The sequence below is a fragment of the Leucopleurus acutus genome (assembly GCF_964270905.1).
Source record: "Leucopleurus acutus genome assembly, chromosome: 15".
NCBI classification, from domain to species: domain Eukaryota; kingdom Metazoa; phylum Chordata; class Mammalia; order Artiodactyla; family Delphinidae; genus Leucopleurus; species Leucopleurus acutus.
The window spans coordinates 88,976,444-89,120,622 of record NC_139157.1 but is presented as its reverse complement, the minus strand read 5'-3'; the positions used below and the strand labels follow the sequence as shown (position 1 = coordinate 89,120,622).

The window sequence follows — 144,179 nt, the reverse complement described above, 5'->3', positions numbered from 1 at the left end:
TAGGCACAGTGTTGGTTACCGACTTGTGAATAACATCCTTGTTTTAGTGAGGGACAGACTCTGTGCCGTTGGTAAGAGTAGTGTCAGGGCCTTACTTAGGGACAGTTTCAGTGCCTGAGTTAGTAGTAGTGTAATGGCCTGAGTTAGGAGTAGTGTGAGTGCCTAAGGAACAGTGTCAGTGCCTCAGTTAAGAGTATGTCAGGGACTTAATTAGGTAGAGTGTCTGTGCCTGAGTTAGGAGTATATTTAGGGCCTTAGTCAGGGAAAATGTCAGTGCTTGTGATAGGTGTAGTGTTATGGCCTGTGTTAAGAGTAATGTGAGGGCCTTCGGGACATTCTCAGTGCCTTAGTTAAGAGTATGTCAAGGCCTTAGTTAGGTAGAGTGTCAGTGCCTGAGTTAGGAGTAGTACTAGGGCTTTTTTTAGGGAGAAACTCAGTTCCTAAGGTAGGAGTAGTGTTATGGCCTGTGTTCGCAGTAGTGTGAAGGGTGTAGTTAGGGATAGTGTCAGTGCCTCAGTTAAGAGTATTGTCAAAGCCTTAGATTGGCAGAGTGTGTGTGCCTGAGATGAGAGTAATTTCAGATCCTTAGTTAAGGACAGTGTCAGTGCCTGAGTTGTGAACAGTTTCAGGCCCTAATTTAGGGACACTGTCAATGCCTGAGTTAAGAGTAGTTTCACGGCTTTAGTTAAGGATAGTGTCAGTGTTTGAGTTGGTAGTAGTATCACGGATTAGTTAGGGACAGTTTCAGTGCTGTGTTAGGAATAGTGTCCGGGGCTTAGTTAGGCATAATGTCAGTGTGAGAGTTTGGATTAGTGTCATGGCTTTAGTTAGGTTCAGTGTCTGTTCACGAGTTGGGAGTAGCGTACTGGGTCTTATGAGGGACAGTGTCAGTGCCTGAGTTAGGAGTAGTGTTATGGCCTGAGTTGGAGTAGTGTCACGGCCTGAATTATTAGTAGTGTCAAAGCCTTATTTAGGCATAGTGTCAGTCCCTGTGTTAGGAGTAGTGCCACGGCCTTAGTTGGGGACAGTGTCAGTGCCTGAGTTAGTAGTAGTTTTAAGACCTGAGTTAGGAGTAGTGTGAGTGCCTTTCTTAGGGACAGTATCTATGCCTCATTTAGTAATAGTGTCAGGGCCTTAGTTAGGGCCAGTGTCAGTGCCTGAGTTAGGAGTAGTGTTATGGTCTGAGTTAGGAGTAGTGTGAAGGCCTTAGTCAGGGAGAGTATCACTGCCTCACTTAAGAGTATGACAAGGCCTCAATTAGGTACAGTGTCAGTGCCTGAGTTAGGAGTACTATCAGGGCCTTTGTTAGGGAGAAAGTGTATTCCTTATTTAGGAGTTGTGTTATGTCCTGAGTTAAGCGTAGTGTGAAACCTTAGTTAGGGACAGTGTCTGTGCCTCAGTTAAGAGTATTTTCAAGGCCGTAGTGAGGCAGAGTGTGAGTGCCTATGTTAGGATTAGTGTAACGGGTTTAGTTAGGGACAGTGTCTGTTCTCGAGTTGTGAGTAGTGTTCTGGTCTTAGTTAAGGACAGTGTCAGTGCCTCAGTTTTCAGTAGTCTCAGGGCCTTAGTTAGGGACAGTGTCAGTGCTTGAGTTAGGACGAGTGTTATGGCCTCAGTTAGGAATAGTGTAAAGGTCTTAGTTAGGAACAGTGTCAGTGGCTCTTTTAAGAGTTTTGTCAAGGCCTTAGGGAAGCTGAGTTTGACTGCCTGAGTTAGGATAAGTGTCACGGCTTTAGTTAAGGATAGTGTCCATGCCCGAGTTGTAAGTAGCGTCCTGGTCTTAGTTAGGGACACTGTGTGTGCCTCAGTTAGTAGTAGTGTCAGGGCCTTAGTTAGGGACAGTGTCAGTGCCTGAGTGAGGAGTAGTATCAGGACCTTTTTAGGGAGAAAGTCAGTTCTGAGTTAGGAGTAGTGTTATGGCCAGGTTTAGGAGTAGTGTGAAGGCCTTAGTTAGGGACAGTGTCAGTGTCACAGTTCCGAGTATTGTCAAGGCCTTAGTGAGGCAGAGTGTGTGTGCCTCAGTGAGGATTAGTGTCACGGCTTTAGATAGGGACACTGTCCTTTCCCGAGTTGTGAGTAGCGTCGCGGTCTTAGTTAGTGACACTGTCTGTGCCTTAGTTAGTAGTAGTGCCAGGGCAATAGTTAGGGAATATATCAGTGCTTGCGATAGATGGAGTGTTAAGCCCTGAGTTAGGAGTAATGTGAGGGCTTTAGGGACATTGTCAGTGCCTCAGTTAAGAGTATGTCAAGGCCTTAGTTAGGTAGAGTGTCAGTGCCTGAGTGAGGAGTAGTATCAGGACCTTTGTTAGGGAGAAAGTGTTTTCCTTATTTAGGAGTAGTGTTATGTCCTGAGTTAAGAGTAGTGTGAAGGGCTTAATTAGGGACAGTGTCAGTGCCTCAGTTAAGAGAATTTTCAACACCTTAGTGACGCAGAGTGTGACTGCCCATGTTAGGATTAGTGTAACGTGTTTAGTTAGGGACAGTGTCCGTTCCCGAATTGTGAGTAGCGTCCTGGTCTTATTTAGAGACAGTGTCTGTGCCTCAGTTTTTAGTAGTCTCAGGGCCTTAGTGAGGGACAGTGTCAGTGCCTGAGTTAGGAGTAGTGTTATGGTCTGAGTTAGCAGTAGTGTGAAGGCCTTAGTTAGGGAAAGTGTCAGTGTCTCAGTTAAGAGTATGTCAAGGTCTCAATTAGGTAGAGTGTCAGTGCCTGAGTTAGGTGTAGTATCAGGGCCTTGGATATGGAGAAAGTGTGTTCCTAATTTAGGAATACTGTTATGTCCTGAGTTAAGAGTAGTGTGAAGGTCTTAGTTAGGGACAGTGTCAGTGCCTCAGTTAAGAGTATTTTCAAGGCCTTAGTGAGGCAGAGTGTGAGTTCCTGTGCTAGGATTAGTGTAACAGTTTTAGTTAGGGACAGTGTCTGTAATCGAGTTGTGAGTAGCGTCCTTGTCTTAGTTAGGGACATGGTCAGTTCCTGTTAGTAGTGTTATGGCCTGTGTTAGGAGTAGTGTAAAGCTCTTAGTTAGGAGCAGTGTCAGTGCCTCCGCTGAGAGTATTTTCATGGCCTTAATCACGCAGAGGGTGAGTGCCTGTGTTAGGATTATTTCCACGGGTTTCGTTAGGGACAATGTTCATTCCCGAGTTGTGAATAGCGTTCTGGTCTTAGGGACAATCTCTGTGCCTTAGTTAATAGTGGTGTCAGGGCCTTAGCTAGGGAAATTGTCAGTGCCTGAGTTAGGAGTAATGTTATGGCCTGAGTTAGGAGTAGTGTGAGTGCCTTACAACAGTGTCAGTGCTTCAGTTAAGAGTATGTCAGTGTCTTAAGTAGGTAGAGTGTCTGTGCCTGAGTTAGAAGTAGTATCAGGGCCTTTTTAGGGAGAAAGTCAGTTACTGAATTAGGAGTAGTTTTATGGCCTGAGTTAGAAGTAGTGTGAGTGCCTCAGTTAGGGACAGTGTGAGTGCCTCAGTTAAAAGACTTGTCAAGGTCTTAGGGTCGCTGAGTGTGAGTGCCTGAGTTAGGATTAGTGTCACGGCCTCAGTTAGGGACAGTGTCCATTCCCGAGTTGTGAGTAGCGTCCTGGTCTTAGTTAGGGACAGTGTCAGTGCCTGAGTGTGGAGTAGTATCAGTGCCTTTTTAGGGAGAAGGTCAGTTCTGAGTTAGGAGCAGTGTTATTGCCTGAGTTAGGAGTAGTGTGAAGGCATTAGGGACAGTGTCAGTTCCACAGTTCAGAGTATTGTCGAGGCCTTAGTGAGGCAGAGTGTGTGTGCCTGAGTTAGATTTAGTGTCACGGCTTCAGTTAGGGACAGTGTCCATTCCCGAGTTGTGAGTAGCGTCGCGGTCTTAGTTAGTGACACTGTCTGTGCCTTAGTTAGTAGTAGTGCCAGGGCCATAGTTAGGGAATATATCAGTGCTTGCGATATATGGAGTGTTATGCCCTGAGTTAAGAGTAATGTGTGGGCCTTAGGGACATTGTCAGTGCCTTAGTTAAAGTACGTCAAGGCCTTTGTTAGGTAGAGTGTCTATGCCTGTGTTAGGAGTAGTATCTGGGCCTTTTTTAGGGAGAAACACAGTTCCTGATGTTGCATTAATGTTATGGCCTGAGTTTGGAGTAGTGTCAAGGCCTTAGTTAGGGATAGTGTCAGTGCCTCAGTTAAGAGTATTGTCAAGGCCGTAGACTGGCAGAGTGTGAGTGCCTGAGATGGGAGTAATGTCAGGGCCTTAGATAAGGACTGTGTCAGTGCCTGAGTTGCAAGTAGTTTCAGACCCTAATTTAGGGACATTGTCAATTCCTGTGTTAACAGTAGTGTCATGGATTTAGTTAAGGAGAGTGTCAGTGCCTAAGTTGGTAGTAGTACTACGGACTTAATTAAGGACAGTTTCAGTGCTGAGTTAGGAATAGTGTCCGGGCCTTAGTTAGGCAGAGTGTCAGTGCATCAGTTAGGATTAGTGTCATGGCTTTAGTTAGGGACAGTATCCGTTCACGAGCTGGGGGTAACGTCCTGGTCTTATGAGGGTCAGTGTCAGTGCCTGAGTTAGGAGTAGTGTCATGGCCTGAGTTAGGGACAGTGTCAGTACCTTAGTTAGGAATTGTGTTATGATGTGAGTTGGGGTAGAATCACGACTTGAGTTAGCAGTAGTGTCACGGCCTTATTTAGGGATAGTGTCAGTGCCTGTGTTATGCGTATCATTAAGACCTGAATTAGGAGTAGTGTGAGGGTCTTTATTAAGGACAGTGTCTGTGCCTTCTTTAGTAGTAGGGTCAAGGTCTTAGTTAGTGCCAGTGTCAGTGCCTGAGATAGGAGTAGTGTTATGGCCTGAGTTAGGAGTAGTGTGAAGGCCTTAGTCAGGGAGAGTGTCAGTGCCTCAGTTAAGAGTATGTCAAGGCCTCAATTTGGTAGAGTGTCAGTGCCTGAGTTAGGCGTAGTATCAGGTCCTTTGTTAGGGAGAAAATGTTTTCCTTATTTAGGAGTAGTGTTATGGTCTGAGTTAAGATTAGTTTGAAGGCCTTAGGGAAAGTGTCAGTGCCTCAGTTAAGAGTATTTTCAAGGCCTTAGTGAGGCAGAGTGTGAGTGCCTGTGCTAGGATTAGTGTAACGGGTTTAGTTAGGGACAGTGTCTGTTCTCGAGTTGTAAGTAGCAATACCGGTCTTAGTTAGGGACATGGTCACTGACCTGAGTTCGGAGTAGTGTTAAGGCCTGAGTTAGGAGTACTGTAAAGGTCTTAGTTAGGAGCAGTGTCAGTGCGTCCGTAAGGATATTGCCAAGGCCTTAATTACGCAGAAGTTGAGTGCCTGAGTTAGGATTAGTTTCACGGGTTTCGTTAGGGACAATGTTCGTTCCGGAGTTGTGAATAGCACCTTGTTCTTAGTTAGGGACAATCTCTGTGCCTTAGTTTATAGTTGTGTCAGGGCCTTAGTTATCAACATTGTCAGTGCCTAAGTTAGGAGTAGTGTTATGGCCTGAGTTCGGAGAAGTGTGAATGCCTTACGAACAGTGTCAGTGCCTCAGTTAATAGTAGTGTCAGGGCCTTATTTAGGGACAGTGTTAGTGCCTGAATGAGGGGTAGTATCAGTTCCTTTTTAGGGAGAAAGTCAGTTCTGAGTTAGGAATAGTGTTATGGCCTGAGTTAGGAGTAATGTGAAGGCCTTAGATAGGGATAGTTTCAGTGCCTCAGTTAAGAATATTTTTAAAGCTTTAGTGAGGCAGAGTGTGAGTGCCTGTGTTAGGATTAGTGTAACGGGTTTAGTTAGGCACAGTGTCTGTTCTCGAATTCTGAATAGCGTGCTGGTCTTAGTTAGGGACAATCTCTGTGCCTTAGTTAATAGTAGTGTCAGGGCCTTAGCTAGGGACATTGTCAGTGCCTGAGTCAGGAGTAGTGTTATGGCCTGAGTTAGGAGTAGTGTGAGTGCCTTACGAACAGTGTCAGTGCCTCAGTTAAGAGTATGTCAGTGACTTAATTAGGTAGAGTGTCTGTGCCTGAGTTAGAAGTAGTTTCAGGGCCTTTTTAGAGAGAAAGTCAGTTACTGAATTAGGAGTAGTTTATGGCCTGAGTTAGGAGTAGTGTGAAGGCCTTAGTTAGGGACAGTGTCAGTGCCTCTGTTAAGAGTATTGTCAAGGTCTTAGGGAGGCTGAGTGTGAGTGCCTGAGTTAGGATTAGTGTCATGGCTTTAGTTAGGGACAGTGTCCATTCCCGAGTTGTGAGTAGCGTCCTGGTCATAGTTAGGGACAGTGTCGGTGCCTGTGTGAGGAGTAGTATCGGGGCCTTTTTAGGGAGAAAGTCAGTTCTGAGTTAGGAGCAATGTTATTGCCTGAGTTAGGAGTAGTGTGAAGGCGTTATTTAGGGACAGTGTCAGTTCGACGGTTAAGAGTATTGCCAAGGCCTTAGTAAGGCAGAGTGTGTTTGCCTGAGTTAAGATTAGTGTCACAGCTTTAGTTAGGGACAGTGTCCATGCCCGAGTTGTGAGTAGCATCATGGTCTTAATTAGGGACTCTGCCTGTGCCTTAATTATTAGTAGTGCCAGGGCCTTAGTTAGGGACAATGTCAGTGCTTGCAATAGGTGTAGTGTTATGGCCTGAGTTAAGAGTTTTGTGAGGGCCTTAGGGACATTGTCAGTGCCTCAGTTAAGAGTATGTCAAGGTCTTTGTTAGGTAGAGTGTCTATGCCTGAGTTAGGAGTAGTATCTGGGCCTTTTGTAGGGAGAAAGTGAGTTCCTGTTGTTGCATTAATGTTATGGGCTGAGTTTGGAGTAGTGTCAAGGCCTTAGGGAGGCTGAGTGTGAGTGCCTGAGTTAGGATTAGTTTCACGGGTTTCGTTAGGGACAATGTTCGTTCCGGAGTTGTGAATAGCATCTTGGTCTTAGTTAGGGACAATCTCTGTGCCTTAGTTAATAGTAGTGTCAGGGCCTTAGCTACCAACATTGTCAGTGCCTGAGTTAGGAGTAGTGTTATGGCCTGAGTTCGGAGAAGTGTGAATGCCTTACGAACAGTGTCAGTGCCTCAGTTAATAGTAGTGTCAGGGCCTTAGTTAGGGACAGTGTCAGTGCCTGAATGAGGGGTAGTATCAGTTCCTTTATAGCGAGAAAGTCAGTTCTGAGTTAGGAATAGTGTTATGGCCTGATTTAGGAGTAATGTGAAGGCCTTAGTTAGGGATGGTTTCAGTGCCTCAGTTAAGAGTATTTTCAACGCTTTAGTGAGGCAGAGTGTGAGTGCCTGTGTTAGGATTAGTGTAATGGGTTTAGTTAGGGACAGTGTCCATTCTCAAATTGTGAAAGCATCCTGGTCTTGGTTAGGGACAGGGTCTGTGCCTCAGTTGTTAATAGTCTCTGGGCCTTAGTTAGGGACTGTGTCGGTGTCTGAGTTAGGAGTAGTGTTAAGACCGGAGTTAGGAATAGTGTGAGGGCCTTTCTTAGGACCAGTATCTGTGCCTTACTTAGTAGTAGTGTCCAGGTCTTAGTCAGGGCCAGTGTCAGTGCCTGAGCTAGGTGTAGTGTTATGGCCAATATTAGGAGTACTAGGAGGACCTTAGTTAGGGAGAGTGTCAATGCCTCAGTTAAGAGTATTTTCAAGGGCGTAGTGAGGCAGAGTGTAAGTACCTGTGTTAGGATTAGTGTAACGGGTTTAGTTAGGGACAGTGTCTGCTCTCGAGTTGTGAGTAGTGTCCTGGTCTTAGTTAAGGACAGTATCAGTGCCTCAGTTTTCAGTAGTCTCAGGGCCTTAGTTAGGGACAGTGTCAGTGCCTGAGTGAGGAGTAGTATCAGGACCTTTTTAGGGAGAAAGTCAGTTCTGAGTTAGGAGTAGTGTTATGGCCAGGTTTAGGAGTAGTGTGAAGGCCTTAGTTAGGGACAGTGTCAGTGTCACAGTTCCGAGTATTGTCAAGGCCTTAGTGAGGCAGAGTGTGTGTGCCTCAGTTAGGATTAGTGTCACGGCTTTAGTTAGGGACACTGTCCTTTCCCGGGTTGTGAGTAGTGTCGCGGTCTTAGTTAGTGACACTGTCTGTGCCTTAGTTAGCAGTAGTGCCAGGGCAATAGTTAGGGAATATATCAGTGCTTGCGATAGATGGAGTGTTATGCCCTGAGTTAAGAGTAATGTGAGGGCCTTAGGGACATTGTCAGAGCGTCAGTTAAGAGTATGTCAAGGCCTTAGTTAGGTAGAGTGTCAGTCCCTGAGTGAGGAGTAGTATCAGGACCTTTGTTAGGGAGAAAGTGTTTTCCTTATTTAAGAGTAGTGTTATGTCCTGAGTTAAGAGTAGTGTGAAGGGCTTAATTAGGGACAGTGTCAGTGCCTCAGTTAAGAGAATTTTCAACATCTTAGTGAGGCAGAGTGTGAGTGCCTATGTTAGGATTAGTGTAACGTGTTAAGTTAGGGACAGTGACCGTTCCTGAATTGGGAGTAGTGTCCTGGTCTTATTTAGGGACAGTGTCTGTGCCTCAGTTTTTAGTAGTCTCAGGGCCTTTGTGAGGGACAGTGTCAGTGCCTGAGTTAGGAGTAGTGTTATGGCCTGAGTTAGCAGTATTGTGAAGGCCTTAGTTAGGGAGAGTGTCAGTGCCTCAATTAAGAGTATGTCAAGGTCTCAGTTAGGTAGAGTGTCAGTGCCTGAGTTAGGTGTAGTATCAGGGCCTTGGATATGGAGAAAGTGTGTTCCTAATTTAGGAATACTGTTATGGCCTGAGTTAAGAGTAGTGTGAAGGCCTTAGTTAGGGACAGTGTCAGTGCCTCAGTTAAGAGTATTTTCAAGACCTTAGTGAGGCAGAATGTGAGTGCCTGTGTTCGGATTTGTGTAACAGGTTTAGTTAGAGACAGTGTCTGTAATCAAGTTGTGAGTAGTGTCCTTGTCTTAGTTAGGGACATGGTCAGTTCCTGAGTTAGGAGTAGTGTTATGGCCTGTGTTAGGAGTAGTGTAAAAGTCTTAGTTAGGAGCAGTGTCAGTGCCTCCGTTAAGAGTATTTTCATGGCCTTAATCACGCAGAGGGTGAGTGCCTATGTTAGGATTATTTCCACGGGTTTCGTTAGGGACAATATTCATTCCCGAGTTGTGAATAGCATTCTGGTCTTAGTTAGGGACAATCTCTGTGCCTTAGTTAATAGTAGTGTCAGGGCCTTAGCTAGGGACATTGTCAGTGCCTGAGTCAGGAGTAGTGTTATGGCCTGAGTTAGGAGTAGTGTGAGTGCCTTACGAACAGTGTCAGTTCCTCAGTTAAGAGTATGTCAGTGCCTTAATTAGGTAGAGTGTCTGTGCCTGAGTTAGAAGTAGTATCAGGGCCTTTTTAGGAAGAAAGTCAGTTACTGAATTAGTAGGAGTTTTATGGCCTGATTTAGGAGTAGTGTGAAGGCCTTAGTTAGGGACAGTGTGAGTGCCTCAGTTAAGTGTATTGTCAAGGTCTTAGGGAGGCTGAGTGTGAGTGCCTGAGTTAGGATTAGTGTCATGGCTTTAGTTAGGGACAGTTTCCATTCCCGAGTTGTGAGTAGCGTCCTGGTCTTAATTAGGGACAGTGTCAGTGCCTGTGTGATGAGTAGTATCAGGGCCTTTTTAGGGAGAAAGTCAGTTCTGAGTTAGGAGTAGTGTTATTGCCTGAGTTAGGAGTAGTGTGAAGGCGTTAGTTAGGGACAGTGTCAGTTCCACAGTTCAGAGTATTGTCGAGGCCTTAGTGAGGCAGAGTGTGTGTGTCTGAGTTAGGATTAGTGTCACGGCTTCAGTTAGGGACAGTGTCCATTCCCGAGTTATGAGTAGCATCGCAGTCTTAATTAGGGACTCTGCCTGTGCCTTAATTATTAGTAGTGTCAGGGCCTTAGTTAGGGACAATGTCAGTGCTTGCAATAGGTGTAGTGTTATGGCCTGAGTTAAGAGTTTTGTGAGGGCCTTAGGGACATTGTCAGTGCCTTAGTTAAGAGTATGTCAAGGCCTTTGTTAGGTAGAGTGTCTATGCCTGTGTTAGGAGTAGTATCTGGGCCTTTTTTAGGGAGAAAGTGAGTTCCTGATGTTGCATTAATTTTATGGCCTGAGTTTGGAGTAGTGTCAAGGCCTTAGCTAGGGATAGTGTCAGTGCCTCAGTTAAGAGTATTGTCAAGGCCGTAGACTGGCAGAGTGTGAGTGCCTGAGATGGGAGTAATGTCAGGTCCTTAGATAAGGACTGTGTCAGTGCCTGAGTTGCAAGTAGTTTCAGACCCTAATTTAGGGACATTGTCAATTCCTGTGTTTACAGTAGTGTCATGGATTTAGTTAAGGAGAGTGTCAGTGCCTAAGTTGGTAGTAGTACTACGGACTTAATTAAGGACAGTTTCAATGCTGAGTTAGGAATAGTGTCCGGACCTTAGTTAGGCAGAGTGTCAGTGCGTCAGTTAGGATTAGTGTCATGGCTTTAGTTAGGGACAGTGTCCGTTCACGAGCTGGGGGTAGCGTCCTGGTCTTATGAGGGACAGTGTCAGTGCCTGAGTTAGGAGTAGTGTCATGGCCTGAGTTAGGGACAGTGTCAGTACCTTAGTTAGGAATTGTGTTATGATGTGAGTTGGGATAGAATCACGACTTGAGTTAGCAGTAGTGTCACGGCCTTATTTAGGGATAGTGTCAGTGCCTGTGTTAGGAGTAGTGCCATGGCCTTAGTTTGGGACAGTGTCAGTGCCTGAGTTAGGCGTATCATTAAGACCTGAATTAGGAGTAGTGCGAGGGTCTTTATTAAGGACAGTCTGTGCCTTCTTTAGTAGTAGGGTCAAGGCCTTACTTAGTGCCAGTGTCAGTGCCTGAGATAGGAGTAATGTTATGGCCTGAGTTAGGAGTAGTGTGAAGACCTTAGTCAGGGAGAGTGTCAGTGCCTCAGTTAAGAGTATGTCAAGGCCTCAATTAGGTAGAGTGTCAGTGCCTGAGTTAGGCGTAGTATCAGGTCCTTTGTTAGGGAGAAAGTATGTTCCTTATTTAGGAGTAGTGTTATGGCCTGAGTTAAGATTAGCATGAAGGCCTTAGTTAGAAAGTGTCAGTGCCTCAGTTAAGAGTATTTTCAAGGCCTTAGTGAGGCAGAGTGTGAGTGCCTGTGCTAGGATTAGTGTAACGGGTTTAGTTAGGGACAGTGTCTGTTCTCGAGTTGTGAGTAGCGTACTGGTCTTAGTTAGGGACATGGTCAGTGCCTGAGTTAGGAGTAGTGTTAAGGTCTGAGTTAGGAGTACTGTAAAGGTCTTAGTTAGGAGCAGTGTCAGTGCGTCCGTTAAGAATATTGCCAAGGCCTTAATTGTGCAGAAGTTGAGTGCCTGAGTTAGGATTAGTTTCACAGGTTTCGTTAGGGACAATGTTTGTTCCGGAGTTGTGAATAGCATCTTGGTCTTAGTTAGGGACGATCTCTGTGCCTTAGTTAATAGTAGTGTCAGGGCCTTAGCTACCAACATTGTCAGTGCCTGAGTTAGGAGTAGTGTTATGGCCTGAGTTCGGAGAAGTGTGAATGCCTTACGAACAGTGTCAGTGCCTCAGTTAATAGTAGTGTCAGGGCCTTAGTTAGGGACAGTGTTAGTGCCTGAATGAGGGGTAGTATCAGTTCCTTTATAGGGAGAAAGTCAGTTCCGAGTTAGGTATAGTGTTATGGCCTGATTTAGGAGTAATATGAAGGCCTTAGTTAGGGATAGTTTCAGTGCCTCAGTTAAGAGTATTTTCAATGCTTTAGTGAGGCAGAGTGTGAGTGACTGTGTTAGGATTAGTGTAATGGGTTTAGTTAGGGACTGTGTCTGTTACTGAGTTGTGCATAGCATCCTGGTCTTAGTTAGGGACAGTGTCTATGCCTCAGATTTTGGTAGTCTCTGGGACTTAGTTAGGGACAGTGTCAATACCTGAGTTAGGAGTAGTGTTATGTCCTGAGTTAGGAGTAGTGTAAAAGTCTTAGTTAATAACAGTGTCAGTACCTGCTTGAAGAGTATTGTCAAGGCCTTAGGGAGGCTGAGTGTGAGTGCCTGAGTTAGGATTAGTGTCATGGCTTTAGTTTGGGACAGTGTCCCTACCTGAGTTTTGAGTAGCGTCCTGGTCTTAGTTAGGGACATTGTGAGTGCCTCAGTTAAGTGTATGTCAAGGCCTTAGTTAGGTAGAGTGTCTGTACCTGAGTTAGGAGTAGTATCAGGGCCTTTTTGGGGAGAATGTTAGTTCCCTAGGTAGCAGTAGTGTTATGGCCTGAGTTTGGAGTAGTGTGAAGACCTTAGTTAGGGACAGTGTCAGTGCCTGAGATAGGAGTATTGTTATGGCCTGAGTTAGGAGTAGTGTAAAGGTCTTATTTCGGAACAGTATCAGTGCCTCCATTAAGAATATTGTCAAGGCCTTAGTTACGCAGAGGTTGAGTGCCTGAGTTAGAATTATTTTCACTGGTTTTGTTAGGGAAAATGTTCGTTGTCGAGTTGTGAATAGCATTCTGTTCTTAGTTAGGGACTGTGTCTGTGCCTCAGTTAATAGTAGTGTCAGGGCTTTAGCTAGGGACATTGTCAGTGCCTGAGCTAAGAGTAGTGTTATGGCCTGAGTTAGGAGTAGTGTAAGTGCCTTAGGAACAGTGTTCTTGCCTCAGCTAAGAGTATGTCAGGGCCTTAATTAGGTAGAGTGTCTGTGCCTGAGTTATTAATACCAGAGCCTTTTTAGGGAGAAAGTCAATTCCTGAATTAGGAGTAGTTTTATGGCCTGAGTTAGTAGTAGTGTAATGGCCTGAGTTAGGAGTAGTGTGAGTGCCTTAGGAACAGTGTCAGTGCCTCAGTTAAGTGTATGTCAGGACCTTAATTAATTAGAGTGTCTGTTCCTAAGTTAGGAGTAGTATCAGGGCCTTCTTAGGGAGAAAGTCAGTTCCTGAGTTAGTAGTAGTGTTAAGACCGGACTTAGGAGTAGTGTTATGGCCTGAGTTAGGAGTAGTGTGAAGGCCTTTGTTAGGGACAGTGTCAGTGTCGCCGTTAAGAGTATTGTCAAGGCATTAGTGAGGCAGAGTGTGAGTGTGTGAGTTAGGATTAATGTCACGGCTTTACTTAGGGATAGTGTCCGTTCCTGAGTTGTGAGTAGCTTCCCGGTCATAGGGACACTGTCTGTGCCTTAGTTAGTAGTAGTGTCAGGCACTTAGTTAGGGACAATGTCAGTGCTTGCGATAGGTGTAGTGTTATGGCCTCCGTTTGGAGTTGTGTGAAGGCCTTAGTTAGGGGCAGTGTCATTGCCTCAGTTAAGATTATTGTCAAGGCCTTAGATTGGCAGAGTATGAGTGCCTGAGTTAGTAGTAGCATTAAGAACTGAGTTAGGAGTATTTTGAGGGTCTTTCTTAGGGACAATGTTTGTGCCTTAGTTAGTAGTAGTGTCAGGCCCTTAGTTAGAAACAGTGTGAGTGCTTGAGATAGATGTAGTGTTATGGCCTGAATTTAGAGTAGTGTGAGGCCTTTAGCGACAGTTTCAGTGCCTCAGTTAAGAGTATGTCAGGCCTTAGTTAAGTATTGTATCAGTGCCTGTGTTAAGAGTAGTATCAGATCCTTTGTTAGGGAGAATGTCAGTTCCTGAGTTAGGAGTAGTGTTATGGCCTGAATTAGGAGTACTGTGAAGGCCTTAGTTAGGGACAGTGTCAGTACCTCAGTTTAGAGTATTATCAAGGCTTTGGTTAGTTAGAGTATGAGGGCCTGAGATGAGATTAATGTCAGGTCCTTAGTTAAGGACAATGTTAGTGCCTGAGTTGTGAGTAGTTTCAGTCCCTTAGTTAGGGACAGTGTCAATACCTGAGTTAGGATTAGTGTCACGGGCTGAGTTCTGAGTATCATTGGTGCCTTCATAAGATATATTATCAGGGCCTGATTTAGGAATAGAAACAGGGCCTAAGTTACAGACCATGTCACTTCCTACATTGGGAGTAGTATCAGGTCCTTAGTTAAGGACAGTGTCAGTCCCTGTGTTGGGAGAATTTTCAGGCCCTTACTTAGAGATAGTGTCAATTCTTGAGATAGGAGTAGTGTCACGGCTTTAGTTAGGGACAGTGTCAGTGACTGAGTTTTGAGTAGTTTCAGGCCATTAGTTAAGGACAGTTTCAATGCCAGAGATAGGAGTAGTGTCACGGCTTTAGATAAGGAGAGCGTCAGTGCCTGAGTTGCGAGTAGTGTCACAGACTTAGTTAGGGAAAGTGTCACTGCTGATTTAATAATAGTGTCCAGGCCTTAGTTAGGGAGAGTGTCAGTGCCTGATTTAGGAGTAATATCAGCACCTTAGTTAGGTAGAGTGTCAGTTTCAGAGTAAGGAGTATTGATATGGCCTTAGGGCCAGTGTCAGTGCCTGAGTTAGGAGTAGTGTTATGGCCTGAGTTAGGAGTAATGTGAGGGCCTTAGGGAGAGTGTCAGTGCCTCAGTTAAGAGTATTTCAAGGCCTCAATTAAGTAGAGTGTCAGTGCCTGAGTTAGGAGTAGTATCAGGGTCTGTAAGGGAAAAATTGTGTTCCTTATTTAGGAACACTGTTATGGCCTGAGTTTGGAATAGTGTGAAGGCCTTAGTTAGGGACAGTGTCAGTGCCTCAGTTAAGAGTATTGTCAAGGCCTCAGATTGGCAGAGTGTGAGTGCCTGAGATGGGAGTAATGTCAGGTCCTTAATTAACGACAGTGTCAATGCCTGAGTTGCGAGTAGTTTCAGACCCTTAGTTAGGGACCGTGTCAATGCCTGAGTTAAGATTAGTGTCACGGCTTTAGTTAAGGAGAGTGTCAGTGCCTCCGTTGGTAGTAGTGTCAAGGGCTTAGTTAGGGACAGTGTCAGTGCCTGAGTTAGGAGTAGTGTTATGGCCTGAGTTAGCAGTAGTGTAAGGGCCTTATTTAGGGACAGTGTCAGTACCTCATTTAAGAGTATGTCAAGGCCTTATTTAGGTAGAGTGTCAGTGCCTGATTTAGGAGTAATATCAGGCCCTTTGTTAGGGAGAAAGTCAGTTCCTGAGTTAGGAGTAGTGTTATGGCCTGAGTTAGGAGTAGTTTGAAGTCCTTAGTTAGGGACAGTGTCAGTGCCTCAGTTAAGAGTATTTTCAAGGCCTTAGTTAGGTAGACTGTCAGTGCCTGAGTTAGGAGTAATATCAGGGCCTTTGTTAGGAAGAAAGTCAGTTCCTGAGTTAGGAGTAGTGTTATGGCTTGAGTTAGGAGTACTGTCATGGCCTTAGCTAAGGACACTGTCATTGCCTGAGTTAGAAGTAGTGTCACGTGCTGAGTTAGGAGTAGTGCCAGGGCCTTAGTTAGTTACAGTGTCAGTGCCTCAGTTAAGAGTATGTCAACGCCTTAGGTACTAAGTGTCAGTTCCTGAGTTGGGAGTAGTTTCATGGCCTTTGTAAGGGAAACTGTCCTTGCCTAAGTTAGGAGTAGTGTCACTGGCTGAGTTGGGAGCAGCATAAGGGCCTTAGTTAGGGACAGTGCCAGTCCCTGAGAGTGTAGTTTTGCCAGGGTCTCAATTGGGGACGTTGTCACTGCCTGAGTTAGTAGTAGTGTTAGAGCTTTAGTTATGGACATAGTCAGTGCCTAGGGTAAGAGTATACTCTATGCCATTTTCAGGGAGAGTGTCAGAGCCTGAATTAGGAGTACTGTCACGGCCTGAGTTAGTAGTAGTGTCAGAGCCTTATTTAGGGATAGTGTCAGTCCCTGAGTTTGGAGTAAGTCCATGGCTTTAGTTAGGGACAATGTTAATGCCTGAGTTAGGAGTAGTGTTATGGCCTGAGTTAAGAGTAATGTGAGGGCCTTAGGGACAGTGTCAGTGCCTCAGTTAAGAGTATGTGAAGGCCTTAGTTAGGTTGAGTGTCAGTGCCTGAATTAGCAGTAGTGTCAGGGCCGTTGTTAGGGAGAAAGTCACTTCCTGAGTTAGGAGTACTGTTATGGCCTGAGTTATGTGTAGTGTGAGGGCCTTAGGGACAGTGTCAGTGCCTCAGTTTAGAGTATTGTCAAGGCCTTAGTTAGGCAGAGTGTGAGTGCCCGAGTTTGGGTTAGTGTCACAGCTTCAGTTAGGGACAGTGTCCGCTCCTGAGTTGGGAGTAGCATCCTGGTCTTAGTTAGGGACAGTGTCGGTGCCTCAGTTAGGAGTAGTGTCAGGACCTTTGTTAGGCACAGTGTCAGTACGTGTGTTAGGAGTAGAGATAGGGCCAGAGTTAGCAGTAATATGAGGGCCATTTTTAGGGACAGATTCAGTGTGTGAACTAGGAGTAGTGTCGGGGCCTTAGTTAGGGAAAGTGTCAGTGTCTTATTTAGGAGTAGAGTCAGGGCCTTAGTTAGGGACAGTGTCAGTGCCTGAGTTGGGAGTAAGGTCAGAGTCTTAGTTTGGGACAGAGTCAGTGCCTGAGTTACCAGTAGTGTTGGGCCTGTGTTAGGAGTAGTGTGACGGCCTTAGTTAGGGACAGTGTCAAGGCCGGAGTTATGAATAGCATCAGTGCCTTCATTAGGTATTGTGTCAGCCTCTGATTTAGGAGTAGAAACAGGGCCTAAGTTACCGACCATGTCATGGCCTATGTTGGGAGTAGTATCAGGTCCTTACTTAGGGACAGTGTCAATTCTTGAGTTAGGATAAGTGTCACGGCTACAGGTAGGGACAATTTCAGTGCCTGAGTTGCGAGTAGTTTCAGACACTTAGTTAGGGAGAGTGTCAGTGCCTTATTTAGGAGTAGTAACAGCGCCTTAGTTAGGTAGAGTGTCATTCCATGAGTTAAGAGTAGTGTCATGGTCTTAGGGAAACTGTCATTGCCTGATTTTGGAGTATTGTCACGGGCTGAGTTCGGTGTCGTGTCAGGGACTTAGTTAGGGACAGTGTCACTGCCAGGATTAAGAGTATGTCAAGGCCTCAGTTAGGTATAGTGTCAGTTCCTGAGTTAGGAGTAGTTTCATGGCGTTAGTAAGGGAGAGTGTCCTTGCCTGAGTTAGGAATAGTGTCATGGCCTGAGTTAGGAGTAGAGTAAGGACCTTTTTGAGGGACAGTGCCAGTGCATGAGTTAGGATTATTGTGATGGCCTAAGTTAGGGACAGTGTCAGTGCCTTAGTTAAGAGTATTTCAAGGTCTTAATTAGGTAGAGTGTCAGTGCCTGAGTTAGGAGTAGTATCAGGGCATTTGTTAGAGAGATAATGGGTTCCTGAGTTAGGAGTAGTGTTATGGCCTGAATTAGCAATAGTGTGAAGGTCTTAGGATCAGTGTCAGTGCCTCAGTTAAGAGTATTGTCAAGGCCTTATTTAGGCAGAGTGCCAGTGCCTGATTTAGGATTAGTGTCACAGCTTTACTTAGGGACAGTGTCCGTTCCCGAGTTGGGAGTAGTGTCCTGGTCTTAGTTAGTGACAGAGTCAGTGCCTGAGATAGGAGTATATTCAGGGCCTTAGTTACACACAGTGTCAGCACATGATTTAAGAGTAGAATTATGGGGTTTCCCTGGTGGCGCAGTGGTTGGGAGTCCACCTGCCAAAGCAGAGCACACGGGTTTGTGCCCTGGTCCAGGAGGATCCCACATGCCGCGGAGCGTTTTGGGCCGTGAGCCATGGCCACTGAGCCTGTGTGTCCGGAGCCTGTGCTCCACAACGGCAGAGGCCACAACACTGAGGGCCCACGAAATGCAAAGAAAAAAAAAGAGTAGTTATGGCCAGAGTTAGGAGTAATGCGTTGACCTTTTTTAAGGACAGTTTCAGTGCCTGAATGAGAGGTAGTGTCAGGGTTGTAGTTAGGGACAGTGTCGGTGCCTCACTTAAGAGTATGTCAAGACCTGATTTAGATAGATTGCCACTTCATGAGTTAGGAGTAGTTTCATGGCCTTAGTAAGGGAGAGTGTCCATACTCGAAGTGTATACTCTTCTATCTTTGGGTGTATACCCTTCTATCTCTAGGAGTATACTCTTCTATCTCTAGGTGTATACTGCTCTATCTCTAGGTTCATACTCTTCTATCTCAAGGTGTATACTATTCTATCTCTAGGTGTATACTTTTTTCTCTCTAGGTGTATACTCTTCTATCTCTAGGTGTATACTCTTCTATCTCTAAGTGCACACTTTTCTATCTCTAGGTGTATACTCTTCTATCTCTAGGAGTATTCTCTTCTGTCTCTAGGTGTATATTCTTCTATATCTAGGAGTATACTCTTCTATCTCTAGAAGTATACTCTTCTATATCTAGGAGTATACTCTTCTTTCACTAGGTGTATAGTCTTCTATCTCTAGGTGTATAGTCTTCTATCTCTAGGTGTATAGTCTTCTATCTCTAGGTGTGCACTCTTCTATCTCTAGGTGTATACTCTTGTATCTCTAGGAGTATACTCTTCTATCTATTGGTGTATACTCTTCTCTCTCTAGGTGTATACTCTTCTATCTCTAAGTGTATATTCTTCTATCTCTAGTAGTATACTCTTCTATCTCTAGGTGTATACTCTTCTATCTCTAGGAGTATACTCTTCTATCCCTAGGTGTATACTCTTCTATCTCTAGGAGTATATTCTTCTATCCCTAGATGTATACTATTCTATCTCTAGGTGTATGCTCTTCTATCTCTAGGTGTATACTCTTCTATTTATAAGAGCATACTCTTCTATCGCTGTGTGTATACTCTTCTATCTCTAAGTGTATACTCTTCTATCACTAAGTGTATACTCTTCTATCTCTAGGATTATACTCTTCTATCTCTAGAAGTATACTCTTCTATATCTAGGAGTATACTCTTCTTTCACTAGGTGTATAGTCTTCTATCTCTAGGTGTATACTCTTCTCTAAGAGTATACTCTTCTAACTCTAGGTGTATACTCTTCTATCTCTATGTGTATACTCTTCTAGCTCTAGATGTATACTTTTCTATCTCTAGGTGTATACTCTTCTATCTATAGGTGTATACGCTTCTGTCTATAGGAGTATACTTTTCTATCTCTAAGTGTATACTCTTCTATCTCTAGGTAGAGATATTCCCCTACTCCTATGCCACTACTTAAAAAAATACATTTTCAGGCCCATTCAAACCAATGAAAATCCAAGTTTTCAGAGCACAAGGTAATGAAAATTTTCTCGATCCACATCTTTTACTACCTTTAATCTGTTAACAGACACTAAGTGTCTCAGATGAAAAGTACTGTAGCGGGAATTGACATCATTAACAGTATTCCATACAGGTAAGTCTTGATTGTTCCAATTTCTCAAAAATTTGGACAATTTACTGCCTCTATGACATGTCTCGGGTGTGTGAAAGAAAAAAAAGAGGCCTGCACAATGTATTTCTCAAAATAGAATTATTTTGCACATAAAAACAGAGAAACCTTATAAATAATGTACAGGGAGCAATGTAATGTCGGTAACGGAACTACTCATTTGGAAAGACAACACTGTCACCTAGTGTCCTCTCAGCAAAACTGAGTGGGAATTTTTAGGGGCTGCCAAAGCAGAGGTGGAGATTTATAGGAACCTGGGATGTTTGAAAAATGGTTTTCGACGATCTCCTCGAGGAACGCACCAAGCGCCATCCCAAATTGCAATAATGGCTCCAGGTTGACTCCTTGTGTCCTCACTCGTTGCAATGTGACATTCCAACTTCTCTCATCAAGAAGCAGAGTTGATTTCCCCTCCCTTGAAGTTAGGTGACTTGCCACAGCCAATAGAAGGCAGCAGAAACGATGGTGTGCCAGCTCAGAGCTAGGCCCCACGATGCTACTACTCTCCCTCTCAGAGCCCTATTACCCCCATGAGCACAAGCCCCAGTTACTACCTGGGGCATGAGACATGTGGCCCAGTCAGGCCCCCAGCCTGACTACAGCCAGTCCCCAGCTGACCCCACAGGTGTAGCAGCAATTCCAGCCATGATAAGCAGGGTTGTGATGAAAAATTAAGAGCATAAGTGTATGCTATAATTTATAAATCACTCTGTCAACCTACGACATTATTTTTCAAAAACATTTTTGTTATTTTGAATTCCTGCGTGGGCATATTGAAAACAGCACTCCAAGGATTGTTGGAGAGGAAAGGATGCAACCTGAAATTGAGAGTAAAATATATTAGTTTATCCAGATTCACATATTTGTATAAATTACTAGAAAATCATCTGAAGAAAAACAGATACGAATGAAAAAAACAGACCAAAGAACACGGGTGAAGAAACATGGCAATTTAACACCAACTAGTACATCAAATATGTAATGGAAAGTGTATGTTTCGTTCTCTGTATAATGCTGTATAATTTTCCTCACAAAAGCATTATTTCACTTGTACATACTTCGAAGAAAACAAAGCATTAAGATTATCTGCTGGTGTGAAAACTGGCCCCTATACACAGAGGGCAACGAGAGACAGAAGAAAGAGGCAGCCCGCTCCAGACTAGTCAGTGGCAGTTTTAACAAGCAAGGGAACCTGCTTGCAAGGCTTGCTGTTGTCAGCTGAAAGATGAATAGATCTCAGCACCCATACACCAGGATCTTGAGTTTACACAGAGACCTTAACAGGGTTCACTCACGTGTACTCTCTACATGGTCTCAAGAACACATTACTCTCTCAATGCTGAGTTCTTAAAAATGGTTCCCACTGTGGGAATGGCAGGCAGAATGTATATTCCAAAGTCAGGGGAAGGGGTGAGGAGTCTATGATTGCCCGGGTCCAGCTCTCGCGTCAACTGGCGGTTATGCCATCTCAATGGTTTCCTCTGACATTTCAGGAAGGAAGGATACCAGAAAAAACAGCCTATGGCAGAAAACACTCAACATGTTATCACGAATGGCAGGGCAACCCAAGCAAGTGGATATACAAGCCTACATAGGACCTGGAAGTGGGAAGCATTTGGGGACTACACCTGGGCATGGTACTGACTCCCTCCCCAAAGAGACAAGGAGAGCAGAAATCTGGATGGAGTCAAGAGAGAGAAAAAACAAAGGCAAGACAGGATATGGAGCAACATGTGGATCCAGGAGCATGTGTTTCAGAACTGCCTGGGCTCTGCACACCAGCTGCATCACCATTCTCTTTGACCCTCATTGGTATAACAAAACAAGGGTGGGCGAATCGTGGCTGCCAAGTCTCTTCAAACTGTCCATAGAATTGACGGTTACTTGCTCACAGTGAACCAACCTCCCTGGACCTAACAGCTACTGCAGGAGGTGGTAGTGGAGAACAAGGTGACGAGAATAACAAGATGTGAAGGAGGAAGAGATGCACAGCAAACCGACTCGGTGGATTGATGGTGTGGGGTTAAGTCTGCAAAGCTAAAGAGGCCAGATGTAGAAAAGAGAAGGGGAAGCCGGAAGATACGGTCAAGCCCCATCGTATGGATATTTCATCCATATGTTGTATGCAAATTCCATTCAGTTTGCTCTGAGTGAACAAGAGAGAACAAAATTATCCTTTAAACCATGTCAGTGACTTTATTTACCATCTCATTTGATGAGCTCATAGCCCAGGGTCAGAGGGAAATGGGAGCTGTTAGTCTGCCATCTCTCAGGAAGTCTCAGGCCTCAGAGGCCCCTCAGAGCCAAACTACCTCACCTTTTGCACTTTTCAAGCAACGTTATTCCTAAGTGCGAGTCACCCTCTTCATCAGGTTCTCCAAGAAACAGCAATCTCTCCCAATGAGAGAGGAAAAATGGGCTACATTGGCTTTCTGAGGCAAAATATGTAGTTCTCCAAAATGGTACCTGCCTGGGGGATTTTTCAAGAAAATTAAGCATCAGTGGTGATTTGTTTGTCTTCACATAATGTATGACCCAGATGTGCTGAGAAATAAGAAAAGGACGAACGAATCCAGGGCAGCTGATCCAAGGAGGCAAGGGGCAACTTCCACAGCCTACGTGGAAAGCTAGAGGAAGGGAACATCCAGCTGGTGGGAGTTGAAGACAGGGCTCAGTACTCCTTGGGCTCAGGATGCCACCCTCTCATTCACGCTCTCCTTCTCTGTTGGCCCCTCCAAGCCAGATTAAAGAGCCAAAAGGAAATGCCATCCTCCATTCTACTCTCCTGTCCTTCTATCCACCCAGACCTTCTTTCACTTTGCCATCAATTTCTTAACTTACCCCCCCATTGCTCCCCTCCTATCTACACTGCAACCTGGTTTCTGCCCCACTACTCAAGTGAAACTGATCTCCTTGAAGCCCCCAATGATTTCTCCGTTGACAAGTCCAGGGGACTACTTCTCAAATCTTAGCTATGTGACCACTAAGCCGAATTAGATCTTAAACAACGTCTCTGTCTTGAAAATCACTTTCCTGATTCTGCACCACCTTTCCTTTTCTTTTCATGAGTCTGATCACAACTAGTACTGTAGATTCCATTGAATTAAGGAATGCTTTTGCCCACATGTGTGAATGAGCTGTGAGTAAAGTACTGAAGTAGAGGACACCTAAAGTGAAACGTCTTCATGAATGTCCACGTGGCTGAGCGGCAAGTTAACCTTTCCTACATGTGCTAAAGAAGAAGAGTTGGGTTTTACTTTATTTACTTTTCCCTGGGCTGTGCTGAATGACTATCATCTACAAGTTCAAGCTACATTTTGCTGAGGATTAATGCACTGGGAAACCTGAGGAAAACTTAACAATAGAGCTGTCTTTTTCTTCATCAGTTCACCTTAGTTTCCCAAACTCTAAGTCTTTCCCGAATTCTTTCTCCTTTTTATTGTAGTAAAATGAACATAACACAAAATGCACCATTTGGATCATTTTACAATTCACTGTACCATTCAGTGGAATTTACTACTGTCACAATGTTGTGCAACTATCAACACTCCCTAGCTGCAAAACATTTTCATCAACCAAGAGGAAACCTACACCCATTATAAGGAGTCATTCCCTATTTCCCTCTCTTCCAAACCCCTGGCAACCACTAATGTAGAATCTTTTCTGTGTGTATGGATTTGCCACTGCTGGACATTTCATATAAATGGAACCATACAGTATGTAGCCTTTCATGCCTGACTCCTTTCACTTAGTTGCATCCATCATGTAGCATGTATCAGAAATCCACTCACTGTTATGGCTGAATCATTCATACTCTTTGAATACAAAATTAAAAATACGTTGAGAGTGAAGCTCTGTTTTAATGGCACATCGATTAGGCCAATTCATTGAAAGAAGCTGAAGATGGAGATATTGTTGTGAAATGATAATCGTTGAGAAGCCTCAGCCAATTGGATAATGAAAAGTTTGGGAAATGTTGCAAAAAATTATCTGCTTTATATTAAAAGCCTATTAAACAAGGATGCAGGAGATTGTCTTTTTCTTGCAGGTAACTTAAATGAGGCAGAAAGAAATAACTGCCCTTTAAAACACATTTTGAAAGGATTCTCTTTATTCTTAATAGACGAATGGGAGTACAGGAAGTTCACATCCAATATGGACTCCCTGTCCAAACACTGTTTATCGTTCTAGCCACCACTATCGAATTATATTTCTTGAGCGTAAGGCAGCTCAATTCCTGCATATTACTTTCGAAACTTCATCCATCAAATCCGTTCATACAATATAAACAAGAGTTGTTCATGTTTAAGTTCACTTCAAATATCAAGCATAAAGAACCCCCAGTAAGAAAAAGAATCCTATATCTCTTGCCAGAATGTGGTCAGCTCTGGGGTGCTCTGCTAGCTGAAAGACACATTCATTATTAAGAGGATAGAGGCTGTTTAAGAGGGATGAGAGCCAAAAAGTTTTAACTACATATATGTGTTAAGAACAGTGCTAGGTTATCTCATATTCTATATCAGTCAAGGCTCACCATTTTACATACGTGAAAAGCAAAGTTAAAAGTGTATTAGTAGGGCTTCCCTGTTGGCGCAGTGGTTAAGGATCCACCTGCCAGTGCACAGGACACATGTTTGAGCCCTGGTCCAAGAAGATCCCACATGCCACGGAGCAACTAAGACCATGTGCCACAACTACTGAGCCTGCATGCTAGAGCCCATGAACAACAACTACTGAAGCCCATGCACCTAGAACCCATGCTCAGCAACAAGAAGCCACCACAATGAGAAGCCCGCGTACTGCAACAAAGAGTAGCCCCCGCTCACCGCAACTAGGGAAAGCCCATGCACAGCAACGAAGAGTCTAGGCAGCCAAAGATAAATAATTAAATACGTCTATTTAAAAAAAAAGTGTTTCAGTAACTTACTAAAAGACACGCAATCAGTAAACGTGAGAAAGAATTCAATCCCAAATCTGTCACACTGAAGTTTAAGCTAATACTCGAGATTAATAAAAACAGCACTAAATTAAAAGTTCAGAGATATATTTTTTTTTTTTTTTTTTTTTGCGGTACGCGGGCCTCTCACCGCTGCGGCCCCTCCCGCTGCAGAGCACAGGCTCCGGACGTGCAGGCCCAGCGGCCACGGCTCATGGGCCCAGCCGCTCCGCGGCACGCGGGATCCCCCCGGACCGGGGCATGAACCCGCGTCCCCCGCATCAGCAGGCGGACCCTCAACCACCGTGCCACCAGGGAAGCCCCAGAGATATTTTTTATTTCATACTTTCACTAATGCTCTTTGGAGATAAATCATTTCATTTATATGGGCCTTAGTTTTGACAACTATAATACTTGGATGCTTGACTAGATGATCTGTATGTAGTCTTCCAATTCTAAAATATTCCACTAATTTGGATTGCTACAATAATTGCCCTTGCAATACATGCATGCTGCCACCAAGTAGCACTAGAGACTACTAGTTCCTTTTTTATTCTTAGTGGGGTTGCATTTTGACAGCAGACTTATCCGTCAATAGTACAACCTGTTAGTATAACTATAACATAACAAAATAATCTGGTATTCTTTCCTGTAAAAGAGAAGCTTTACATTGTGTCTGTGAATCATACCAGAATCACCTGTATGTTTTTAAATATAGAGGAAATCCTGAACCCATTGAATGAGAATCTTCAGAGACAGGACTTGGGCATCTGGAATTTTGGGCTCCCATCATTTGTATATTTTATTTCATTTTATTTTTGCCTATGTACAATATTTGTCACATTCTTTTGAAATTCTAAAACTTTCTTTTTGTTTTAAATTTTAGAATATTCCATAATCTTCACCTACTTTTCGTAAGGTGTTATCTGTTATGTTTATTCGATCTTGTGCTTCTCCTGGTTAAGATTTCTTTCTTTCCTTTTTTTGTTTTTTTCGGGGCCCTGCCTCATGTCTTGCAGGATCTTAGTTCCCTGACCTGGGATTGGACCCCAGGGCCCCAGCAGTGAAAGCGTCATGTTCTAAATACTGGACCACCCGGGAAGTCCCAAGATTTCAGTTTTAAATGACTTCTTTCCCCACTCTAATTCATTCCTGGGATCAGTTTCATGTTTGGACATTAAAGCAACCTTGCATTGCCAGAATAAAGCTACTTTGATTCTGATATATGATTGTTTTACATACCATGGATACAGTTTGTGCTTCTCTTTACACATTTTGCATGCATGTTCAAAGGAGAAACTGGCCTGTGATTCTATTCTCGTAATATTCTTTATCGATATTTTGGTTGCTTTTTTAAGATTCTATACTTTATGTTTTATTTATTTATTTTTGGCTGCATTGGGTCTTCATTGCTGCATGCGAGCTTTTTCTAGTTTCGGCAAGCGGGGGTCTATTCTTTGTTGTGGTGAGTAGGCTTCTCATTGCAGCCTTCTGACCCTATTCGTAAGTGCTACTTCAGGTCCTCACCCCTTCCCTTCTGACCCTGGGCGGTGAAATCCTCTTTCTGCGGCTGGCTTGTGGCAGAAAGTCAATGAGGCAAGAGTAGGTTTGGAGTATCCAAGGAGCAGAAATGATGTCAGCGTGTTGAAAACAGAGCGAGCAAATTGGAGAGGAGAACGAAACAGAGAGGAAACAGACACCCAGATTTCTAGGTCTGTGGAGGCACTCTGAGGACTTTGCATTTTCTGTGAAGAAGCCACTGAAGAAATTTGCGTGACATGATCTGACTTATGTTTTAACAAGATCTCTCTGGATGCCACGCTGATTAGAGACTGTAGGAGAGCAAGGACAAGCCCCAGAAGACCAACAGTTGATTCAAAGAAATGATTACTCAAACATGGTCCCCCTCCTCAGTGAAGACGCAGAGCAGGAATTGGCAAATAATGGCCACGAATCAAATCAGGCTCTCAGCCTGGATCTGTGGGACTGTGAGCTAATAATGGTCCTCACGTTTAGAAAGCTTGTTGAAGAGGAAAGAGGAGGAGAAGCTACAGAAACTGTATATGGCCCACAAAGCCTAAGATATTTAAAATCCAGAAAATGCTTTCCAACACCTGACGTAAAGCATGTGGCTGGTAGGAGGTCCTCAACCAAATTTGGAAGAGGAATACATGAGTCAGTTAGTTCCTGAAAACACTGTAAAGTGATAGGTGTCAAGAAACATTTACCCCTTCACCCTTAACCTTCACAAATGATGCCAGTTCCATTGAGCTGTGGAAAAATACATTCTGGCTTTCAAAAAAATAACCCAGAGGGCATTTTCTCACATAGGCAAGGTCATAAACAACTGTCAAGTGAAGGTGAAATAGCAACAAATCAAATAATAACAAAAAACATTTTTACTGATTTTTAAATCTTACAAAGCATTTTCATGTTCATTATCTAATTTAATCCTCAAATCAACGTCATGAGATAGTTATAATTTCCCCATTAGAAGTGACCACATATGAAATCCTTAGTGATTGCTCAAGAAAAGCTGAAATCTTGAGTGTTACATCTATTAAGGCCATGGTTGGGTGTTTTCCCATGGGAACACTGGATGCTAAAATCCACAGGGATTTTCAGCTCAAGATGGCAGACTAGGAAATATATTTACTTTCTGTTCCTCCTGAAACCATATCTAAATAAAACTGTAGAAATACCAAAATTAATCAACCAATAAAAGCCAAGATATTTTGGAAGTCATCAACCACAGAAAGATTTCAACACATTTCGAGAAGGCAAACAATGAAATGGAGGAGCCATGAATAAAATAATGAAGAAAAAAAGGCTGAGCCTAAGTACGGTCTGCACAAAGTCACTCAGCTTTTGCTGAGCTCTGGTTATAGTCAAGGGCAGAGGAAAGAAGAGGGGCTGAAAACAAGGAGACAAACGTCATTTTAGGAAAAACACTTCATTTAATGAGCTCCAGGGAACACTCAGCCTGCTGCCATACTAACTCATGAATTACAATGGATTGTTGGTAAGCAAGACAAGAAAACAGGGAAGAAACAAAAGAAACAAAAATCAAGACACTGTTTCTAACTGAACTCTTCTCAAATGAGATCGAGGAATTATGGTTCAATGCCACAGCTGTAAATCATTTCTGCTCTTGGAGAGGTTACAAAGGGCTTATAATATTTCCCTTTTTTTCAGACAGAATTTAGGTCTGAGCAAAAGCTTTTGTGTCCTCCAACCCCAAAATTTATTGGGGATGGAAGCCCAGATTTGCTGGGACATACCATAAAAAGAATCTCATGAGCAGAGGGTCAAACTGATTTTGGAATATATGAATTATGCCCAGTGTGAGTTTCAATAGGTTTATATATATATATATATATATACATTTTTACTGATCTATATGATTTTGGGTTCTGAAACTTCTACATGTCTCATGCGTGATACATAACAGACAATGTCAGCCCCAGGAGGGAGAAAACACTCCAATGAAGCAAGCCAAAGAAACAAGTTTTAAGCAAGGTCAAGTGATGTGCGGACCAGGATTGTTCAATTCCTACCTGTCATGCTGAAGCTTCCAGCTCCTGAATAACAACACATGCTTCCCTTGTCCTAGACAGCCAAGAGTACGTCTCCTCCCTTGGGCATAAGAATCCCTAGAGTTACATATGTGTAGTAAAGAGTGGACCCAGCTGTCATACTCACAATGACCAAATTGTGTTGATCGTACTTTATACCAATACATCGCTCCACGCTGAAGTTGCAATAAATGATATATTTGCTTTCTAGACATGAATGAGACGCCTTACTGGATATACTCCAGGAAGGCCAGAGAAGCTGGCTTCTAATCCATACGGAACAATTCACTGGTGAATTTCTTTCAGGATAGCCCATGATTTATCTAGAATATCATCTTTACATATCTGGATCCTTCAAACTAGACAAAGGGAAAATACGGGCTTCAAGCCTCAATTAGAAATATGGAATGGTGCCATGCTGACAACTGGTGGTCCCTGACCTGTATCTTCTGAGATTAGAACACAGTGTGGTGGATGACCAATTCAGGCGTTGAACAAAAGAAGACCTCCTACAGGGCAGTGTAGCTGTTTGTTACAGGTATGGCACTTAGGGCTAAGTACCATAAGGACTACAAGAAAAAAAAAAAACAAGTAACACATGAAGCATATACGATACGGAGGCACCACAGTCCAGAGCACAAGCTCTGGAACCACACAGGCTTGGATCGAATCCCGGCTAAGCCACTACCATCTATATACCCTGAAGGACAGGCCAAGGTTTAAATGTTCTTTTACCAAATTGCAAAAAAGAAGTGAAGAAAGAACCTATCTGCCAGGAAGGGACATCGTGGGGTGCAGCATCCAGTCGGATCAGGGCTCTGCATCTCCTGCTCAGAAACCTTGGCCACCTGGCTCATGGTGATGCTGGCAGCTGAGCAGCCCTGGAGAAGGCGATCCTGTCTCCAGGTCTCGCAGAGGAGCTGGGGAGGTCTCCGGACGAGGTGGCCCACACCCTGGTAAGCTCTGGCTGCCTCCTGCCCTCAGGTCTGAGCAGGCTCTGGCCTCTGGGCCCCGTGGTGGGGAAGGCCTGGCCGATACATACGCAGGGCTGAGGGGCCTGCAGAGCCAGTCCCCAGGCAGGGTGAGCTCTGGAGGAGGCTTCCACAGTCCCCAACAGTCTCCGCATGGTGGCCCAGCTGGTGCCAAACACCTGCCACCCACAGCCAGACGTCCCAGCCACGAGAAAGTCCAGAAGGGGCCCCGCCCTTTGCCTTTGGGCTGGGGTTAAGCCACCAGCTGGGCTTGCATGTGACCCCTGCCTCACCCCCTGCCCCGCCCGCTCTTTCTCTGTGACACTTACAATGGATATGTCATAAAGCCAGGCAGAGCCAGTGCTATAAATTCAGAGGAGTTAGAATCTAGGAAGAGCCTCTCCCACTTTCACTCTCTGCTCTCAGATCAGGCAGGCAGTACCTCTAATATGGAAGCTATGGACACCACACCTCCTTCACACGCTGTCCTCTTCCATTCTGCTCCTGTTTTCCCCAGCACCCCATTCACGGCTTTGGCGGGCATCGGTGCTTCAGCAGGAAGCACGTCAGACCCCGAACCTATGGACACTACACCTCCTTCACACGCTGTCCTCTTCCATTCTGCTCCTGTTTTCCCCAGCACCCCATTCACGGCTTTGGCGGGCATCGGTGCTTCAGCAGGAAGCACGTCAGACCCCGAACCTATGGACACCACACCTCCTTCACACGCTGTCATCTTCCATTCTGCTCCTGTTTTCCCCAGCACCCCATTCACTGCTTTGGCGGGCATTGGTGCTTCAGCAGGAAGCACGTCAGACCCCGAACCTATGGACACCACACCTCCTTCACACGCTGTCATCTTCCATTTTGCTCCTGTTTTCCCCAGCACCCCATTTACAGCTTTGGCGGGTATCGGTGCTTCAGCAGGAAGCACGTCAGACCCCGAACCTATGGACACCACACCTCCTTCACACGCTGTCATCTTCCATTCTGCTCCTGTTTTCCCCAACTCCAGCCTGAGAATGTGCCGAGGCCTGTAGCCTAGTTACGCCAGCTCAGAACAATGATGAGTACACCTTTTTCCAATCAACTTTCCTCACGCTCCCCATGCCTCATACTGCCCTGCTTCTTTACTCTTTATCCCACAGATACCCAAAGCCCCTTGCCTTTGGGGAGGCGGATTTGAGACCTATTGTCACGTCACGTCCTCGCTTGGCTGCCCTGTGAATAAACCTCCTCTTTGCTGCAAACCTCAGCATTTCAGTGTTTTGGCTTGCTGCGTCTCAGACAGAATGGTTGGGAGCAGTGGTACAGGTCCCTTGCCTGGGAGGGAAGCTGGTTCCTAGTAGTCACGTTGCGGATGTTTTCTCCTCTCGGGTGGGGGTGCGGCAGACATACTGCTCTTCCGGAAAGGGAGAAACGCAGGTGCCAAACCCTTGCCCTCAGCGTCACCGTCACCTAGGAGCTTGTTAGAAGCACAGAATCCAGGCCCCACCCAGAACTACTGAATACCAGCCTGCATTTAACAAGATCCACAAGAGAGGCATACCCATATTAAAGTTGGAGAGGCACCAAGCTGTCATCGTCTTCTCCGCAGCTAATGAAAACGAAGCAAAGATTCATCCCGAGCCGACTCTGCCTCAGTCACCTGGATATCCCATGAGCTCATTTAATCCTCCCCAGAACCTGCAAATGAGACTGAGGGTCAGAGTGGTCTAGCACCCAAGGTTCCATAAAAGAGCATGACCAAGGCTCACTGGAGCCCAGACTTCCAAAAAAGAAGGCCCCTGAGCACAGCATGGCACCACCGCAGCCCAAACCGTGGGCCTCGAGGGTAGGCCAGACTCCCCACGCAGAGTTCACACCATTCGACAGATGCCCACAGCAGACCACATGGCAATATGAGAAGGAAGTTCTGATTGTGGAATCTCTGAATTTTGAGATTTAAAGAAAAAAATCTGTTTCCGGGGGATGGTAAAAACAGTTCTACCAAGGAGTAAAGAGAGGGCATCTCAAGGCCCCTTCTGGACTAAGAATTTAATGCCTACGTATTGAGAAATGCTCCGTGCATTTGCTCAGCCCTACGTCAAGATGAAGTTCTCTGTGCCCTAGAAGCTTAGGTTCTAAAAAGGCCACAGAAATGGGTGAGACCTAAAAAAATGCCAGAACAATGCAACGGCCTTAATCAGACTGTCTTCGCTTTGCCTTGCTTACAAGTCACTGACTTTAAACTGAATATGGTGTCATGTCTTTATGTTTCTTGAAGCTTTTTTTTTTTTTTTTTACAAAAGATCATATAAAGATTTTCTAACATGGTAATAAGACTTTTATATTGTATTCTTCTTAAACTGGAGTGTGGTACATTTACCCTCCATCAGATGATTGCTTATAACTCACCTTGCTTTATTAAGAATACCGCTAGAGGCTTCTATGTCCCTACTAAAAAAAAATACATTTTCAGGCCCATTCAAACCAACAAAAATCCAAGATTTCAGAGCACAAGATAATGAAAATTCTCTCTATCCGTGTCTTTTACTACTTTTAATCTGTTAACAGTCCCTAAGTGTGTCAGATGAAAGGTACTGTCGCGGGAATTGACATCGTTAACAGCATTCCATACAGGTAAGTCTTGACTGTTCCAATTTCTCAAAAAGTTGGACACATTTACCGCCTCTATGACATCTCTAGGGTGTGTGGAAGAAATAAAAAAGAGGCCTGTACAATGTATTTCTCCAAATATACACACAAATAGTTTGCACATACAAACAGGGAAACCTTATAAATAATGTATGGGGAGCAAAGTATCGTCGGTAACGGAACTACTCATTTCGAAAGACAACACTGTCACCAAGTGTCCCCTCACCAAAACTGACTGGGAATTTTTAGGGGCCACCAAACCAGAGGTGGAGATTTTTAGGCACATTCTTGCCAGAAAAGAGAGCCTAGGGCTTAAACCACTCAACTTGTTGGCACGAATGCCAGGGCAACCCAAGCAAGTGGATATACAAGCCTACGTAACGCTTGGAAGTAGGAAGCTTTGGGGGACTACACCTGGGCTGGTACTGGCCTCCCTCCCCAAAGGGACAAGGAGAGCAGAAACCTGGATGGAGTCAAGAGAGAGAAAAAAGAAAGGCAAGGCTGGGTATGGAGCAACGTGTGGATCCAGGAACATGTGTCTCAGAACTGCCGGGGCTCTGCAGACCAGCTGCATCCCCATTCTCCTTGACCCTCATGGGTATAATGAACTCAGGGTGGGCGCATCCCGGCTGCCAAGTCACTTCCACCTGTCCATGGAGTTGACAGTTACTTGCTCACAGTGAACCAACCTCCCTGGACCTAACAGCTACCGCAGGAGGCGGTAGTGGAGAACAAGGTGACGACAACGACCAGATGCGAAAGAGGAAGAGACGTCCAGTGGACCGACTGGGTGGACTGATGGTGTGGGGTTAAGTCTGCAGAGCTAAAGGGCCCAGAGGTAGAAAAGGGAAGGGGAACCATGAGGATATGGTCAAGCCCCATCGTATGGATAGTTCATCCATATGTTGTATGCAAATTCCATTCAATTTGCTCTGAGTGAACAAGAGAGAACAAAATTATCCTTTAAACCATGTCAGTGACTTTATTTACCATCTCATTTGATGAGCTCATAGCCCACGGTCAGAGGGAAATGGGAGCTGTGAGTCTGCCATCTCTCAGGAAGTCTCAGGCCTCAGAGGCCCCTCAGAGCCAAACTACCTCACCTTTTGCACTTTTCAAGCAACGTTATTCCTAAGTGCGAGTCACCCTCTTCATCAGGTTCTCCAAGAAACAGCAATCTCTCCCAATGAGAGAGGAAAAATGGGCTACTTTGGCTTGCTGAGGCACAATAGGTAGTTCTCCAAAATGGTACCTGCCTGGGGCATTTTTCAAGAAAATTAAGCATCAGTGGTGATTTGTTTGTCTTCACATAACGTATGACCCAGATGTGCTGAGAAATAAGAAAAGGACGAACGAATCAAGGGCGGCTGATCCAAGGAGGCAAGGGGCAACTTCCACAGCCTACGTGGAAAGCTAGAGGGAGGGAACATCCAGCTGGTGGGAGCTGAAGACAGGGGCCAGTCCTCCTTGGGCTCGGGATGCCACCCCCTCTTCCTACATCTTCACGCTCTCCTTCTCTTTTGGCCCCTCCCAGCCATATTAAAGAGCCACAAGGAAATGTTCTCCTCCATTCCATTCTCCTGTCCTCCTATCCACCCCTCCCTTCTTTCCCTTTGCCATCAATTTCTTGACTTGCCCCCCATTTCTCCCCTCCCATCTACACTGCGATCTGGTTTCTGCCCCACTACTCTCGTGAAACTGATCTCCTTGAAGCCCCCAATGATTTCTCCGTTGACAAGTCCAGGGGACTACTTCTCAATCCTTATCTTTGTGACCGCCAAGCCGAGTTAGATCTTAAACAACGTCTCTGTCTTGAAAATCTCTTCCCTTGGCTTCCGCGCCACCTTTCCTTTTCTTTTCATGAGACTGATCACAACCAGTGCTGCAGATTCCATCGAATTAAGGAATGCTGTTGCCTACATGTGTGAATGAGCTGTGAGTAAAGTACTGAAGTAGAGGACACCTAAAGTGAAACGTCTTCATGAATGTCCACGTGGCTGAGCAGCAAGTTAACCTTTCCTACATGTGCTAAAGAAGAAGAGTTGGGTTTTACTTTATTTACTTTTCCCTGGACTGTGTTGAATGACTATCATCTACAAGTTCAGCCTACTTTTTGCTGAGGATTAATGCACTGGGAGAGCTGAGAGAAAACTGAACAATAGAGCTGTCTTTTTCTTGACCAGTTCACCTTAGTTTCCCAAACTCTAAGTCTTTCCCGAATTCTTTCTCCTTTTTATTGTAGTAAAATGAACATAACACAAAATGCACCATTTGGATCATTTTACAATTCACTGTACCATTCAGTGGAATTTACTACTGTCACAATGTTGTGCAACTATCACCACTGCCGAGCTGCAAAACATCTTCATCAACCAAGAGGAAACCTACACCCATTTTAAGGAGTCATTCCCTATTTCCCTCTCTTCCAAACCCCTGGCAACCACTGATGTAGAATCTTTTCTGTGTGTATGGATTTGCCACTGCTGGACATTTCATATAAATGGAACCATACAATATGTAGCCTTTCATGCCTGACTCCTTTCACTGAGTTGCATCCATCATGTAGCATGTATCAGAAATCCACTCACTGTTATGGCTGAATCCTTCATACCCTTTGAATACAAAATTAAAAATACGTTGAGAGTGAAGCTCTGTTTTAATGGCACATCTATTAGGCCAATTCATTGAAAGAAGCTGAAGATGGAGATATTGTCGTGAAATGATAATCATTGAGAAGCCTCAGCCAATTGGATAATGAAGAGTTTGGGCAATGTTGCAAAAAATTATCTGCTTTATATTAAAAGCCTATTAAACAAGGATGCAGGAGATTGTCTTTTTCTTGCAGGTAACTTAAATGAGGCAGAAAGAAATAACTGCCCTTTAAAACACATTTTGAAAGGATTCTCTTTATTCTTAATAGACGAATGGGAGTACAGGAAGTTCACATCCAATATGGACTCCCTGTCCAAACACTGTTTATCGTTCTAGCCACCACTATCGAATTATATTTCTTGAGGGTAAGGCAGCTCAATCCCTGCATATTACTTTCTAAAATTCATCCATCAAATCCATTAATACAGTATAAATAAGAGTTGTTCATGTTTAAGTGCACTTCAAATATCAGGTATAAAGAACCCCCAGTAAGAAAAAGAATCCTATATCTCTTGCCAGAATGTGGTCAGCTCTGGGGTGCTCTGCTAGCTGAAAGACACATTCATTATTAAGAGGATAGAGGCTGTTTAAGAGGGATGAGAGCCAAAAAGTTTTAACTACATATATGTGTTAAGAACAGTGCTAGGTCATCTCATATTCTGTATCAGTCAAGGCTCACCATTTTACATACGTGAAAAGCAAAGTTACAAGTGTATTAGTAGGGCTTCCCTGTTGGCGCAGTGGTTAAGGATCCACCTGCCAGTGCACGGGACACACGTTTGAGCCCTGGTCCGGGAAGATCCCACATGCCGCGGAGCAACTAAGACCATGTGCCACAACTACTGAGCCTGCGTACTAGAGCCCGTGAACCACAACTACTGAAGCCCACGCACCTAGACCCCGTGCTCAGCAACAACGAGAAGCCACCACAATGAGAAGCCCGCGTACTGCAACAAAGAGTAGCCCCCGCTCACCGCAACTAGGGAAAGCCCGTGCACAGCAACGAAGAGCCTAGGCAGCCAAAGATAAATAATTAAATACGTCTATTTAAAAAAAAAGTGTTTCAGTAACTTACTAAAAGACACGCAATCAGTAAACGTGAGCAGGAATTCAATCCCAAATCTGTCACACTGAAGTTTAAGCTAATACTTGAGATTAATAAAAACAGCACTAAATTAAAAGTTCAGAGATATTTTTTATTTCATACTTTCACTAATGCTCTTTGGAGATAAATCATTTCATTTATATGGGCCTTAGTTTTCACAACTATAATAGTTGGAAGCTTGACTAGATGATCTGTATGTCGTCTTCCAATTCTAAAATGTTCCACTAATTTGGATTGCTACAATAATTGCCCTTGCAATACATGCGTGCTGCCACCAAGTAGCAGTAGAGACTACTAGTTCCTTTTTTATCCCTAGTGGGGGTGCATTTTCACAGCACACTTATCCGTCAATAGTACAACCTGTTAGTATAACTATAACAAAATAATCTGGTATTCTTTCCTGTAAAAGAGAAGCTTTACATTGTGTCTGTGAATCGTACCAGAGTCACCTGTAGGTTTTTAAATAAGGAGGAAATCCTGAACCCATTGAATGAGAATCTTCAGAGACAGGACTTGGGCATCTGGAATTTTGGGCTCCCATCACTTGTATATTTTATTTCATTTTATTTTTGCCTATGTACAATATTTGTCACATCCTTTTGAATCTTTAAAAGTTTCTTTTTGTTTTAAATTTTAGAATATTCCATAATCTTCACCTACTTTTCATAAGGTGTTACCTGTTATGTTTATTCGATCTTGTGCTTCTCCTGGTTAAGACTTCTTTCTTTCCTCTTTTTTTTTTTCGGGGCCCTGCCTCATGTCTTGCAGGATCTTAGTTCCCTGACCTGGGATTGGACCCCAGGGCCCCAGCAGTGAAAGCGCCATGTTCTAAACACTGGACCACCAGGGATGTCGCACGATTTCAGTTTTAAATGACTTTTCTCCCACTCTAATTCATTCCTGCGATCAGTTTCACATTTGGACATTAAAGCAACCTTGCATTGCCAGAATAAAGCTACTTTGATTCTGATATATGATTGTTTTACATACCATGGATATAGTTTGTGCTTCTCTTTACACATTTTGCATGCATGTTCAAAGGAGAAACTGGCTTGTGATTCTATTCTTGTCATATTCTTTATAGATTTTTTTAAGATTCTATACTTTATGTTTTATTTATTTATTTTTGGCTGCATTGGGTCTTCATTGCTGCATGCGAGCTTTCTCTAGTTTCGGCGAGCGGGGGTCTATCCTCTGTTGTGGTGAGTGGGCTTCTCATTGCAGCCTTCTGACCCCATGGGCTTCTGACCCCATTCGTCGGTGCTACTTCAGTTCCTTACCCCTTCCCTTCTGACCCTGGGCGGTGAAATCCTCTTTCTGCGGCTGGCCTGCGGCAAAAAGTCAATGAGGCAAGAGTAGGCTTGGAGTATCCAAGGAGCAGAAAGGATGTCAGCGTGTGGAAAACAGAGCAAGCAAATTGGAGAGGAGAAGGAAACAGTCAGAGAGGAAACAGACACCCAGATTTCTAGGTCTGTGGAGGCACTCTGAGGACTTTGCATTTTCTGTGAAGAAGCCACTGAAGAAATTTGCGTGACATGATCTGACTTATGTTTTAACAAGATCTCTCTGGATGCCACGCTGATTAGAGACTGTAGGAGAGCAAGGACAAGCCCCAGAAGACCAACAGTTGATTCAAAGAAATGATTACTCAAACATGGTCCCCCTCCTCAGTGAAGACGCAGAGCAGGAATTGGCAAATAATGGCCACGAATCAAATCAGGCTCTCAGCCTGGATCTGTGGGACTGTGAGCTAATAATGGTCCTCACGTTTAGAAAGCTTGTTGAAGAGGAAAGAGGAGGAGAAGCTACAGAAACTGTATATGGCCCACAAAGCCTAAGATATTTAAAATCCAGAAAATGCTTTCCAATACCTGACGTAAAGCATGTGGCTGGTAGGAGGTCCTCAGCCAAATTTGGAAGAGGAATACATGAGTCAGTTAGTTCCTGAAAACACTGTAAAGTGATAGGTGTCAAGAAACATTTACCCCTTCACCCTTAACCTTCACAAATGATGCCAGTTCCATTGAGCTGTGGAAAAATACATTCTGGCTTTCAAAAAAATAACCCAGAGGGCATTTTCTCACATAGGCAAGGTCATAAACAACTGTCAAGTGAAGGTGAAATAGCAACAAATCAAATAATAACAAAAAACATTTTTACTGATTTTTAAATCTTACAAAGCATTTTCATGTTCATTATCTAATTTAATCCTCAAATCAACGTCATGAGATAGTTATAATTTCCCCATTAGAAGTGACCACATATGAAATCCTTAGTGATTGCTCAAGAAAAGCTGAAATCTTGAGTGTTACATCTATTAAGGCCATGGTTGGGTGTTTTCCCATGGGAACACTGGATGCTAAAATCCACAGGGATTTTCAGCTCAAGATGGCAGACTAGGAAATATATTTACTTTCTGTTCCTCCTGAAACCATATCTAAATAAAACTGTAGAAATACCAAAATTAATCAACCAATAAAAGCCAAGATATTTTGGAAGTCATCAACCACAGAAAGATTTCAACACATTTCGAGAAGGCAAACAATGAAATGGAGGAGCCATGAATAAAATAATGAAGAAAAAAAGGCTGAGCCTAAGTACGGTCTGCACAAAGTCACTCAGCTTTTGCTGAGCTCTGGTTATAGTCAAGGGCAGAGGAAAGAAGAGGGGCTGAAAACAAGGAGACAAACGTCATTTTAGGAAAAACACTTCATTTAATGAGCTCCAGGGAACACTCAGCCTGCTGCCATACTAACTCATGAATTACAATGGATTGTTGGTAAGCAAGACAAGAAAACAGGGAAGAAACAAAAGAAACAAAAATCAAGACACTGTTTCTAACTGAACTCTTCTCAAATGAGATCGAGGAATTATGGTTCAATGCCACAGCTGTAAATCATTTCTGCTCTTGGAGAGGTTACAAAGGGCTTATAATATTTCCCTTTTTTTCAGACAGAATTTAGGTCTGAGCAAAAGCTTTTGTGTCCTCCAACCCCAAAATTTATTGGGGATGGAAGCCCAGATTTGCTGGGACATACCATAAAAAGAATCTCATGAGCAGAGGGTCAAACTGATTTTGGAATATATGAATTATGCCCAGTGTGAGTTTCAATAGGTTTATATATATATATATATATATATATATATATATATATATATATATATATATATACACATTTTTACTGATCTATATGATTTTGGGTTCTGAAACTTCTACATGTCTCATGCGTGATACATAACAGACAATGTCAGCCCCAGGAGGGAGAAAACACTCCAATGAAGCAAGCCAAAGAAACAAGTTTTAAGCAAGGTCAAGTGATGTGTGGACCAGGATTGTTCAATTCCTACCTGTCATGCTGAAGCTTCCAGCTCCTGAATAACAACACATGCTTCCCTTGTCCTAGACAGCCAAGAGTACGTCTCCTCCCTTGGGCATAAGAATCCCTAGAGTTACATATGTGTAGTAAAGAGTGGACCCAGCTGTCATACTCACAATGACCAAATTGTGTTGATCGTACTTTATACCAATACATTGCTCCACGCTGAAGTTGCAATAAATGATATATTTGCTTTCTAGACATGAATGAGACGCCTTACTGGATATACTCCAGGAAGGCCAGAGAAGCTGGCTTCTAATCCATACGGAACAATTCACTGGTGAATTTCTTTCAGGATAGCCCATGATTTATCTAGAATATCATCTTTACATATCTGCATCCTTCAAACTAGACAAAGGGAAAATACGGGCTTCAAGCCTCAATTAGAAATATGGAATGGTGCCATGCTGACAACTGGTGGTCCCTGACCTGTATCTTCTGAGATTAGAACACAGTGTGGTGGATGACCAATTCAGGCGTTGAAGAAAAGAAGACCTCCTACAGGGCAGTGTAGCTGTTCGTTACAGGTATGGCACTTAGGGCTAAGTACCATAAGGACTACAAGAAAAAAAAAAAAAACAAGTAACACATGAAGCATATACGATAAGGAGGCACCACAGTCCAGAGCACAAGCTCTGGAACCACACAGGCTTGGATCGAATCCCGGCTAAGCCACTACCATCTCTATACCCTGAAGGACAGGCCAAGGTTTAAATGTTCTTTTACCAAATTGCAAAAAAGAAGTGAAGAAAGAACCTATCTGCCAGGAAGGGACATCGTGGGGTGCAGCATCCAGTTGGATCAGGGCTCTGCATCTCCTGCTCAGAAACCTTGGCCACCTGGCTCATGCTGATGAGGGCAGCTGAGCAGCCCTGGAGAAGGCGATCCTGTCTCCAGGTCTCGCAGAGGAGCTGGGGAGGTCTGCAGACGAGGTGGCCCACACCCTGGTAAGCTCTGGATGCCTCCTGCCCTCAGGTCTGAGCAGGCTCTGGCCTCTGGGCCCCGTGGTGGGGAAGGCCTGGCCGATACATACGCAGGGCTGAGGGGCCTGCAGAGCCAGTCCCCAGGCAGGGTGAGCTCTGGAGGAGGCTTCCACAGTCCCCAACAGTCTCCGCATGGTGGCCCAGCTGGTGCCAAACACCTGCCACCCACAGCCAGATGTCCCAGCCACTGGAAAGTCCAGAAGGGGCCCCGCCCTTTGCCTTTGGGCTGGGGTTAAGCCACCAGCTGGGCTTGCATGTGACCCCTGCCTCACCCCCTGCCCCGCCTGCTCTTTCTCTGTGACACGTACAATGGATATGTCATAAAGCCAGGCAGAGCCAGTGCTATAAATTTAGAGGAGTTAGAATCTAGGAAGAGCCTCTCCCACTTTCACTCTCTGCTCTCAGATCAGGCAGGCAGTACCTCTAATATGGAAGCAATAGACACCACACCTCCTTCACACGCTGTCCTCTTCCATTCTGCTCCTGTTTTCCCCAGCACCCCATTCACTGCTTTGGCAGGCATCGGTGCTTCAGCAGGAAGCACGTCAGACCCCGAACGTATGGACACCACACCTCCTTCACACGCTGTCATCTTCCATTCTGCTCCAGTTTTCCCCAGCACCCCATTCACTGCTTTGGCGGGCATCGGTGCTTCAACAGGAAGCACGTCAGACCCCGAACCTATGGACACCACACCTCCTTCACACACTGTCATCTTCCATTCTGCTCCTGTTTTCCCCAGCACCCCATTCACTGCTTTGGTGGGCATCGGTGCTTCAGCAGGAAGCACGTCAGACCCCGAACCTATGGACACCACACCTCCTTCACATGCTGTCATCTTCCGTTCTGCTCCTGTTTTCCCCAGCACCCCATTTACGGCTTTGGCGGGTATCGGTGCTTCAGCAGGAAGCACGTCAGACCCCGAACCTATGGACACCACACCTCCTTCACACGCTGTCATCTTCCATTCTGCTCCTGTTTTCCCCAACTCCAGCCTGAGAATGTGCCGAAGCCTGTAGTCTAGTTACGCCAGCTCAGAACAATGATGAGCACACCTTTTTCCAATCACTTTTCCTCACGCTCCCCATGCCTCATACTGCCCTGCTTCTTTACTCTTTATCCCACAGATACCCAAAGCCCCTTGCCTTTGGGGAGGCGGATTTGAGACCTATTGTCACGTCACGTCCTCGCTTGGCTGCCCTGTGAATAAACCTCCTCTTTGCTGCAAACCTCAGCATTTCAGTGTTTTGGCTTGCTGCGCCTCAGACAGAATGGTTGGGAGCAGTGGTTCAGGTCCCTTGCCTGGGAGGGAAGCTGGTTCCTAGTAGTCACGTTGCGGATGTTTTCTCCTCTCGGGTGGGGGTGCGGCAGACATCCTGCTCTTCCGGAAAGGGAGAAATGCAGGTGCCAAACCCTTGCCCTCAGCGTCACCGTCACCTAGGAGCTTGTTAGAAGCACAGAATCCAGGCCCCACCCAGAACTACTGAATACCAGCCTGCATTTAACAAGATCCACAAGAGAGGCATACCCATATTAAAGTTGGAGAGGCACCAAGCTGTCATCGTCTTCTCCGCAGCTAATGAAAACGAAGCAAAGATTCATCCCGAGCCGACTCTGCCTCAGTCACCTGGATATCACATGAGCTCATTTAATCCTCCCCAGAACCTGCAAATGAGACTGAGGGTCAGAGTGGTCTAGCACCCAAGGTTCCATAAAAGAGCATGACCAAGGCTCACTGGAGCCCAGACTTCCAAAAAAGAAGGCCCCTGAGCACAGCATGGCACCACCGCAGCCCAAACCGTGGGCCTCGAGGGTAGGCCAGACTCCCCACGCAGAGTTCACACCATTCGACAGATGCCCACAGCAGACCACATGGCAATATGAGAAGGAAGTTCTGATTGTGGAATCTCTGAATTTTGAGATTTAAAGAAAAAAATCTGTTTCCGGGGGATGGTTAAAACAGTTCTACCAAGGAGTAAAGAGAGGGCATCTCAAGGCCCCTTCAGGACTAAGAATTTAATGCCTACTTATTGAGAAATGCTCCGTGCATTTGCTCAGCCCTACGTCAAGATGAAGTTCTCTGTGCCCTAGAAGCTTAGGTTCTAAAAAGGCCACAGAAATGGGTGAGACCTAAAAAATGCCAGAACAATGCAACGGCCTTAATCAGACTGTCTTTGCTTTGCCTTGCTTACAAGTCACTGACTTTAAACTGAATATGGTGTCATGTCTTTATGTTTCTTGAAGCTTTTTTTTTTTTTTTACAAAAGATCATATAAAGATTTTCTTTCATGGTAAGACTTTTATATTGTACTTTTCTTAAACTGGAGTGTGGTACATTTACCCTCCATCAGATGATTGCTTATAACTCACCTTGCTTTATTAAGAATACCGCTAGAGGCTTCTATGTCCCTACTAAAAAAGTACATTTTCAGGCCCATTCAAACCAACGAAAATCCAAGATTTCAGAGCACAAGATAATGAAAATTCTCTCTATCTGCGTCTTTTACTACTTTTAATCTGTTAACAGTCCCTAAGTGTGTCAGATGAAAGGTACTGTCCCGGGAATTGACATCGTTAACAGCATTCCATACAGGTAAGTCTTGATTGTTCCAATTTCTCAAAAAGTTGGACACATTTACCGCCTCTATGACATCTCTAGGGTGTGTGGAAGAAATAAAAAAGAGGCCTGTACAATGTATTTCTCCAAATATACACACAAATAGTTTGCACATACAAACAGGGAAACCTTATAAATAATGTATGGGGAGCAAAGTATCGTCGGTAACGGAACTACTCATTTCGAAAGACAACACTGTCACCAAGTGTCCCCTCACCAAAACCGACTGGGAATTTTTATGGGTCGCCAAAGCAGAGGTGGAGATTTACAGGAACCTGAGATGTTTGAAAAATGGTTTTGGACGTCCTCCTCGAGGAAGGCAACAAGCGCCATCCCAAATTGCAAAAATAGCTCCAGGTTGACTCCTTGTGTCCTCACTCTTTGTAATGTAACATTCCAACTTCTCCCATCAAGAGGCAGACTTGATTTCCCCACCCTTAAAGTTAGGTGACTTGACATGGCCAATAGAAGGCAGCAGAAACGATGGTGTGCCAGCTCAGAACTAGGTCCCACGGTGCTTCTACTCTCCCTCTCGGAGCACTGCTACCCCCATGAGCACAAGCCCCAGTTACTAGCTGGGGCATAAGAGGCATGTGGCCCCGTCAGTCCCCCGGCCCGGCTACAGCCAGCCCACAGCTGACCCCACAGGGGTAGCAGCAATTCCAGCCATGATAAGCAGGGTTGTGAGGAAGAATTAAGTGCATAAGCATATGCTATAATTTATAAACCACTCTGTCAACCTACGACATTATTTTTCCAAAGCATTTTTGTTATTTTGAATCCCTGCGTGGACATATTGAAAACAGCACTCCAATGATTGCTGGAGAGCAAAGGATGCAACCTGAAATTGAGAGTAAAATATATTAGTTTATCCAGATCCACATATTTGTGTAAATTACTAGAAAATCATCTGAAGAAAAACAGACCCCAATGAAAAAAACAGTCCAGGGTCAGCTGGGGAGTGGCTGTGTTTGGGAAAGTGGTCACACCAGAGACTCTTCAACAGGAATGGTAATGTTTCACTTCACACAGTGGCTGGAGGACACGGGAGTGTCTGCGATGTTATAATGTGAGCACGTTGCATGTAAAAGCCACTGCTGACCACATCTAGGGGATCTGATGCGTGGGAGCTGGTAGTGGGTGGAGGCATCCAGAAGGTGGTGGTAGAAGAGGAACGTTGTACACGTAACGCCTAAGGCCTGACCAGAGGACGACCACTGTTCTAGAAACTGGACACAAATCCAACTTCTACGGCCAATCTTGGAAGACAAACTGAGGCATATTTAAAGTTTTAACACTTTATGTGAGCAAAAATAGATTCAATTCAGGCACCACAAAGCGGAAGAGGTGAGGAGCACTCCAGCCACAGGAGTTGCAGAGATGTTTATTTTAAAAGGGCAGAAGCAAAGCAAGGAAATGACTGATTTGCTATGGCTTTAACGCCTAGTTGGTGGTTTGTGACTGGTTGTCCTCAGCGGTTTTCGTCACCCTGAGGCGTTGACAGGCTTAGATTTTGGTTGGTTTACGTAAGCAGCCGCATCGCTAGAGCCACTGCGGTCTAACGGCCTCCTTGCAGGGTTAATTTACTGACACCAATCGTCTGAGTCCTTCCTCTCACTCAGTCACTTCACTTCCTACGCCTCAGTTTCTCCTCTGTAAAGTGGATATTCAGTAGTAAATTCTCGGAGTTGTCGGTACAAATAAATAAACAAAGTGATTATTAGTAACCACGATCATGTCCTGAATGCACGGAACACGTCACCGTTTGCCAACCACCGTGTCAAGTCAGCAGAAACTACAGAAATTAAGGGCTCTCCGCAGAAATTCACACACCCGCGCACCAGGTAACGGAACCCAGGCAAACGTTCACTCAGCCTTTCCTGTGTCCCTCACGAAGTGCACACTCTCTCCTGGGCGGCGCGAGCACAGACACTTAGTGGGAGTTTACTTTTAAAATGCGCTGATACAATCATGTCTCACTTTTGTTTGGATCAGTCAGCAAACGCGTTTTCCAAACCCCAAATTCTCCACACCTCCTACCTTTCGCGCCGTCCTAGTCTCGAAGTTTTCACCACTGCTCCTCAAGCCGGGTCCCCTTGGGAGGCGGGGCTACGTGCTGGCGCACAGGGCGTGCGCTGACGTCCTCGAGCCCCGCCCCCAAGGTCCCGCCCGGAAGTTTAAACCGCCGCGCCGCGTCTCGCGGGGCGTTGAGGCCGGCGCCAACAGCCGGCGATGCGGGGTCACGGGGTCGTGGCATGGAGGGGGCCGGCGTAGCTGGGGCCCGTGGCCCTGCGTCTTCCGCCTGCTACGTGGGTCCTGCCCACGCTGCGGCGCCGCAGCCGCCGGGCGGTGGGCGCCCGAGGGGCCGGGAGGCGAGCAGGGACCGCCAGGCGGCTGTGGGCATCGTGTCCGCAGCCAGCGTCCCCGAGGCCACGCTCCGGCCATGATCACTCGGTGAACTTGCGCCGCGACAGCGTGGCCGACTTCTGGCGCTGTGAGGAGCTGTGTGCGCTGCAGGACTCGCTGCCTCTGCCCGCCGTTCGCGCTTCCCTGCGGGAGGGCTGCTGGACTTCAACGCCGACCGCCTCCGTGGGGTTGACTGGACGCCGCTCTTGAGCACCCTCTGCCCGTGATCTGTATCCAGAGTTTCTTCCCGCCACGGCTTGGCGAGACAGGTTTGTAGTTCCCGCTTCCAGGGGCCCTCATGTGGGCGCTGAGAAGCGGGGTTTTAGATGGTGCAAGGTGGAGGGTGGGCACTAGAACCGGTGCCCAGTGCCCGGGTGTGCGTGCACTAGACGGGGCGTGCGGCTTAGGACCCCTGCCAGCTCGGTGACCCCGGCCGAGTGCTTTAAGGCTTCTAGGTCTCAGTGTTCTCATCTGTTGCATGGGCTTAACAGGACCCACTCTCTGTGGAGGTTACAAGGTCTCACTCTGTTAATGCTTGTAGACTCTACAATGTAGAACACTTAGCACAGTTTGGAGCGTCGTTAATGGTTGCACAGATGTTACCTGGTGTGTTGAATGACTTTGCCTGGTACAGACCAAAGCGATTAGGAAATTGATATATCCCAGCTTCATTTCCTTTCCATTCAAACAGGGCTCAGGAAAAAGAAATTTTTTTTCAATAGTATCCTATAGTGGAAAGAGCACCAGTGTGAAGGCAGCTTAGAGTTTGAATTCCAGGGCTTATGCTCTCTGTGGCCTGGGCAGGTTTCTTTTGCGCTACAATCCCCACACTTGTAAAATGACATTAAAAACCACTCTTTCTGTGGGTTCTTAGAATTAATTAAGCAGGTTATGTGTGTAAAGTATCCTGGTACTTGAATGAGTTGTCAGAACCAAGGGCTGCTGGAGACGACGCTTCTGCCCTAGGTAAGCTCCCCTTCTACTGGGTGGCAAGTAAACACAAGCACAGTAGTCAGTGTTCTGGAAGAAGTGAGTTCTGGTGCTACAAAGCATAGAATCTCTTTTTTCTTTAATTTAATTTTTATTTTATATTGGAGTATCGTTGATTTACAATATTGTGTTAGTTTCAGGTGTACAGCAAAGTGATTCAGTTATACATATATCCATTCCTTTTCAGATTCTTTTCCCGTACAGTTTGTTACAGGATACAGAGTAGAGTTCCCTGTGCTATGCAGTAGGTCCTTGTTGATTATCTATTTTATATATAGTCGTGTGTATATGTTATTCCCAAACTCCTAATATATCCCTCCCCGCCATCTTTCCCCTTTGCAGAGCATAGAATCTTGGAAGGGAAAGTTCAGGGTAGGCTCTTGGAGGAGGTGCCATCCTTTCTAAGGATATGTAGAAGCTCCTGGGGTGGCAGGAGGGAGCAGTGTGTGTCAAAGTTTGAGAAATATAAAAAAATATGGCAAAACTCAGGTACAGGACTGGAACTCTGGGTTTGGGAAAGCAATGAGAGTTGATACTGGAAACCTAGTGGGGCCCCACAGAAAGGGGCCTTGTTTGTCATGTCAGAAGTTTGGATGTTTATCCTGAAGGCTGTGGGAAACACCAAAGAACAGTGAAATGGAATTCTGGTTTAGAGGCTCACTGGGACCTCCATGTGGAAGGCAGTTGATTGGGTGCAGCGTGAATTGTAATCAAAGGGTCCCACTTAAGTTATAAAAGGTAGGACTGGATTTTGCAGATCTGAGAGAGAATGGGTGAGGCCTGGTGACCAGTTAGAAAAGGGAGGTCAGCAAGTGTGGGTGACAGTTTACAGCTACATCTTTTTGTGATATACAGAGCACAGTAGAGAGGGATTGGAGGTGGGGAGAGGATCTTACTTGATCTTCAGTGCTTTAGAGGGGCCTGGTAGAGGGGCCAGGTCTGGGCCCAAGATACAGATCTGGGCTTTCTGGAAGGACAGGTGTTTGAAGGCATGGGAGAGACTTAGGTTATCCACAAGAATATCCAAGGAGTCATAGGTCTGAGAGTTTTTTAAGTGGGTATATTTGAGGATGTTTATAAGCTGAGAGAAAGTAGCCAGCAGAGGAAGGGTGTGAAGATCTAGGAAAGGAAATGATTGTTCGTTTGTTTTCGAAAAGCTGAATACTTATCGTGTGCCTGGCCCTTTACTAGGATCTGGGGTTCACACCATCTGTTCTCTCTCCTGCAAGGACAGTTCAATTCATCCCCTGGTGAACAGAAGTCAGATTATTCTTTGCATCCCATTCAGGTGTAAGAACTGTTCTGTACCTCTGAAGGGACTTTACTTAAGCAGAGTAATAAGTTAGAAATCAAAAGAAATTAGAGCTGGAAGGGACCTTAAAGGCCACTGTACTTAATTTTGCCACATATTTTACATTGAATGTAACAAAAATTTATTGTTGAGCCCTTTCTCTTCAGAGTTCCTTCACTGAACTTCCTTTATGTCTTGCATCCAGTGGGGCTAGCTTGTAGATTTTGGCCTCCTCTTAAATTTGCTTCTTCATCCATATTACATTTTGCCCAGACTATGGCAGAAACTCCTGGGTGCTTTCGCAGCTCCTGGGCTCAGCTCCTCTAAGTTCATCTGCCTACTCGGGTTGAGTGATCTTGTAACATAAAAAGCTATGCTTAAAATAATGCTGCTAATGGCTTGCCCACACAGAGTTAGTTCATACTAGCCGCCCAGCGTGTGCTCTACACGGAGGCGTGTAGTCTGCACTGTGCTGGGCCAAGCCTCATGGGGCTCTTTTTTTTTTTTTTTTTTTGCGGTACACGGGCCTCTCACAGTTGTGGCCTCTCCCGTTGTGGAGCATAGGCTCTGCACGCGCAGGCTCAGCGGCCATGGCTCACGGACCTAGCCGCTCCGTGGCATGTGGAATCTTCCCGGACTGGGGCACGAACCCGTGTCCCCTGCATCAGCAGGCGGACTCTCAACCACTGCGCCACCAGGGAAGCCCCGTCATGGCGTTCTTTGGCCCTGAGGAAGGGGAACTTCTGGGATTACTCCCTTTGTCTAATTGGTCCTTCAGCAGCGGGGCGCCTTTTTCTAATCAGCGGAGGCACCCTTACTCAGCCAGTGGTAGTCCCAGGCCTCGTCACCTGTGGGATAAAAGCCATGCTCTCTCCCAGGCTTGCTTCTGCCAGCATCTCTATTTTCCTTTGTGTCTCTTCTCACACTTGGACCCCTGGCCTTTAGTCGTCCCCACCTGAAGTATTTACAGTGCCCAGCAGGAGTCAGGCTTGAGTGTCTTTTCACAGATGTTCCCTCTGCAGTTAATGCACCTCCTACTCCAACTCTGCATAGCCTCATCTTTCAAGATTCTACTTCAGGGTTCTCATGAAGCTGTCACTTAGATATAACTTTTTGCCTCCATAGGCACCTCTGTGCATAAAGGTTATGTTTATTTATCTCATGTGATTGAAATTTTGAGTTTATACATCTTCCTCCTTAATGAAGGCTTTAAGGGCAGGAGTCGTTTCTAATCCTTAGCACAGAGCAGATGCTTTTTTTCTTTTTATTTAGGTGCTTTTTAATGATGATAAAATGTATGGTTTAAACCACTCATTTTACAATATTTTTGCTTTAGGTTGTGACAGAAATGAAGTTTACAGAAGTCGTGTTCCTGCGATAAGAAATAAAGATGTGACCTTCCAGTTGTGTAAAGCTCATGAAGGCTGTGTAAGTGCATCGGGTGCGCTAAGGAACCTGGAGCTAAGTGGGCTAGTTCTGAGAGAGAGAGACTTAACTATGTTAACAAAAGTAAGCCTTCATTGTGTCCTGCCAACCTTTGATAGTTGCTTTTGGGGCAAACTAAAGCAATAAAATTTAAAACTGTTCCTCCCCATTAAAGGGATTGAATATTTGGCCACTTTGGTGAACCTGTGTCTTGCGAATTGTCCAGTTGGAGACGGAGGTTTCGAAAGTGAGTTTCAGTCTTGTTTAAGTCTCTTCCCATCGGACTGGTCTCGTGATTTCCTACACACCATGTCTGTCTACCTTTTCCTGTCTACCTTTTCTTGGTGTTGTGCATGCGTGGATTGTCTCCTGTACCTGCTCAAACCTTGGTCCATTTTCATTTGTACCATGGAAGTTTGTCATGCTGGATACTGTCAGAATTAATCTTACTTAAGTTTGTGTTAAGCCACAAACCACACGTTTTGTATATTTCCTGTTTTTTGTGTTTCTTTATATTTTTATGGTTTCTCTTCAAGAAATATTATGGGAAGGGAAATAGCAAGATGTAAAGAGCAAAAAAGTCATCATTCTCTTTAAATTGTTAGAACATCCATCTGCAATCATAATTATAATGCACTGTGGTATGTGTTCAAATAGGAAATATATGTAACGTCCCGTAGGAGCAGCAAACTCAGTGGTGTTGGTGAGGGTGTATGATGGACCTAATCACAAAGCAGGTGATTCTTGATTGGGGTCCTGAAACATTAGTGTACGTTCCCTGTGTCCATTAGTGGTCTGAAGGGGTAAGGAAGCCTGCCTTTCAATTTGAGGAAACAGAGGGTTTGAGGTCCTCCCTCTTCTATTGCTCTAGTATACTGCATAGCAGCTAATAAAATACTGGGTTTATAGTTGACATTTAAATCGCTGATTGATCATCAAGGTTGGCATGTATCATTGGAACTGAAAATCGGAAGAGTCTTATGCTCTTTAGGTTTTTCTTTTTTTTCCTTTGTCTCAAAAGTATGTAGTACTTTACTGAGTGGTTGGGAAGAAAGTTTGCAGTATCCAGTGTATTCAGTTTTAGTATCTAAATAGAATTAAACTGTTGCTGTAAACTGGAATAACTTTGTTACTGACAAGCTTTAGAATGCATCAGTTCATCAATTACCTGTTTGGGAAGATTGTAGTTAATGATTTTAAGAATGTGGCTGTAAACCTCCAATTGACTCAAGAAAAGCAAATAAGTCAAGATTGACAAATGTATAGGCTCTTCATCTTACTGTGTGTGTGGGTTTTTTTTTTTTCCTTTTAGTTATTTGGCAAGGTGTAAAGAACTCTATCACTCTTAAGACAGTAAACTTCACGGGGTATAATCTGACATGGCAGGGAGCAGATTACATGGCCAAGATCTTAAAGGTGATTTTATGTTTAAACGTTCATGAAAACATATGTGATTGAAGCACATTAATACATTGACACAGATGGCAGTTAATTTTTGTCTTTTGATACCTGTGAGTGCATCTTTCATTTTGTTGAAAGAATAAGACCAGTTTTCAGTTTGGGATTCTACCATTTAGTAAAGATAGTCCACTTAATTTTAGAAATAGGAGATTTAATATATAATACATAATAATACTTCTATGTATTTTTAGTTACTGAAAACATTGATTGTGATGCTGTGAAGAAACTATGCCTTTATAGTCTTCAAGATTTAAATGAATCAAGTGTCTATTAGCTGCTGTAGTTTATAAACTAATAAACATCACTACATCGGCAACTTGTAAATACAGTTTTTAATGCCTTAACAACTTTACAGTGGTTATAATTACTGTATTTAGGCCTAAATTATTTAATAATTTGACATGAAGTCTTTTTAATAGTTTGATGGTGCAGATCAGGGATAGGTAAACTATGGCTGGTGGGCCAGATCCAGCCCGTCGCCTGATTTTTTAAAGAAAGTTTTTTGGAACATAGTGGAACCCATTGTTTACATGGTAGCTATGGCTACTTTCAGCCTACGCCAGTGGGGTTGAGTAGTTGCAACAGAAACTGTATAGCCCACAAAGCTGGAAATGTTTAAATTTAGATTTTAGAAATTGAAAAATTCTTTGAGCCTATACAGGGCAAGTCCATTGACCCCTCGGGTAGAGAACAGTCAAGAACTTGGGTGCCGAAGCCAAATGGTCTAGGTTCAAATTCCCTTTCTCCCTTTTCATAGCTAGTGACCATGGACAAATCACTTAACGTCTGTGCCTCGTTGTGAGGTTTAAATGAACTCATTTGTATAAATAGTGCTTGGCACATACTAAGCACTGTGTAAGTGATTGCTGTTATTTCTGCTTGGAGCTTTTATAAGCCATTGTTAATAGGAAAATGACACTAATGATTTTGCTTTTAGAGTGTCAAAGGCACTTTGAGTCTTTTATGTTTTCAAGAATGTAACAAGACTTTTTTGATTTAAAGTCAGTGTTCCCTGTTACCAAAATTGATTTTATGAATATAAAGAATTGAATGTCTTTAAGACAAGACTTGTGGTTAAATGTCAAACCATTATCTTCCCAAGGCACATCAAACTGGCTGTGCATGGTCCAGGCCTCTGAAGTTTGTGTCCACACCCTAGGTAGCATGTAAGATCCATTTTGTAAATATAGTTTTAAAAATAATGCCTGGGACTTCCCTGGCGGTCCAGCAGTTAACACTGCGCTCCCAATGCAGTGGGCGTGTGTTCGATCCCTGCTCAAGGAACTAGATCCCACATGCAATAAGTAAAAGATCCGGCAGGCCGCAACTAAAGACCTGGCACAGCCAAACAAAGAAACAAATAAATAAATAAATACTTTTTAAAAATAAATAAAATTCAGTAATGCCTTAGGAGTTAGGAAAAGAAAATATTAGAACCTATTTAGCTTTGTATCATTTAAAAAATATCTGTGTAGTTTATAATGTACCTAAATTATATGTATAGAACTTTGTGTATATAATTTGTTAAAAAATAAGATGCATATTAAAAAGTTTTCTTATGGGTTGCCCAGTCAGGTGTTTGGAGACCATTGGAGGACAGAATGATGAAATTTAGAGCCTCAGCAATGATAGAATTTAGAATCAATTCCCTGACTTAGAAGATAAGGAAAATAATTCTTAGACTGTAATTGAGTTATCCAACTTTACATAACTGTTCAAAAACAGGTCATCCAGTGGCTGGAATCTAATCACTGACCGACTAGAATGTGGGTCACTGGACTCGTAAAGCAGAACTGACTGTTTAATTTCTCAGCTTGATTCTCCTGGCATATATGCGTGATATGTGTGTGTGTAAATCTCTGACATAATAAGCCATACTCAGTAGGCACATCCTGTTTCCTTATTGAAACATCTTAATTTCGTCCCATTAAATCTTTGAAGTATCAGACTATCAGAAGGCATGAAGAAACCTGGGCTGAGAGTCTTCGTTCCAGGAGACCTGATCTTGACTGTATGCCTGGTTTGAGGCGCATCGCTCTGAACTGCAACAAGCTCATTGGTGACCTGGGTGCTCGTGCTTTTGCAGAATCTCTTAGTGAGGATTTATGGCTTGGAGGTAAATTCTTAAATTGAAAATACTGAATTTTTAATGTAATATATGCTTAGCTTTTGGCATGATACTGTTGTGATAGGACTTTTTTTAAGGCCTCATTTTTCTGATAGCTTTTATGTTGCTTTTAAACTTTCTCTAAGAGTTACATATATTCTTTACAGAAAATACAGAGTAACAAGAGAACAATTACCTATAAATTTAACACCCAGACATAATCACTGTTCATTTTGGTGTATATATTCTCAGTCTTTTTATTGTTTTCTATAAATATATTTGTACACTTAGAGATTACAAAAATAGAATTGTAGTATACTTGCTATTTCATATTCCTGCTTTTTTCACTTAATGAGGTATCATGTAGTGTTCCATCATATTGATGTCCCATAGTTTAATCAATTCTTTGCAATTAGATTGAGACAGTTTGCTTTTCCCTGTCAGAAACAATGTGGATACGTTATATATACATCTCTGTGTCCATCGGGCTTACTTCTGTAGAATAAGGTACTACAAGTGGAATGACTAAGTGTGACATATTTTTAAGACTTTTCATACACATTGCCAAATTACCACCCAGAAAGGCTATGCCAATTTGTAGTCCACCCCAAGAGTGGATGTGAATGAAGCCTGCCTCTCACAAACACTGGCTGGTAGCACTTTTTAAAAACTGTAAGACTACAAAAATGAGTACCTCTCCCTTTTTTATGCAAGTGGGATTACTCCAAATTTTATAACTTTTTTCAGTTAATTCAGTATGACCATCTTAGCATGTCAGTAAATTTGCATCTTTTTTTTTTTTTTTTTTTTTTTTTTTTGCGGTACGCGGGCCTCTCACTGTTGTGGCCTCTCCCGTTGCGGAGCACAGGCTCCGGACGCGCAGGCTCAGCGGGAATGGCTCACGGGCCCAGCCACTCCGCGGCATGTGGTATCTTCCCGGACTGGGGCACGAACCTGTGTCCCCTGCATCGGCAGGCGGACTCTCAACCAGTGCGCCACCAGGGAAGCCTTACTGCATCATTTTTTTTGTGACCCTTCAGTGTTCCATTATATGAATATGCCACAGTGCACATAGCTTATCCGATCTTGTATAAAAGGTATGTCCAGTTTTTCAGTTACAAAAAGTACTCTGATATATATCCTTACCTATATCTCTGACTATTTTGGATCAAAAGGGTATAGACATTTTAAAGACTTCTCTTACAGAATCTTGGCTTAATCTGATAGGAGAATAACCACATTTTGTTTTATTTTGTATTCATTTGATTTACTGGTGAGGTTTACTGGCTGTTTGTATTCATTTGGCTAGTTGGTTAATTACACCGGGTGTCCCTTCTTCTGTAGTGACAGTTTGTAAGGGTTGTATCATATGCTGTTAGATCCATATGTCTGACTTGCTATTTCTGTATGTCATGGGGCGTTGAAAGACTCTAGTTATTTTAATGTGATGGTCCACTCAACACTTAAATGACTCATGATACTTTCCTTTCATGTAATATTTTTTAATACCTGTGCTTTTGCGATGATCCCTTTTGATTAAATGAGTAGGTTGTTCAGCCCCAGAACTACTAGAATTCATGATCATTTGTTCTGGTTTTTGTCTGACCTTTTACCGCAAGAGTTCTTGACCATCATACTTTCATGATAGGTTTTTAGTGTGTATTCTCTATACACACATTGTTTGAATTTGTTAATTGTTTGTATCCTAGAAAACAGTACTTTTCTAATGTTGTACTTCCCTTATGGTTTGAGCAGATAATTTACTGATTAAAGGGATTTATACTTGTAAATTGTTCTTATCTCTACTCTGAATAGAGGTGAACCTAGATACTAAGCCTGCTTCCACCAAGAGCATTATTTGCTTCTTGTGCAACCTCTGAATTCTTGCAAGGAGTACTTTATTCATTTGTCAGTTTCACAAGTAATTTTTGTAATACCTTCTGTGTGCCAGATACAGGTTTAGGCACTACTGATAAAGCAGTGAACCAGACAGACAAAAGTCTTGCCCTCATGGAGCTTACATTCTAGTGAAGGAGTTGAGATAGAAATTAGTAAAGAGATAAGTAATATAATTTTAGAGAGTAGGAAGTGCAAAAATATCTTAATGTAAGAAGAGTGAGGGGGGCAGGTAGGACTCCATTGGACAGGTTAGTTAGGGGCCAGCTTCACTGGAGAAGTGGCATTTGAACGGAGACCTGAATGAAGAGAGGAGCAAGCCATGGAAGATCTGGGGTAAGCACATTCCAGGACAAGGGGGCAATGAGTATGCAGGCATGTAGGTGGGTGGAGTATTTAAGGAAAAGCAAGAAGGCCAATCTGGGCAGAGTACTGAGTGAAGAAGAATGTGGTGTGACATGAGGTCAAGGAGCTAGCCAGGGGTCTGCTCTTGTAAAGTCTTGAAGGCCAGAGTAAAGATGTGGATTATTCTAAATGAGTAGAGGGTTTTGAACTGGAAAAAGGCATGATCCAAATAGTATCTGAATAAGGTGACCTGGTATAGAGAATGGACTTGGGAGGATAAAGAAGAGAAACAGGGAGACCAGTTAGGAGACTATCACAGGGGTCCAAATAAGAGATGTTTATGGCCTAGGTTAGGTTGGAAGTTTGCAGCAAGTGAAAAGTGGTTGAATTCAGGTTGTGTTTTCAGGGTGTAGCTAACAAGACCTGCAGATAGATTAGTTGTGAGGTATGAAGGGAATAGTAACAAGGAGACAAGTCGTTGATGATTATGTGTGCAACTGGGTGGTATCACTTAGAAAAAGGGGGCTGATGGGAGGAGCAGCTTTTGAGGGAATATCAGGACTTTGATTTGTTATCTTAGATGCCCTTTAGGTATCTAAGTGTCTGGACAGTGCTCAGACTGTACTTTCTATCCAAAGGTATCCAAAGCCACTTTAGATGCAAAATGTTTAAAGTTGACCTTTGTTGCTGCCAAAATAGTAGCCATTGTGGGCAGTCTGCAAGATGGCATCTTAGGTTTCTGAGGAAGAAATTAGAATACACAAAGGGGTATTAAGTGTATAATTACATAATGTAGATTTCATATTTAAATTTATGGGAAAAGCAATAATTAGTTGGCTTTTGGTTTTAAATGGAAATAGCCACTCACTGGGAAATAATTACTCTAACTTCAATTCATTTTACTTTAGATCATTCTGTGATGAAAGCAATTATCAAAAAAGTTCTCCAGATGGAAGGAGTGCCAAGTCAGACATACATAACATGTTTCAGTTCGCTCGGAAGAATTTCTCTTTAATGGCTTGTTTCTCTTTCTTTCTTAAAAGAAAATTATCAAGGTACTTTCTGCCATCTTAAAACTAAGTTTTTAGTCAAATCAAATGGCTTTTCTGTTTTTGAAAATGTTGTGTGATGCTTTAATTTAGGTTCCCAGAAATGCAGATTGAAAACCTTTTAACTTTTTATTTTCTGGAACATATTATCGTTAGTCACAAATAGTCTTTTTTTTTTTTTGGTGATAAGAATGAATAGCAGGAGCAGCATTTGTGAAACCAAATCTAATATGAAACTGACTCTTTCTTGTGAGTAAATTTGAATTTTGAAACAGCAAAACAATAAGGTTTGATATAAAGCAAAATAAATATTTTATGTTTATGATCTGCCAATTTCCCAGAAAGAGTTTTCTGGTGACTTTAGTTATATACCAGATACATTAAAATCACCAATGGACAACACATCTTTTATTCAGGTTCCCTCTGAAAGTTTTAAAAATTTGTTGACTTACTATCACTGAACGGTTCACTTTAAAATGGTTAAAATGATAACTTTTCTGTTTTGTGTAGTTTACCACAATTTTTTTAAAATGTGTTGTTTGAAGATTTTTGGGTTTTATAAAGGTATTGTATTAGCATAAAAATGAAAAATTTAAAAGACCACCTCTAATTGCATTATCCTGTCTAGCAATATTTACATTTTTATTTTCTCTTCCTGCTGTCTATAAACATAATTCCACATAACTTCAATATAATTTGCCATTCTTTTCATACTAAATTTAAATTCTGTGATTCATAGTTATACTTTTTAACATTGTATTCACAAGGTTTCATTGAGTTGATCAATTTTTTAAATTGGTGAACAAGGGCTTCCCTGGTGGCACAGTGGTTGAGAGTCCACCTGCCGATGCAGGGGACACGGGTTCGTGCCCTGGTCCGGGAAGATCCCACATGCCGCGGAGCGGCTGGGCCGTGAGCCATGACCGCTGAGCCTGCGCGTCCGGAGCCTGTGCTCCGCGACGGGAGAGGCCACAGCAGTGAGAGGCCCGCGTATTGAAAAAAAAAAAAAAAAAAATTGGTGAACAATTGGAAATAACCTAAAATAAACTATTGTAAACATCTTCATATACAGCTTTTTTTTTCTACTTAAAGATGTATGTTTTTGATTCTCTGTTAATCAACTTGCTTGGACAATAGTGTATTAAATAAGTTGTTAAGAGTGTTTATGAAGTCAAAAAAAAGCTTATGATTGTCTGCCAATTGTTATTTCAAGAGAGTGATATTTTAATAATCAAATAGTACATACAAAGAAGTTAAGATTTGTGGTATCACACTAATTAGATATTATTATTAAAAATTTATATCATGTGTACAGTATTCTTAAAATAGCTAAGTTGACTTTTGCTATGATATTAGAAATGGAAATATATATATTAATAAAGCATGTATATTAGGAATTCTGTAAAATTAGTACCTGGTGGTATATAATAGGGCATCATGGAATGAGAAGAAAACAGTTAAACGTTTTTTTTTTATTTAGCATGATGAAACAAAGTGGAAATATAACTGAAATATACAAACTCATTGAGCTATTTTAAGAGTAATTTTATTTCTTGGGCTTTTTTTTTCTATTTGCCTCAGTTATTTGGAGACATAGAGGTAAGCCAATCAGTATCTGGGTATATACCTAGATCCTGGTGAGTACAGGGTGAAATAATGGTGTGAATTGTGTCACATTTATATTGTCATTATGTATGCCTAAAAACAGATGGGAACTTTTATTAGAAATTTTTTTTATCTCCTAACAAGAAAAGTGTAATTTAAAAAACTTTTAATACAAATGTATTTGCATTCGTTTCTGAAAGTAAAGGAAGCTAACACATACAAACCACATGCATACAAACATTTTTTTGACCGTAATTAAGTTAAAAAACACAATAAAATAGCACAAAATGAACTGAGCTCCTATATATTTTTAAGAGGCATATAAATCACACAGGATCATGTGGTGATTATCAATAAGCTACACTCTATGAAATATTTGTCCTATATTACCACATACACTCCATTTTACCCTGCATCCTAATGTTGCTAAACTATAGTAGAAAGCAACAGCATAGCACAGGGAGATCAGCTCGGTGCTTTGCGATGACCTAGAGGGGTGGGATAGGGAGGGTGGGAGGGAGGCTCAAGAGGGAGGGGATATGTGGACATGTGTATGCATATGGCTGATTTGCTTTGTTGTGTAACAGAAACTAACACAGAATTGTGAAGCAATTATACTCCAATAAAGATCTATTAAAATAAATAAATAACACAAAATATAGTAGCTTTGAAGGATAAATATAACCATTTTAACCTATGCTGTTTGTCTTCAGTAAATTCAAATTAAATATTTAAATGTGAATTTTAATATGTGGCTTGTTCTAAATAAAATATTAACATGTAGGTCTAGTTTTTGCAACCAAATATTTCATATAAAGATACTTGCCTCTTTACTACTGAAATATAGGATGAGTCTCCACATTTCACTCTTTTATCCAGTGGGTTTCATTTGTTTTTTTGTGTGATTTCTGTATGAAATCAAAGGAGCAGTGAAGGTTGACAGGCTTATAGGAGAGTAACATTGACTCACCTACCACCCAGCAACTTGCAGCCTTATAACTTTTATTGTTTTTACATAGAAAAATTCATCTTAAATTGAAATTTTGGTCTAATTCTGAAGATTCTGTTTGGCAGAAGTCATGGGTGTATCTGTGTTTCTGTGTCCTTGAGATTCAGAAATGCCAAAGGTGTTCTAAGATTCAGTAAACTTGAGTGTTTCTGCATAATACATAAAATGTATCATACTTCGGGATTATTTTAAAAATTTATTTTTGCATTTCTGCACATCTCAATACTTTTGTTTTAGTTAAAATAACTTGTTACTGTAGAGAACTTACATTTTTTAAAAATGCTGGCTTATGTAAAACCTTTGTACAAAACGATCCTCTTTTTAATGGCCTTGGCATCATTGTCAAGTGCCTGTTTGATTCCTTTCAAAGTGTACACATGTGACAGTTGCTCTGTAGACCTTTGGTGCATCTTGATTCCTTCTTTTCATGCTTTGTCAAACATAGGCTTGGCCACAAAGCAACCTGTAAGTAATGGAAGGAAACACTCTGCTGGTAAAGAATGTTATGGTCCTGAACCTCTACCACCTGGTGTGTCTGGTTTCCGGCCGTGGCGTACTGCAGAACGTGCAAAAAGCAACAGGTAACGTGTTTGCATTCCCTGTCTTTTTCAATCATTCAGAGTCCTTTATTTTGGAACTTCTGTTATGTGAGCGGTCTCTGGTGCTTTCTATAGAGGAAAAAAGATAACTCACACATGGCTTCTGCCCAATGAGCCCTCTAAGGAAGAAAAACAAAAGGTAATTGGGAGTTTCAAGTTGTTTCTCAAGTGTCACAACAGAGCTAACCCCGTGGGAGTCTTGAGGAGACTAAAATTATCACCAATTGTGCATGTGAGAAAAGTTTCATTAAAGGCAGGTGTAGTTGCGTGAAGCCCTACAGCACAGAAGTAGGAATTTGGATATGTACAAATGGGCAAAAAGACATTTTAGACATGGGAAATAGTTTAATACAGAATGGATGAAAATTATGCATTAGACCTATTCTAAAACAACTGGCTTATTAACTCAGTAAATCAGATTTAGTGAGTCAAACTAGCTTTGCCTGATTTCTTATCCAGGGGATAGCTGTTCATAGTAATTTTTGTCACAGAACAGTAAATAAAATGGCTGAACTATAGCTTTAGGCTTGCTAAGTGAAATAGATTGCTCTAGATGATTTTCAAGTGACTGACTTGGTAGTATTCACGAAATTGGGGATTAACAATTGCTTAAGAAAACAAAGAGAATTGATTTTAAATAGTACTTGAAGTAGTTACTGTGTAAAATATCTGTTCAGTTGCTCATGTTAAATGGATGTTTGTAATCCCCATTGGACAACCGACTACTTTTTTGCAAATGGTAATGTGAATTGCTGTTGCATAAACTATAGTGTTGAATCCCCAGTCTTTGCACTTGAGTTTAGCAACTTTGTGGTTTCCTATCTTCTTCCTGAGACACTTAATCTCAGGTCCATCCTCCTCACACAGGGTGGTAAATTAGAGAATGATTAATATCACCATTTAAAGAAGTGAGACTGAAATCTCAAGCATCCTGAACATAGGAACTGAAGGGGCCTCTCAGCAGTTCAGAGAGTTATTACCGAGCCAGTCACCTGAATTCTGTTCAGTTTTCTCCATAGCAGAGCCCTCCAGGTCCTTGTTTTGAGCTTATTTATTTTTATACACAATTCTGTGTGGATACTGTACATAATACTAAATAGTTGTATTAACTGGGTTTAACTGGTGATGTATTTACATGAAGATCTAACTTCGTTTTGTTGATATCTTTTTAGGGGCTTTCCATTCATCAAAGCTCGTGATGTATGTAATCAGTTGCTGGTGTTTAGCTATCATATTTATGATATATAGGACTTGAATTGGGAAAGGTGGATGGTCATTCTCCTTGCTTTTTAAACTGACAGAGCCTTACAAGAAGCATTTCCCTCTCTGAAATAAATCCATGTAAAACATGTTTGGTCGCTCTCCCAATGCAACTGTGTAGTTTTGTGGATTTGGCACACAACTGGCAGCCTTGTGGTTATGCCTGTAAACAAGGAAGCCTGTTTTCCAGTCCGCAAATCAGCTGTTACCCAGTGAAACGAACTTGAGTGCCATTTCTGACCCCTCACATGGAGCTCTCATACTGAAGAATGTTCACATGTTTTCAAGAAACGTTGTTTGCGGGCTATATGTACAAATTCCTGATCTGAAAACCAATATAAAGCAACATCTCCCAAACCTCTGCTCTCTCACCAAGGCCACACACATTCCCTCGCTTATGGCCTCATGGCAAGCTAATACTGTCAGTATCAGATTCTCCTTCCCAGTGGTTCTGGGAGACTGCATAGTTGCTCTGTGAAAGGCACCACTGCTGAGGTTGAGAGAAGAGCATCTTAGGTGTCAGTCCTGCCCTTGCATGCCCAGAGAGAGAGGTGTGCACCTCGTTCTCCTGTTACGGTTTTCCTGTGCTGCAGGGTTTGCTGCTTGTTGTCAAAATGATGTCCTAGTGACTTGTCCTCTGCATGGTTATATAATCCCAGCACACTTCTTTATGATCTGTAGACTTTTATGGGGTTGTGGCCAGGTCAGGTTTTAAATGTTTGGAACTGTCCTATTGAACAACATTGCAGTGGCAGTGAATCTTGATGGGAGAATTGTATTACTGTTACCCTAGTTTTGGCTTAAGTGTGGTGAGAAGATGAAATTTTTGATGGGTTAGTTTTAGTTGTGTATGTGTATGTGATTTCTTTTTTAAAATTCTAATGTCTGTTATTCCCAGCTTAGATATGTTGACTTTCTGATTATTCATCGGTCCCTTTACTGATGTATTTTCCTCTGAAAAACTACATTTTCTTCCAGACTGTTTGTGTCTGATGGTGAAGAATAAATTTTTCATTTGCAGTATAAAGTTGATCTGAGAAAAAATGTTTACCTTGGCTCTTCACTTGGCTTCTGTGAAAGACACTTAATAAAATAATATGGGCAATTCCCATTACTAATCCTAACCATGTACAACAGAGGTCTGTACAGTAACATAGCAAAAATAAGTTCCTGTAATTTTACTTAGTCATTGCCTGTTTTAGACTAAGGAGCAGTGAGAGACATTTATAAATAATGATACCTCAGATCACTTTTGTTAAATGTCCTCTAATATTTGGATATTTGGATCTGACTTGTGTTATCTTTTTTTACAATCTTGTCTTCTTTCTTTGCACTTTAGTGTAACAACTCTGTGATTTCCTATCTTCTTCTTCAGACACTCAGGTCCATCAGAATTTCCTGTGACTGTGACAGTAGAGAGTCCTTCCTCCTCAGAAATCGAAGAGGTCAATGATTCCTCAGAAAGTGTTCAGGAAGAGCCAGAGAAAATCCGTTTGAAACAAGAAGCACTGCAGGTACAAAGTTATCACTTTAAAGCTATAGACAAGGTTATTTTTCAAATGGAAGCCTGATTGCAACACGGCACAGCTTGTGTGAGGGTTCTGTTTTCCCCTCCCATCTGCATTGTATCCCCTTGAATGGTTCCTTAAGCTTAGACCAAGGTGAATGGTGGACATTTGAACTCTAAGAAATAAAAATCAAAACATGTCGTTAGTAATATATTTTCCTTTCATTAGAACCTTAGTATATTAGATTTAGGGAGAACCTTAGTGATCATACGATAAAGAAATTGAGTTCTGAATGAATATAGTCAGCTGATTCAGTGTTCTTGTTTTACAGATGAGAAAATTGACAGGTCTAGCTGAACTCTGTTTTTATAAGAGGAAAATATGGCCTCATTTTAAATAAAAGTAAAAAAAAAGTTTTGATGTTGATATTCTCCTTTCCTAAAATAAAAAATATCAAGAAGCTACATTCTATTACCAACTAAACCTGACCTCTAATGTCATTCCATACTTTTGTTTGTATGGACAGAAAAGAAAAATTGATTTTCATAAGAAATTTTTGTACCTCAAAAATAATATATTTCTTTTTTTTCAACTTTAATGCAGAGCTGAACATTTCTAGTAAATAAAGGAACACCATTTGGGGGGAACCTTGTGTTTGTGCTACAAAGTTCATGTTTAATTTTTAAAAATTATTTAATGTGATTTTCTTTTCATATGAAACATGAAACTTGACAGGTTTCAGAACTAATTATTCCATTATTGTAGGACTATGGGAATTACTCTTTGATTTTCAAAAGAGAAGGCTAGATTTTTTTTTTAATTAAAATTAATGATAATATAGAGAAATTTTAAGAAAAGAACTTAGAAAATTATGAAATGTTAGAGTAGGAGAAATCTATAGTTCGTGTAGGGTTACCCCCTTTCGTTTTATAAATGAGCACCTACAATTTGTAGCACGTAGTGGTTTATTAGTAAATGGCAGAGTACAACAAGGCCCTAGAGCATCTAACCTGCCTTCCTTGTCATTTTAGATGTGATGTATTCATTTCCTTCACGAATAGACCAGGAGATTGTATTTCTAAAAGCAATGATAGACACTGGGGAAGACCAAGAAGTTTAAACACTGGACCACAGAATAGCAGATTCAGAAGGCACTGAGAACCCTTTTAGCTCTTCTCTCCGTTTTCACAAGACACTACAATGATGGTATCAAAGGGTTTAAGTATATAAGCCCACGAGAATCAAGAGGTTTCAACATAGTTTTGAAAGACGGAAGACAAGTGGAAGAGTGTGAAACTGAAGCAGTAGAACAGAGGAAAAGCATCACCTAGAATATGCACAGCGACCACCTGCAACTGAGGAGGATTCTGACCCCACCTGCAGAAGTAGGCCCATGCTCAGATGCGCATGTAGGAGAGAGGGTGGAGTTAGTTAAAAGTGTGACTGAAATAGGGGAGCTCATTGAAGGGTTGTGTTTGGAGGAGTGGACTCCCAGCCCCGCCCTCACACTCCTGAAATGAGATGATTTCATTTTGAAACCAGTGAAACTGGCAAGAACTAGGGCAGCTAGTGTGAGTTTTTACACCCTAGAAAATTGTGTTTGGGGGAGATCCTATTACAGTTACTCCCCGCTTTTTCCTGCATAAGAAACCAATCAATCGTTGACTTCAGGGAGCTTTCTGCACTCATTCTTAAATAGAAAATAACTGTCATTTGCGTGATAGTTGAGTAAAGCTTCCAACGTGAGAGGGGGAAAAAGAGTGAAAACGTATCCTAGTAGGACAAGGGACAATTTAGGGAACAAAATAATTTAAGAAAAAACCCTAATTAGTATCCTGAGAGAGGTTTAAAAAGAGCTGTAAAAAAGCTATAAAATAAGATTAGGGTGTTAGTTAAAAAGAGAATGGTCAGAAAGCAAGAGAGGTCTCTTGGAAATGAAAATATGGTTGCTGAAATAAATTCAGTAGGAATTTAACAAATTTCTCAGTATATAAAAAAGAAAGACACAATGGAAAAAGTGATGATAGAAATATGTTAGAGAGGCTGCATCTGGGAGATCCAACATGTTACTATTAGAAACTCCAGACCCAGAAAAAAAATGGAAGGAAGCTGTCAAAGGGCAACAAAATTCCCCACAGCTGAAAGTAGACATCAGGCCTCAGATTGAAAACAGTTACGCAAGATGAGCAAGAATAGACTCATACCTAGGCACCCTTCATTGTGAAACTTTAAAATACTGAAAAAATAAAATAGAATAAAATACTGAGAGGATACATCCATTCCAGAGAGAAAAATACTGGCCACCTAAAAAAAAGAGTTAAAATCTGACCTTATCATACTTGTCATCAGCACCATGGATCCTGGAAGGCATTAGAAAGATACCTCCAAAGTTTTTCAGGCACATAATTTTCACCCTAGGGGTTTGTATCCAGCCAAACTATCAGTCATAAGTGGAGGCTGAAGAAGATATTTTGTACACAAAGAAATTTGAAAAATTGACCTCCTGTGCTACACCTTAAGCTATTTATAGAAATAATCCAGCAAAATGAGGCAATAAACCAAGAAGGAAGGTAATAGGGGATTCGGTGCAGATTGCAGCTAGTCTAGAGTGGAGAGGCTTCTATTGATTGTGTGATTGAGAGCTGAGAAACACCTTGAGGCATATTGTACTTACTTGGTATTAGGCACTGTTGGAAGGGAGGAGGGAGAGGAAGAAGAGAAGGAACTTGAACTCCAGAGGACAAAAGGCTATATGGACATAAACATGAAGCAAACTAAACTATCATTGATTTTTAACGTACTATTGGTGAGGAAGAGAAGAATCCACTTAAACTTGACACTATAGATGTCCCCCTTTTCAGTGACACACAGGGGTAATGACCACCTGTCTAATTTGTTGTCCAAACCAGAACTTGTCCAAACTCCTTATACTTCAATAGTGTAAGGAGGCGCTCTAATGCTGTAACATCAGGACAACAGGTATAAACTGGAACAGCCCAAGGCGGCTTGGGGTATGTGGTCACCCTGCACAAGGGCAGTGACACTGGCACAGTATGGAACAAGGTGTTATCTGTACACAGAGACACAGTACATCTGCAGTGGGCAATATTAATTTAATTGTAATAATGGCAATACTGTCTTGGTTTGCAGCTTTTATCGTCAACTTGCATGTAATCACTAATAACTAAAGTAAACTATACTTAGTATGTATTAGTATTAAGTTGGTATGTACTGAAATGTATTGTGTACTAGTATGTACTTAGTATATATTAGGCTCTAAGTGTTTTTGCATATATTAACTCATTTAATCCTCTGAATAGCCTTATGAGGTTGGTGCTAATATCATTCCCACTTTTTTTTTTTTTTTTTTTTTTTTGCGGTACACGGGCCTCTCACTGTTATGGCTTCTCCCGTTGCGGAGCACAGGCTCTGGATGCGCCGGCCCAGCGGCCATGGCTCACGGGCTCAGCTGCTCCGCGGCATGTGGGATCCTCCCAGACCGGGGCACGAACCCGTGTCCCCTGCATCGGCAGACGGACTCCGAACCACTGTGCCACCAGGGATGCCCCATTCCCACTTTTGAGAACAGGTAACTAAGACAGGGAAGGAACTTGCCCAGGCTGTACCTATTTTAAGGTTGGATTGAGGCTTTGAGTTGAGGCTCTCTGCCTGTTCTCTTAAACCTTACTCCTTACTGACTCTCGAATAACAGAAGACTTAACTGCACATAGAACAGAATATAAATTTCAACTTTGACAACGTAAAAGCTAGGTTTGGAAGGTAGACAGGAGGTAGAAAAAAGGGAAGATGGTATGAATGTCCTCATTTTACAAAGCGTGACATTGAGAGAGTTTATAGTTGATCAACAATGTAGGTTTTTAAGTATATCACTACAAGTCAAAGAGATCATGAGCAGTGGAATAACTCATGATGACATAACTTTACAGAGCAGTGTGGACATAGGAAAGAGTGTAAAGGAACTAAACCCTTACTTAGTAGTAAGTTAGAAAGTGAACAGATAATGCCTCCAATTTAGTGAGAAAATAGTCATGTAAGAGTATTACTTGGAAATGGAGAAGAATTCAAAATAACAATAGTTGGACCTCCCTGGTGGCGCAGTGGTTAAGAATCTGCCTGCCAAGGCAGGGGACACGGGTTCGAGCCCTGGTCCGGGAAGATCCCACATGCTGCGGAGCAGCGAAGCCCGTGCGCCACAACTACGGAGTCCACGCTCTAGAGCCTGCGAACCACAACTACTGAGCCCACGTGTCACAACTACTGAAGCCCGCGTGCCTAGATCCTGTGCTCCATAACAAGAGAAGCCACCGCAATGAAGAGTAGCCCCCGCTCGCCGCAACTAGAGAAAGACTGCACGCAGCAACGAAGACCCAACACAGCCAAAAATAAATAAATAGTAATAAAAAAATAAATAAAAAATAACTATTGATGTAAACCTCATGAAAAAGGAAATCCAAACAGCCAGTAAACACAGAAAAGTGTATGACTTCATTAAGTAATAAGAGAAAAGTGAGTCAAAACCAAGGAAACTACATGCCAATCAGATTGACAAATACATAAATAAAGTCTGGTAGTATCAGGTACTGTAGACCTGAAGTACTATGAGAATCTTCTACCCTGTTTATACTGGAGTATAAATCGACACAACTACTTTGGAAAGCATTTAGCACTCTCCATCAACTGAAGGTATATAAATAGCCTGTGAGCCAGCAGCCCTCACCCCCGCCCTGTGTAAATGCACCAGAATAACCGGTACAGCAGGATTCCTGTCCATGATTTGCATTAGCACAAACTGAAAACAAACCAAATGTCCATTAAGAGTCAAAAAATAAATTTTGTGTATTCGTACAGTGGGAAAACTATCCAGCAATAAAATTGAATGAACTAGAGCTCCAGGCAGCAATGTGGATGAATTTTTTAAACCAACGTTGAGAGAAAGAAATAAGATAGAAAAGACTTCATATACTATGATCCTCTACATAAAGTTAGATGTTGACAAAACTAAACTCTTTTGTTAGGGATGCATGCAGGTTAAGGAAATGATTGTCAAGAAGTGAGGATGGTGTTTAACCTGGAAGAGGGAAGGAGCTTGTGATGAGAAAAGGATATGGGGGGGGGGGGGGTTTGAGATGCTGACAAGTATCAATACTTTCAGATTCGAGTAGTGTTTATGTAAGTATTCTCTTTTTATTTGTCACATTGACAGTTTTGTTCTGTGCACTTCTCAGTACACATATCGTATTTTACAATTAAAAACCTGCGTAAAGAATCGGTCGCTTCTTGAGTGCTGGATGTGGGAGTGGGATGAGACCATTTCATTTTAAGCCCTTCACTACTGTTTGCATTCGCATGTTCATTCATTCAGCATTAATTGAACATATTCTGTGTACCAAGCACTCTTCTAATTTTATATGTGTTTTAACTCATGTAATCCTCACAAGAGCTCTGTGATATGGGAGCTTATCTCCATTTTATAGATGAGGAAGTTGAGGCCTAGAGTTATAGAACTTGTCCAAGGTTATATAGCTAATGGGTAGTGCCAGGCCCATTTGCCTCAGAGAATCTGAATTTTTACAATATAATCTAAAAGAGAAATTTAATTACTAATTATAAGCAAAAAAATTGCACATTAAAGAAGATGACATGTTTTCATCTATCCAGTTAGAGAAAAACACACTGTCTGTCTTTCACACACATACATCTTGTATTGGCAGGGATTTTCCTTATTAAGCAATTATTTATTGACCGTCTACGCTGTGCTAGGCACAGGTGCTGGGGGTAAACACTTAATAAAATACACCCCCTATCTTCAAATAACTTGCACTCTAAGTGAGGAAGTAAGCCAACAGTTATAGTAGAGGTTATATACCAAGTGATACATCGCTGATGGCAGTGTAAAATCTCAGAAATCTTTTGGAAAGAAGTTTGGAGACAGGTACCTCAGAGCCTTAAAAATGTTCATTTGCTTTGATCTCAAACTCATTTTTATGGATTTATTGTAAGAACGTTATTCTCAATATGGAAAAAAGCTTTCATGCATAAAAACGGTTATTGTCTGATAATATTGAAAAGTTGGTAAGAATTTAAATGTGTAAAATGGTTAACCAGTAAACCCACTCAGTGGAATATTTTGTAGCCCACAAAAAAAAATCACGGTTATGAATCCCCTGATTATATGAGAAATGATTGATTTCAATGTTAAATGGAGAAAAGTTGAACATAAAATTTGATATCCAATATGATGGAAGCTTTGTCCCAGAAAAATCACCCTAGCCAGTGTACAGAAGGGAGGAAGGAGAGCAGATGACAGGAAGGAAAATTATTCCAAAGCCTTATCATTAGTCTTACTTAAGTAATAGAATATCAAGCAATTTTACTTTCTAACTTTTTTGGTTCCATATTTCCATGTAAGGGACATGAATTATGAATACTTTGTAGGAGAAGGATACACTTTTTCACAAAAATTTAACACTTCTAACACAATTAGAAGATTGATTAAACCATCATATTAAAAGTAGAGGAAGTTTGCATTTTTTTTTCCTTTTTCCCCATTGAAAACTTGACTGGCTTTAGTAATGAAACATTAAAGAATTTGAAGTTCTTAGACTCTCAGTTTTTTAAACATGTTCTGAATATAAAAATATATGTTCATTGAGCAAATGTTTGTAAACAATGAACAGCTTCTTGAAGGAAATAGAAGCCACCTCTGCATGTACACACACCTAATCTGCTCTTTTGTCTTAAAAAAGTATCAAAAATATTTTGCCATGTCACTAAATACTCTTCTACATCAGAGAATTTGATTAAGCTTTTGCATCATCTCCCAGGAAAAACGCACAGATATATTATGAATGTAGAACTCCTGAAGCCCATTCATTAACTCTGGTTGAGACCTCTTGTCATTCTTTTCTTAGTGGCTTCATAGCGCATTCCTTCAGACGGTGAGCTGTTTTTCTTTAAACCAGTCCCAATTTGGAGGCTCTTAGCTTTCTTCTAGGGTTTGGTTATAAACAATCTTATGACATCATGCTGGTAGATAAATCTTTGCCCACATCTTTGATTTCCTTAGGGTAAACCCCTGATGTAGGATTATTGTTAGGTACCAAGAGTTACTCTTCAGAAAGTGATACCAGTTCCTCTCCCAATGATGGCATATAATAGAGTTCCTCATTCTTTAAGTGATTGTTCAAAGCAGTTAAAAGGTATAAATATACCGTACTGTTTTCATAAGTATAGGAATTCTGATTGTTTATTGCTGCATAAGAAACCACCCCGAAACAGTGGCCTAAAACAATGACAGTCATTTATTTTGTTCACGAACCTGGAGGTTGAGTAGGATATTGATTCTTTTACTACACTCTTACTGACTGAAAACAATACCTATTTGACTAGCTCACAGTTCTGCAGGTCAGAAGTCCAGGCACAGCATGACTGGGTTTCCTGCTCAGATCCACACGGGAACATGGGCGTTCCCTCCCGAGAGTGTTAAAGCACGTGAAATTTAAGTGTAAGATATTGAGCCCCAAACGTTGGATGTTCACCATAGTTTGTGTGGGTCACAGAGCTGAAATCAAGGTGTCAGTCAGGCTGTGTTAGCATCCAGAGGCTCTGGGAAAGAATGGCTCCAAGATTCTTCGGCTTGTTGGCATAATTCAGATTCTGCAGTTGCAGGACAGAGGTCCCCATTTCCTTGCTGGCTGTCATTCGGGGGACAGTCTCAGCTCCTAGAGGCCTCTCACTTGCCTTCCCTGCCACACCATTGGACTTCTTCAGAGCCAGCAATGGAGAGTCTCCCTCTTGTCCCTTTTGTACTTCAATTCAGGAAGAGTTCAGGTCCTTTTCATGGGGTGCCTGAGTAGGTCACATCCACCTAGAATAATCTCCCCATCTTAAAAAAACAACTGATTTTGAACCTTAATTCCGTCTGCAAAATCCCTTCACTGCAGCACCTAGATTTAGAGTTTGATTGGATAAGTGGAAGGTTTGTGTACTTCAGTAAGTAGGAGTCTTAGGGGCTCTGTTAAAATTCTGCCTATTGCAAGCAGTGTCCCCACTTCACGGACCGAAGTGTCTTATTTCCTGAAACTCCTAAGGGAGTTTATCAGTGTTCATTTTATTTCAGTGACCTTGGTGAATGGGAAGACTACCACCTCCGTGAGCAGGAATGGCACCCAGCTTCCTGAGTCCACAGTGTGGCTCTGCTACTTAGTGGTGTGACCTTGGCTGTGCTGCTCTACTTACTCTACTTCTCTGCCTCTGTTTCCCTCATCTGTAAAATAACATGGAGTTAGTGATTGTTCTTTCCTCGTACGGTTTGTTTTTTAAATAAATTTATTATTTATCTGTTTTTGGCTGCGCTGGGTGTTTGATACTGCTCTCGGACTTTCTCTACTTGCGTCGAGCGGGGGCTACTCTTCGTAGTGGTGTGCGGGCTTCTCATTGCGGTGGTTTCTCTTGTTGCAGAGCACGGGCTCTAGGCGCGCAGGCTTCAGTAGTTGTGGCACGCGGGCTCAGTAGTTTTGACTCGGGGGCTCTAGAGCGTAGGTTCAGTAGTCGTGGCGCACGAGCTTAGTTGCTCCGAGGCACGTGGGATCTCTCTGGACCAGGACTCGAACCCGTGTCCCCTGCACTGGCAGGCAGATTCTTAACCACTGCGCCATCAGGGAAGCCCCCTCTTAGGGTTTTGATGATTAGATTTAATGCCCAGGGAACTCCAGGAACAGTGCTTGACTGTAAATTGCTTTAAAAGTGATTACTTTTGGAGCTTCCCTGGTGGTGCAGTGGTTGAGAGTCCACCTGCCTGCCGATGCAGGGGACACGGGTTCATGCCCGATCCGGGGAAGATCCCACTTGCCGCGGAGTGGCTGGGCCCGTCAGCCATGGCTGCTGAGCCTGCGCGTCCGGAGCCTGTGCTCCGCAATGGGAGAGGCCACAACAGTGAGAGGCCCGTGTACCGCAATAAAAAAAATAAAATAAAATAAAGTGGTTACTTTAAAAAAAAATGCTTTTGAATCTGCAATTATGCAATTCAGGTGTGTTAAGCATGTTCATTAATAGGAGTTCCTACTATAAAGAGACCCACAAATAAAAATAGAACTTTTCTTTCTTCTTCTTAACTATTTCTGACTTGCTATGTTATACGTATATGCCTTTTATGGTGGGCTGCCACAAATTTATGTTGGAAAAAGTGGAATTTAAATAAATCTTTACTATGCTAATTTGATAGATTTTGATAACTCATTTCACTAGCATGGTACGATATTACCAGTAGCAGACTAAAATCTGAGTTCACTTCTGGCTCTGCCCCTAAATCCTGATGAGTCCTATAGCTGGAAAGGCTTTTGGATATTATACTACGAATTAGTTATAACATTTACTCTGTTTGTTTAGGAAAAACTGGAGGAGTGCCTAAAGCAGTTAAAGGAGGAAAGAGTAATAAGACTTAAGGCTGATAAATGAGTCAATGAAGTAAACAATTTCTTATACTTTTAGGAGTGTTTTGGTTTTATTTCGATTTGATTTTAATCCATATACACATAGTTTGTAAACTTTAAAACTGTAATATGTTGCAAATTGGTTGTATCATATGGACTTTTGCATTTACTGGTATTTAGTGATCATATGATCTATATTCCAGAAAGCATGTTTTTAAAAATATGAAAATCTCGTTGTGTGTGTGTGTGTGTGTGTGTGTGTGTGTATGTGTGCGCGCCCACATGCGCTTTATGACATTAGCTTATGATCTGTTCATGATTCTTTGATTCAAGAAAGCACTTCTTGTGCATATACTATATATACAGTAGCATAAAAGACATGATGAGACTCTCCTGGCAATGAATTAGGAAAGTGAATCATTTAAATAAATTTAAGATATTGGAAAACTTCTAAGAATGCAATGAAAGATAAAAATATATACTATAAGAATTACATTAGGTAATGTGCATGAAAGCAGGGCATAATCTAAAAAGTTCTAAATATACTTTATCAGAGGTTGAGCGTAAGGAGGAATTTTTCAAAGTGCATATCCACTGGATTGGCGGACACTCATTCAATAAATGGTGAGCACCTGCTTATATAAGGCAAAAGGGGCATTATGAACATAACAGCCTTTCTGAGAAATACTGGAGTTGACCTTATAGGGGGTTTTAAGTGCATAGGTGATGAGCGGAAGGGGAAGAGTGCACGGGAGTGAATATTTTGAAGGAGCCAAAGAAAACATTGGTGATCGTACATTTAATAAATTGGGTTGGGTATGATTTAGGACTTTTAAACGTAAGCATTAGATATTTTGTTCACTAAAGTTAATTCTTAACATTCAGCAGAGTTGTAATATGTTTTGTTCAGATCAGATTCTATAATTCACTTTCTAATTTAAGGGAAACTTAAAGCAGGTAATTTTCTGATGTGGAATGAGGCTCCATTATGAATTGAACCAGTTAGAAATGTGATCTTTCGTGAAAGATCATTAATAAAACGATAACTTTGGTTTACTTATATACCACCTAAGCGTTATATAGGAAACTTTGTTGGGTGCCTGGGGGTTTTGGTTATTATGTGATAATGGTCTCTGTCTTTACTGGTGGAGAGTTAGGTTAATTACAGATTAATTACATTTTGAGTGTTTTAGTTTTGTTCCTTGAAACTAGGCAAGACTACTTTTGATGACAATGAGAAAAAAATCATGTCAGACATTTTCTGTCTTCTTTTATAGCTAGAACATGAAAATGCCCAGTTAAGAAATGTAACCTTCTCTTTGTCTGAAGCCCTTCATGTCCACAAGCATGATCCTGGATGATGAAGGTGTTTTGGGCAGCATTGAGAATTCTTTTCAGAAGTTCCATGCTTTCTTGGATCTCCTTAAAGATGCTGGGTTAGTTCATTTCTCTTCATGGCGTTCTTCTCTTTGCGACTATAATGGTAGTTTGCTGAGGAACTGGAGCAATTTTCATCACTTATGTGGCCATATTTAGCCAAATTTAGTGTAATTATAGGTAATATAGTTGACGTTTTAAAAGTAGGAATTAAATTTTTTAAGAAATGCAAATAGGGGAGCCTGCTTTGGTAGAGTGGGGAGCCCATTATAAAAGAGTAACCTGTAGAGAGTAATTAGTAGGTACAGTTTTTTGTAAAGACTAAATTGAAAGCAGTTTTCATTGAAAATATTCGGGAATGGATAAGAATTTTCCTATCTTTCATTTACTTTGCTTGTTTGGTAAGTTTGAATTAAAGTTATTTTTGTCTTAGACATAAAAATTATTATTAATCTGCAGGGAAGATATAGGTCAGTGGTTCTCAACCGTGAGCAATTTTGCTGAAAGAGGGAAGTGGAGATTGATAGTTGATGGAGTGGTGTTTTGTCAGTGAATGAGTTGGTGTTGGGAAGGAAGGAACAAACACATTCTTGGAAACTGGAGGAAAGGTGGTAAAGAAGTGTGGGAATGGAGGTGTGACTGGCAGTGGACGGGGTGCACAGTACATGTTGAAGCTGCTAGTGAGACAGTGGGATGTCTCCTAGAGGATGAATTTGGAAAGGGCTGAGAATTTGGGGGAGAGAGAGGCTTGTAGTATGGAGTAGGATGTTGGCTTTTAAGATTTTAGAAGTATTTCATGATTGTAGGTCTGGGGAAATCTAAACTGCTCTTCTGTGATTATAATAACCTTTATCTTTTCTCCTCTCCTCCTCTGGTCCAGGCTTGGGCAGCTGGCCACAATGGCTGGTATAGATCAGTCAGATTTTCATTTACTAGGTCGTCCCCAGATGAACTCTACTGTTAGTAGTCCACCTAAAGAAGAAAAGAAGGCACTTGAAGAAGAAAAATCAGAATCAAAGCAGAGTGCCCCAGGACCAACGCAAAATCTCCAAGTAAGTGGAGAGGACAGCACTTAAGGATTCTAAGAGTGATTAGCAAAAAGGAAATGACCAAGTCAGAGAGAAAATAATAATGGTCAGTCTCTAATAGTTCACATGCTCGGGAGCTAGAAGACTCTGGAGTCCTCTCCAAATCTGAGATTAGTAAATGTGGGCCCGTTTCATGATACTGTATTGTTGTACATAAGAAAACTGGAAGTTCTTTAGAAAGTGTATGAGTTAAAGCAAACTCTCCTTAATGAAGAAAGAAAACATTACAGAAAATATTCCAAATTTTAAGTTGTATAAATGTCTGTTCTATTCATATTTTATCTAGGTTTCTATTTGTATGCAGTCAGCTTAACAATGAAGGAACACTAATGGAGGTACACGTACTGATATAATTTTTAAAATAAGTAATCTTGACATAGCTGATACGTAAGATATTACAGTGACTCACCTGGTCATGGGAATGGGAGGGGAAACCTGTCAGCTTTTCCTCCAGCCTCACTTGGAGCCCCCTTCGCCCAGCTCAGCCAATCTCAGACTGGTCTTGGGAACTGACTGGTCTTGGGAACTGACAGTCTGGTCACAAACTATATTATATACTGTTCACATGTGCCTGGAGGATAGCAAAGAAATTAATTTTCTTACAGAGTAGGGTTTTATTTTTAGTGAGGGGAAGGAAATGGGTAATAACTACCCCAGTCACCAAAGTCTGAAAATGTAGCGGACATAGCCTTGGATATAGCTAGGTTAAGCTGAGAATCACTTGGCAGGATATAATTAGAGAAAAACTGGCTCTGAAATCTTCTGAATAATCAATTGACTGTGTTAATAATAAGATCACAGAGTAACACTGAAGTTTTGAACTCTACTTTTTAATGGTTGGCTTTGTTCATCACTGAATTTTTGCCTTGTCTTTTGTCTTTCCCTCCAGTTTCAGAAAATGACAGGTGATGCTGGGATTCCTTTGCCTGTCGACTCCTTCCATGTTCCAGTCTCTACTCAGGAGGCCTTAGAAACTTCCAAAGACAAGCTGGGGGTCGCAGTCACAGAGCAGTGGCAGGAGTCTTTTGAAGATTTCATTGCTAGAACATGTTCTCCTTCAGCAGACGTCATTTCTGGAACTGGAAGTCAAAGAAAAGAAGAGGAATTACCTAGAAATAGCAGGTCTTCTTCAGAGAAAATGACCAGAGCATAATATACCAAAAACTACTCTGCTAAGAAACAACCTGGGAAGGACCTGCATTCCTGCTCTGACTCACCTGTAAAGCAGAAAAGCAAAGGAATTGGGCAAAATAATTCTTTGCTTAATGAACCAATTAGAAGTGAGTCTTCGAAAAAACACATTTCTGTTAAGAAAGAGAGTACAATAGTGACTGTTTCTTCAAAGACAACTAAAAGTAAACTCAGTCTACTAGAACATTCTGAAAGTGATACTCTTGGATCTGATTGTGAATTTCCAGAAAGCATCCATATTCCATCACGCCTAACATAGGTCTAAATCTTTTAAAATCTTTTAAAATTATGTTTTTGCCTTCAAATTTTAATAAATTATTTATGTTTTTATTATAGCATATGGTGTTTAAAAATACTTGACTGGAAGCCATTAGAGAAAGATTTATCTATACTTTTTTATTATAATGAAAGTTTTGGTGTATTTTTCCTTGTGACAGTTTGCACCATTCATTCAGCTAGTGTTTACTGAGGGCTTCATATGTACAGTACTTTTCTGGGTGCTATTGCTTTCAGCAGTGAACAAAATAAAGCTTTTGCTCTCCTGGAACTAACACTCTGTGGTGGGAGAAAACATAAACAACAAAACAGGGTAAGGGGTAAAAAGAGATGGGAATAATAAATCGAATAGTTTTACCATTTGGTTAACTGTCAAACTATTATAAATCGTATGGCCAGAAGCCATTGACATATTTTAATTCACAATAACCAGAGAGCATCAAACAATTTACCAAGGCACTTAACCGTGTTTATGGATTACAGCAACAGTATGAGGTAGGGAACTATTACCATCCCCATTTATAGATGAGGAGTCTGAGGAGACATTATGTGAGTTGCCCAGAATTACACAGCTGTAAGTAAGTGGGAAGCTGGGATGTGACCAGAACCCATGCTCTTTTTTTTTAATGTATGGACTTTATTATGTTTCATTTGTTTCTGATTTATGTGATTTTTTTAAAGATTTTTTTTGATGTCGACTATTTTTAAAGTCTTTATGGAATTTGTTACAGTATTGCTTCTGTTTTATGTTTTGGTTTTTTGGTCACAAGGCACATGGGATCTTAGCTCCCCAACCAGGGATCGAACCCTCACCCCTTCCATTGGAAGGCGAAGTCTTAACCACCGGACCACTAGGGAAGTCCCCCTTCTGTTGTGATTTTTTATGGCAGTTTTTTTAAATTTTATTTTTTATTGACGTATAGAATTACAGTGTTGTGTTAATTACTGCTGCACAGAAAAGTGACTCATTTATACATTTATATACATTCTTTTTCATATTCTTTTCCATTACAGTTTATTACAGGATATTGAATATAGTTCCCTGTGCTATACAGTAGGACCTTTTGGGGTTTTTTTAAATACATCCACTTTTAAAAAAATAAATGTATTTATTTTATTTTTGGCTGTGTTGGGTCTTCATTGCTACACGCGGGCTTTCTGTAGTTGCGGTGAGCGGGGGCTACTCTTCTATGCGGTGTGCAGGCTTCTCATTTTGGTGGCTTCTCTTGTTGCAGAGCACGGGCTCTAGGTGCATGGAGTTCAGTAGCTGTGGCACACAGGCTTCAGTAGCTGTGACTCGCAGGCTCTACAGCGCAGACTCAGTAGTTGTGGCAAAATAGTCAATAATTTAATACTGAATGGAGAATTAAGGACTCTAGAGCTAACCTTTGGAGAAAAGTAAGAACAGAAAAGATAAGATTTGGAACACTCATTATCCCTGTTTTCATATAACAGGGTTTCTTGTCATCCAACTATTTGTTATCTACATCCTAATTTTAAGGTGTCTATAGATTCCAGCCCTTCTAAGTCAGCAAACTGATCATCCTGTTTCAGCAAATTACTCACTGATGGATTCATAACATAAACATAATACCGTATAATAGAAATAAAATTCAACTTTAAAGTGAAATTCTGAATTTTAAAGATATAATATCATGAAGCCATTGTAAATAATACCAGAGATCTGCTGGGTTAAACATACAAAGCCATTGATAAATGAGGATGTGTAGTTAATTTAAAAAAGAGATACAATAGAAGTAAAAGAAAAAACAATTGAGTATCAAATAATTAAGAGAAGGCCTTGGAAAACTGTTGAATTTTTACCAGAATTAGCCTGTTTGAGCTGCTAACATTGAACATGCAGTGAAGGACAGTTTACTGTCCCATAAACCAGTTTTGCTGAAATAATCACTCAAAACAAAATGTAATTCTTTTTTTTTAATTGTGGCACTTGTGCTTAATTAAAATTTAACCTAAATTTTACTGGCTATAAGAGAAAATATACTGGATTCGTTTATATAATAACATATTTTGACATAAATTTCAAATGAAAATTATTTTCAAATGTATTTTCAATTACTCTTCAGTCACTACAGATGATTTTAAGTATATGGATTTTTTTTTCATGTACAAATCATCCTTGAAAAATAAGGATTCTTTTACTTGAGTAGGACTTATCTTAATCCAGAGATCAGATCTAGGTCCAATAGACAAAATTTTAAAACTTAAAATTTTCTAATAGTAAAAGGCACTTAAAAGGTTAAAACCTCCTAACAGACCAGCATTCCGACTATAGAATCAGCTGATTTATGGGTAGTGAGCATTTTGTTATCAAAATACTCATCCACAGCTGAGTGAGCCTATAGCATGGATACATGGTAGATTTCTGTACCAGAAATTGGATGAGCTTGTGTGTGGATCTCCTTCCAAATGCTAAGATTTCAAGGGCTTAACTGAGACCAGAACAGCATTTTCCAAAGTTGCTAGAAACAAAGAGGCCTTTAAAATGTTCCACTGACAAAGGGTTGTAGAGCCAAATAAAGTTTAAAAACACTTCAGACCAAACTCTACTTAACAGTGAAATTCACAGAGCACATTATAGCTCATTCCACATCTCAAAAGTCCTGCAGTCACGAAACATGTTTAAATTTACTGAACCCAGGATTTCTCAAGTTTATTTTACTACAAAATCCTTTTTCTTACATTTTTTTTTCTTTTTTGTAGACTTCACATTCACTAATGTCCCATGGGAGCATAGGTGATATTCAAAATATTTAACAAACTTCAAGTGAAGGCGCTAAACAATTAGGAAGCTGTCTTGACTAATCAGACTGACCCTAAAACTAGTGTTCTTTGGATCACTATTTAGAGGAAAAATCTGGTTTAAAACTGAGATCTTAATTGATAATCTAACGCCATCAATCTGCAAAGTTGCCTTAATTAGTAGGGTTTTTTTTTCTTTTTTTTGGTTACAGTTGCTGGACTTTGTGTAGCTGATATAATGTAAATCATTTCAAAAAGGTCAAATGTATGATGTCACATGTTTTCTAGCATCAAATCCATTTCACTAAGTCTAAAATAATCTCTTTCAAGAGACGCAATATTTTTTTAACCCTGGAAGGTTCAGTTCTAACCTTAAAATAACTTAAAGACACTTTTCAAAACTAAACTAAAAATTGAAAAAATAAATAATAAGTAGAAAAGGGCAAGAGCTGAAGTAAGAGACATTTTCACTGGCCATTAAAAAAATTCTCTTCTTAAATCTGATTTTTAAAAATGAATAGAAAAGACTGGCAATTAACTTATTTTCCCTGGTGACTACTGCCTGTTTGGGGTGATACAAACATTTACCTAGATAACTGTGCTTTAGGAGTAATAAGAATTATATTTTTGGTCTCTGTCCCAGTTTCTGCCACAGAGTTTCTAAAACCCTTGGTATTTCCTAAGTGATGAGATGATAATGGTGTCTTTTGTTATGTTAACAAGGTGATCTTTAGAAAGCACCTAAGGATGGGACGGGGCAGCCTGTGGAGTCAACCTTGTGATTAGAGGTTGGACCTTTCAGTCCTACCCCCTTGCCCTCAGGGCAGGGAAGAGCCACTCAAGACTGAGCTCAATTGCCCATGGCCAATGAGTTATTCAGTCACGCCTGTGTACTGAAGCCTCCATAAACCCCCAAGGACAGGGTTCAGGGAGCTTCCCAGTTGGTGAGCACATGGAGATTTGGGGAGAGTGGGCTCCATGCTTTCTCCCCATACCTCGTCCTATACATGTTTCCTATCTGGCTGTTGCTGAGTTTTATCATTTTATAATACACCAGTTAATCTAGTTAATAGAATATTTCTGTGAGTTCTATGAGTCACTTGGGCAAATTAATTAAAGCTAAGAAGGGGGTCGTTGGAACCTCTGATCTATGGTACAAGGGTCAGAGGCACAGGTAACAACATATACTTGGTGACTGGCACCTGAAGTGTGTGTGTGCATTCCTGCTGGACTGAGCCCTTAACATGTGAGATCTGATGCTATCTACAGGTAGATAGTGCCAGAACTCAGTTGAATTATAGGACACCCAGCCGTTTGAGCACTGCTACGCTCTCTCATTGGAAATGGGGTGCTCAGGACCACTTAATGCTTTCCAGGCTCTGGCTTCTGTGAATTCATGACAACAGTAACCTCTGAAACATACACATGTACCTTTGCCACAAAAAACTTCTGATAGACACATAAGAAATTAATAAAAGTTGCTAAGAAAGGGGGTAAGGGACCTAACATTGGTTGGATGAGGGGGAAAAATATTCCAGAAGGAATTACTACTACTATCTATCTTTTGATAGTATGTGATTTTTAAATATGTGATCTCATTAGATTTTCCAAATACAAATAAACAATTATCATTTTTTTAAAAAAAGGCTGAAGAAAATGTAGTTTTATATACTTCAGGAAAAAGAAAATTGAGGGAGGATTTGATTATAGTGTTCAGTAGGCCAAGAAATGTGAATAAAGAAAGAATTACTATAAAGGGGCCAGAAAAATGATTTAGGAGACAAGACTTTAGGAGACACTTTCTGATAAGCAGAGCAGTAACTCTTGCCCATTTCCTTTGTTTTTGGCCACGAATGGTTAAAGGCTCCTGTGAGAGGGCTACAAGGGGACTAGTGTCCACATCAAGTGGATAGCTTAGATCCTGATACCAACTACTGGAAATTATCCAGGGCCCAGGAAAGAAGTACTGGTAAGCTGCAGTTGCCAGCACGGTGCTTGGTAGATGTAAATATTTGTGGGTCTGCTAAATTAATGGTAAGACTATAATTCATAATACCTTGCACACAAACTAGATTGGTAAGTTTTCAGTGGATGACTTTATTACCATTCCGAACTCAGTTAGATGGAACAGTACTCCTCAATGACTGAGAAATCAATCTTCCTCAATCTTCATGTATCACCATCGGCAAACATTGCTCTCTGTCACAGATTACCTGCCTTCAGCTATGGATGAGACAGTGAGATGCATTTCATTCTCCTCTTCCTGGACACACAGAACAATGACCTTTTCTAACCTCCCTTGGAGCCAGGCAGAGGTCAAGTTTTTGCATTCTTGTTGAAAGGGTATGGGTCTACCACTTTCAGGCCTGGTCAGGAGATATTATGCATGATTGCCCATGTTCCCTTCTGCTGTAGTTTAGGTAGTCATGCATTTAAGACACCACCTCAAGGTGGAGGGGGCATGGGTTCCTGATTCACTACTTGAAAGCAATCTGCTAAGAATGAACCACCTAATTCACACGGGTCTCTGACAAGAGAAATAAACATATTAAGTTAAGACACTTGGCTTTCAGGAGTGTTTGTTATACTACCTAGCATCAATTACCTTGAGTAATTCATTGCTAAACTGGTACACTGGTAATAACCACGGACTAGTGATGAGTCTACTTAATTCCAATCCTCTCCATTTCTCATTGCTGATTTACTCTATACTCACCAGAAATTATTTTTCATAGGACTTCTTGATGACCATGTCAGTCTAGAATTATCCATAGTACCTCTATGTCTATCTCTTCCTCCAATTCAACTTCCCAGTAGGGGACTGGCATTACCCCTCTGTGTAGATACAACCATGGAGGATCAGGTCCTAATGAGATCGTATCTAGAAGGGCCCTGTTCTGCAAGGTTAATGGTTTATTTTGCTATACCTTGGATTCATATGTTGATTTAAAATAAAAAGTGACATGATTTTTGAAGGTTGAAGCTGAGTGGCTGAACCAAATTTCTATAATCAAGTTAACATATATTTTCCCCCTGAGTCTGTACTAGGTCATTTCTTAAAAATTATTTTTTCTATCCTATGAATCTATATGTTTACATGAGCATTAGTTATTATTCCCAACGTCTATGTTATGGACGGAAAATAGGATTCTTCTTGTGTCCCAACTCAAATCAAACAGTAAAGCATTGTTTACATTATACAAGGTTTACATTGCACAGGACTGTTTATATTCTACAAGGATCCTGAGGTCATGTCTAGATCCAATGGGGAAAAATGTCGTAATAGATTAGTAAGGACTGTAATGAAGATGGAAGGGGAAAGTGGTGGCATATGTGCTAGGCATTTATTTCCCCAACTGAGGTCATTTCCTTGTCATGTATCACAATGCTACTGTAGTTGCTCATGTGCTGCAATCCACTGCCCACCCATCCACCCATCTAACATTTTTGAGGACTTAATCTGTGCCAAGGACTCTACTCTCTGCCTGAAAGGCAAGTGAAAAGTACAACCCAGGTCTTTCCTGAAGGAGCACATAAAGGAAGACTGATCTCTGAATAGTAAGTGACACAAGATAATGGCTGAATGGGTGGTTGCTTTTTATCGTGTACTTGCAGGATAGAAAGCAGAGAGAAAAATAGCTCCAAAGAGTTGGACAGTTATATTATCATTGATTTTCGAGTGACCACCAATTAAAGGGCATGCTTAGCAGCTAGAAATGAGGACCTCATTAGATGACTACAAGAGCCAGACACTTTCAAAACTTTCCCCTAAACTCTCAGTTCCATTTTCATTTCATGAAGAGACAGCTTGGGAAGTCAGAGGTCATGCTCTTGTATGTCCACAACAGGGATGACTTAAGGCACCGGTAAGCTCCTGCTGAGCTGCCACCTAAGGTCATACGACTGTGAATCATGGCGGGATATAATGACTTGGGCAACATTCTTTCCTGCAAATACGTACAAGATGGATGATGAATAGTATTGAAGTATAATATATGGTGCCGATCATGAATTTAAATTCCCTCAGAAATGGAGGAGAAACAATTAGCAAAGGGCATTCTTGACTTCGTTGAGCAGCAATGCCTCTCTGACTCCCGAGACACTCATTTTCAGCAGTCAGGCCACAAGATGTGTCTTCAATTTCTGCCAAATCTAGTTCTAGCTAGATTTTGGGAACTAATGGGAACATGATCTTAATGGATGTCTCATGTTTCTCATGCAGTGTGGCTGTGGAATTTTATGGGATGGAGTCAACAAAAAAGACAGGTCCTTTTTTAAAGCATTCTTTATATCTGTTCAATCTTGTCACTACCATAGTGTCCTACTAAAAGGACGTTTCAGGGACTGTGTGAGGCCTGGTACAGTGCGTTTTTATAGTCAGAGTGGGTCAGCGGATGGAGAATCACATGAGAGAAAACAAGAGGATGAGGTGCTATTCCTGGCTCCAGCTTCACCTCAGAGAATGACCTTGGCAGAAGCACTTAACCTCACTTTGAATCTTTGAACCTCAGTTTTCTCATCTGTGAAATGAGGAAAGAACATCTGCCCCTTTGCTCCCTCTCAGGATTGTTGGAGGATTAAACAGATCAGGGCTATAACCTGAAGTACGGTGAACTCATGAGGAAAAAAATTAGACATCACTTAACTGTATAATATTCTTTTTAATCATTACTAATTTCCAAAGGTGAAGAAAACCTTGTTTAAAAAAAATATGTAAGCTGATTGTTTTTCTGGAAACAAAATAAAGGCTCAACTAGCAACCCTGCATTATAAAAAAGAACCTGAAATGCACATTCCAAATCTACTTCGAGACAGAAAGACCCCCAAATTCCTTCCAGTTTCCTAAGATTTTTCCACTATAATTTTTTTCGTTATTGTCTTCTTCATAAAATATTAGTTATATTTTGGGGTTTTGCTATTGCATAGTTTAGCATATATAAGGAAATCGTCTTTCCAATTCACTAATAAAAAAGGGAGTACAGGAGAGAAGAAGGAAGAGAGGGAAGAAGGAAGGAATAAATAGAGAACAAACCCACGTGGCTAGAAGAAACTGACCTGAGAAGACAGAACAATTCATAATTTAAAATACTATATAATACAAATGAAGTTAAAGATGTGTTTGCCCAGAAGAGGACTGACTTGAAGTAAACTGATATGATTTTCTGGATAACACCGTGTATTTCCCTGCTTTAGTGAAACAGTCACTCATAGAAGAGCTCTATCTACAGGGAAATTATGAAAGAAATAATCTTCATTTCTCCATGATTCTTTAAAACCAAATTGGACTTTATTCCTTCTTATTTCTCTCTCAAACTCCACTCTTTGACATAGAAAATAGCATTCTGGAATGACTTAGAATTAGAGATCAGTCAATATTTCATGATTTTTAAGGTTCTTCATTATGAACAATGTGAATTTGGACCCAATAATCCTAATCCTAGCTTTTTCTTTAGTTCTATAGTTCTATTAGGCCATGTTGTTAGAGCACTGTTTACGCTTATTGCCAATAGTCTCTGGATTGGAGGTCAAACTGTTACTTACCTTCTTCAGCATACCCTTCAATGATTAAATGCCCCCAAGGACTTTTAAGAATCATTTTCATCTTGTAAATATTTTTAAATTGACATCTTAACTTTATAGTTGCTTCCCGTGTGAGGGAAAGAGACTAGGGTGATGGAGGGTTTTTGCTTCTTACTTTGTATTTTTTCAAGTACTTATTACTTTTTAAATTAAAATCAAGGAACCAGCACAAGAATGCTAGTAAGGTGTAAGTGAGATGTAATGCTTGGTGTGCATAAGGGTTCAATGGTCCACTGTGAGAATGCAGCCTTTTGAACAACCTCAGTGATAAGTGGGAACCACCTGTCCAAGACTATTTTATTTAAGATGCAATACTCAGTTCTATCCCCTTCAATACATTTTAAGTACCCCAAGCTAGAATAATGGGGCTAGAGGTGCAAGAAGAATATTATACCAAACAGGGGCAATATAAAAAAAATTACAATCAAATTTTAAAAATATAAGTCAAAAACCTAAATACACTATTATTCCACGGAATTTTAAGGTATATTAAAAACATTGTGATAGGATGTTTCAAAAATTATGGCACAATCCCCTTCTGACACCCTCATTCCTAAGTCACCACTTCAGCGGGACTGGGCTTTGGCATACTCAACCCACATGATGAGACAATAGCAAAAGAGCTTGATGGCTCAGTTGCCGAGGACTAGCCCACTAGGTTCTGAAGACAAGTGGACCAGGTGCTCCCACTGTCCATGCCAACCACCGAACCTGTGAGTGAGGCTGTCTCAGACCAGCTCTCACTCAGCTGATCCATCAGTTGACTAAAACTGCACGAAGGAGTCCAGATAAAACCAAAAGTAAACACTACCCAGATGAATCCAGTCCCAAATGGCCAAGTAATTGCTATTTTAAGCCAGTAAGTTTTTTGTTGTTGTTGTTTTGTTTTTTATATCTTTATTGGAGTATAATTTCTTTACAATGGTGTGTTAGTTTCTGCTTTATAACAAAGTGAATCAGTTATACATATACATATGTTCCCATATCTCTTCCCTCTTGTGTCTCCCTCCCTCCCACCCTCCCTATCCCACCCCTCTAGGTGGTCACAAAGCACCGTGCTGATCTCCCTAAGCCACTAAGTTGTGAGGTGGTTTGTAATACAGCAAAAGCTAATCTATACTCTAATACGATTTGGTCAAGAGGGTTTATCCTTGAGAATGCAAGGTTGGTTCAGTATCAGCCAATCAATTCATGTGATTCACTGTATTAGTTAAAAAAAAGGAGAAAATCATATCATCATTCTTTTTAGATAGAGGAGATAAAAAGCATCCCATGAGGTTCAAAATCTATTGGGTAGGGTAAATTTTATAAAACTAGATCCAAATAATAACTATCTTTCCTTGATAAAGGCTATATACCAAAAATACATGGCACATGTATACACTAACAAAAATTATTATACTACTAATTTTTTTTAAAAATTAGCATTTCCTTTAAGGAGAGAATTGAGATAAAGATTTCTAACATTACTGGTCTATTGGAACTAACCTTTTTGGAGCTGTGTATTGAGAGAAATAGAGAGAGAAGGTTTAGAAGAATATAGATAAAAATGTCATATTTATAGATTGTTTTGATTATGTATTTCATTGGAAACACAGGAAAATCAATAAGCTATTAAATCTAAGAAAAGAGCTCAACATAGGGGCTGGAAAAAAATTAATACACCAAAATCAATTGTGTTCCTCCATAGCATCAATATCTAGATACAATACAAGATGAATTTACCATAGTAACAAAACCTATAGAAAGTATGGGGTTTCACCTAATAAATTATGCAGAAAACCTTCATAATGAAAACTTTATTAGAGGACACATGAGTAAAAGACATATATATCACAGGTACGGATGAGATGACTTGCTATAAAAATATAAATGTCCTTATATTAATCCATAAAATTAAATGCAACTGTAATAAAAGGCCAAGCTTTTTTTTTTTTTTTTTTTTTTGAGGGACAGCATAAAAAAGTGATTCTAAAATGTATCTGGGGGACTTCCCTGGTGGTGTAGTGGTTGAGAATCCGCCTGCCAATGGAGGGAACATGGGTTCAATCCCTGGTCCAGGAAGATCCCACATGCCACGGAGCAACTAAGCTGGTGCACCACAACTGCTAAGCCTGCACTCTAGAGCCCACGAACCACAACTACTGAAGCCCACGAGCCTGGAGCCTGTGCTCCGCAATAAGGGAAGCCACTGCAATGAGAAGCCTGTGCACCACAACAAAAAGTAGCCTCCTGCCCCACCCCTCGCTGCAACTAGACAAAGCTCGCACGCAGCAATGAAGACCTAATGCAGCCCAAAAAAAGAAAAAAAAAAAGAAAAAAAAAGAGATTGCTCTATCTCCTATAAAAAAATTAAAATAAAATAAAATAAAAAGTATCTGGAAGAATAAAGTTCTCCATACAGCTAAGGTAGTTTTGAAAAATAAGCTCAAAATGGAGAATGTGCCCTATACATTAAGATATATTGGGAAGTCATGATAGATAAGAACTGTGTGATGCCCTTGGAAGAAACGGCAAACAAGAAAACAAATCAAACAGGTGGCCTAGAAATAGAGCTATATACAGATAGGAAGTTGGCACATGAAAGAGATGGAATCATAGTCCAATGGAGGAAGCTGAATTACAGCTTTTGGGGAAACAGTCTCATTTTAAAAAGAGATATGAGGCTGGATCTTAACCTAGTGATATCACTTATGTTGTACCCAGTCCTATATAGCTCACCTAATCTTCACAAAAAAATCCACAAGGCATAAACTATTATCCTCTTTTCACAGGTGGAAAAACTGAGGTATGAGAGATAAAATGACTAGCCTAAGAAGTACATGGTGGAGCTGGAACTTAAACCCCACAGAAATCATTCTATTAACCATTATGTTATATAATTCCACCTAATGTACAAAACTAAAATACAACAGTTTTAATATCTAAATGTGAAAAATAAAATCTAGAGAGAATAAAAGAAATTGCAAGGTAATATATTTGTGATTTCAGGGTAAGAGATGAAATAGATCTTTGAAAAATAAAGAAGCATACATTGTATGAAGCAAAAGTGATGAATTTAACTATATTAAAATTATAAATTTATTAATATAAAAAATCGGATTTAAAAAAATGGGCAGAAGAGCTGAATAGACATTTTTCCAAAGAAAACATACAGATGGCCAACAGGCACATGAAAAGATGCTCAACATCACTAGCCATCAGGGAAATGCAAATCAAAACCACAATGAGAGATCACCTCACACATGTCAGAATGGCTATCATAAAAAAGAACAAAACGAACAAGCCTTGGCGAGGATGTGGAGAAAAGGGAACCCTGGTACGCTGTTGGTGGGAATGTTAACTGATGTAGCCACTAGAGGGGTGGGATAGGGAGGGTGGGAGGGAGACACAAGAGGAAGAAGATATGGGGACATATGTATATGTATAGCTCACTCACTTTGTTATAAAGCAGAAACTAACACACCATTGTAAAGCAACTATACTCCAATAAAGATGTTAATAAAAACAAAAACAAAACAGAACAACCATATAATCCAGTAATTCCACTCCTGGGTATATATCTGAAGAAAACAGAAACACTGATTTGAAAAGATGCATGCACCCACATCCAGTGTTTATAACAGCATTGTTTACAATAGCCAAGATATGGAAGCAACCTAAGTGTCCATCAACAGATGAATGAATAAAGAATACGTGCCATATATACACAATGGAACACTGCTCAGCCATAAAAAATGATTAAATTGTGCCATTTGCAACAACATAGATGGACCTGGAGGGTATTATGCTTAGTGAAATAAGTCAGACAAATACTGTAATGATATCACTTATAAGTAGAATCTAAAAAATAAGACAAATGAATGAATACAACAAAACAGAAACAGATTCACAGATATAGAAAACAATCTAGTGGTTACCAGTGGGGAGAGGGAAGCGAGAGGGGCAAGATACAGACTGGGAATTAGGAAGTGCAGACAACTATGTATAAAATAAATGAGATACAAGGATATATTGTAGGGCATGGGGAATACAGCCAATATTTTATAACAACTTTCAATGGAGCATAATCTATAAAAATATTGAAACACCATTGTTGTACACCTGAAATTAACATAATATTGTAAATCAATTGTACTTTAATAAAAAATTAGAACTTTATGTACAATAAAGGATACCAAAGTCAGACTGAAAAACAGTTGATGGGTAGAAGACATATACATTATCTAAAACCCAATAAAGGACTCAAAATCTGAATACAAAAACTTCTACATCTCTAAAGACACTGAATACTCAATAGAAAAATGAGCAAAGGTCATGATAGGCAATTCATAGAATGGAAAACATGAATAGCAAGAAAGTATATGAAGACCTAACTTTTCTAGAATCAGAGCAATGCAGAATTAAAACACCTTACTTCATAGGAATCCACACATGCCAAATTTCCAGAAGTTAAAATGCAAATTATGCTGTGGAGCAACTACGCCTGCGCACCACAACTACTGAGCCTGCTCTCTAGAGCCTGGGAGCCACAACTACTGAGCCCGCGCGCCTAGAGCCTGTGCTCCGCAACGAGAAGCCACTGCAATGAGAAGCCTGCGCACCGCAACGAAGAGTAGACCCCTCTCGCTGCAACTAGAGAGAGCCTGAGTGTAGCAACGAAGACCCAATGCAGCCAAAAATAAATAAATTGATTACTTTTTAAAAATGCAGATTAACAGCATGTGGTGACAAAGGATATGGCAAGAGAAAAATTCCAAGTATTGCTGGTGAGGGGAAAATGGTACAGCTATTCTGGGGAGGAATCTGTGAAATAAGGCATATATATGACTTCTACCTCAGCCATTCCACGGCTGCACTGTTACTCTGCACTGTTACTCAAGGGGACATGTGGAAAGAGTGTATTAATGCTTTATGGTGGACATAAAGTGTTGAAAATAGCCTAAGTATGTATCACCAGGGTAATGGATAAGCAAAACATGGTATTAACATATGGTGGAATATTAGACAGTGGCCAGAAGCAATAATTTCTATGAAGCAACATAGACAAATTTTAAAACAATAATTTTGTGTAGAAAAAAATAAAAGAATAGGATGTGATTTTTAGTCGATACTACTTTTGCAAAAGTTAGAAAATACAAAACAATTCGGTATTTCAAATATATACATATGTTTAAAATAACTATGAAAGGTGAGTTGGGAAATTACATATTAAATGGCCCAAATGGTGCTATATAGGGGAAAATAAAGGAAATAAATCTGGCAGAGGAACATCGGGGCCAAAACCAATCTTAAAAGTATTAGAAAATAGAGTGACCATACACACTGATGATAGAGTGACATGAACTGAGGCATATGGTCCCTTTTGAGTAAATGCCTTAAATACAAACTAAAAAAATAATGTCATAAGATTTACAAGCACTATAAAAATATTTAGCATTATTGCAGTAGATAGTAGAAATATATAACCTTTCAACTTAAATAAAAACAAGACTGATGAAATATCATCTTTGTTCCCATGTCATCCATGCAAAGGAAGAAATAATAAATCAGCTTTTAAGATAGAATTTTTTACAATGAGAGATTAAAAAACAAACAAAAAGAAACCCTAACTGTTTATCCCATGAAGGGAGAAAAAAACAATTTGAAAAGTCAGAGTAGAACTCTCTGAGGACAATATTTAACATCAATTTTTGTAAAACAGAATTTTAAGAAGCTGGTTTTGAATTGTTTATAGAGTTTCTAATTAGCATGCTGAGGAAATACAGGGTCCATCTTAATCCAGAAGCAAATAAAAAGTTCTGACTCTTAAAATGCTAGGCTCTAGAGTAGGTGCGTGCTGGTGTGCTGGTGTGTATGTATGTGTGTGTGCACATTTGCTGTGTGTTTTCAATAAATTCAAGAGTACATAACGGTGTATGTTATTACATTGTAACAATTCTTGAGCAAGTCTAACTGAAGGTCAGTAGCAGACAAGTAGATGCCGCTTAGGTGGCCCCCCAAACTCTCAGGTAATGCGCAGATCTGGCTTGGCAATCATGTTCTGCTTTTAGACATAATGCATTTTTATGTTCTTGTTAGCACTGAAAGACTAACTTGAATATTCTGCAACTGATGAAATGGACAACAGAGCAGTAACCTAGAGTTTACAAGTATTTGGGGCAGTAAAACTTTAGTTCTAGATTTAACTTGGATTTTAGTCCTAATTTAACTTGGATTTTCTACAACACATTTTTTTTCTATAAACTGGAGGTATATACCACCATAATCCTAAAAAACCTGTGACTTTGGGCTTCAGGGGTCTAAGCCTTCTCTCTAAGTGACTGAAAGGTACAACTGGATATTAGACCCGTCTAAAAATTGTCCTTTTCTGCCCTCACATACAAGGGTTCAGCTTGATTTTTGGATAGCTGTCATTAAAAAAAAAAAAATGTGCAAAGAGCTAATGCCTTTTGCTACAAGACAAAACAATTTCTCCTGGACATGCAGTAATAGGAGGCAATGCCATGTGTTGGAAGCATGCACATATTTTATGATAGATATTAATCTGGAGGTTAACAGCTAGGTACTCTGGTTGAAGTAGTTTATTTCAAACATACATATAATGTTAACCCACTTTGTAACAAAGCCCTCAACATTTCATATGCAAATTCTTTTTTCTTTCTAGTTTAAGCCCAAGGAAATCCCTATAAATCTTGTCTCCAAAGAGAAAATATAAAGAATTCATAAGATTAAAGAGTTCTTATCAATTGTATAAAAAACTAGAAATGTACTAACTAGACAAAAATGTAGATGTCTAAGAGAACGTCCAACAAATAGAAAAGTAGAGGACTGCACTGAGATTGCAATCCTGAGAAAAATACGTCATTTCTAAATGAAGAAGTAAAAGGAGATAGTATAAATTGAAGCCAGAAGAAAAATTTAAAACCTACAAAAATACGAGTCAATACAAAGTTAAAAACCCATTAATTTTACTATATACCCAAAGGCTTCACAAAAGATCTCATGATTATCACAAATTAAAATAAAACAAACAAAAGCCAGAAATATTGTTTTCCCCAAATTGTACTACTACCTGCTTATTGCTTCAGTGGTAAGAAGAAAAATTATCTTCAAATAGTTAAATTGTATACCTACTTATATTTTAACTCTTAGGTGGATTTGTTATATAATATATATGATCTTTAAAGAAAACTTGTTGATTGTTTATTTTGGCATCTGTTAGGAAATTCCTATTTAATTAGATAAATCTCCTTAGATAACTCTTAAATAAAAATAGATGCAAATATAGTATGTTTCATATCATTCATTTTAGACCTCTGAGAGTTGGAAAAGCTCAACCTGGAGAAGAAACTAGTTTTATTGAGGGAAGAAACTACTTTCCAGTTTAGAAGAGGAGGGATTATCCCATTTCTGTAGAGGAAGCAATCAGGAAGATACAAAAAGAATGATCCTTGCCTAGTGCTAAGGTCAGAACTACTGTGAATATTGTACCAGATCTTGTAAAAACAGCCACTGTGCTGGCACTCACAGGCCTGGGTCATGGTGTGTTTAACAATAAAACTTTGTTCCAAAGGATGGAACTCCTTTGGGCCAAAAAGCTTTCACGTGCATTACTCCATTAACCTCACTGTTTTGTTATGGGAAATGTGTTTATTTTTTGAAATGACATTGAAATATATCCTTAAAAGAACACTTTAGGTCTCAACAAGATTCTCTTCTCTTTCAGCCAACACATTACCTTTTAGAAATCAACAGTCTACTTTCTTTAAGTCATCACATTTCAAAGCTGTAGCAGCTAATAAATGTTAATATGATTTTTCCAAAACTGCAATCTCCCTAAATTTCTATGCTGTCTTCTTTATCCTGTCTTTTCAAGGTAAAGGTATCTTTCCAGTTTTCTTAGCATTATCAGGATTATGGATTTTGTTCATTGTTAAAGTTCGTTATTTATGGACATAAGTTAATGTAAATGCAAAAATATCTCGTATTATTCACAAGCTGGCTGACTTAAATCACTCGCTCTTGAAACAGCTTTACTGCTCTCCAATCTGTTCAAATGCACGGAAATATAAATTCAGGATGATGTGGCTTCTCTGCAATGCTTTCTTTTCAGGCTGCAGTCTACATGACAGCGTTATATCTTATCCTTGCTGCTGCTGTTGTTCAATCTATAAAATCTCTCTTGAAGACCCCCAAAGCAGCTTGTAATTTAAACTTTTACTTTTGGTGACTCACTGTTTTCAAATTGCCATCTCTGACCATATCCCCCTTCCAGGGGAATTTATGCAGACTCTTAACCCATAACTGCTTTACTCTTTACCTCTATTTCTGGGTTCTTAAATTAACTGTTACATCAGTGTGCTTCATTACTCAAATCATTTTTTCTTAGGAACTTTTCCTGGAAGTAAGTTCCTGCTATTTTGGACAAGCAAACATTTGACTTCTGAAAGAATTCTTATGGAAATGGGTTTATATCCCAAATGCACCACCAAAAATCTTTGTGACCTTGCATAAACGTCCCTTACCATTTCAGGTGCTATCTTTACTTGACTCCAAAGTGAACTGATTAAAACTATGAGCATCTAGCTCTTATGCACTTTTGTCTCAGTTTGGTCAGTGAAACTCTCAAAAATCCATCAGACTTTCATTATTTTTATCATTAGCCTGTTTGTATAAAATAAGTTACCATTTATGGAGCCAGTGTTCTCCTTTATTCCGGCATCCAATCATTGTAAATATTTCTCATGGACACATTCTTAGAAGGCCTATGAATAACCTGGCCTCTTACTGATTCTCCCTTTTGGAGTCTTACTAGCCAGACTTCCCCAATAACTTTCAGAGAGAGTTTTCCCCCTTTCTGGGTCTTCTTTTTGACTTCTATACGCCATAGAACTTTCAAAAGTCATCACACCAATACTAATATTACCACATACCCTCCAAAAAGCTCCAAGCTGTTTATGCCTATTCATTAAGTTAATACTTTATCAAAACTTGTCCAATTAAGTAGTTTTAGCACAGATATTTTACACATTTTAGCACAGACATGCTCTGTTTAAGGCTGACAGATCCATTAGGAATTAACTTTCTGGTACATTTTCCCTCTGACATTTTCCTCACAACTGGGTTTCCTCATAACTGAGCCATCAGTTATCTCTTGCCTATAGAAAGGCAGATAAGAGAAAAGAAAGCTAAGTGAGAAAAGATATGTAAATAGACTAGCACAATATTGGACACATAATAAGTATTCAATAAATGATAGCAAGTATTCCTACCCTTATCCTCACATTAGTTTATATGTATTAAAAACTGATTACTGGACTCAACTCTTACTTCCATTGCTCATTAGATCCTCACAGAAACCTTGGAGGAAGCGAGGTTTTATCCCCATTTTACAGGTTGGGAGACTGCAGCCTAGAGGGCTTAAGTACCTTAACTGAAGTCATATAGTCAAGAAATAAGCCTGTATTTGTCACAATCACTTGCCCATGCTTTGATGTGACACCACCACCCATCATTTACCCAGCTTCACCAAGGTACTACTAAATTTTTTACTCTTATTCTCTTCTTTTTGCTTCATACTGCCATTGTCACCAGCCCACTCAAATTCACTTTTAATTTTCCAATGTTAATGAAGCGAGTAGAAGGTGGAAATTGAGGTTAAAGGAGGAAACTTTAATGTTATTCAAGGATGACTTCATCTTAACTTCCAGCCTTCGTCTACCCATTCTCTGCTCCAGTCACACGCAGAGTATTTGCTATTTCTTCCATAAGTCTTGACTTTCCTTGTCTTTATGCCACTTTTCTTTTCTCCATTTGCAATGAATCTCCCTTTCCCTTGGTTCTTCACCATTTCTTACTCCATACTCTCCATTAAAATTCAAATCTACCTTTAAAGCCCAACTCATATACCAGTTCTGTCCTGCAGTCTCCTGGATCTGCCAAGTCAGAACTAACCACTTGCTCCTCCGTGCTCCTGCAATGGCAATGATGTTAGAAGGGCGAGTGATTTTACAGCTCGCTCACCACCTGCGGGAAATATGTCCTATTTGCCCTTCCACATCCTTTCTCCACCCAACTCTATATGGATGGCTTGCATGGCCTAGCTTAGTAAGTGTCCTTGCTCTAGCTTCTGTTTGGCTCACCAATGAAGAGTACCAATAGAAGACTGTAGGGAATGAAGGAGGGGAGTGAAGTTAGGGTATTAATTCTTGCCAAATTGCTGGGAGTTGGCTGCATCCCCCAACTAACGTATAGTGTTTCTCTGTGGGGCGTCACAGCATCTTTGGGGAGGACTCTCTCTCCAGCAAGTCTTCCTTTCTCTTTCATCTCCTATAAAGTAGCCACACTTTTACTGAACCCAGGGCACTACACTATCTCTTGATTCTCTACATTGGGCTCAATTTATCCTTATTGATGTACCCCTGATTTCCTGCTGAGACCCTGTCTGATGAACTTCGTAATATGCTCTTCTAAGCTGTTAATTTTACAAACCACATTATTACACTTATTAGAAGAATGTCTTCAGGACGTGTCAGTAAGCTCTGATTGATGATAATGGTAAACAGCTAGAACTTATGGAACATAAAGTATGCTTTGGTTACTCTCTTGAGTACACTGTGTGCATTATTCTAATTAATTAAAATCACTATTAGCTAAGCAAGGCACACAGATGCTAAGAGGTTCCCAGAAGTAACTTGCTCGTGGTCACTCCAGTGTCTCAGTAGCGTTTAGGACTCAGATCTGTCCAAAGCCTAAACCTTAAGTTCTAGGTCTAAGCAGTGGGTCTCCAACTTGAGTATGCATCAGCATCACCAAGAGAGCTTGCTGAAACAGGTAGTGGGCCCACCCCCAGAGTGCCCGAGTCTGTAGGTCTGGAGCAGGGCCCAAGACTTTCATTTCTAAAAATTCCTACGTGCAGCTGATGTGCTGGTCTGGGTACCAGACTTTGAGAACCACTAGTCCAGGCATTTTAGGTCCAGAATTTCAGGTGTTAGAATAATTTTCTGGTGATAAATGTCCAAAAAAAAAAAAAAAACACTGCATTTTTCTGTTTGTAAGGAGGTAATACATTCAATCTTAAAGAGTCAATAATGGGGCTAAGTATTTAAGAAAGAAGAGTTATTCTCCAGGAAGATGGGAGGAGATGGACATTCTAAGGACAGGAATGCCCTTTCAGGAAACTTGCAAAGGGAACAGAAAAATAACATAGTAAGATTCTGCTATCCAGTGTTCACAGAACATGAGTGGGGTACTCTTGACGGTAAAATGGGAAGCCAACTTTTGCTCACCATATACATACCTTATTCAGTACAAATGTTTATTAAGAATCTCCAAAAGCTAGACACTAGGCATCAGGGCTACACTGATAGAGCAGATAAAGTGCCTGGCCTCAGGGAGCTTGTGCTTCAGATGATGTACATCAGCTAGATAGACTGAATGATGGATACTATATTGGGTTCACACTTCGTCTCAAGAAAAAAATATATCCATAGACGTGATCCAGGAGTCAAATGGCAAAAGACCTAGCCTCAAAGTGAGTGTTAATTTCATTAAATGGTAGGTAAAAATTATTTTATATGCCGAGATAGGCTCTGCTTAAAAGACACACTATTCCTCCAAACGTATTATACAAGCCAGCTTATGAACCTGTAACTTTTTCTAGGAGAAATGTTGCCTTCTTTCCCAAGAAGGGAGCGGTAGGGGTCGGGGTGGAAATAGTTTCATCATCAGAGGCACAGTCTCACTACTACTGCTCAGCCCCAATTCGCAACCTTCTGAATGGTTTCCAGACTAAGTAATTTAGCAAAGTGATGAAGAAAAAATGGCCCATTAATCTTATGATGCGTGTTATAACTTAACTCTGGGTTTAGCATAGGAAAAACATTATTTGCATTGATTAGAAATATGCTTTATGGCTGCATATATTATTCACTCTGAACATTCTAAAATTATTAGCTGGGTTGACATGATGAACTGCACAGGAGTACTTCTAGATGGCATCTCAATGTCATCTGTTACTCACATCATATAGGTCTAGGAATCAATATGTATTTCACTCAATATGAGATCTTATTCCACACACCAAAAATATGCCTGTTTTTATTCGATGGTTATCATCATGAAACTACCAGCTAAACATCATTTAGAAAATTCAAAGCAAGTAAATTACTGTATTAACTGTCCAACTATGATTATGACTTTCCTCCACTTACAGCTGAACCTAATATAATGATCTGGTCAGTCTGACTAGGAGGATTTATTCATTAATTTACTCAAATGTTCTGAGGTATAGTTTGAAGGACTTAAATTATGGTCTGGTTTGTAGGATCCAACAGTAAGGGTGCAGGTTTATCTCCTACAAGCTCTGTGACCTTGCCCAAGTGACTTAGCATCTCTGAGCCTCACTTTCCTAATCTGTAAAATGGAAACAATAATAGAACCCAAGTTGTAAAGCTGAAGGAAAAAAAGTAATATGGTAATGTATTTTGGCACGAAAGAGCAGTTACGCTGATGGTCATTATTTGTGAATACTGTTGCTAAGATTATTGAAAACCTGTTGTGTGTTAGGTGCTGTTCAAGGACTAGAATTTTAAGACTGTTCTTCACCTTTATCCCAGTTTTACCTGCAAAGTTCTGCCATGCACTGGAAAAACATACTGGTATTTCTAGGGAAGGGGACCACCCAGGTGACATTTTTGTTTCACCAGGTATATAAAGTATACAAAGGTTATAGTGTCCCTTTTAAGTCCTTTGGACGTCTAGTTACCTTTCACTAGAATGATTCTAGTAGATCCTGATAGATACCTGAGACAAGGTCAGGTCAGTGATGTTGGTACCTTTTCTGGCTTAAGAGCATAGGGCAGAAACACAGGAAGAGAGGTCTTCCTTTTCCACTCCTGTTACTAAGAACCCTCTCGAATAATGACAATCTGAAACAGATCACTACATTGTTGCATGTTGTAGAATCAAAGCAGTGTACAAAGCAAAGAGCACTGGCCTCCATTATACTTGCATTTCACTTGAGATTCACTTTTCTAGACCGTGGAGAAAGCAGATGTTTCAACACTTTCCAGGTACTGGAATATTACAATCTGATGGCAGTCTCCACCACTGCATGTTTGATCACACTATTCCCTGCAAATGGAATGCTGTTCCATCAAGGTCAGATTGACCAGTGCAAATACCTGATTTTATCGTACGGTCAGAACCAAATTAACTTACTGAAATTCTGCCCAGCTCAGGGTCTACCTTCTCTGTGAAACCTCCTGTGAGATCCCAAGTTACAAACAACTCTATCTTCTTCAGAAGACATTGTATACTATATAAATAGTAATTTACATATAAATATATGTATATGTGTGTGTATTTCTTTGTTACATTAAGTTATAACTCCTGTGGTTTCTCTTCTTAACTAAACTGGACCCCCTTATCATCACAGTGGCCATGTACATCATTGTATCCTCCAAAAATCCAGATAATAATATCATGGATTCAGTATATATTTGTTTAATAGAAAACAACTAACCACTGCAGAATACTAGTGTCTCTCAAGGTGTGTTCAGTGGATCATAAATCCTATGAGACAGTCCATGAAGGAAAAGATTTCAAGTAAATTTGGGATCTGTTGTCCACTACATCTCCTTATCAGAGACTCACAATTCACAAGACTCGTAAAAAGCTCTGTAGCCAAAGAAACTGTTGACTTAGTTTGACCCAGTATTTCTCTTACAAGAGTATCAGTTCTGGAGGTCAAGAACATTTTCCACCTCTAATACAACATCTCTACTGCCTAGTAGAGCGCCTGGCACTTAGTAGACACCTAATAAATATTTGAATAAGTTTCAACATACATTCCCCTTTTAAGCTATAGAAGAAAAACATAGTATATAGTAGATTTTGATTGGGGAGAATAATAATATGAATAGATAAATTTACACAAATCATTTTAAATGATTTTTTCCACAAATCTACACAATTGCACATTTAGTGGTGATAGTAAACGAACTACATTTGCTTCTGAAAACTTGCTAAGCATGGCTACTAAAAACTACAACTTGAACCCAAAACAATTGATTTAGTTCATCGGTCCCCACTCCTTAGCAGTTTTAATATAGAAGAAAATAGACGCATATATTTCTTTTCTGCCATAATATGACATCATATAAGGAATGCTATTTCATTAGCTAGAAATAAGATTTGCTTTTGTTATTTTAGTACATTTGCTCACATAAGAATAATTCTAGATTTTTTTCCCCTCCTATGACTCTCATAGCATCCCCATCTAAAATAGACTTTGGAGATTTAGATCAAATGTCATATCAATCGTCCTAGACTGCTTACTATGTGCTTTCACTATAGATTTTAATGTCAATAGAGAAAGGAGAAGGAAAAGTCAGAGGGAAATGAAACAGGTGTATGCAACACCCCTCTCTACTACCGACATTTCTCAGAATTCTGGGGGAAGTTGCATCTATAAGTGGAAAGTTTTTCACCATGGAACTCACGGTGGTTGAACTTCTCATGAAGAATTTTTTATTCACTACTGAAGAAAAATATGTTTGATTTTACCATAATTGAAAAGTTCTCCTGTTTCTACTTCTGAGGTTTGCCCTCAAGACTACTGTTTACCTAATGGAAGTGACTCCTATGCATGGAGGAAAAAGTGCACCATTTGAAGGAAAAGCTAAAGGAGTGATATTCAGGTAGCTGCTCATTCCACCAATGAAAACATACACATAGATTTTCCACTTTACACCTCATTTTCCACCTTATTTTCATGATTTTGAAATGAATATGTAGGGTCTGATGAGTTTATCAATAGTCTATAATTATTAGTGTTATTAAAATAGAATACAAATGATAAGCCATATGTAAAAATGCTGTGTGAATAAACTGCTATACCCCAAATAATACAAATGAGTGAACGGCAGTAAATGCTAAGAGGGATTAACAACATAAAGGATATTAAAAAAATGATGACCGTATTTCATACTTATGTGTCTTTTTCTCTCTCACTCTTTATTTTTTTTCTTTTTTTGCGGTACGCGGGCCTCTCACTGTTGTGGCCTCTCCCGTTGCGGAGCACAGGCTCCGGACGCGCAAGCTCAGCAGCCATGGCTCACAGGCCCAGCCGCTCCGCGGCATGTGGGATCCTCCCGGACCGGGGCACGAACCCGCGTCCCCTGCATCGGCAGGCAGAACACTCAACCACTGCGCCACCAGGGAAGCCCTTCCCTCTCACTCTTACTCAACTCCTAAATAACTAAGAGAATATGCTCACAAATGGTAAGCACGTTTTGGATGTTCGATGTGTGTTTGTGGGAAAGAACAAAAAAAAACTGCCTCAATTAGGTCAAATATCATACAAGAGACGAATGAGATTAGAGATGGGATTGGGATTTGTGTTAGTTACTCAATAGCTAACCAATCACAGATATGACAGTGTAGTGCAATATGCAAATATACTTTTAAACAACTTCTCTTAAGTTATCTACTGTCTGTAAAGACAATCACACTCAACTGCTCTGCACTTAACCCCAGAGCTTGAGTTAGAATCTGTTAGAAATAGGTACACGTTTCATTGCTTTGGCAACATTTACATGGCTCTGCATCAGGCAATACAACTGCTAAGATCACACTCTGAGAATTCAGGAAAGGCTAGTGTCCAGTTCTGGTCGTTCTACCACCCAACTGTGATCTAGGATAAATTCCTGATTAAAAAAAAGAAAGAAAGAAAAACCCTGAAGATGCTGAAACAGTATTTCCTACTTCACAGGGTCGTCATGGGGATAAAAGGTCATTAGGATAAAGTGCCTCTCACCCAGGAAACACTGATAAATGCTACTGATGCTACCATCATCATCATCATGACCGATCAAGAACATATTGCCACATGGAAATTCAACATTCCCTGGGCCATTCACAACTTTCCTTTAAAGGACTCATATTCTATGTGGGGTCTTAACACCTTCAAATAACAGAAAATACAAGTCTTTAGCCTTTTTTTCTGTAGCTAATTTTGGCATCTTTCACCTCTGTCCACTTAAGTGTTGGTTTAGCATATTCTTGTCACACAAAGAAGCTACTTCCCAAAGAGAGGAACAACGTGTCAAGTGACAAAGACATTGAGTGAAGTCTTTCACATCCTAGATTGTCCACGGTACAGCTCAGCTGGTCTCTGGGTTGGAAGGCCTGGGTCTACTTTGCTCGTCTGTTACAGGGGAAGGGACATGGTCCTTAGCATGTGGTCTGTGAAACAGAGGCAGCTGCGGGTAGAATTATAACACAAGCAGAACTGGCTTCAATTCTTCCTTCTTAGGTCTTTTCCTTCTTGTTCAGCTGTTCAAGGAACTTGCCTGCCCTCTGTCCCTGCCAGGACGATGTTACATCTGCCTGGATAAGTAGGTCACCATTGTATATCAGGTAAGGTCTTATTTGTAATCATCAGGAACCATATACGGCTAATTTGAGCAGAAAAGGAAACTTTTGGTAGTTTATGGTTAGGTCTCAGTAACTAGAAGCAGACTAAACAACCGAAAGCCAAGGCTATGCTATTGCAATTATAGGATCAGGCCAAAGTGATGTTATAAGTCCTAGCTGGCCTTGCTACCAAGCAGGAACAGGAAACAGGAGGTTGACCCAGCACTGCTGGCCTTGCTTCTTTACATCATTTATTTGTAATTCAAAATCCAAGAGAGGAGTGCAGTTGGCCAACCCGAGGTCGCCCGACTGTTTTCCATCTGTAAGGGAGACTGAGCATGTGAGTAAACAGTGTATCTGACATGTTCAGCTTGTATAACGAGAGGAAGGCTCTGTTTCTCATCAAGACCCACAAAGTGGAAAATTCCCCAAAGAGAAAGGAATTTCAGATCAGATGCTTGAAAAGTTAAAAACAACAACAACAAACAAATACAGATGTGGAATTAAAGACATGGAGTAATTAAGAACCTATATGTGGAGTGATTCAGACCTGAGTTCATACCTGGAGCAAGCTACTCAATCTTGCTGAGCTTCAATTTTCTTTAAAGGAAACAACGTGGAAGATGATATCCACATGTAACTTGTGGTACACATGAAGGAGGGTAGTACAGTATATGATGCCTGGCACATCCTATGCATTTTCTAAAACTACTAGTAGTACTATTATTATTGTTACTTATTATACAATTTATTGTAGAAATTAACAGGGAGAGTATTAATAAATGTTAATACAGTGCTAAGTGTCACATTTATGATCTCAACTAATTATTTGTTGATTCAACAAACATTCCACATATCAGAAAATAACCTGTTAGTATATATATATATATTTTTTTTTTTTTACAGAAGAAAAGAAACCCTGAGGCTTAGAAAGTATAAACAATGTACCAAAAGTCACTCATTTAAGAGGTAATGGAATATTATTCAGCCTTAAAAAATGAAGGAGATCCTTTCATTTGTGACAATATAGATGAAACAGGAGTGCATTATGCTGATGAAATAAGCCAGACAAGATAAATATGAATGATATCATTTATATATGGAATCTAAAAAGAAAAAAAGCCACACTCATAGAAAGAGAGAGTAGAAAACTGGTTGCCAGGGGCTGGGGTGTGGGTGGGGAAAAGAGGGGAAGATTGGTAAAAGGGTACAAACTTTCAGCTGCAGGATGAATAAGGTCTGAGGATCTACTGTATAACATAGTTACTACAGTCAATAATACTGTATTGTATAACTAACATTTTCTGAGAGAACAGAACTTAAGTGTTCTCACCACAAAAAGAAAAAAAGGAAAAAGGTGTCATGAACTGTTAGATGTATTAATTAACGTGATGGGAAGGATCCCTTTGCAACGCATATGTATATCAAATCATCATGATATACTCTTTGACTATCTTACAATTTTGTCAATTATACCTCAATAAAACAAAAAAAAGAGGTAATAAAGACGAGATTCCAATCCAGGATTATCTAGCTCAAAAAACTACACTCTTAACCATTACAATATAGTATCCATCCATATGTTGTAACTGTAAAATGCTTAACACAAAGGAAACGTTAAATAAATGGTATTTATTCTAATTCTAATGCTTACTAGATATTAGTTATGTGGTATGCTTTACTTCTAACTACAAGGGTATAAGGTGCAAATTCTTGCTACACAACATAAAAGCCCCTGTGGTACCCTGTAGGATAAACACAGTACCTATAAATCTCTCATCTCTCAACCCAGAGTCTCCTCAAGTTGGAGGTCTTTACCCCCTTTATAATGTGGGAATAATGCCTTTCCCACATTTGCACTGGGCATGAAAATCCATACTTCCAGGTGTATACTGAACCTCCACTTAGCTCCTCGTCACCTTGGAACCAGACCAAAGATCATTTATTCCATTAATATAAATGATCTAGGGATAGAAGTACAGAATATACAGAGAGTGTTAGAAGAATCCAAACAACAAGTCCTCCACTCTCAAAACAAATTTTAGAGTTCCAAAAGTAAAGAGCAATGTTTGGAAATAAAACTAAAAATCTACAATTAGCCAAGTATTTATTATGGGCCAGGCTACTGACTAGGCACTTGATAAACATTACAGCTCATCTTCCTGCAGTCCTTCAAAGCATATAATATTGTTTCTATTTCATAGAGAAGAAAATTGTATCTAAGCAGGTCAGTGATTAGCCCAAGACCACAGGGCTAGGCTGTAAGAAAAGAAGGCCAAGTTTCAGTGGTCAAGATGGTGATGGATGTTATAACTAGAAGATTATGGCTAATCAAATAAAAATATTCAAAACGGTCCTAATGTATTATTAGGATTTCTTTAGAATAACTTGGGTGCCTTAGTGACTACAGTAGTGGTAGGCACTATAGTCTCTTTAATTTGCTAATCATACAAATCTACTTTAATATTCTTGGTGACAAGGAGCTAACTACTGATAAGACAGCTTCTTCAGTTTTGGGGCTACTCCAGGGTGAAATGCCGGAACGTCTTACTGTCTGCAATGTTATCTAGTTCTACCAGGGGGAATAAAGCAGAACAAGTAGCCACTGTTCTTGACAAATGGATACAGTTTCAGTTTTTCAAAATATGAGTGTCACATTCATTCATTGTATCAGATAGATCTGTCAAATGGCTTTGCCCATTTACTAATGGATGGCACACTGCAGACACACGTTGGGTCAAAGGACTCAATGTCACCTCATTGATACTGTCATCAATATAATTTGTATTGGCATTTTGTCTCACCCTGACTTTAAGGGCTATGTGAGGAGATCCAAGTCTCCAGACCATGGACTGATCACCTCTGCTTCACACAGTATTCTCTGCTCATTTCCAGAGGGGACCAAGGATGAGCTCTTGTACTTCTGAGTCTATTCACCCTACCTGGCAACACATACTAGCTGGGCTGATTGGATCAAGCAGGAGCCCCAGAGTTTAAATTTCCAGCTGCATTGGAGGAAACAGAGGCTATGCCCCAATCCCATAACCCCTCACTTCTTACTGCTAGCCTATCCTAGGCTGTTCTTGCTGATAGGAGTATTTCATGCTAAAAATTAATTTTGCTTACCTGATGGCAGTCACACAACCTCAAATGCCGTTTTTATAAATAAGGCAACCACCAATGGAGTGTGATTTAGGGTTTTTTCTTCTGTAGACCCTGTCTACCCTATAAAATCTCCCATTACTGCATCGTGGAGACTATAATCCCTTTCCAAGGGAATAGATTCTTTCCAACCATAAGATGAAATAAGAACTTACATTTCCATACTTCCCAAAAGGAAATAAATTGATTACAAAATGCAGGAGAATGACTGATTTTCCACATTTGTTGTGTTCATTAAAGGGTTTTTGAATAGACTTGACAGTATTAAAAAAGTTCAACACACACAAAATAAAAATTAATAAATGAAGAGAAAAAATTGCATTTACAACAAACAAAATAAACACATTGATATATAAAAGGTTGTTTATACATCGATGAAAAATGGATGTCATAAAATCACAAACTAAAAAGTATTAACAGCCAATAAAGATATGAAAATATGTTCAACCTTGCTATTATTAATCAAAGAAATACAAATAAAATAATTCAGGTGTCATATTTTACTGACTAGAATGACAAAGTTTTAAAAAACTTGATACTACTGGTATTGATATTGATAATACTGGTACTGATGAGTGTGTGTAAGAAACCACACTGGATATTAAATTCTTGGTAGAAATAAAAAGCACGGTAACCTTTCTGGAAGACAACATGTCAGTATGTACCAGAACTGACAACCAGCCATTCAAGTTCTAGAAGTCCACTCTAAGGAAATAAACAAATGCTCAAAGACATATGAACAAGGATGCTTGTCTCATTGTTTAGCAAAGCAAAACAGGAATAATCTAAATGTTGAACAGTAGGGACTGGTTAAATAAATAATAGAATGCTGTTAACCATTAAAAATGATGCTGCAGATTTTTATTAGGTGATGAGTAATCATACTTATATTACTAAATAAAAACCTTATAGAACTGTATTGTAGTTTGGTATAATAATTAAAGGTATTTTATACTTGCATTGTATTTATATGCACCCCGTCACAAAAAAGTTTCAAAAGATACCCTCAAAAATGTTACAGAGATGATTTATCAGAAATGGGATTTTGAGTTATTTTTCCTTTTTTCTTTAAATCCTTTCAATTTTGGAGTTTCTGCAATGAGCCTGTATTATTTTTACAATTAAAAATATTTAAATTTACAACAAAAGGATCTAAATTCCTCCAATTTTCCATTTATTTTCCACCCTGGCTCAGGGTATTTGTGTAAAAAAAAAAAAATCAGCTTATTTTCTCTTTTCATAAGTTAACTATTTTAGTCTGGCAAAAGTTTCACACAGGAAAATTGTTAAGGTCTGAGTATTCTATTACCTTTAAAAGCACTGGAAAAAAAAAAAAGCACTGGAAACTTTGAAATTATTTCTTTCAGAATTTTCATATAATACTGAAAGGCGGGGGGGGAGGTAGCAAAATGAAGGGAAATAGATAGTAGTAGTCAACTTCAATTAAGAAAAAGCAACAAGAGGCATTTTGTACTCTTTTGATACGGCAGAAGCCCCATGTGTCAACTCTTGCTAAAAAATGTATATATACACACACATATATATGTTTGTGTGTATTATATGTATATGTGACACACACACATAATTAATCCACAGTCTTAGGCTAATCACTCATTGTGGCAGAAACAACGAGCTGTTGACTACACTTTAATTAGCTCCTCCAGCCTGTAGAGGCCTCACTAGGACCAAGATAGGAACAACATTCTCCATCTCCGCTTGCATCTGGGTATGGTTCTATTCCAAAGAATGTGACCAGAGGTGACCTGAAGAGTTTATGTCTGAAGGATAACGAGTTGATAATTGTAGCTTGCAGCTTCCTCTCTCCTTTCCTTTTTAGGACAAACGTAGAGCCACTGGATGAAGGTGGTGGGTCCCTGAATAACTGAGCAGAAAACTGACCCTCAGACCACCAAAGTCCATACTACAGTCTTGAGTGAGTGAGAAATGAACCGTCCATGTGTTGCTCCACTGAGGTTTAAGGTTTATTATTTAGTGTTTAACTAATGCATTTTTTTCTTTAAACCTCAGTTGCCTTCTCTGTAAAATAAAGTATTTGAAAAGGATCAACTGTAAGTTTTTTCCATTGCTTATGTTTTTATCTTAGTTTTTAATTCTCAGAAACACTGTGCGCATTTTAAGTTAGTAAGTCTACTTTTTTTCCCACAAAGACGGGTTCTTCAAGTTATGGAGAAGTCATAGCAGACTGTTGCTCCAGTTTAAGATACACATTCACATATGAGATGAGAAGGGTGAGGACCCAGAGAAACGCCTTTGACAGAGGGGAGTGAGAGCATACTGAAGAATGTTTAGTAATAAAGAATTCAGATGGGAGAAACGGATGGGTTACATCTAACAGATTTGCTCAAAGGAATTCTGGAAAGGCAAATATGTGAAAATGTATAGCAAAGACATGAAATGCCTTTTGGTCCCTAAATGGATTTCATTTCAAAGACGTGCATATTGCAAATACATGTACCATAACACTTCTCTGTCCACTTCTAGAATTTTCTAAAGCCTGACAGAACATCTGCAGAGAGAGATGTCATTCCAAGATAATCCACTGCAAGTTACTAAATTAAGATAAAAATGTCCTTAACCTTGAACAGTTTTTAAAGAGATTTTAGAAGAAAGGAGCCCTCCAGGGGGTTGTATAACTATATAATTGTACCCTTTCTAAAAGGCTATTTACAGATACATAATGTTTCCCCTTCATTCTTTAAAGTAAAATATAGGATAAAAAAATAGTTTGGGGATAATATTTGTTTGGGACAGCAGGCACTGCTAATCAGTACCACTCTCTCCTTATTCCTTACTATCAGAGCCCTGGTTTAGGAGACCCCATTGTCCTTAAGGCTAAGGTGGCCAGTTTAAAATCCGAGCTGATGAGATCTAAGTGCAAGTCTGCTGACCATCTGTGGTAAAAAATTTGCTCTCTGATTTACACACTGCCTTTTTTTTCTTACTTAATTTCTTTTTTTTTTTCCCTTTTCTTTCTTCCTGCCCAAATTGCTGGAACACTATTGGAGATTCTGGGGTCACTTTGAAGCTATGTGGACGTGCTAGAGATGTGGAAGCTGGAAGAGCTAAGCAACGCAGTCCCCTGGTGATGCCCTTCAGCTGCTGGACTAACGCTAGAGGGACTAACTCCAAACTTCCTGCTACCCGTGGAAAGTAAGGTAAATCACTCATTCACTTTCTGTCACCTACTAACTGATCCAGAACTCTAACCTCAGGGTTCTAGAACCCTTCTCCGTATCCCATAGTCATACTCATGTTCCGGACTCCTGATCATCAGACTTGCTTATAGCAGATGTATGGGGAGGGTGGGCTCTTCTGGAAGCCCTGATACTTCCTCCCCTACCCCCACCACACACAAATAATGATCTTTATGTCCACTCATCCTTTTGTTTTTGTTTTTTTTTGTGGTATGCGGGCCTCTCACTGCTGCGGCACGCAGGCCTCTCACTGTTGCGGCCTCTCCCGTTGTGGAGCACGGGCTCCAGACGTGCAGGCTCAGCGGCCATGGCTCACGGGCGCAGCCGCTCCGCGGCATGTGGGATCTTCCCGGACCGGGGCACGAACCCGTGTCCCCTGCATCGGCAGGTGGACTCTCAACCACTGCGCCACCAGGGAAGCCCCACTCATCCTTTTATCTACACTCAGAGGCCAGGGGCCCCAGGAAGGCTTCACTGACAACCCTTTACTCCTCTCTACATGCAGAAAGGGTAGAGGTGTGGGCTCTGGAATCAGACTTCCTAGACTTGAATTCTTAATCTGTTACTTACCAGTTTAGGACATGGGCAAAGTAGTTACCTTCTCTGGACACCCCTGTAAAAGAGGAACACTAAGTAGCACCTATGTACCTTACTGAAAGGATTAAATGAGCAAATGCAGGTAAAGTTCTTATAATTTTTTCTTGGGTCAATCAATTCTAGCTGCTATTGTTACCTCTGGCTAATTTAGGGCAGAGTCTCTTTGCCCTCCTTTGGTTCTCTGGGCCCGTCTCATTCACAACACACACAATCGCATACTGCAGAGTTTTGAAAGGTGGTTCTCAAAATGTGGTCCCTGGGCCAGCAATATCAGCCACACCTGGGAACTGGTTAGAACTCTGGCACTGGAGCCCAGCAATCTGTGTTTTAACGATATTCTCAGGTAAATCTGATGCACACTAAAGGTCGACGACAACTGAGAACATCTGTCTCAGACTCTCCTGGAGGCATTCACCAAAAATAGAGTTACAGGACCTTACACCTGACCAGCTGGAGAAGGGGTCTAGTAATTGCCCTGGTTATCATGCTTGTCATGATTTTTCAGCACATAAATGTTTGAGAATCACTGCCATTTTGAATGTGTGTTTCACTTGTCTGCTTTTCCAGTGGACTTTACTTCCTTGCAAGGAAGGTTTGTGAAGATTTGTTGTTGTTGTTTGCATTATTAGTTTTATTATGCTAATTCTAGAATCTCTGGTGCATAGTGCAATCTCAGGCAGGAAGTAGTGGCTCATTAAAACAGGTATCCCAAACGTCTTAGTAGAACTTCAAGATTAATTCCTTCAGGAAGAGGTAAAATTGTCATTATATGCAGATGATATGATACTACATATAGAAAACCCTAAAGACTCTACATGAAAACTACTACAACTGATAAACGAATTCAGCAAGGTAGCAGAATACAAGATTAACATACAGAAATTGGCTGCATTTCTTTATACCAACAATGAAATATCGGAAAGGGAATGTAAAAAAACAATGCCTTTTAAAATCACAACCCCAAAAATAAAATACTTAGGAATAAACCTCACCAAGAAGGCAAAAGACTTATATGCTGAGAACTGTAAAACATTAATAAAGGAAAGTGAAGATGATTCAAAGAAATGGAAAGACATCTCATGTTCTTGGGTTGGAGGAATTAATATTGTTAAAATGCTCATACTACCCAAAGCAATCTACAGATTTAATGTGATCCCTATCAAATTACCCATGACATTTTTCACACAATTAGAACAAATAATCCTAAAATTCATACAGAACCATAAAAGACCCAGAATTGCCAAAGCAATCCTGAAGAAAAAGAACAACGTTGGAGGCATGGCCACCCCAGACTCAGACAGTACTCCAAAGTCACAGTAATCAAAACAGCGTGGTATTGGCACAAAAACAGACATATGGATCAATGGAACAGAATACAGAGCCCAGAAATAAACCCACACACCTCAGTTAATCTTTGACAATTAATCTTTGACAAAGGAGGCAAGAATATATAATGGGAACGAGACAGTCTCTTCCGCAAGTGGTGTTGGTAACGTTGGACAGCCTTATATAAACCAGTGAAGTTAGAACACATCCTTTCACCATACACGAAAATAAACTCAAAATGTCTTAAAGACTTAAACATAAGACATGACACCATAAAACTTCTAGAAGAGAACACAGGCAAAATATTCTCTGACATAAATCATACCAATGTTTTCTTAGGTCAGTCTCCCAAGACAATAGAAATAAAAATGAAAATAAACAAAGGGGACCGAATCAAACTTACAAGCTTTTACACAGCAAAGGAAACAAATGAAAATGAAAAGACAACCTACAGAATGGGAGAAAATATTTGCAAATGATGTGACCAGCAAGGGCTTAATTTCCAAAATATACAAACAGCTCATACGACTTGAAGACAATAAAAGCAAACAACCCAATCAAAAAATAGGCAGAAGACTTAAAGAAACATTTCTCCAAAGAAGAAATACAGATGGCCAATAGGCACATGAAAAGATGCTCAACACTGCCAATTATTAAAGAAATGCAAATCAAAACTACCATGAGGTACCACCTCACACCAGTCAGAATGGCCATCATTAAAAAGTCTACAAATAACATATGCTGGAGAGGGTGTGGAGAAAAGGGAACCCTCCTACAACACTGTTGGTGGGAATGTAAGTTGGTGCAGCCACTGTGGAAAACAGTATGGAGGTTCCTCAGAAAACTAAAAATAGACCTACCATATGATCCAGCAATCCCACTCCTGGGCGTATATCCAGACCAAACTATAATTCAAAAAGACACATTCACCCTGATCTTCACAGCAGCAATATTCACAATAGCCAAGACATGGAAACAACCTAAATGTCCATCAACAGATGAATGGATAAAGACGATGTGGTACATATATACAATGAAATACTACTCAGCCATAAAAAAAAGAATGAAATAATGCCATTTGCAGCAGCAACATGGATGCAGCTAGAGATTATCATACTAAGCAAAGTAAGTCAGAAAGAGAAAGACAAATACCATGATACCACTTATATGTGGAATCTAAAATATGACACAAATGAACCTATCTATGAAACAGAAACAGAATCAGAGACATAGAGAATAGACTGGTGGCTGCCAAGGGGAAAGCAGGTGGGAGAGGGATGAACTGGGAGTTTGGGATTAGCAGATGCAAACTGGTATATATAGATTGGCTAAACAACAAGGTCCTACTATATAGCACAGGGAACTATATTCAATATCCTGTGATAAACCATAATGGAAAAGAATATGAAAAAGAATGTATATACCTATGTATAACAGAGTCACTGTGCTGTACAGCAGTAATTAACACAATGCTGTAAACCAAGTATACGTCAATAAAAAATAAGTTAATTAAATTTTAAAAAAGATTAATTCCTTCAGAAGAACAAGTACTACACATTCACAAAAAAAGCACCCTTTGAAAGTTTAAATTTTTGAATTTCTTTGCCACTTCCTTAGTTTTGATCATCTTGGACAATATATTTTTAATATTGACTTTTAAAAAGAATTGTGTTTCAGTGTTTGCTATCCTTAGAGAGACAGAAACAGATAAGTACAACTAAATACTTATTTTTCAAAAGTCTCAAAAGTATAAGGGAAATGAAAGTAATTATATCTTCAAATGATTTTGGGGTATGTTTCTAATTTCATACTTCTGATGCAATTCAAGATTAAAACTGTATTAAGACATTTGAGACATGCTGCATTGGTATTAAATGAATTTAATTTTGTGAAAAGTGGTAGAAATATTTTCTTCAGCAAACATACCTGCAGATATAAAATCACAACCATAAATCTACAAAAAAGCAAGCTATTGAATGAAATCTGATTGGTTATTTCCCTGCAGTATGGATCTGCTAATAATTTAATTTACTACTTGCTAACAGAAGCCAAAATTTAAATATACATATATATATGTGTGTGTATATTTATATATATTTATATACATATATATATTTATATACAAATATATGTACATATATATTCAATTTTAAATCATTCATATATATGAACAAATACACATACACATATATAACAATTGTTCATATATATATATATATATATATATATATATATATATATATATATAAACAATTTAAATTAAAGAAAGTACATCTGGTGGCCTATTTTTTCCCCCCGATTTCTAAAGAACACCATATTCTATTCTAGGCAGTGGAATGTCAATCCACCTTAAGGGTTGTTCAATGAGCATATCTGAGAAACCACTGGTTTAGCCAATGATGTACTTATTGAGGGAGGCCCTAGTGCCACTGTCAAGAGCTTATCCACAGGAGAGGTAAGAAGGTACTTGTTTGGTTTGTGAAAAGGAGTAGTGAGGAATGGCAGGTAGCTGCAGGCTGATGACACGTGATGTCCATATATATGTAGAACCAACACGCCCATAATTGCACCCATTTTCCATACCCAAATCCAAAGCCTTTATATCATTAATCCCAGGCAAAAATGGTAAGATTCATGTGTGTTACTATCCCACGGCTTCAAGATGCCTATAAACTCATATGAGTATGTCTTAGTTTTATCAGTGGAGGACAAACCAGGCTTCTATCACCAAGCCCCATTCCATAACAGGAAAACCAGTCCAAGACTTCTCTGAGTGCTGCAGGAGAGTCTATGGAAGGGGCGCTCACTCCACTGTGATGCCTAAAATGCCTTTGCACAGAGCAAACATTCAATACATGCTGAGTGAATGAATGAGTGAACTGGTGTCATAAAACAGGCTTATTTCAGGGAAATTCCATTCAACAGGCTGGCATGCCTTCCTACCCATCTTAATTGTTAAGCTTGCAATCAGACAAAAATTTAATTATAAAACGTTACAGCTGAGGAAATTTTAGAAACTATCTACTCTCCAGAGGTATACAACTTTAATTTAGTGGTAGAAATCACTAGGAGTGATTTAGGAGTCTATCAGACCTGAGTCCAAATTCCACATCTACCATATTTTCATGAGCAAATAACTACTTCTGAGGCTCTGTTCCATGTATGCATTATGGGATATCATAATAATACATACATTAATTGTATGACTATCAGGGGATGAAATGACACAATCCATTTGCCATGGTCGGCTAAGTAATTTGCACCAAGTAAGCACTCAAGACATTAGCCAATATTAATAGCGGAGAGATGAAAACAAAACTCTGGGACTGATGCCTACCCTAGTGGCCCCAGTGGTCGTAATGACTTTCTTCCACTCAGCCTGCTCTCTTCTCCCTAAGACTAAGGAAGAGAAGATGAACAAATTAGGAATAACAATTTGAAAATGGTTTTATACTCCCTGAATGAATGGAATTATAATAAAATGATTCATGAGTTCTGCAGAAATATGATGAGACTTTAGAGCTTTATGTTAGTTCTCTACAAAACCAATTTATGGCCCTAAGATGTACCTTCCCACCCGGCCCCATCCTTACCAGGATCAAATATCATTGTAAATGGAAAAGTCAACAACACATAATCAACAAGCTAAGTTACAAGCCAGTGAAGTCTCGGAGCTTTGATAGAGAAAATTCAGATTTATCATTATATGTAAAAATAAGACGATATGAAGAACTCAATCTAAAAAATATTACCTGGAGATCTATAATCTCTATAATAGTGCTATAAAAAGTAAACAGCTAGAAATCTATTTAGATGGTTTTCCTTATAAGAAAGCCCTTTCTGTATAACTTTTAATGTACTATTGATGAGAACAATTCAACGAAATTCAAATAAATATCTGCAGATGTCCTACAAGAAGACAAGAACAGAGTTAGATGCGACAGGGGATAACTGGACTTCAGGATGAGTAAGACCCTATACTTGACCTCAATAAATTAACATGAAATACAGTGGATGAGTCATGTACAGAATGTCAGAATTCTAAAACGCCAAGCTAAGTACCAAAAGGAACATGTGGGGACTCTTAAGACAGAAGTAAAATATTGGTTAGTTGATTATGAAAAGGCAGAAGGGAGAAGGCTCCCTTTGGCTGCTCTTTGAAGAGATCACTTCCTTTCCCCCCTGGTCCTGAGGCTAGGATGGCATGGGCAATAGACGAATGTGGGGATTGAGAATCATTTCTACTCTCACCAGAGTGGCTGGAAGCAGATTTTCTTACCAGGATGTAGTAGTAGGCTAATATTTAAGGGTTCTTGAGGTCAGAGAGAAGGGTTTGAATACTCCGGCTCCATCTCTTGCTGTGGGTCAAGTTTCTTACCTTTCCAACACCTCAGCGTCTTTATCTGAAAATTGGGGATGATGATAATGTCTCCCACCTGAGTGTGAGAACTACATGATATAGTGCATACGCAGGGCTAAATTTGGTGCCTGGCACACAGAAAGTGCTCAGTACGGCAGGCGAGTGTAGTGACAATAAAGGCAAAGATGACAGGGGTAGTGCCGGTGTTGCTTCTGCCCCCAGAACAGGCTCTGACTGGGAGAGAGTTAAAGCACCTTTGCGTTCATGGGGGTTTATATATAAGCAACGGTTGATCAATGTGAGCTGGTTGTCCAAACGATTATGTGCAACCTAAGAAAAAAATGGGCCTCAGATTTGCTCAGCTACTTAATAATATTAGCAGCGGTAGTAGTCAAAGAAGCTAAATTTTATTAAGTGTTTATATGCCAAACAACGTGCTGAACGCTTTAAAAGGATTTACTCACTTATTACAACGAGGCTATACGCTAGGTCCTAATAATGTTATTCGTCTCTTTCAGATGTTGACTGAGCCTCAGAGGGGTTACAAAAGCACCTAAGATCCCGTTGTCACTACATGACGGAAATGAGTTCAAATCCAGCCTGTCTGACTTGTTCTTAATCACTAAGGTATGAAATTAAGCATGTTGCCCTTTGCCTGATTCTCCTTCTGAGGCCTGAATATTTCACTTAGCTCTCTGAGTGCAGAAGAGAGAAAATTCTCTCTCCTTGACCCAACTTGGCATCAATATCCAACTCCCCTTCTCAAAATGGGTTGCTTCAATGAGTAGCAATGAATGCCGGGTTGTGGACCAGTCACCTTGATGACTAAGAGTCAGACACTAGGGAAAGAAAATGCTCTGTGACAAACCTACCCTTGTACAGAAACAAGACAGAAATGGGGGGACAGGGCAGAAGATAATGGAATAAGGAGTAGGAAAAATAGCACCTGGCATCGTGATAGTAATAATAATAGTAGTAGTAGTAGTAGTAATAGTAATAATAATAGACTTTACTATGCTCTAGGCATTGTATTAAGTGCTTGGTGTAAGTGACTTCATTTTAACATTGAAAACAAGTCTATGAGGATGAAATATTATTAACATCATTTTATAGGCAGGAGTATTGAGGTTCAGGTAATCAGGTAAATTGCCCAAGCTCATATGGTTAGCAAGTGGAAAGCAGAGATTTGAACCAGCACCTACACTCCTAACCACTATGCTATAACCATTATGCTGAAGACATAAGAATTCCAATGGTCTTTCCCCATAACCCACTCCTGCACTCCAGACTTAAATAGTCCAAGATCAAGAGAGAGCAAGCTTGGAGTTGCCACTCTTCAGTGAGTGTCAATCATTTCAAAACAGTGTATTTGCTAACAAGATGCAGTTCCTGTGATAATCTTCTCAACCAGGTATCAAGAAACAGGAAGCAAAGATTCAAGTAACAGTATGTTCCTACTTACTTACGAGGAAGGTGGGACAGCATAGTTGACACTGGGCTTAACTGTTCTGGAAAACGTGGTCCCAGTAGGCATACACACTGGTACATTTTCCCCACCTACCAAATACAAAAGAAGTATTTCATTTCCATGTTGCTCTTCAAGTTCCACCTCATTCGTGCCTGTCATTCATCCTCTGGCCTCTTCCTGTCTCCATTTCTGTACAGAAAGGTGCCGAGTATCTGCTCTCGGATACGAAAAGGGTGTGTTAGGAGAGGGAGCCATGGTCCCTCAATGTCTTTTTTTTTTTCATCTTAATTCTATTATTATTAATTCTATCCACTGAACTTAATTAGAGTGAATACAGAATTACACAATTACCCTCTGTTCTATTCTTCAGATGTTATATTTTGATAAAATTTACGATATGCTGCTCTCCCCTTGAACATCAGATGAACACTAGAAATGGATGTGTGTTGACATAAAATCTGTTATAATTACAATTAAAGTATAGCTTACATAATGATAGTGTTAACATAATATTATAGATGTGTAGAGACAACGTGGTCATGCATTTTTTAGTATAAGTACATGCTTAGACCAATATCTGTTAGTGGAATGAAGATGGAAGAGAATTTTGGTTAAGCCACAAAGGCTGTTTAAGGACTTGCAGATAGCTAAGGGGAACTCAAAGACCAGTAAGATAATATTTCCCCTGCCATGTTTTCAATTGCAAAGTGAAGGGAAGATGTGAAAGTAAGTACCCCTATGGAAATTACAAGACAAGTACATTTTTTTCCTTGAATACCTGGGTAAATGCTTAAATTCTAATGTATATCAGTGATGCAAATTTTCAACTGAGTTTGATAAATCATAAAATAATAATTATACATATATGTATATAAAACTGCATGGAACTAGACAGTTCAGAATTACTTCTAATTAAAGAGGTACCCTATAACAACTAACTTAAACCTTACAAAATATGGTTCCAAGTACCCTATCAGAGTGAAAAGTAGGAGATCGAAAGGTTTATTGTAAATGTTTTTAGTCATGGTGTCTTAACTAAAACTACTGTGTCACAAATACTATTAAAATAATTGTGACGTTTTATTCACTTTTACTGCAAACAACAAAAGAAACTATAGGTATTTTTTTGTTTCAGGTAATTATTTTAGCTAACAGTTATTAAATGTTTTGAGAAGACAGAGGGCTAATTGCATTACTTCATTTTATCTTTAAAATAGCGCTTCCATGTAATTATTCTTAATATCTCCATTGTATTAAAGTGTATCTCTAGTTTAGATCTTTCTTCAGAACTGCAGACTTGTGTATCCAACTGTGTACTCAGCATCTCTACTTGGACGTCACGAAAACATCTCAAATCTTATACCTCCAAAACTGGTCTTTCATCCCCCAAACATGCTCTACCCCAAACTTTTTCCATCTTAGGTGACAGTAACCACACCTTTCCAGTTCCCCAGGCCCTAAATCTCGAATTCACCCTTGACCCCCTCTTCCTTTCCATTCTTGCATTCAATCTACCATGAAATGCTGTCACAACCTTCCCAATGTGCCACTTCTGAGAATTACCAGCCGCTAGCAGCCTGGTGCAGGACACCAACATAGACCTCGAGGATCCTGTAGTCACCTCCCGAGATTCTCCCTGACTCCACTCTCTCCCCACATCCTCAAGACCACAGATAGAGTTATGCTTTTCAAACAAGAGACAGTTCATGCCACACCTCGGCTGAAATCCTGCCCCTGGCTGCCTACATTTAGAGTAAAAGACACAATGCATGTGATGGCCTCCCAGGACTTACCCAATCCATCCCATCACATCTCCGACCTACAGCCCTCCTGCTGTCTCTTCCTCCCCACTGACTAAGTCAGCCAGGGTGGCCTCCTTGATATTCCTCCAAGCTGCCCGGCATATTTCTGCCTTAGAGTTTTGGGACTGGTTATTCTTGCTCCCAGGGAGTGGTCTCCCCCTCATACATTCTGACAACTCCCTCACTTCAAGTCTTTGCTCAAATGTCAACTTATAAAATCCACCCTGACTACCCTATTTAAAATCAGAACCTACCTGTACACTCCTCCAGCACTCCCAACCCAAGCCTCTTCAGTGAGCTTCACATCCTTTTCCTTATCCCGTAGCGCCCATCAACCTGTGACAAAGCATAGAATTTATTTATAACATCCGTATCCACACGAGTATGTAAGGAGGGAGAAAGCATGCAAGAAGGAGCACGCAGGCAAAGGCTCTTGTCTAATTTATTCATTGATACGTCCAAGCATAGAGAACAGGAAGATGCTTGATAAATAGTCCTGAAAAAGATACAGATGAGGAAACTAGTAGTGAAGCTCAGAAAGTTTAAGCAACTTCCTCAAGGTTCTAGAGCTAGAAGAGGGTCACAGTAGAATTCACACTTGGGGATGTCTAACTTCAAACCTCTTAGCCTCTCTGCTATCTTTTTTTTTTTTTTTTTTCTTTGCGGTACGCGGGCCTCTCACTGTTGCGGCCTCTCCCGTTGCGGAGCACAGGCACCGGACGCGCAGGCTCAGCAGCCATGGCTCACAGGCCCAGCCACTCCGCAGCATGTGGGATCTTCCCGGATCGGGTCACGAACCCGTGTCCCCTGCATCGGCAGGCGGACTCTCAACCACTGCACCACCAGGGAAGCCCCTCTCTGCTATCTTAAGTCCATGCAATTCAGGATTTGTTTTAATCAGTGCCATGGAAATTCTCACTCCACTGAATAGGATCAGCAGTAAGCTGACCCAGGAGGTCATTTTTCCCACAACAGTCTTTATATATATGACTAAGGAACACACTGGTAAAAGAATATGGGAGAAAGTCTGAGTATGACAAGTCAGCTAGACTGATATTAACTAAAAAAGCTGTGTGAAAATATCCTTAAAAAGTTGCCCCCAACTCACTCAAAGTCCAAAGTTGGAGCTGGAAATACAATGTCATGGAGTTTGGATAAGAACAGGTTTTCTCCAAGCTGAACTATGACACAGAGATTAGAGACTTCTAGAAACTATACTTTTTCAATGAAAAAACATCACATGAGAAAAATGAGGCCTAGAAAAATTAAATGACTTAAGCTAATTAATGGCAGGACTGAGACTAAAGTATACTTTGTGTAATTGGCTATGGTCTTTTGTTGTTGTTGTTGTTATCACTTCAGAACGAGACAAACTTAAAAAAAGGAAACACAACCAAAACTCAGTGGCTGGAAAAGAGATGGATGTGAACGCCCACTTGTTTCTTACGTATAAAGTTACCCCTCGCAGTGTTTTGGAGAAGAAAACGCTGGCTCTTCCCAACGTTGGTTACATACACAAAGATTCCAAAGACAGGAACCAACTGTATCCCCCCGGGTAACAAAGTGATTCAGAAAACCTGGCGCCTTCAGAGAAGCGAGAAAACTTAGCCGGGAAGAGAGTCACGAGGAAACTTGCTCAGCTTCTTGCTGGGGTCTGAAACGATCCCAAGAGAGTCCTTAAACCCCTCAGGTTTCCACAATCAAGCACCCTCGCCTCCAGCCTGGGCCACCCCAGATCTATCAGACGACAGAAGTCCGCGGACGCACAGAGAGCTAACCACCCCACGAGAGGGACCTACGCGCGGCCGCGCCCACTCACCCGCCGCTCCCCGGGAGACGGGAGACCAGCCCGGGGTCCAAGTCCTGGGCGTGGCAGACTCGCCCCTCTCCGGGCCCGGCTCCAGCTCACCTCGGCAAGGCCCGCCTGGGCGCCGCCATCTTGACCACAAAGGGGCCCTCGCGCCGGAGGCCCCTGAGCGGGCGCCCTGAGCGGAGCCGGAGCGCCGGGGAGCCTCAGGTCGGCGCCCTACGTCCCCCGCACGCTCGCTCCCTGTCCACGCGCGACGAGAGTCCAGTACGCAGCGCCCGACCCAGGCTTCCGCGGAACCGGCGCCCCGCGCAGCCCGCACCGCGGCTCAGGCGGCGCCGAGGGCGGCCCGGGCGGAAGAGCGGGCGCGGGGCACGCGCTCGGTAACCTGGCAACGCGGAGCAACCCGGCGTCTCCGGCGAACCCCAGCCCTCCACCGCGAGGAAGCACGGACCCCCGCACCCGCCGCCCAGCCCGCGCCGCCCCTCGGTCGCTCCGCCCGCCGCTGCCCGCTGGCTATGGTCTTTTAAATCCGTGATACAACGTCTATATGTAACAAATCTGTTAAACCCTAAATGTTTATGATAATTCAAGTAATCCATTATCTGAATTATTCTTGAAGATAAAACATCCAAAGACTTCTTAATTGTATGGGTATACATACATAAAATACACGTGGAGGTAACTTCAAATGTAGAATGTGCCTGTCTCTATTCCTTCCCTCTCCGCTCTTTTAAAAAATGCCCCTTTAAAAATTGCCCACTCACCATCTGTTAGGTAAATTTGCTGAAACACAGTAAATGTGGAGACAGAAATTGTTATAGAGACTATTCCAAATGGCACTGACACCTGTATTTATTAAATTTTTAAAAGGGTAAGTTAGAGTTGTTTTTTTTAAAAAAAAAAAAAATCCCACTATAGTAACACCACATCATCCTAGGTGCCCAGTTCTATCCAATTACATAAGATGGAGAAAGAGAGAGAAATAGAAACAGAGAGAGAGAGAGAGGAGAAAGAGAAAGAAAAAAGGAAGAAAACCAAGTACTTATGTATAAAATGTTGCTCCCAAAGTTTGAGATTATACTCAAGCATCAATGAACAGAAGGAAAACACTTACAAATTTACAAATGTATTTAATTTATGGTATGAGGGACACAGGTTTAGATTTGCAACACGCTCCCACAAGGGTCAAATTGACCACTTTTTTCTATCTAGTTGCTCTTGAGAGAACGAAACAATTGAAACAGATGCCATTCAATTCCAAGTCTATAGCTTAGAGCATGTCACTGCACATGAAATATTGTTCATTCAGAGTCAGCACATAGCAAGAGTAATTTCTACTCTCAGAGTGTTTGCTCTCAAGTCAATAGCAGAGAAGCCTTGAATAAAAACGTTCCCATTACTTTCCATTGTAATATATCTTACTTATAGCCCATGAAACAGTGGTCAGAGGAGATTTATTCTTTGGACACCATATTATATAATCTCTCCACTTTAAGCCATCCCCCACTCGGCGATTATTTTTTAAATATGTTACTCGTAGTCAATATTAATTTACATTTAATCTTTCTTAGCATTAGGAGAGTATTATTTTGTACAGGCTCAGAAAAAAATCTCCCGAAATTCCTCCCTGATGCTCCCTTCAGGCTGAAAATGCATTGCAGGGTGGCTGCAGTGACTTAATTCTAGTTGGCAGAGCCCTGGCCACACACTAATTTCATTAGCCTCAAACTCCTGGATTTGAAAGATCCACTGAATATGATTCCTGTCCTCTGACATGTCACTTACTAACCAACTCAGTGTGCATGCAGAGGAGAGAAAGGACTTGCTCAGCTCTGGCCCACCGGCAGGCAGATGAGAATTCCCCGTCAGAGACACTGTTTACATCTGAGTGGTCATTCTTGCCCGGGTCCTCATTTTCAGGAAGGAAGTTCAATCCAGGCTTTGCTGGCAGCTGCAGCATTTGTTACATCCATTACTAGCTCCTTGTTCCTTCCTGCCCCCCAGTGCTTAGCATCCCCCATTTCAGTCACTAAGTCTTCCTTCCCCCAGCCTAGAAGCTTACCTCACCATAAATTTTTATCTCAAATGATAGGTTTGGCACATTCCCCACAGCAACCCACAGGGACTGGGGAAAAGAAAACTCAAATCTCTGGAGAGCTAAGAATTCAACCATTTAGAGGAGTTTCTTTTATACAGGACAGTCTTCATTGAGCTGAACCCTGCAATCCCAGAGAAGATTCACCTACCCGTTCTTTTCCTCTTTCCCTAAAGTGACTGTGTCTTTGAACAATAGGTCTGTGTTCCACTATTCTCTCTATTCATTTTGCAGGTTTACAGAGGCTGGGAAACTGGGGACTGGACTTACATGCCAGGAGCTTCTAAGATCGCATGCAAAAATAAGGATACTGGAAGAGATTGTTGGAATCTATCTCTGTATATTTGAACATGGGCAGTGGTTAACCAGGATGCTCACACCAAGCTTATATCCAGCTTGCAGCACAAGCTACAAGTTGGTGCATCCCTCCTACTACCAGCCTCTTCTCAATAAATGCAGGTGAAAACTGGGGGCTCTTTTCCCTCAGCTGTTCAATCCAACATGAATAGCTGCAATTTGCAAATTAGAGGAAAATGACAGTGTTTTTTCTGAATGGTTTTGGTCCCAACGCACACTGCTAATGCTGGCATTCAGTTCCTTTCCTTCCCAGCCCAGGGAACGGGGGAACTAAGCATAAGGCAAGCGTTCTCTTTTCTTGCAAGTGCCTCAGATCCACACACCAGAGAAGGAATCAGCTCCCCCTGGAATCTTTTTCAGCAAACACAATCCTTCAGCCTAGTCTGCAAGCTCTCTCTTGACTTTAAGATTTCACTCTTTTTTCAACAGGCAGGCCCATCTGCAGTACTGCCCAAGCTCCAAGTGAAGGCACCAAAATAATTTTTAAAATGTCAAACAGCAAATGTGCCTTCAACCCCCAGAGCTCCAGTAAAAATACTGTGAGTTGCCCCTGTGGTTCTCAGGTGACCTCTGGCCTCATCCTCCCTGCAGCGCTGCCTCCTCAGGTTCTCTAGTTTAAGCTCAGAGGTAAAGGAAGTGCTTCTGGGTTTTGCTTACAACAACCCAGGCTCTTCCTGAAAGCATTACCTCAAAGTGAAGGCTGCCCAGAAGCACTTATGGCCTTGCAAACATCTAGAGGTGGCATACTCAACAGGTGCTAGGGATGCTCAGAGGCTCAGAGGGGCCATACCAGGCTGCAGCCTTAGACAGGCACTCCTCCTTCTGGCACAAACACAAACTTCATACCCCTGGGTGCTGATGTAGTGACAGCTTGAATCTCACAAGGAGTCCCCTCCAGAAACCCAACATGCTTCAGGAAAGGCACTTGAGAGGGAGCCAACTTTTTAGCTACAGGGAGCATAAGGGTCAGCCAGAACATCTGGAGAAGGGACTAACTGAGCTTGGGTCCTACCAGGCAGGGAGAGAGCTGTGCATTAGGAAAGGATCACTTCAAGACAGAGATGAACAAAAAACTTGGATACAGGGGTAGAGAAGGAAAAGAGAGGCAGAAATTGAAAGGGAGAACATAAAAACAGAGAGACCAAAAAAAAAAAAAAAAAACAAACAGCAGGGAGAGAGAGACACAACGAGAGAGACACACAGGAAGAAAGACAGAGAAACAAGAGAACCCATAGTCACGCAGACCCTGAAACTCAGTTTCTTCATCCAGAAGCCATCCATCTATACCCAGGGCGGCACAGGAGCCGTGGGGCCGAGGCTGCGGGAGCAGGCGGTGAGAGAGCACTGCAGCACCGCCCACCGTTCAGGGGGCCCGATCCGCCGTCCTCGCATCTTCCGCCGTTGCCCGCCTGCGCCCGGAGCTAGAGGACCGCCCGGCCTTGCTCAGCGCACCCTACTGCCTCCCTCCAGGCGCCTTCTTGTCTGGCTCTGAGAATCGTCCTCAAAACCCAGGACTGGGGCTGGGGGCTGCGTTAGGGAGGTCGTGGGAAAGGATGGGCACCGGGTGGGTGCAGAAAAAGCGACTGTGTTTCGCAGTTAGCATGAGCTCACCTCCGGGCTCTGAGCTGGCAGGAGTAGAAAGCTGATCGCCCGGCTCCTGCCAGTGGCCGGATCGCAAAGGCAGTTTAGACGGTGCAAACAACTGCCCAGAGCAAATCACCTGGGGGCACGTCTGCGTGTGGCTTCTCCCCGCTTGAGGACAGTCCCCACGCCTTCCGCCCCATGCCCTCGCAGAGACAGGTTACAGGTCGGGAAATCCAACCCAAGCGAAATGGGCAATTCACGTCCAAATGTAGGTGAAGACCTAGCCTTCGGTTTAAGAACTGCCTCCCTAAGCTCTTCTCGAAAGTTTCCAAGGGAGCTGCAGCTTGTCGGGCGGCTTGGGGCAGGGAAGCTGGAGAGTTGAGAAATGCCTAGTTTCTAGGCGTCTTCTCATCTTTCATATTCCTTGCGCCTAAGTGGCTCTCACAGGAGCCCGGCACTTTTACAAGCCTGTTTTGGAACCATATTTCACTCTAATGCAAACCCATTTAAATCATCGTCTTGTTTTTCGGAGACTGTTTCTTGTCAATGGGGCCATAAATCCAGAATGTCAAGCCGGAGGGAGTGGAGCGCGGACAGGGGAGAGATGGAAGGGAAATGAATCAAGCAGGGAAAGTACCTCCTCGGGTGAGGTGGGAGGGATTCGGCAGGATCTCCAGGGTGGAAATGAGCGAAGGCTGACCAGACCCCGCACCCCTGGAGTCCAAGCCAGCCTTCAGGATAAAGAGCGCGGGGAGCTACGGCGCGCTCTGCTCCGGAGGGAGCGCCCCCCTACCTGGAAAAGCCTCAGGATGTTGGCTACCATGATGGAGACCGAACTCCCCGAAGCCCCAATCCCTCCAACCTACTTTCTCGGGCTTGACGAAAACCGGAGGCTCGCCGTTGGTGCAGCGCACTTCGGAGGTGTCCTTCTGGATGAGCGCCTGGACGAAAGTGAGCGACTGTTCGAGCGCATAAGTGTCCCTGGAATAAGTGTCCAGGATCCGCGCTCCCAGCGTCACGTTGGGCAGCAGGTTGGGATCGCTGTTGATCTGGTCCAGGGCGTAGAGTATCGCTTCCAGCCTGTGGATCCCGTTCTCCCTCTTGATGTCGCCGCAGGGCACTCCGCTGGGACCCTTCGCTTGCACCGGGAACAGCTCCCCGAGGGTGACGTCCCCCTTGATCCGAATGGAGTACGGGGCGTACATCTCCTGGCCGCGCGCCGCGCGCCGCCACCGCCAGCGCGCACAGAAGCCCCTCCAGCACGCAGCAGGGAAACTTCATCAAAGTCAGGGCGCGGAGCAGCTTCCCCAGCTGGACCATGCTGCTCCCGCGGCTGCGGTGGTGGCGGCGGCACTCGAGGGGACGGTGGCGGGCTCGCCGGAGTCCTGGCCCCTTGGGGTGAGCTCCTCCGGGGAAGCCCAGGGTCTCCTGCGGGCGAGGAGGGTAGGGGCGCCCGGGGAAGGGCAGCCGGCGAGGGTGGGGGCTCCCGCGGCGCCTGCCAGCTTGGGGCGCCGTGCGCTCTCGGGTTCCCCGGCCAGGGCGCCGCGCTCGAGCTCGCGCTCGGTGGCTAGCAGCTCGAGCTCTCCAACAGCACTGGGGAGAGAGCGAGGATGGCTATCGCATTAAATGCGCGTTCGGCTCCCTCTCCTCCTCCGCCCACTCCCTCCCACCCTCGCTCGCTCTCAGGCTCTCCCCACCCTTCCCAGCGCCCACCCTCCCCACGGTTTTGTATCATCACGCAGGGAGGGGCTGCGTGCTGAGGTAAGGGGGGAGGGAATGGGTGGGCGGCTGCGGGGGGGGGGAGTACCTCCGATTGGGAGTTTCGAGGTCCCCAGGGAATCGGGATTGCAGGTCGCAGGCGAAGGCTGAGCTCCTGCTTCGGTCTCACTGTAGAAGCCGCTCTCTCGCCCGCCTGCACCCACACGCACATTCTAGGCACAGGGTGGCATCAGCCCCGGACAGGGCGGTTCTAGCTGGGGCTGACTGCTTCCAACCCTGCGGTCCGGAGCCGGGGCTGTCAGCGCCCGGAGAATGCGAGGTAGTCGAAGGTGATGCCGCCAAGCGTGAAGGGTAGTAGGGAGACCCCAGTCTCTACTGCTAATTCGTCTGTGCCAGTTTTTCCTAAGAAAAACACACATACACACAGGAGCCTGATTTATGACCTAAAGAACCTTTACGCAGAGACTTCTCCGGGGCCAGGCACTGGGCTAGCCTGTAGGGAAAGACGCCAACAAGAAATGCTGGGAATGGAAATGCATCTTTGGTCTTCAGGGGTTACTGTGGCCGGAGCCGGATGAAGTAACCCTGGTCTCCAGTAAATCTGTGGCGGATTCGCTCCTTTTCTTCCTTTCATCGCGAGAGATGGAACAACTGAGAACTCTGCAGAGCGCACTTTCTTCTCTGGCGCTGACAGGCTCCCTCCTACCCATTTCCAGAGATGCTTTTGGGCTGATGTCAGGTTTCCTCGGGCAGGAAATAGCAAGAAAGAGGTGACAGTAGGAGGAGCAGACAGAAATCTCCTCATCGATCCAGTGATCCATTCTTTTTTTTTTTTTTTTTTTTCTGGCTGAAGATTTGGGGGGTTTGGGGAGTGGAATCAGGATGCCAGAGCAGGTTGTAGTGCAGTTAGGAAGCTGTTTACCAAAGGTGTCCCCTCCTGCAGGTCCAGCCCAAACTTGGTCCATTAAAGCAACAAGTGGCCCTAGTTCCTACACAAGGAAGGGCAATGTATCTGCCCTTGGTGCCCACGTGTACTGCTTATGGTGGTCTCTACTCTTGCTGAGCCTTTCTGTTGGAGTGCAGCGAAACTGTCTTATACAGAATTGAGGGCGCAGAGGAAACCAAAACAAGACTATACTTTCTGTTGTAATGTTAGTGTACTAAAGAAAAATGTCCTTGCACATAAACAAAACAACACACACACACACACACCTAAAAAGTCAGAAGTTGGGAAGTTGGTTGTCTCTTCCACCAACCACCTGTCTGACCTTGGCACTTCTGTTCCTGTGCCTGAGTTTTACTTTGCCCATCTGTAAAATGATGACATTGAATTGAATGTTTTACAGGTTAACTTTTAACTTTCAAATCCTCTGTTGAAATAGGCCATGCACCTTTGGCCATGGTGTTCTTTTTAGACCAATATCCTTTGTTGCTTTATGTGTAGGGCACCCGTTTTTTGATACCCAAACAACACTTCAAACATTTCCTGGTACAGAGGATTTTTTTTTTTCTTGTTGACCACCCATTTATCTTCCTTCTAGGGAGAGTCCAGTCCATCATTTTCTTTTCAGACATACCCCTCCTCCAGGTTTCAATACTTAAGGTTTGAGGAGGAAAAAAACCTTCTGGCTACAGTGTTCAAGGAAGGGAATAGAGGCTAACAAGAGTTATGCAGGGCTAATCCCTGGACTTTTGCTGGAGTAACGAGGTTGATGACATAGGGTTACCACTGTCCAATAGACAATCCGTGCCGGAGTTAAAAGAAAAAGGAGCCTCCTTCCTCTAAATGCTTTATGTATATCTTTTGGACAATGTTACACTATTTGATTTTGTAAAAACATACCATTTTACTGCCATCTTCAAGAAAAGTGATGTAAAAACTACGCGAAGCTACCCCTGTATACAATGTGATCATCAATCACTCATAGATGTGATGCCCTGCTATATAAGAGCACACCTTGTGCAACCTTATGCTGTGATGCGCCCGCCCCTTCCAGCCAGCCCTGGAGCTGCAAGCGCATAAGCCCGCAGCTGTGCCAGAAGCTCCCACATAAACAGGGAAATATTTGAATCCCATAATGAGAGATACCAGAGAGGAGAAAAGGCAGAGAGAAGAAGGGGTGGGGAAGAGAGAAAGGGACCTGGTTAAAACATGTGAACTCCTGGATCCACATGTGCCTGAAAGATTGCCTCTTTTTTTTCAATTATAAAGTATTTTATTTCTGTTGTTTGAAGTCAAAATATCCTCTTGTAACTCACCTATTGTACTATTCAATACATTGGGTCAAAAAGGCTGGAACAAGTGAAATAGATATCCTGTTAAGGCAGCATTAGCTAATTTGGAAAGGGGGAAAGAAGCAAAGCAATAGAAAGGCATCCTTGGGAACACAAATACTGTGATCCTAGTATTTAGGCATCAGTACCTCAGGCTATATTTGATAGAGACTGTATCCTTATTTAGTTTTTAATTTAAGGCTATTTAGTAGGCACTTGGTGCCAAAAAATATATTTGAAGAGCTGTGTTACAAGTAATAACACTTGAGTTTTCACCTGCCCATGTGAAGATCTATGTTCTCCTCTTCCATTTCCAGGTCACAGCTTGCAATTGCTCAACAAATAGTTCTTGGCTGACTGTTGAATGTTGCCTTATTCTGTGTTCTCTCTTTGCTCTACTCATTCTCCCCAAACATCTGGCAGCAATCATTATCTTCTTTTTGTTGCAGTCATCTGTGTGCATGTTTTATTTCCCTTGCTAAGCTGGAAGATCCTTGAGGGTAAGGGGCTAGGTATTATAAGGGGCTAGGTATTATTTATCTTTTTACCTCGGACAATGTTCAGAATGGTGTTTTGTATCTAAGAAGCACTCACGTGTTGAATGAATCAGAATTGGTTTGCCATTCCCCACTGCCTTTATCTCACAATAACAGAAACATAAAGTGGGCAGAGCAGAAACGACAGCAAATAAATTGTCCTCTTAGTCACAGAATGCAGTTTCTAGAACTTAAAGAAGAATTAGTAGATTTTGAAATAATTTTGTTTTACAAAAATTTCATAAGATTGAAATACTCTAACCTTAAAGCTCTTGATCAACTCTAAAGGAGGGCTTTAATTGGCTCTTCCTGAGTCAAGTGTTTATTCCTGGGCCGATAACTGGGGCCATTGTCATAATAGAAAGTGTGATTTGTTACCAGAGAAAGAGGAAAGTGACGCTGGGCTTGCAAGATATTTATATCTTCAGCCAGAGTGCATAGGATCTGGAACTTAATTGATGACGCAGTATTTGTTTGAGATTATATGAATGAAAAATCTTTGTGTAAGAGTGATTAATCTAAAACTTGGCCAGTCATTGTCCTAGTGTCATATTAAATTGCAGGAGAATCTAGTTTTAGGCACAAAGATCATAAATATAAAATGTGTTCCCAGGCTTGGTTCTGTGTAGTCAGTAATCTATACTCACCCAGTCATTAATAAAAATGAAAGTTAAGGAATCAGTCCTAACTTATATGCTTAGCATTGTATTTTGTTAACAATCTCAGTTTTATTTTCTTTGTTCTCTCCTGTCCATCATCTTCTGCAGAATATAATGTCCCCACTTTCAATTCCCTGTCTATTTAAATCCAATTTGTAATTTATAAAGTTGTCCTCCTTAAGGGCTGTTGCTTCTGCCAGAATAATGTACTCTGGCCATTATTATACTCGTCCATCTTTCATGTAGGTCTCCATCCATAGGTTTTGCTTTCATAGCTTTTTTTTTTTTGGCAGTACGCGGGCTTCTCACTGTTGTGGCCTCTCCCGACGCGGAGCACAGGCTCCGGACACGCAGGCTCAGCGGCCATGGCTCACAGGCCCAGCCGCTCTGTGGCATGTGGCATCTTCCCGGACCAGGGCACGAACCCGTGTCCCCTGCATCGGCAGGCGGACTCTCAACCACTGTGCCACCAGGGAAGCCCAAAGAAATCAAAATCTTTACAGACAAGCAAAAGCTACAAGAATTCAGCACCAGCAAACCAGCTTTATAACAAATGCTAAAGGAACTTCTCTAAGTGGGAGACACAAGAGAAGAAAAACACCCACAAAAACAAACCCAAATCATTTAAGAAAATCGTAATAGTAACATACATATCAATAACCACCTTGAATGTAAATGGATTAAATGCCACAAACAAAAGACACACACTGGCTGAATGGATACAAAAACAAGATCCTTATATATGCTGTCTACAAGAAACCCATATTGGACGTAGGGACACATACAGACTGAAAGTGAGGGGATGGAAAAGGATATTCCATGCAAATGAAAATCACAAGAAAGATGGAATAGCAATACTCATATTAGAAAAAATAGACTTTGAAATAAAGACTGTTACAAGACATAAGGAAGGACACTATATAATGATGATGGGATCAATCCAAGAAGAAAACATAACAATTATAAATACTTATGTACCCAACATAGGAGCACCTCAATACATAAGGCAAATGCTGACAGCCAAAAAACAGGGAAAATACAGTAACAAAATAATAGTGGGGGACTTTAACACCCCACTTACACCAACAGACAGATCATACAGACAGAAAATAAATAAGGAAACACAAGCTTTTAAATAACACAATAGACCAGAGAGACTTAACTGATATTTTTAGGACATTCCACCCGAAAGTAGAAGAATATACTTTCTTCTTGATTGCACATGGACTGTTCTCCAGAATAGATCACACCTTGGGTCACAAGTCAAGTCTTGGAAAATTCAGGAAAACTGAAATCATATCAAGCATATTTTCCAATCACAACGCTATGAGATTAGAAATCAATTACAGGAAAAAAAAAACAACAGTAAAAAACACAAATATATGGAAGCTAAACAGTGCACTGCTAAATAACCAACAGATCACTAAAGAAATCAAAGAGCAATTTTAAAAAATACCTTAAAACAAATGACAATGAAAACACCTATAGGACAGAAAACCTATAGGACAGAACCTATAGGACAGAACCAAAACCTATAGGACAGAAAAAGCAGCTCTAAGAGGGATATTCATAGCAATTCAAGCTCACCTCAAGAAACAAGAAAAATCTCAAATAAACAATCTAACCTTAAACCTACAGCAATTAGAAAAAGAAGAACAAAGAAAACCCAAAGTTAGTAGAAGGAAAGAAATCATAAAGATGAGAGCAGAGATAAATGAAATACAAATGACAAAAACAATAGCAAAGATCAATAAAATTAAAAGTTGGTTCTTTGAGGAGATAAAAAAAATTGATAATCCTTTAGCCAGACTCATCAAGAAAAAAAGGGAGAGGACTCAAATCAATAAAACTAGAAAGGAAAAAGGAGAGATAACAACCGACACCGCAGAAATACAAAAGATCAAAAGAGATCAAAAGAGACTACTACAAGCAACTATATGCCTATAAAATGGACAACCTGGAAGAAATGGACAAATTCTTGAAAAATTACAACCTTCCAAGATTGAACCAGGAAAAATTAGAAAATATAAACAGACCAATCATAGGTAATGAAATTGAAACTATAATTAAAAACCTTCCAACAAACAAAAGTCCAGGACCAGACAGCTTCACAGGCAAATTCTAACAAACATTTAGAGAAGAGTTAAAACCTATCCTTTAAAACTCTTCCAAAAAATTGTGGACGGAGAAATAATACCAAACTCATTCCACAAGGCCAGCATTACCCTGATACCAAAACCAGATAAAGATATCACACAAAAAAGAAAATTATAGATCAATATGACCAATGAAAATAGATGCAAAAATCCTCAACAAAATATGAGCAAACAGAATCCAAAAACACATTAAAAGGATCATACACCACGATCAAGTGGGACTTATTCCAGGGATGCAAGGATTCTTCAATATATGCAAAAGAATCAATGTGATAAACCATATCAACAAATTAAAGAATAAAAACCATATGATCATCTCAAAAGATGCAGAAAAATCTTCTGACAAAATTCAACACCTATTCATGATAAAAGCTCTCCAGAAAGTGAGCATAGAAGGAACCTACCTCAACATAACAAAAGCCATATATGACAAACCCACAGCAAACATCTTTCTCAGTGGTGAAAAACTGAAAGCATTTCCTCTAAGATCAGGAACAAGACAAGGATGTCCTCTCTCACCACTATTATTCAACATAGTATTGGAAGTCCTAGGCACAGCAATCAGAGAAGAGAAAGAAATAAAAGTAATACAAGTTGGAAAGAGGAAGTAAAACTGTCACTGTTTGCTGATGACATGATACTATACATAGTATCATGCAGATGATGGAGCAAGGTAAAAACACAGCAGATGATGCAGCAAGGTAAAAACCCACCAGACCTAACAAATGAAGAAACAAATGAAGTCTACCTGAAAAAGAATTCAGAGTAATGATAGTAAAGATGAGCCAAAATCTTGGAAATAGAATGGAGAAAATACAAGAAACATTTAACAAGGACCTAGAAGAACTAAAGAGCAAACAAACAATGATGAACAACACAGTAAATGAAAATAAAATACTCTAGAAGGAATCAGTAGCACAATAACTGAGGAAGAAGAACAGATAATTGACCTGGAAGATAAAATGGTGGAAATAACTACTGGAGAGAAAAATAAGGAAAAAACGAATGAAAAGAACTGAGCACAGTCTCAGAGACCTCTGGGTCAACATGAAAACACCAACATTCGAATTATAGCAGTCCCAGAAGAAGAAGAGAAAAAGAAAGGGACAGAGAAAATATTTGAAGATATTATAGTTGAAAACTTCCCTAATATGGGAAAGGAAATAATTAATCAAGTCCAGGAAGCACAGAAAGCTCCATACAGGATAAATCCAAGGAGAAACATGCCAAGACACATATTAAACAAACTATCAAAAATTAAATACAAGGAAAAAATATTAAAAGCTGCAAGGGAAAAACAACAAATAACACAGAAGGGAATCCCCATAAGATTAACAGATGATCTTTCAGAAGAAACTCTGTAAGCCAGAAGGGAGTGGCAGGACATATTTAAAGTGATGAAGGAGAAAAACCTACAACCAAGATTACTCTACCCAGCAAGGATCTCATTCAGATTTAACAGAGAAATTAAAACCTTTACAGACAAGCAAAAGCTAAGAGAATTTAGCACCACCAAACCAGCTTTACAACAAATGATAAAGGAACTTCTCTAGGCATGAAACACAAGAGAAGGAAAAGACCTACAATAATAAACCCAAAACAATTAAGAAAATGGGAATAGGAACACACATATCAATAATTACCATAAAGGTAAATGGATTAAATGCTCCAACCAAAAGACACAGACTGGCTGAATGAATACAAAAACAAGACCCATATTTATGCTGTCTACAAGAGACCCACTTCAGACCTAGGGACACATACAGACTGAAAGTGAGGGAATGGAAAAAGATATTCCATGCAAATGGAAATCAAAAGAAAGCTGGAGTAGCAATTCTCATATCAGACAAAAGAGACTTTAAAACAAAGACAAGAGACAAAGAAGGACACTACATAATGATCAAGGGATCAACCCAAGTAAAATATATAACAATTGTAAATATTTATGCACCCAACAAAGGAGCACCTCAATACATAAAGCAAATACTAACAGCCATAAAAGGGGAAATCGACAGTAACACAATCATAGTAGGGGACTTTAACACCCCACTTTCACCAATGGACAGATCATCCAAAATGAAAATAAATACAGAAACACAAGCTTTAAATGATACATTAAACAAGATGGACTTAATTGATATTTATAGGACATTCCATTCAAAAACGAGAATAAACATTCTTCTCAAGTGCTCATGGAACATTCTCCAGGATAGATCACATCTTGGGTCACAAATCGAGCCTTGGTAAACTTAAGAACATTCAAATTGTATCAAGTATCTTTTCCAACCACAACGCTATGAGACTAAATATCAATTGCAGGAAAAAATGTGCAAAAAATACAGACACATGGACGCTAAACAGTACACTACTAAATAACCAAGATATCACTGAAGAAATCAAAGAGGAAATTAAAAAATACCTAGAAACAAATGACAATGAAAACATGATGACACAAAAACCTATGGGATGCAGCAAAATCAGTTCTAAGAGGGAAGTTTCTATCAATACAATCCTACCTTAAGAAAGAAGAAACATCTCAAATAAACAACCTACATGTAAATGAATGAAATTAGAACACTCCCTAAAACCATATACAAAAATAAACTCAAAATGGATTAAAGACCTAAATGTAAGGCCAGACACCATCAAACTCTTAGAGGAAAACATAGGCAGAACACTCTATGACATAAATCACAGCAAGATCCCTTTTGACCCACCTCCTAGAGAAATGGAAATAAAAACAAAAATAAACCAATGGGACCTAATGAAACTTCAAAGCTTTTGCACAGCAAAGGAAAACATAAATAAGACGAAAAGACAACCCTCAGAATGGGAGAAAATATTTGCAAATGAAGCAACTGACAAAGGATTAATCTCCAAAACATACAAACAACTCAAGCAGCTCAATATCAAAAAAACAAGCAACCCAATCCAAAAATAGGCAGAAGACCTAAATAGACATTTCCCCAAAGAAGATATACAGATTGCCAACAAACACATGAAAGGATGCTCAACATCACTAATCATTAGAGAAATACAAATCACTAATCATTAGAGAAATGCAAATCAAAACCACAAGGAGGTATCACATCACACTGGTCAGAATGGCCATCATCAAAAAATCTACAAACAATAAATGCTGGAGAGGGTGTGCAGAAAAGGGAATCCTCTTGTACTGTTGGTGGGAATGTAAATTGATACAGCCACTACGGAGAACAGTATGGAGGTTCCTTAAAAACCTAAAAATAGAACTACCATATGACCCAGCAATCCCACTACTGGGTATATACCCTGAGAAAACCATAATTCAAAAAGAGTCATGTACCAAAATGTTCATTGCAACTCTATTTACAATAGTGAGGATATGGAAGCAGCCTAAGTGTCCATCAACAGATGAATGGATAAAGAAGATGTGGCACATATATATATACATGGCATATTACTCCACCATAAAAAGGAACGAAATTGAGCTATTTGTAGTGAGGTGGATGGACCTAGAATCCATCATGCAGAGTGAAGCAAGTCAGAAAGAGAAAAACAAATACCGTACGCTAACACATATATATGGAATTTTAAAAAGCCATACTGATGAACCTAGTGGCAGGGCAGGAATAAAGATGTAGACATAGAAAACGGATTTGAGGGCACAGGGGAGAGGGCAGGCAATGCTGGGATGAAGTGAAAGAGTAGCACTGACATATATACACTACCAAACGTAAAATGGATGGCTAGTAGGAAGCTGCTGCATAGCACAAGGAGGTCAGCTTGGTGCTTTGTGATGACCTAGAGGGGTGGGATAGGGAGGGTGGGAGGGAGGCTCAAGAGGGAGGGGATATGGGGATATATGTATACATATAGCTGATTCACTTTGTTGTACAGTAGAAACTAATACAACATTGTAAAGCATTTATACTCCAATAAACATGTAAAAAAAAGAAAATATGGGGCAATCTAAATAAATTATGTAAATTACAGCTTGCACAGGGATCTGGAGAAAACAATGGCAGTGGTACACAATCCCTGTCATTCAGACAATTCTGCTCTTGGTATCGGTAGGCAGGAGTGTTAGGTATGTGAAAACATGATGCAAGAACACATGCTAACATGTAAAGGAGGCCAGGATTCATCCCTGTGAATGAAGGTGTTCAGAGACATTCACATGAGGCATATTCGGGAAAAGGGAGATCGCTTTGGCCAAAACAGAGTTAGTAAACCAGAAGCAAACTGCAACTGATCCTAACAAAGTGAACAGTAATGGTGGAAATATCAGCAGAGGCTAAATTATGAGGAGCTTTGAATATTAACTTTAGACTTGCTTATATAGTTACAAACGCTCATGGTATATGTCATTTTTTTCTTTCAAATTTGCATATAAAAGTAATACAAGCTCCTAATGAAAATTGTAATCAGTAATTAAATGTATAAATTTTTAAAAATCTATTTACATTTATTTCTAAGAGGTAGCTGTTTTAATAAAATAAGGTATAGCCTTCCAAACTTTGTCTGTACATACAGATGTACATATGTAAACACATACTTATTTTCTCAACTAAATTGTGTATCTACTCTAAAATCCCTCATAGCTTGCTTTCTTATTTGACAATCCGTCTTGGGGATTTTTCTATGTTAAGCCAGGTAGATTTATCTCTTTTAATAGTTACATAGTATTCTACTTTGCAGATACAGCATTATTGATTCAACCAAGCCCCTGTTGATTGGCATTTGAGTTCACTGATGATTTTGAATAGACAACAGAAACTTTAAAGAAAAGAAACTGTTTAAATATAACCATTAAAATATCTCACATACTAAGAGTGGTAATTGTTCTTTGATCTAGAATAAAACATCCTATTGCACAGATGAGCTGTCCACTCTGAACATCCATACAGACTTGTATAGAATAATGTTAAAAATTTAAAGCAATGTGCCAGAAGATGATTTACAGAAGGAATCTTTAACTTTTTTCTAATCATAGATTTCCTCTAAAAATCAGATCAAAATCTGATTGTAGTATTTTACATTCAACTTCAGTTGAAATTTATAAGTGGAGAACATCATGTATTATAGAGAGCCAGGACTCCAGATAGTGAAAATAGCTGATTATTGCAAGTGCTTAATTATGGTAGCAACAATTAGAATAAGGGGGAAAAGACTGATGAGATATCAAGGAAAACTATCAATACAGCTTGATAATTAATTGCACAAGAAGAGTAAAGGGGAGTGTATACTCAAAAGTGGTTTCAAGGTTCTGATTTGGGGTGAAATAATGATGGTTTTAATTGTCACTTGACAACTTTTTCACATTAGAAAGAAGATAGAAAGAAAGACAGAAAGACAGGAAAAGGAAGGAAGGGTGGGAGGAAGGGAGGGAGGGAAGGAGGAAGGAAGGAGGGAGGAAGAAAGAGAAAGAAAGAAAGAAAGAAAGAAAGAAAGAAAGAAAGAAAGAAAGAAAAAGAAAGAGAAAGAAAGAAAGAAAGAAAAGAAAGAAAGAAAGAAAGAAAGAAAGAAAGAAAGAAAGAAAGAAAAAGAAAGAAAGAAAGGAGGGAGGGAGGGAGGGAGGGAGGGAGGGAGGGAGAGAGGGAGGGAGGGAGGGAGGGAGGGAGGGAGGGAGGGGGGAAGGAAGAAAAGAAAAGAATACCTCTAATGTCACTTGGTCAAGAAAAGTGGGAAAGGTAGTTACATGATTAAGGCAAATTCATATTAAAAGAACCAGGACCCTACAAGAATCTGATACAAAGGGGTAATACTACTACACTGAACGGAAAGACTTCCCTTCCAAGAAGACATTTTATTTACCTAAAATATCAAGATGAAATAGAATCCTCTTCTAACAAGTACTGTGAACCATTAGGTTTCAGGGAAGTCAAACAAAGACAGTCCTACAAACAAAACCTGCATTCTTTGAAGGAAGTGTAAACTGAGACAAGCTGAAAAGAAACCATTTCACTGATCTCAGGGTACCAATAATTCACAGGTAATGATCAATAACTGGTCACCCTAGTTGATCTGTAAATCAAAGCTGTACCACACAGCACTCCATTGCTCTTCATCAACATTTTTATACATTATAATGCAACTTTACTCTGTGCTTTCAATAATCAAATCTGCCGATATGAGATCTGGTTGTAGTTTCTAAGAACAGAAACCCATGGTGGTTCTAAATTATTAAATGCAATTTTAAAATGCAAAAGGTTCATTTTTCTTCATCCAAAAAAACCCTTACCTACCGTGTTGATAGCAAAATGGATGGTATTAAAGTTACAAACTAATGATTAAAATCACAAAAGCAGATAGAATGGACCTGATTCTGGTTGTTATGAGGAGAATGTTAAGGAGATGGGGCATGGAGGGCTTTAGAGTTTATGGCTCATCACCATTTGTTGGAAACAAGCAATCAATAGGATATATGACTCTGACAAAGATGGGAAACATTTTGAGCCATTATTTTCACCCTCTCTCACAGATGAACGGGATATGAGCAAAGAAGTGTGGACTTGTATATTTTCCAATGACTTACAAATTTAATAAAAAAGAAAGAACATCCATTGATCCTTTTTATGGTCCTAAAGTATGGATGTTCATAGAAAGAATTGTAAGAAATAAAGCATCACATCTTTACTCACTACTTTAACTGCATGCTTCTAATGGCACATTTGTTTGAATCAATTTTTAGACTGCTATTCCTTTTAGTAGTATTTCCCTCCCTCACTAGCAAGATTCACTATGGAAAAATATTAACTATTTCTCAAGCACGTGCTATATTATAGTATGAAAAGTCTCCAAAGGTGTTTTGGGGGGTAGAAATTGGTTTAAACCCAGCATGTCTTATCCTATCCAATTGCTCTTCCTTACCTCCCACTAACTCATAAAGTCAGCAATGAGGTAATAAGAGCTGCACCCAGAAAGCTTTCTCCCAAAACTGTCATTAGGCTATCTAGTAGAGCAGGTCATATGGTACATGTCCTCACATCTTTTGGAGACAACTATTAAAATACCCTCAGAACAAAAGAAATAGGCTTGTGTTTTGAGAGCAATCTTTTGTTTGAGATTAAATTACAGAACCCACCCAGTAAAGGCAATTTCAGTGTAAGCAAACTGAAGTTTGGTGACCTTTTCCAGGTGTCTGAGGTACCACAGGGCACTTCTGATAGCTGGGGCAGGGGGCGGGGGCAGGTCAATGTAATACGGTGATGCTAGAGAACTGTCCACAATACCACCCTTTCTTCTGACACCATCTAAAGAGTCTGGGCATTTCCCTAATGACCCTCACTTTTGACACAAATTACAAGTTCAGAGATCCCCAAGACCACCCGCAATTTCAATAATTTTCTAGAAAAACTGACAAATATCACTGAAAGCTATTATACTCATGGCTATAGCCTATTACAATGAAAGAATACCAATTAAAATCAGACAAAGGAAAAAATGCAATTGGTAGACTTTAGAAGGTCTCCAAACATGGATCATCCAGCTGTCCTTTCCTGGTGAAGTCATGGACAGTGTTAACTCCTCTCATCAATGACGTGTGCTAATGGACATGAAGAATTTGCATTCAGGAAAGCTCACCTAAGCTTTGGTTTCTAGAGTTTTAACTGGAGCTTCGTCACAGACCCAGTTGACTGTCTCCTGGAGGAGTTGGTCGGGGTTATTCTATAAAGACATTATTAAGAAACTGACAAAATTGAAAGATGCACTGTAGATTAAAGGATTATATTCATGTAAATTTATAAAGTTGATAACTGTACTATGATGTGAAAATGTAAGAGGGTAACCCTATTCTTAGGAAACACACACTGACATATTTAGGGATAAAGGGTCAAACTATTATACATGTGTAACTTACCCTAAAATAGCTCAAAATATTATGTGCATATGTATATATGTATATATATAATTACTTACATATATACTCTGTGTGTTTATATATATACATATATGTGTGTATGTATGTGGTGTGTGTATGTCATGTATATGTGCGTGTGTGTATATATATATACACAAAGACATATATATGTTATAACATGTTATAATATATATGTTAGAGAGAGAAAGATGGAGAAAAACAGGAGGAGAGAGAGAGGGAGATAAAGAATAGATGGCAAAGCAAATTGGCTAGAGTGTTAAGACAGGTAAAGCTGGGTAGTCTGTGTGAACATGGTTTTTCTTCACACTATTTTTATTATTGCAAATTTTGTAAATTTGAAACTACTTTGAAATAGCAAAAAAATAGTGAAAAAAACCCATCTAAAACTGAACAGAAAACACTGCTCCATTTCCAATCCTGTTTCAAGATGAAGCAACAAAACATTCTTGTATGAGTGAGGCTTTCAGTTGCAGGTAATGCTGAAAACTCAAAGGAGCTCACACACTAAATGGAAATAATAGAGAACAGGAGAAATGTCAGGCACTCTGAATCTATGGATTCCAACTATGTCACACAACTCCATCTCTGTCTTTCTTAAATCCATTTTCCTCTTTGCTATCTTCACCCTTTCAGATACTCGAAATCCTTGTGGTAATAAAGGTGTTCCCCAATGACTCTTAGATTCAAGTGATTCTTACAGCTAGTGATTGCAGCAAAAAGATTCAACATATTTCCTAATAATTCCAGAAGAAATAAAAATTAAAACGAATTCTCTAGGTTTTCAATGGTTTTGCATGTATTAAACACCGAGGATTAAGCACTATGGACAGTGTGTGGTACTCAGATTAGCCAGGTCTGAGTCACATGACCACCTGTGAGCCAGGGGGGTTGGGACTGTGGGTGTCAAGCATGCAGAAACCACCTGATTGAGAGATGGAAGAGTGATTCCCAAAAGAAAATAAGGAGTTCTGTTACTATACAAGAATAGGCAAATAATAAAATAAGAAAATCCCCATGACCAACATTCAATGAACTTTACTATACTATCACACTTCATGTTCCCCTACCTCTTAACACCTTTCCTCATAGCAGCATCTTTTGTTGAATCTGAGAAAGAGGCTTTGTATCACAAGACTGCCCACAGCGAGTGCTCAGGGTCTACTTACACATTCAGTAAAGACCCACTCTGTGGACACAGTAGGCTCAGGGCTATAGGGGTTGGCACTGCAGGAGCTGAGGAGTAGGCCAGCCATTAACTCCACAGGCAGAAGCACTTGAACAGTTCTTCCCAGTGAAATTTATGACATTCACGAATCCACAAGCACTCTGAGATTTTTCCTCTTACATGGGCAATCTATAAAACCAAAGCTTCTGGATGAGACCTGCAGGTAGTTTATTTCAATTGAAAGTTGTATTCATTTTAACATGTATTAAATTTATCACACAATGAATGCATAATATATGATATTTAATGAGCATTCAAAATATATTTAAACTATCAAATATTCATGAATAAATATCCATATACTACCAGAAAAACAGAATACATTTGCCAAGAGAGTTGATATCCTTTATTTGGGGGACTGCGATATTCATCTCAATACTATAAGGATATAAACTGATTTAAACAAAAACAACTTTTTGAACTTAATGTTATCAATGAAAAAAAAATGTTGCCTTCCATATCAGTAAACAAAGGATGTTGCAGCCTCAAGCCATTACATTACAGCAGCCTGAGGGTGAGCCCTGAGGGAACTCGGGATAGAAACAGGATGCCTGCCATCTACCAGTCAACTGCTACAGCCACCCCCTGAAGGTGCATCCTGAGGACACTCAGGATGAGAAAGCACGGGACTGGCCCCAGATAGCTGAGATGCATATCAAAGGAATAATCTCAATGAGCCCTGATGTTTGCATGTTCCCATACACAGAAAAGCACTAAATTCCTTAACTTGAGATACCTGGTTTTCTTTAATTAACAGTAATCTTTTCACATTCAAACTGCCTGGTCTTTGTTGCAAAGTCCTGTATATCCTGGCTTCTCCCTTACCTCTTCTGAGTGGTCTCTCAGAGCTATCTGAGATGCTGTGTTCCCAGCTTAAGTCCTCAATTTTGTCCACCAAATAAAACATAATTCTCAACTTTTAGGCTGCGCATTTTTTTCAGTTGACAATGTTAACATGACACTTCTGTCAGATAAAAAATGATTTAAAAACAATCCTTGTAGAGTCTATTATTTGCTGTCAGCAAAGCCAAAGACTTGGTTCTCAGCTAACTAGTCCAAAGGAGAATCTAGTAAAATAGCTTTCTAAATGAAGAAGCATCAACTCTAACCTGCAGTGCAATAATGTGTTTCTTCTTTCCATAAGAGAGCACTTAAAATGAAATCTCTACCTAAATGCCAGTCATATGATAACAGTCACTGGCTTTATAAAAGTAATTGTCCAAATACAAGATAATTTTTTATGTCACTATCCATCTAGAACGAGGGAAACAAAATTATTCCTATCTCCAATTAAAATATTTTTTGTCTCAAACATTTCATATGAAAGTCCACAAAACAACAGGGTGTAAGTGGTAAAAAGATAAATAAATAAAAATAAACAAAAAATTTGTGGTTAAAAAAAAAGGCAAATTTTCCCACATCACAATTAGAGCCATGTTTAGTTTTCCTCTGTCTGTAACTACAAAATTAAAGTATATATTCCTGCTTTCCTTTTCTCCCTTTTAGCTAAGCTCTGGGGCAGTAAACAGGTATATTTGTGGAACTAGGGAAGTATGGGAAAAAATGACCAATCTTTGATATTTTTCTAGCCAGTTCCCATATCCCATATCCTGAAATTAATATTTCACCTGCTGCTCCGTTCTACATCTCTGCAAGACTTCAGAAAGATGCTCACTGATCACTTCTAGAATGGAGATACAGGGTGAAAAGAGAAGGATAGAAAACGTCTGACAGCTGTGATTTGCTACAAATGGAATGGTGGCTCATCCAGAAGAGATTAAATAATTTCAATTCAATAAATACTTATTTTACTAGACCTATCACTTATATGCTATGTTCAAAGTCCCCTTGTAGCTAAACAATGCATTTGCTCAGGCAAAGGATACCAAGCTACTCTATAACCTGGTTTACTTATTTCATGGGTTGAGTCATAATCTAAAATTATTTCGATTACATAAATATATGTTTGTATCTTCCACACAAGCTATGCCCTGTAAATGCAGAATCTTGTCTGTTTTGTCCTCTCCTTTCCCCTGGGTGCCTGTCACCTAGTGGATGCTCAGTAAATATTTGTTGATTAAATGAAGATAAGATGTTTAAGAATTAGGGTATACCGATAGCTTTAATAAGTCACCCCCACCTCTCAGTGGCTTAACCCCAAAATAGATTTACTCCTGGGTCACATAAGAGTCCAAAGCAAGTCAGTGGGGATGGTAGATACCGGATCATCCTCAACATACAGCTGCTGATTTTTTTGTTTTTTAGGAAATGACATCCAGCTGGCAGATGCAGGGGGTGGGGGAGCAGAGAGATGAGAGAGAGAGTTAAAGGCACTCCCTCTGTTAAATTATCTAGGCAGAAGCAACACATGTCACTTGTGATTTTTATGTAGAAATATAGTGACTGAAACTTGAATAAGGGTTTCTTAGAAATAAAATAACCCAAATTTAAAAAATTGTGTTTTGAAATTGAAACTATATTATTTTTATGCACTCATATATAAGGACTTTTTCAGACAAGTTTTTGCTCCATTTAAAATAAATTTGATGGAAATTCTCACGGTTCAATGCCCCCCAAAACAATCATACTCTACCTTTTAATATGAGAAGGGTTCTATTTACTGAATACAATTATCCTCTATTAATACAACACTGTTTAATTGCTTATATTATAATCAGCATTTCTGACATAGAATAACACAATAATTTTGTTTCTAATAACAACTTAAAATTACTTTGCATGATTACAGTAGTTTCCCTTATTTATTTCATTATTGGCATCAATTATAAGAAAGGCTCATGGTAAGTCCAATAAAATGTGAATCCTAAATTTCAGAACCTAAACTCCAATATGTTTCAACCATACTGTGGTATTCCTAAAAGGTTTCATATTAAATAAAGTAAGATAGATTTACAAAGTAATGTTTTAAAGTCCTATAATTTTTAGAGGACACTCACATATTACTTCATATGATCCTTACCAAAAGCTTGGCATATACAGGTGGAACTTTTTTTCGTGTGTCCATCTTAAAAATTAGGAAAGTGAGTATGCAGTTGGTCCAGTGACTGAGGTGATCTTCCCCTCTGCTCCCTACCTAAGAATAGGAAATTCTCTCCTCAAGAAAATACAGTTGACCCTGGAACAATGTAGGGGTTAGAGACGCTGACTCCCTGTGCAGTCAAAAATCCACATATAACTTTATGGTCGGCCCTTCTCATCTGTGGTTCTGAATCTGAGGATTCAACCAACCACAGATCATGTAGTACTGTATTACTTATCAAAAAAAAATCCATGTATAAGTGGATCTGTGCAGTTCAAACCCAGGTTGTTCAAAGGGCAACTGTAATGTCATTCAGATTCTCTACAACTTGTCATATCCCAAATCTGGTATTCACTGATGAACAACCAAGACTACCAAGAAAAGGAGAATTAGAATAAAAAACAAAACAGAATCAGAATCATAGATGACCTAAACATTAAATTTCATACATATTTTGGTAAATATTATCAAGTTCAAGAAAATAGATGACAAGGTGAAGAATTTAACTTGACAACTAGAAACTATAAACTGATTGAAGTTGAACTGATAGAATTAAAAATTATACGAAATTTAAAACTCGGTAGTGGATTGGACACAGGTAAAGAGAGGTAAGTGAACTGGAAGATAGAGTAGTAACAATATTAAGACTAAAGCACGGGAAACGAAAAGAATAAAAAGGACACAAAAGCACATTTGAGACATATGGGCCACAGTAAACATTTTTATCATATGTGTAAACTGGAGTCCAAAGAAAAAAGGAGACCGAGATTGGGATGAAAACAATATTTCAGAAATGTTAACAGCTGAGAGTTCTCTAAAACTAAAAAGAATATATAATATGGAGCCATAAATTCAATAAGCACTAAAAAAACGCAACAAGAACAAATACAAAGAAAACCACACCTAAGATCACCACAGTACAATTCATGAATGGCAAAGAAAAACATGACATCTTAGAAGCAGCCAGACGAAAAAGAGAGAGATTACTTTCAAAGGAACAATAGGATTAAGATTACAGCTTACTTCTCAGTGAAACTGAATGGATACTAGAAAATAATGGAATAACATTTTTAAGTGCTAAAGAAAAGAACTTCCCATTGGGAATTCTAGAGGCAGAGAAAATGTTGTTTGGAAGGAAAGATGAAATAAAGAAATTTGCAGACAAACAAAATTTAGAAAATATTTTCTCATCAGAACTGACTGAATTAAATTATAAAGGGAGACCTGCAGGCAGAAGGAAGATTATCACAGATGAAAATAAGGACTTTATAAAGAATTATGTATAACAGAAAGGATAAATAAGTGGATAAACCTAAATAAAATCTAACAGCACAAAAGAGTAATAATAAAATATATCAAAAATTAGAATGCATTAAAACAAATGGAAGAGGAAAAAGTAGTAAAAGAAATTTAAGATCTCAGCATTGCTTGAGAAGCAGTAAAAGAGCTAATAAGTCATGGTACATGTGTAACTGCTACTTACGCAAAAATAACAAGCTAATACAAGGGAAAATGGAATTTGAAGAAATCTCAAAGGAAGAAAGAAGAGCAAAAGGAACATAACAAGGTGGGACAAATAGTAAACAAGGAGTAAACGGTCTGTAAGAAAATACATTAACTGTAAATACTCAAATTAAAGGACAAGGATTATTGAAACAAACAAAAAACCTAATTCTATGCCACCTACAAGAGACAAGAGTCAGATTGAAAATGAAAGGATTCAAAAATTATGTCATAACAACAGTAAGCAAAATTGAAGATTTTTTAACGTTAACATAGATTTGAAAGCAAAAATTATCACTGGCGATAAGGCAGGATAATAAAACCCACTGTTACTTTACAAGGAATATATTATAAATCTAAACTTCAATGCAATATATGAAGGGAAATTCCAAAAATCTAAGTAGAAATAGAAAAATCTGAATTACCTAGATCAGTAACATAGAACCACAGCAACAAATCAGCAGATTATAGGAGATCTGAATACCATCATTAAAAACTTTGGCCTAAATTTACATAAAACACTGAACCAACAACGATGGAATATATATATTACGCAGAAATTTTTAGGTGCGCATGGCACATTTATAAAATTGACTACATTCTGGTTATAAAACAAGACTCCGAATAAGCAAGAAATTTAAAACTATACAACCAATATTTTACCAAATAGTTGGATATTAAAAACATACTTCTGATCATTATGTAGGTCAAAGATAAAGTCACAATGGGAATTAGAATTTTATTAATTGAATGATAATGAAAATATGCCATAACAAAACCTGTGGGTTGCAAATAAAGCTCTGGTCACAGAGAAGTTTATGTATTCCAATTATACTCTCTAAATGTAAAACGGAAAGGAATAAAGCAACTAGAAGAGAACCTATCACCCTGAGGTAGGCAGCTCCTGAACTGTACCTGGTGGGGAAGGCAGGGCAGAACTTCAGGAGGCCAGCTGGGAGCACGGTGAACCCCATGTCAGGAGCAGTCTCCAAGAAAGAGAATTTAATGTACAAAGGGATGCCTAAAATATATTTAAGAGCTAGCACCCTGACCCCTCTTAAGGTTGACTTATGCTGCTGGGGAAAAAATAAGTGCTCGATGTAGAAGGTGAATAGCTTTATAATTCCCAGGAGAATCTTGGTACCAGGACCACACAATGAAGAACTTGGAGTCCCCGTGGCTAATCCAGCAGAGAGAAAATGAGAAACAGAGATGCGAGAGAAAATAAAGGGAACTCTTGGTGCAATTTGGTGCTGCTGCAGGCCCAAGTCCATGTATGTGCTCTCTATCTCCACATCTTAAATAAAAGCCACCATGATCCTCAGTCTTTCAGGTACTTAGAATTTCTCTTTAGAACCTGAAAATGGGGTCAGGTTTGCTGTCTGCATCGCTACAGTACAAAATAGAGGCAGGATGTTTGAAATACTTCTCCATCTGGCAGAGGAGGCCTTGAAGCTGTGAGCCACTCACTGCAAACCAGCAGGACATGAAGGATTCTTGAGAAGATCTGAAGCTACTGGGAGGCCTTTGAGGAGTTAAATCCCATAGTAAATACTGTACCTTCAATGGCCCCTTCTCCCTCTCTGTCCAGTCTTCCTCCACTCCCGTGGGGACCCAAAGGGGTTAAATGAGCACTCTGATGTAATCAATATAGCAAATTACTGGTATTTTCTATGGATTATTGAGATCATAAATGCCCTATATACAGTATTATATAGAAAGCAAGAGAGTTGACATAATACTTATATAAAACCATGAAGGTGGAACTATTGTCCTTGGTCCTTACCATATAAACACACACACATAGACACACACACACTTAATGGAGACTGAAAATTTACATATTTATTGTTTTCCAAACCAATAGATGCACACCTAAATCTCCAATGATAATGTCTATGATAAGCTTTTCTAGTCAGGGTATCACATGTAGACATAGCAGTTTCAATTCAAAATCAGGCTACCACCTGTTAAATATACAGGAGTCCACATTTATGTGCCATGATCCATCACTGTTGTGCTAAAGCCATGTAAGCAAATTAAATGGGGATATCTAGGAATCACAACTACTACATTTTTCATATCTTTGACAGTAATACACATCTCTTCAATAATTCCAGAAATGCAGTATTGCTGTTGATTTCAAGCTTGTTGGAATGGGAGACAAGTTCAGTTTAGTTTCGTTTGGCTTTCCTACACAAATTTGAAAAGCAAGACAAGGGATCTTCTATCACTAACTGTGTTTTCCCCACTTATATATCAGGAACGGGATAAATATCCACAAATTTCATTATGAACCAGTGAGCACACTGTGAGTTGGGCTTGGGTCAGAACTCAGTTTATCACCTGACCTCCATATCTCTCATGCTAACAACTTGAGAGGGTAT

At 40.6% G+C, this 144,179-nt stretch overlaps 1 pseudogene across 1 annotated transcript; it reads left to right on the top strand.

The window, feature by feature from the left end:
- The first annotated feature begins 44,195 nt into the window (after positions 1–44,195).
- Positions 44,196–117,164, top strand: LOC309972333 (centrosomal protein of 78 kDa-like; annotated as a pseudogene). Its single transcript has 15 exons — positions 44,196–44,312; positions 44,356–44,615; positions 47,964–48,136; positions 48,228–48,299; positions 49,365–49,468; positions 51,455–51,629; positions 57,922–58,105; positions 59,296–59,341; positions 60,767–60,897; positions 70,300–70,377; positions 71,621–71,779; positions 72,601–72,772; positions 73,095–73,143; positions 73,698–74,127; positions 116,875–117,164. The product of its transcript is annotated as a centrosomal protein of 78 kDa-like (transcript).
- The last annotated feature ends 27,015 nt before the right edge of the window (positions 117,165–144,179 follow it).